Genomic DNA, 112,397 nt, shown 5'->3' with positions numbered 1-112,397 from the left:
GAAAGCCCCAAATACAATTTTTACACACTGTATGCTCCATCGCGAAATGCTTGTGGCTAAAATAATTATTAGGATTAGCTTAATGTATTTTTACATTTGCCGTAGTATTGTTGATGGTTTTAATAACACATCAAGGGGGTCCTTGGCCAGAACCTAATGGTATTTGGGGGGCCTTGTCGTGGAAAAGTTTAGGAACCGTTCCTTCTTTTACTGTCTATGCTTAGCTCTCACAGAGCCCGTTTACGGAGAGCCGGATCACTCCCTATTAACTCTATTGTACCTGCAATCTGTTGCAATTCCGCTAGGGGCGATCACGAGTAAGTGCAAAAACAATGGGGGTCTATTGAGCTAGACGGCTAAATTGGTGTCTCTTTCACCTGGTTGTCGTTGAAAAATCGAAGATTTGATTGTGGTTTCTGCAAGCTCACTATGGATTATAGGTCAAAAGTTAAATGAACGACTTAAATGCATTGTGTTGCTCAACTTTCAAAGAAAAGCACAAGTCCAACTCCTCCAAAGTTGACGCCAACGCCGATTCAAACAACCGCTCTTCGTTCGCTATAGCCACCTTCCTTGTTGTTCACCGTCGCAGGACTGTCGTTATCCTGTTAAGCCCGCCTTAAGACTCTCTAACAAAATAGAGTGCTGTGATTGGATGAAGTCCACGGCGTCAGCCAATAGAAATCCCTATGGTTTGATACTAGACGTACAGGCTGAGCAAATTCATTTGCCGTCGCTAGGGTGCGTCTAGATTTCTAGGCTACATGATCATAGCATAGCATAGCATCAATGCTAGCGTGTTATGGGCAACAACAACCCAACCTGTAAGAAAACGAAAGGACATGACTCCCGGATTATTTCACTTTTGATTGATAATCCATATCCATTTTGCGAAAAATAAAATAAAATCTGAGGGTTTCAGTTGTTAAATAGGTGAAAACAATAAATGTAGCCATGTAGCTCCATAGGACCCCATGTATTTTGGACTCGCCCGCGATCGCCATCTAGGTGAACTCTGGTGAACTGCAGCCAAGTTCGGTTTGTATGGGATTAATAGAGAGTGGGGAGGCTCTCCGTAGACGGGCTCTGATGTGATACAGCTAAGAACGGAAGTTACGTAACAGACAGTGAAATATCGCAAAATCTCGACGATACCAGAGCCCATTTACGGACGATATTGTTACTATAACGATGGCAGCTTTCTTCTCGTCGTACAGGAGTTTTGAGAAGTACCTCAGTGATTATGAGGAAGAAACCATGACTAAGTTTACAGTCTTAACTAAAGACCGCAGTTTTGGTCAGAACGTATGCGCGAGTTTGTGTGTGTGTGTGTGTGTGCGCGCGTCTCCCTCTCCCTCCTGTGTCATATAATGTGTCATATAAAGGCCAATGTTATTATGTAAGCAACTTAAAAACTTAAAATTCAGATTGACAGAATCTCCTGTTTTCCCGGGGAGTGCGCGAGTGTGTTTGTGTTTTTTTAGAAGTGGGGTTTGTTGGTTTGTAGTGGACACCTTCTGCTAACCAGTGCCTAAGGCTGCAGATTAACTGTAACTCTTTTCTGTGAGGATGGGCACTGGTTTTCAGCGGCCCTCACAACCCCACACCACCACCCCACCCCTTCGTGTGAGGATGGACACTGGTTTTCAGCGGCCCTCACAACCCCCCCACACCACCACCCCACCCCTTTCAAGTGTGCATATTGTATATAGTTCTCTGCAAACCTACGGTGGCATCATTCCTTCAGTGTGCATATTGTATATAGTTATCTGCAAACCTATGGTGGCATCATGCCTTCAGTGTGCATATTGTAGTTCTCTGCAAACCTATGGTGGCATCATGCCTTCAGTGTGTCTTAAACAACCACACATAAAATGTATTATATTATATTGATATTTTATTGTATTTCTCTAAATGCACTCAGCACTTTTACATCCCTCTCCCTATGCTACAGACCTTTTATTTATTTTCTTATTTCATCACACGTCAAAACACACACATACACACACACACACACACACATATCTGACTTTCTCCAACTTTTGCACATCTCCATAGAAGTTTTTATTTATTATTTTTGATTTCTCCTCCATCTATCTACCCATGTCCTTGATTGCCTAGCCTTTCTGCCCCCACCCCCCACCCATCCCCAACACACACACAAAAAAAACACACACTTACATCATCACCTCACATACATACAGCACACTGCTTGCTACAGTAAGCCTCCTCTACATACTTGCTGCACACTGCCCCCCCCCTCCCTACATACACAGCACATTGCACTCTGCCTCCCTACATACACAGCACATTGCACTCTGCAACTGGCTACTGGACTTCCTCTGTCAGAGGCCCCAAGTAGTACGTGTTGGCAACAATACCTCAAGCAGCATCACACTGAGCACAGGGGCCCCCCAAGGCTGCGTGCTCAGTCCGCTGCTCTTCACCCTGCTGACGCATGACTGCACTGCAACCTACAGCAACAATCACATAGTGAAATTTGCTGACGACACAACTCTGGTGGGTCTCATCACCAAGGGCGACGAGACTCAATACAGGCTGGAGGTCGACCATCTGACCACGTGGTGCAGGGACAACAACCTCCTGCTGAACGTCAGCAAGACCAAAGAGATTGTTGTTGACTTCCGGAGAGGTCACACCCAACACCTGCCACTGACCATCGACGGTGCTGTGGTGGAGAGAGCGAGCAGCACCAAATTCCTGGGGGTGCACATCAGTGAAGACCTCTCCTGGACCACCAACACTGCATCACTGGCGAAGAGAGCTCAGCGCCGCCTGTACTTCCTGCGGAAACTCAGGCGAGCAAGTGCTCCACCAGCCATCATGACCACATTCTACCGAGGCACCATTGAGAGCATCCTCTCCAGCTGTATCGCTGTGTGGGGCGGAAGCTGCACTGAATACAACAGGAAAGCCCTGCAGCGCATAGTGAACACAGCTGGAATGATTATTGGTGCTTCACTCCCCTCCCTGAAGGACATTTACACCACCCACCTCACCCGCAAGGCGACCAAAATTGTGAGTGATGCAAGTCACCCCGCTCACAATCTGTTTGATCTACTGCCCTCTGGGAAGAGGTACAGAAGCCTGCGCTCCCGCACTACCAGACTCACCAACAGCTTCATACACCAAGCTGTAAGGATGCTGAACTCTCTCCCTCCTCTCCCCCCTCCACCCTCAGCTACATAACATCCTGGACATTGGACCCACAATGGCCGCCTGCACTACTCCACTTGCACACTTGCACACTTGTACACTTTACAACTTGTTGTTGTTGTCCTGAAAACACAACACTTCTGCTGCTCTTACATTGCACCACTATGCCACTTTCTTTCTTACTTAGGTCAAACAGAACTACCCAAGCCTTTTATTGGCCTGACTTTGCACTAGTATTTTATTGACTGTCTATGCACAATTTCAACCAAATTTTGCTGCTCTTATTTTTTTCATTATTATATGTGCCCTCTTATTTACTTATTTACTTACTTTTTTGTTTACTTGAATGTTATGTTTGTCTGTGGACTTAAATTGGTAAAATATGTCTTGTCTTCACCGTGGGATAGTGAGAAACGTAATTTCGATCTCTTTGTATGTCTGGAACATGTGAAGAAATTGACAATAAAGCTGACTTTGACTTTGACATTGTCTTCAGGATCTTCTCCAACACACATCCTCTACATACTTACAGCACACTGCCCTCACCTACCCACACACACACTACACACACACACACACACAGTCACTGCTCCACTCCCCTCCCGCCCACACACACATCTTCACTGTCATCACTCACATACATCATACATACAGTACTCTGCAATAGTAAATCCCTTCACCATACTTGCAGTACACTCCCCCCCCCAACCCCCCCCCCCATTACACAGCACATTGTCTCATGAGGAAGCTTCTCCAACACACATATTGCACACTGCCCTCTCCCCACATACACAGCACACTATCCCATCTCTCCTGTCATCCCCCCAACACACACACCAAGACCCCTAGCAGTTGGGTTAGCCCCTTGAGCCGTGGATCTGCCCAAGGTTTCTTCCTTGCCCCTGTTGCTCTTGGGTGCTCCTTGTTGGTGCCCCCCGCCCAATCCCAATCCTCCCCCACCTTTCTTATGCAGCCCTTGCCACTTAATCTACTAAACCCCTTCTACTTCTTCTACCCCCCCCCCCCCCCCCCCATAAATGCACAAATAGGCTGACACTAGACATAATTTCACTGCATTTCTTACTTCCAGTAACTATATGCATGTGACAATAAACTTCCTTGTATCCTTGTATAACTGTACTGTACATATCTGTCCATATGGTTCATACCATATTTATTCAGTTTTTATAATAATATATTCTGTTCACTGCATATATCTATATGATTCATAATGGTACTGCCAATACATTGCACATATATGTAAGCCTACATGTTGTGTTCTCTACAGATGGAGTCGAGTCTCCGTGCACAGGTAGATATTGCATGCCAGGTTTCAAAAGTTACGATCTTAGTCCAATCGTTAGCAGCTCCATCACAGCAAGTTATGGTCCATCCCCAAAGGGAAATGACAGTGTTCGTTGTGCAATTGAAGCAGTTTTAAAAATAGTTTTCATTTATGACATGGATATCCATGGCTGATACATCTTTAATTATAAGTTCTCGTAACGCGGGGTAAAGTTAAACTTACGTGTCCATATATATTATACTTCTTTGGGACACCCGTGATCATAACTAAACTATTTATTTTGTAATAGTATTTCTAACATGAATTTATAACATAAAAGTGATGTTAATGTTCGCAAAATAGCTATTTTTCTTGTTTCCTTTGGAATATCCATCATACAATCTTTGATTTCACTATCTGTTACGTAACTTCCGTTCTTAGCTGTATCCCATCTAGCCACAACCGTTCTCCCCGACATTCTCTGGCTCTCACAAAAGTAACCTACTAAAGGCTGTGACATTATCGAAAACCTCCCCGTTTGTTAGAAGCCACCTATTAGTACTTACAATCTAATATAACTATATAATATAAATATAACAAGTTGTAAGTAGCCTATGAAGTTCCGATGTCAATGTGTTATAGTCTATTTTAATTACGTTTCCATACGGGGACTTTTGTATTGACAAATACACGGATCTTATCCGGATGTTTACACTGCTAAATGTAAAGGCTGTATGTATCAGAGCCTTTCTTTTACTGTCTATGATCAGAGCCCGTTTACATTCTCTGGCTGTATCATGATCACGAAAACCTCCTGGTAGAAGCCAACTAGTACATGTATCAAGTTTGATATAATCGATATAACAAGTGTGAAACTGCAGTGCTAATTTAACCTAGGCACGTGCTTTCTTCGGCAACGTGAGGTAAGGATGAGGTTTTAATAGCATCACTAACGATAACGGTACACTTAACAATAACCAACATTACAGACAGCATCAGCAAAAAAAGTAATGTTAAATGTGTAACAGTATCTTAAGCAGTTTGTGTGGTGAATGTGTATGAAGTCATCTAGTTAGCCAACAAGCTAACATTTGTCTTTCCGTCTTACAGTAGTCATGGAAACAGACTCGTCTCTCCTTGGTTCTGAGTTCACTCAGGAAGAAGAGCTGTATCAGCAGCTGTTATTGCAGGTAATGTCCCTCCACTGTCCTGAGTTATTGTTCAAAGAGAGAGCGGCTAGGGTTAAACAGACATACCAGTAAGACCCATTTCATATGTGCCAGTAGATCACCATAGACTGTAAAAAATAGATCACCCATTTCACATGTGCCAGTAAGTCAGCATCAATTTACACATGAATGACAGCTTAATTTTAACCTTCTATTCTCCTGTTCTCAATTAATTAAATTTGCAATATGTTACAATAAATGTTTCACATCACCAACATCAAACAGGGGCTAGCTGAGTGGACAATTCATGCCATATAATAGCAATATGATGTTTAATCATACTTTTGTACTTTACAGACAATGGAGAAAATGCAAAACAGTGGAGCCTCAGATTCTAAGACCATCCGCCCTCAGCCTGGTTAGTTAGTCTTTTGTCTAGCATTAGCCTTCTTCATTGATTCTAATGTTTGAACTTCAAATATTGCTGTGTATTTTGCTGCACATACAAGGATACAAGGATACAAGGATACAATGAAGTTTATTGTCACATGCATATAGTTACTGGAAGTAAGAAATGCAGTGAAATTATGTCTGGTGTCAGCCTATTTGTGCAAAGTGGGGGGGGGGGTAAAAAGTGCAGTAGAAGAGGGGTTTAGTAGATTAAGTGGCAAGGGCTGCATAAGAAAGGTGAGGGAGGATAGGAATTGGGGGGGGGGGGGGGGGGAGCACCCAAGAGCAACAGGGGCAAGGAAAAACTCCCTTACCAAGGAAGAAACCTTGGGCAGATCCACGGCTCAAGGGGCTAACCCAACTGCCAGGGGTCTTGGTGTGTGTGTTGGGGGATGACAGGGGAGATGTGACAGTGTGCTGTAAGTATGTTGGGGATGTGTGTTGGAGAAGCTTCCTGATGAAATAATGTGCTGTATATGTAGGGGAGAGGGGGGGGGGGGGGGGGGGGGCAATGTACTGCAAGTATGGTGAAGGGACTTACTATTGCAAGCAGAGTACTGTATGTATGATGTATGTGAGTGATGAAGATGTGTGTGTGGGCGGGAGGGGAGTGTAGCAGTGACTGTGTGTGTGTGTGTGTGTGTGTGTGTAGTGTGCGTGTGGGTAGGTGGGGGCAGTGTGCTGTAAGTATGTAGAGGATGTGTGTTGGAGAGTAGGCATACATAGCCCTTTAACACCATAAGGGCCTTGTGCTCAGAATGGGTATAGAACATGACATATGACCATGGGTATAGAACATGAACAGAACATCTGTGTTTACATGGACATGAGTATTCTTATCTATGAAGTATCCTGTTTAGTGTTTGCACATGTAAGCCTGAATAAGCCCTTATCCTGATTTTGAGGAATCGGTGATGCCAGCCAGAATAGCCTACTCTAAAAGAAACTGAGATGCTGAAGTTGGGTTCTCACTTCTCACAGCTGCTAACTCGAACATTATAATTGAACACAGTAATCGGGATACTAGTATTTGTCATGTGTGCAGGGATATATAGCCAGAATTGTCTGTGTTCAAACTGAGATATCAAAACTGGGATTTGCGGCATAACTGGATCAGTAGTGTGTATGAAGACTTTTGCAGATCTAGGCGTTATTGCAACATGTAATTGGCAACAAATCCCAAAACACTTTTGGGCAATTTCTGGCATGTTTGTGATTGACGACAAGCTTACTGTACTTCTGTCTGCCCCTCCCTCAGGACTCTGTGCCAAAACATTTACTCTACCAGAGCAACAGAAAGTCTTTCTGAACATATGCCAGTCTTCGCAAGTGCCGCTTCCTCCTCCACTTTCCCATGAGGATCTTATAGAACTGCTGGAGTCAGATGATCCGTCGGGGTACAGAGTTCCTATGAGCCTGGGCGAGCCTCACACAGAGTTGGATAACAGTGAGTTTTGTTTCTGGAGTGGTTGGTTGCATTCACAGTTATGCTGAAAGTGTGCTCAAAATAATTTCACCACTCCGTATACTACCTATAACCATGACAATAAGCTATGTATTCTGGCAATCAAAGACCAGAATCTTGGTGAACCTGTCAACCTGGTTTTGTCGGTTAAAGTTTTTTTTCTTTGCTTTTTCTTGTTACCTAGGGGTTACTTCATAAGAATAAGGTGGGTGTCCGATGATATTCCTTGGGCAATTCCCTATATTCAGCTCTAAAGTTGACCTAAGTAGCTATTTGTCCATAAAAATACTAATTTCATTACCCTTTTGGAAGGACAGCATGAAATGTAAAGCCATTTTTCATTTTTCTTGCAGTAGTATGCATGTCCCCTCTGGACATGTCTGAAGTTCGAAAAAATAAAAAGGAAAGTCAACTGAGGGAGCCTAAATGGTCAACATTATTGACAATGTGTCACAATGTTCTCAAATGAACAGTAATGCAGCTGTAAATGTAAAATGTCAGTCTGTAGCAGTGGCGGTTGCTGCTCTTTGGAATAGGGGAACCTCTGATAAAAATGGTCAATTATCAAATTAATATTATTAAGGTGCTATATTGTTCTTTGAGGGCAAAAATGATCCCAAACCCAGGATAGACCAAACAGTAGGCTATAGAGTTGGCATGGCAGCTTGGGGGGAGTTTAGGCTAGCCTTCTAGAATTATTTCTCTGTGTATGTTCGTCTGCATTGCTGTTTTATTTTGAATCTCCCCTGGTGGGCTTTTAAAATAAAGTAAAGATTAGCATAATGTAGCCTACACTGTTAAATAGCATAACCTAACATAGCCTAAATACACAACTGAAACAAAAGCAAGTCACAAACTCTGTAACTCCACATTACGATTTTATTTACAGCATACTATTTATAAAGACAAATAGAAACCGACTGTATTGCTCACAAATTATGAGAATTTCAGCTGCAACTTGCCTTGCCTCTCGACTTCACCTGCCAACACTAACATTAGCGCATCCCTTGAACTTGAACCACTTCCTGTCAGATCGCGACATATGCTGTCAATCAGAAAGAGTCCAGCCTCTATGACTGTTCCTCCAATCATCATACAGAAGCTCGGCGTCTGGGCCGCAAATTTTTTTTTGTAGGGTGGTAGGGGAAGAGTCCCGCCCTACTCGCCCTGTGATTGGCCAGCTGAGGCTAGAAGCAGAGAATGTCTAATAAGGGGAGAACCTTTACTCTCGGAACTCTTCCGGTGTGGTACTGCATCTAGGGGCGCTCGCGGGCGAGTCCAGAATGAATGGAGGTCTATGGAGCAGTACCCCTCAAAATCCACTTTTCTCTGGATATAATTTTTTTTCAAGTAATTTGAATATTGTATTCGAAAGGGGAGGCAAAGACAATACACTTGGTTGAGTATTATATTTTTTAAAGTCACTTAATTGTTCTAAAATGCCTTTCAAACGTGTCAATGACGTCATTCATTAGCATGATCATAGCATAGCATAGCATCAATGCTAGCGTGTTATGGGCAACAACGACCCAACCTGTAAGAAATTGAAAGGACATGACTCCCGGATTATTTCACTTTTGATTGATAATCCATATCCATTTTGCGAAAAATAAAATAAAATCTGAGGGTTTCAGTTGTTAAATAGGTGAAAACAATAAATTTAGCCATGTAGCTCTATAGGACCCCATGTATTTTGGACTCGCCCGCGATCGCCATCTAGGTGAACTCTGGTGAACTGCAGCCAAATTCGGTTTGTATGGGATTAATAGTAGAGTGGGGAGGCTCTCCGTAGACGGGCTCTGCTAGAAGGCTACTACCTCGTCTGTTTCTATGGAGATGGGTAGTAATCAAAGCATCATTCTGGTCGTGGACGTTGAACAATTTTAACGCAACTGATAGTTGAAGTTGTCAACCCAAGACTGTAAAATAGGTTGTTTGTATTAGGGGGTTTTGGGGGTTTCCCCCCCAACTTATTATTTTAAATTCCCTACTGATAGGTGTTCTATATATATGTAGTACTGCTATCTAAACTTCGTGAGCCAGAATCTAACTGACAACTAGCATAGCAACCTGTAGTTAACAAGGATTGCATTGATAAGGTTAGGGTTGAAGTTGTCAACCAAAGACTGTAAAATAGCTTGTTTACAGTCTATGTTGTCAACATGATGAATAAGTGTTACGGTATTTAAGGGGGTTTGGGGGGTTTCCCCCCCAACTTATTTTTATAAATTCCCTACTGATAGGTAGCGCTAGCTATTAGCTAGTGGAATAACAGGAATAACATTAATAACTAGGTTATCAGGGTAATATAAAATTGAACTGACATCATTTATTAACAGGAGTTTAGGACTGTATATTTGCTGCAGGCTTAAAACATTTCATAGTCAGACATTTAGGTGGGATATTTTATAATTTCCTATGGCTGATACTAGTTATAGAAGCCCATCAGTTTTGTCTTTTGATTTTTTTAACTTTCCCCTCCGATTTAGCCAGAGAGGCAGCAACTGTCAATCATGCATAACCCCAGCCAATCACAGACAGAGTAGGGCGTACTCTCATGCATATCCCAGTCAATCACAGACAGAGTAGGGCGGTATTGGCCAATCACAGACAGTCTTCCGCTACAAAAATAAAATTCGCGTCCGGGCCATCCCACTGTCCCATTCACTCCCAGAGACGCCGGGAGAGGGAGTTAAGTCATTTAGAGACGAATGACCATGTCGCAGGAAGTGCATCATAACAAAGGGACGCCAGACCCTCTTGTAACAGCTGTACTCAGTGATACTGCAGACTCGTAAAAGTAGTTAGAAAATAAGGCAGAAAAACGACAAGTTTCCTCATGTTGCTTCCTTATGTTGGAATGTGCAAAAATGTACAAACAATCAAGAGGATGTCGTCTTGTATGTGATTTCTGCAACAGTGATACTGCAAACGTATTGATAGCCTATTGTTGATTTAGGCTATATGCTGTAGTGTAAAGCATGTCTCACAGTAGCCTATAGCCTACAGAAAACACTTAATTGATGTGATATAATGATAACTTGTATGCCTACAATGGTTTATTAAACATCATAGTCATTTATTTAGTCAGTCATCATGTTCATGGTAATGAATAGGAAGGACACCTAAACGATAGCCATAAACCAAAATTTCGCGCAATATCTGCCGTGATTCCCTATGCGTGAGTCACAAGCTCCTTCCAGCTGACTCTGGCAGATCTCGAGTACAGTCAGTCACGATCGATTATTTAATAAATAAATGTGAATTACGAATAATAATAAAAAGCTTCTACCTAATGTGACTATTTTTTCCATGAACTGTAAAAGAAAACACATTTTTTCCAGCTGTATTCTCCATAAAGAGTAAAGTAAATTATGTACTTATTTCCGGAATTGACGTCACTTCCTGGACTCGTCTGAGGCTGGTCTAATGGGTCTGAGGTCTCTCAATGACTTAACCCCTACTGGACGCCGGGCTTCCCTGGAAATTACGATTTTGTGGCGCTTGTCTAATAAACGTTTAGCTTTTCTGCACTGAGATCAGCCCACTCTGTAGTGCCATTGAAAGTCCAGTGAAGCGGAGCGTCTATGAGTTTTTTGCATGGTTTTTTGATGGATCGTGTCGTCACAGCAATGTATTACGGGTGCGAAATCACGATAAAGGACGGGAGCGTACCTATGTTCCCCGGGTCCTATGTTCCCCGCTTTGTATGGGACCGGGGAACATAGGAGGCTTTTTTAAAACACTAACCATAACCCTAACCCTAACCCCGAGTGGAGAACATAGGACCCGGGGAACATAGGGATGACCCCAACTCATGCTAGCTTTCTAGCTAACGTTATGCACTTCAGAAACGGATTGGCATTGTAAACAAAACCTTAGCGATGCGTCATCACGGTTTTAGCTGGTGCCGTTTTTTTTCTGGCTTAGTTTTCCGAAACGCTTTGTAGAGTTCAGGGTGATGGCTCTTAAGATGTGTAATTAAATTGGTAACGTTAAAAGAGTGTCGTTTTACCCCTCCTCACTTTACTGGTACTTTACAAGCACTGAAAATAGCCATTTTGTAATTAGTTTCCGGTTATTTGAAATACTGCCACACAGCAGACATGTTGAAGTATGTTGTTGGCATAGTAATGTAAACATTTGCTTCGCGTGTGCATAATTAATAGGTCACCTTATCGGTCAGGCACAATTTCTGTGATGCATGCATAAATTTAGTAAACATCACCAGAAACTGTGGAAAAAATATGCCATTTACAGAGCATGATGATTATTGCAGCACTTGAACTGGTCACATTATAGATAGGATTATTCATGTTTTTCTGTTAATTTTCACCTTTTTTATTTACATTATTGGTAGTGAAATTGATATGAAACAAAACTAATTAATTGAACACAGAAAATGATTGCTTACAACTACAGGGTTCGTACACCTATTCCAAGATCAAATTCAAGCACTTTTCAAACACTTTCAAGGTAAATTTTTAAGCTTTTCCAGCACTTTAAGCTACAGCGGTGGTAAATGACATATTAAACTCAAAATGATTTTTACATTTTTATCATTTAGAGATGGTTTTAACAGACAAAATTGTGTTTCTTAATAGCAGGAAAAGAAATTAAAGGAAAACTTAAAAATGTGTCACCTGTCTGGAAGTGCTTGCTATCTAACTGGCTGAGTCAATATACCAAGAAAAAAAAAACATTTAAATAAATAAATAAATAAAATAAGAAAATAATCACTCAACAAATAACCAGAGGCCGACAGAGTACACAGCTTCATTACTTGAGTAAAAGTACAGATTCCCCTTTGCTAAATTTTACTCAAGTACAAGTAAAAGTACTACATGAAGTTATGAAAAATGTTAATGTTAATACCTTGGAGAATGTAAAAGGAATTGAAAGTAAAATCAAGTCATTTTCATCTTTTTATCATGTTGCCAGGGATGGGCAGTATTTCTAATACATGTATTTAAAATACGTATTTCAAATACAAAATACTATTTTGTAATTGAAACACATGAAGCGAAATCATTAACTTTGAAAAATGTAAAATTAAAATAGTCTGGCGAGGTGGGGGCCACAGGTTGCCACATTCCCGGGATTGACCTGCTGCGTCTTCATCCATTGTTTCGTCCATGGTTTCATCTCTTATCTAAATCTGACCATGGAGTTGACTTTGGCGGAAAGCTGAAGGTGATTGCTGATAGGCTGTCCCAATCAGTGGTGCCTGCACAATCCAATCACGTTTGAAAGGGGAAACAACAAATTGAGGGTTTCCGAGATTTTTCTTTTTTCCTTTTTTTTTTTTAGAAGAAGTAACGGGTACTCACGGTTATGGATAGAAATGTAGCGGAGTAGAGAGTACAATATTTGCCTCTCAAATGTACTTGAGTAAAGTCATGAGTACTCCCCAAAAATGATACTCGAGTAAAGTACAGATTAGGGCTGGGACAACGCGTCAACGTAATCGATGACGTCGACGCAAAAAATACGTCGACGCAAAATATGAGCGTCGATTCATCAAGCATAACGTGCTGCTAAATATTTTTAATTGGACTGCTTCAGTCAGTTTCCATACGTTGACTAATCTGTGGCTGGGCACCACGAAATCAAAACCGGCCACCACACATTGATGTTCTATGTTGTAGGACTACTATTTAAATTAAAGAGAAGATAAAATAATTTCATTGAGCTGCACTCACACAGCCTTTCCTCGCCCCGCCCGCTCTCTCTTGTAACGAGTCCACTGCTCCTCCAAGGGATATTCACGATTGTTGAAGGATTGTTGTTGCCACATAGAAGCACTGCATAGAACACAGTGGGCTAAATTGCTATTAAATCTGCTTAGTATCGTGACCATGCTGCGCAAATTTGTTCAAAACTGCTGCATTAAAGTTAAAGTAAAGCAGTAGCTTTAAGCAGTATCTCAAAGCTAACGTTAGAATACTGTTTGGATGTCAAGTTTAGCATGCTTACTTGCAGCTGCTTGTATTCGTTACTCATGCAGGGCTCATTTTATTGACTGAATGTTTGCAAAATCACTCAAAAGTGCTTGTCCAAAGGAGAAGAACGAACCGTTATTTGAACTAACTACGTTATGAATTGCATCCACACATCAGCAGCCTTTTAACTGTGTTAATGTTAATCGCAAGGATTCCCACACAAACATCTTAAAATGACAGGCACTCAATTAGACATACACTACTGAACTTTATTGAATGCTACCTCTGACTAAGAATGCATTACTTTGCACTTGTATAGTCTTTTATTTTGGAATCTTAAGAGCAATAAACATATATTGCAATGTTAAAGAATTAATGTTTTTTCATTCAGATATGTAAATAAACATGTATAAGTTGCTATTAGTAAATTAATGGGGAGATAATCGATAATCGAATCGAAATTGAATCAGACTGAAAAAATTAATCGTTAGATTAATCGATGCATTGAAAAAATAATCGCTAGATTAATCGTTTAAAAGTAAGTAAACGTACTCCGTTACTGTACGGCTCTGCAAATAACTATTCTTTGCTGAATATGTGAACTCAAACTAATGTTAAGGCTCGCTCTTTCATGACAGTCAAGACTGATTATGTCTCTTTCTTGCCTACAACGGCATGCAGACAGGCCTACATCTGTTATCATGAGCTACCAACCACTAGGCTAGCAATGTAGAGATGTGACGTTGGGTGACGTGAAGATGACTGAGTTTGGATACATTTTAACTTCTTGCCAAATGGCACAATATGCACATATGCATGGTGTTTTAATGTCCTTTCCACTTGTAGGGCCTTTAAGCATTAAACCACAAAACTGAGCTGAAGTTTGAGACATGACCAAGGCCGCAGCCAGGATTCAAATACTGAGATCAGGGGTGTTGATAGAAATGTTGCCCCCCGCGAAATACTATGGGGGTCCGGGGGCATGCCCCCAAGGAAGAAAAATGTGAAAAATAACCCCTTAAATGATTATTCACACCTCGCAATGACACGAAACCGCTACAGAAAGGAGTGTGAATTAGATGTTGCACGTCGTTTCAAGCCGTCGCAAAGCATTTACCATGTCTGGTCACAGTTGCAAGGTTTTAGAATGTTGCATCAAGTTGCTGCTCACCTCGTCACAAATCTTGGGTGTGATTTGGGCTTAAGTATGGCGCAGACTGCGCATGTTATGATAAGATGGCATTGAAAGACTGCGGTGGGGAAAAGCTAGAGTTCCAAATTGTATAACTTTTTTTTCAATATGAACTATGCCTATATGTCCGACTTCGTCATCGTTCAATTCATCCCTTGTGTATAAAATTTGCGGATAGGCCGATGGTAAGCTTGTTTTTATGCTGGCAACAAAACCAGAACGGTTCGCAAACGTTATTCTTAATTATTGTAAATGCCATGGCGATAAAGAGAAAGAAGTCAGAAAAGGAATTTACCTTAGACTAGGCTATTAGGGGTTTGCACGGCGTGTCATCAGATCTGGACGTCGCCATATTGGAGATACTCGCCTCATTAGAAAGCATTAGGCACTGAAGTAAATCCCTAAGATCGTCAAGGAAAATGGTTAATTATTGCCGTGTTTTAGGTTGTACCAATAGGTCAGACTGAGAAAAACATCTGGTGTAGGTATCGACTTCCAAAAGTTATTTAAAAACCAGGGAGAAAGGAGAATAATGACAGAAGTTATCAGAGGAAGGGGGGCGCTTGTGGTTGAACTTAGTACTTCGTCTCCCTCACCAAACTCATATGGATCTGCGCTGCCAATAAACCGTAATTTCTCGAAATATCACGCCTTTTCTTGTGGTCCAAGTCCTGCCCTATATGCCTTTGCATCTTACACGCATTTTGATGAGCTTTTCTGTTGTTTAGACACGGCTACAATCACGTAAGATATCCAAAGTGCATAATACTCCATTGTACTTCATTCACTGAGTATCGCCAATATGGCCGCGTGTGCTAGGTTGCCATGGTTACCGGCCAGAACGTGACGTCCGTGCAAACCCCTAATATCAGAGCCCGTCTACGGACATTCTCTGGCTATACATGTATACTGAAATAGGTTAATGATGTAAAGTCAAGTGCGCTTCTATGGGACTGGTGTGTGCGCGCACAGTTTTTATTGATGAGTCGGAGTGGCAAGTGATGCGCATAGTTGCAGTGGAATGTGGCTGCCCAGGGCATTATAAAATTTCTCACTCTTAGACCTACTCATACACGGCGCTGAAATGGCGTATTTAGCTGTCTAAATTCGAATCATATGCTGGGGGAGAAATCGTCGGACATCCATGATTATTTTGTTATTCAGCACCCCATGGTCAAAAATATGTTCCCATGTGCCTGGAAGTAGGCTAGGCTACGATTTGAATGTAGACAAATTTGGTAAATACAAAACGGGAGAAACAATATGGTTCATGCTCTCTCATGCTGCTTCATTCGTGCTGAAAAGGAGGGAGAATGAAACATTAAGCACGTTCCACTTTTGCATAAATAATTCCTGAACGGTTTTGGTCAGGGCTGATAATGCAACTGTATTTGACAAAGGACCGATATAGGCTATTTGCTAGTGACAAAATATGAGCTTTCAGTGTGATACAATCTCTTTGTAAATTACGTTTAATTAAAACGTGTTTCATCTGTTCTGGCTATCCCCGCTATCTGGATCTTACTGTATCTCCCTCAATGAACAACATCTGAACACTAAATGAATGATGATCCGTAATTGTCATCAGATAACCTAGTCATATACGTAGACATTCAGTGTGTTTGAAATAATTAATTCTATAATATTTTCCATCTTTGCAGAGAAAAAGTTTTGTGTAAAGGGAATTAAAGGCCTGTCTCATATAGACGCCTGTCTCTAATACTAGCCGGTGCAGTTTGGCGATTTGGGAAAATAAAAGCCCCGGCTATTATTTGGAGTTTTACGGTAGCTCATTGTGACTGCACTCATATTTTAATAGCGGCGTAAATACTGCATAGGATTCGGTTTGGTTGATAAAAACAAGTTTAGGCAGAATCCGAATCCCATCAAAAAGCTGAAGACTCTAAGGGGGTCATTCCGTGTCAAATCAGACAAAATCCAGGATAATGGTTGCTGCACCATCTCAGATTTTGCTCAAAGTTTGTCTATATAGATCCCAAAACTAAGACCTGTGAAATAATTTTGTTAAATTCCAATGTTTTCATAATTTCTCATTTATTTTTTACATTCTCAGAAATGCCTTATTTTGGAGGTCATGTTTGGGCATTAATATCTTAAAATTATTCCTAGCCTGCCCAGACTTTGTAGGGTGGAAGACAGACATGTTCTCGGGATGACTGGACCGTTAAAAGTTTGTACTGCCCTTTAGTTTTTATATACTGTAAGGCCCTATATGGAAAAAAGTACAAAACTGGTGATATTGAGGGTCTTGTAAGCTAATTTTTTTCTATAATGGCGATGCGATTTAAGGACCAAGCATAATGCATTCATTTTTTTTAATTGTGTGCTGCCAAAGATGTTTTTACTTTACACCGTCACAATGATTCTCTTTGGCTGCTACTATTTTGACTTTGATGCATCCTTTCTTGTCCTCAAACTGCCCATAGACAGTACAAAAAATGGACACAGTCATCCGATAGGACTTCAATAGAGACAAGTGAAGTCATTTTGAACCTGTTTCCTGTTGGTCGACGAGGTGCCACACATCCTTAGTGCCAGTCGAGTCGTAAGTCGTCTGTTAGCTGTGCTAAGAAAATTGATAACGTACAGTGTGCTCTCGAGTTCAAGTGCAGCTTTTGGTAGGTGATTTGTTTCCGATGTAGTGCTGCCAACCCAACAAAACATCTTCATTTTTTACCCCTTTTAAATATTTTACCCATGGACTTTCCCCTCATACTGCCTTCGAGTTTCTTATCCAGAGAATACGGTTACTACTTTCCTGGGCGATGCAAAGTTGCTTGCCCATGACATCATTTTAGCATTGGTTTTTGAAAAAAGTTAATTACAGAGCCATAAAGTGTGTTACGAAGTTATGACCCCAGTCACACTTTGTTGTATTTCTCTGAAAATAGGAAAGGGTCAGTGATGCCAAAATGAATGGTGGTCAATTGAATGCTAACTCTAGGTGGTCGACGTTTAGCCTCAGAGCCTCCCATAAGGGGTACGCTTTCCAAACATTCGCCTACCCCCTTGAAACTGCCACAGACACTTCCTAGTAGGCTTCTGCCTGGTCCTCCTTATGTTGGTTGCCCTGGTTTATATGCTGGAACTAGCAACTCGAGCTAGGTAAAAACCGATGTTTTCGGGGTTTTTTTCACCGACAGTGCTGCTCGGTGACCTGGAGAAACAGAGATCTATGTGAAAAATCACCGGATTTGTCCTTTAACAGTAAGAAAGAAGTTGGATATTGGAAGTGGAGGGAGCAAATCGGCATATTAAAAACCCAAACTGTACAAAACAAAGATGAGAGAATGTGGAAAGGTTCATCCTGTCCTAAATGACAGTTTCCACTGTATTTTGAGGTTGCTCTGTGGGTTTCACAACTGTTTGATGTTTTTCTGTGTGTCAGGTAAGCAGGCTTGCACCGTCTATGATGTGGTGGTCAATGATGAATTCTTTCAAAAGTGTCAGGTGGGTTTGTGTTCTTGCATATTTTCTCTATCCTCTTTTCCACCTTTAATTAATTTCCTTAGAAGATAACTTAACTGTCATCTCTTTTTGTTATTTTCAAGTTTTTTATACTTTTCTTCCATTTTAGAATGATGAGCTGTTCCAGCAGTTCCTTCTGGCTGTCTCCCTGGAGGGTCTGGAGAATAAATACAAAATGGGCCTGAGCAGAGGTGTGTGCATAAACTACTTATTTACCCATCGGTTTTCACATGGAGCTGCAAATGGAGACCATAACAACAACAAAAACATAAACATTTAGCATAATTTAACATAGTTTACACAGTTAAACTGCTCATCGCATTTGATCTGATAGGTCTGTCTGACATTCTTCAATTTAAACTGCTTTCCTCCAGGCTAAAAACCGATTTAGCAGACTTCCTTTCATTTCCTTTATAGAGTGCAAAGTCCTAAAAAACAGGAAATTCCTGGGATCCATAACAGAGCAAAATATTCGCACAAAAAGCAAACCAGTTATACAGGAATTGGACTCAAAGTATGTTTTTCACCTACTTTTTCATCCTTGTTTTTGATATCTTGACATCTCACTTCCTTCCTTATCAATATACTGTCATTGTTGTGTTGCCATAGTTTTATTATTTTATTTTTTATCATACTTTTTTATAGCACATTTAGCGTCTTCTGCATTCATTAATATTTTAATATGTTTTCATTTGAATAGGCAGACAAGTTCAGCTCCCGAACCTCCGAAAAGGTTTGTTACCCATTTTGTTTGCCTGTCTATACTATATCATGAAATCGTTCACCTAATCAGCCTCTCCACTCTTCTCTTTCCAACCCCTGTGCTCCCTCTCTCCTCCTTTTAACCTCTGCTCTCCGCCATGTCTGATTTGCAGCCCAGAGTTGTGTTTGCAAGTGGAGCCTGCTGTTGGAAACCCTCAGTACCTAATTGCGGAGGTCCATCTGCCTGGGGTGGTAAGTGTTTCGGACTAGATATCGGCACTGATTTCCTGAATCAATTCAATTCCCATAATCCCTTGCAACAGGCAAACCCGAAAGGCATGGCATGGTATGGTATGGTATGTAAAAACAGACCGCACTTGGGTAAAGATACATTCTGCCTGTCGCACAAGCGAAAAAAGGCAAGTTGATGTTTTCCTACTCATGCATATGCATTTAAAGGGGCCATATTATGCAAAACTCACTTTTTCTGTGCTTTTGTTCTTGGGTCATTCTACGTCAATTCAACCAGGGCCCACACACTTAGGTTTCAAAAAATTCTAACAAAAATTACCAGGTGTACCTATGTTACCCAGGAGACACACTCCAAAATTACTTTTATGTAAGATCAATACTTTCCAAGATACAGGCCGTTTTACAGGGGGGGTATACATTTTAAAGATTTTTTTTAAAAAAGTTTCTTTATTCTCCATGATCCGTTCTTTTTTTAAAAACACCAATTTGACTTGTCTTATGCAAATCTTTCTTTTTTACTTTCCACCCTGAACATGGGCAAAATGCACCATTGAGATCAATATGTTTTGTAGAGTTACCACAGGTTACTCTATACAACCACCGGTGGCACTGCGGTAACTCTATATAAAACATATTGATCTCTTCTTCAGAATCTTTTCAGAATTTTTTGAGACCTAAGTGCGTGGGCCCTGATTGATTTGACATGGAATGACCCACTTCCATTTGGGTCTCTGATGCTTCTAAACACACTCCAAGTGCAAAACAAACCCGTGCATTGAGTTTTTGTGGGTTAGTTGAGAGATATAATCATGCGCTTCTGTGAGCCATTCAGTTGTCTCCCCTATTTTAATGTCACAGTTAGGGTTGGGCACCGAAACCTGGTTCCAATATGTAACCGGCACCAAGGGAGACGGTAGTAACAACATTGAATAACAATGTGAATTTCGGTGCCTCATTTCGATGTCCCTTAAATCTCTGGCGTTTTTTATTATTAATATTATTATTTAAATAAAATATGAGGTATCATGCACGTCATGCGTCATCTGTAACATCTTGCTTTTATACCACCACATTCTATACAGTTAGCTAACATAAACACCTAAAGCAGAGGGGTACACCACATAGTGGACCGTGTTTGCAAGCTTGTGTGAGCCCATGCCATTGCCAAGTAGCCTACTTTAAAGCAGTATCACAAGCTCTTGTCGAAATCTAGCAAATAACTACACAGAAGCAAAAGCCTTTGACACAACACCAACAGCCTAGTTTGCACAAAAACTTGCTAATGTGCTAACTGGCATCTATTTGAAATTTTTTGAAAAATTTGAAACTTTGTTTCACAGTATGTTCTGATACCATCCAATTTACATAATGACATTAATCTTTCATATGCATGAGGCCCATATAGCATCACAGTGAATTTGAAGCTCATGCCCGAGCTGTCAAAGAGGCTACGGAATCTAATCTAAATACTTCAACACCGGCATAATTAACATGTTAAAAAATGATTGCGTTTTAAGGGGTAAGACATACAATTTATTGAAGCGTTTGAGAACACATTGGATAAACTTGAAAACTTTAACTTGACTTCATAGATAAGACTACTTGCATTTGTGTTGTCCATGACCTGTTGTTTTTAACATTTAAAGATAGGCCCTTGAAAGCATAGAAAACATTGATTTGGCTACTTGCTATTGTGTGTGCAGCCATTTTAACATTTGAAGTTATGACAAGCCATTTGCAATACAATTATGCCTAGAAACAATGAAACTACTAGCTTGGCTAACGCCAGACCTCATCTCATTGAGATGGGGTCTGGGAACTACACATTATTTTTCTCATATTAGAGATGTGGTTTACGAATGCCCAAAGCCGTTTATTGGGCGCTACGAATGTCTATCAAATGTGTCTGTACGTAGCTCAAAACGAGATTGTATGGTAGAGCCAATCAGGACGCAGGGCGGGAGTTTCATAGATGTGACGTAGCGTAGAAGCGACTGTGAGACTGTTCTCAGCGTCACAGGTTGGCTTCGATGCGAGTGGTTAAAGTAGCACGTCAATAGATGACGGACAAGTGGCTTATCCAATCTAATGCAACAGGGCTCTACAGTGCGCCCATTTCACTCGCACATGCGAGTAAAAATGATGGCGTGCGAGTGCAAAAAAATATTTAGGCGCACTGTTGCGAATGACTTCTAACCATGTCAATGTTTGTCTACAAAATACACCGCATTCATCGGATATAGGAGGAACAGGATGAGAGTCTGAGAATGCGGTGAGAGAAGGAAAGGTCGCTGTAGCGAACAGGCACAAAAGTAGCCTCCCGTAATACTCCCATTTTATTCAAAGGTAGAACGCTACTGACAACTCCAGGCTTCCACGCATGCTTGTTTGTTTACACCAAATACAAGCTGAAGTGCAAAACGAAAGTAGGCCTAACGTTTGCCTACTGCCCCCATCAATGCAGATATTTCAAATAAAAAATAAAAGGATAAAAAAATATATCCTTGATAGCCTATGTTGGGTTTTGTGGAAGAGATAATGGACTGTTTTAGTAGTAGTATTAGGCAGTATGCAGTCAGATAGGTCACCATGGGCATATTTGGATTAGCTACAGATGGATTCACAAATAAATAAATTAGCCTACATTTGGCAGGATACTTGATATACAGGCTAAATGCAAATATGGCAATGTATTATATTATTTTACATTAACAAAATGTAGGAAAATAGAACAGTCTGAAAATAAAGTAGCCACTGATCTTTAAAATCCTGTTTCCTGTAGCCTAAATGTTGTCAGTCATTCTTAATATTCGCAATTGGTGCACTGGCATGTTTAACTGTTAGCTGCAGTGTAATGTTAGATTATGTGTAAGTTAAGTACAGAAGTGACTGTGCGCCAAATTTTTGTCTTTGCTCCTAAATTTTTTTACTTGGGCGCACAAGTGCTCCTGGAAAAAAAAGTTAGTGTAGAGCCCTGTGCAAGGATTTTTTAATAAGGCCCAGCCTTCTGAAGCACCACTCCTATGGATCGATCCCAGATGGATGAGTGGAGCTAGGCGGAACGGAATTCATCTGGCGAGAGTCAGGTTACTGGGATGCAGCCAAGGTCATCAGAACGGAAAGCAACAAATTCCATCGGTGGATCAAAAAGGCGGTTGAAATCAGGAAGCGGGCCCCAAAGACTGTAAACCGGGATGAAGGAGCCTACCAACTCTGGCTGTCGACCATGCTGCCCGTTGATATAAACATGGAGTGGGGTATGGCCACCAACAGCATACATTTGCAGGCCCCAGACACAGCCTATTCTGAAAGGGACTGAAACTGGCGAGAATGAAGCTGATGATAATGTGTAATCTGAGAGAAATTTTGCGCAAACAGCTTCAGGGACATGTTTTGTGCAACCCATAGGCCTATTTTGACTTGTTGGAAAAGAAGTATAATATGGGACCTTTAAAGATGACACAAAATGGAAAACTGTTTTTACCTTGGCTTTGTTGAACAGCGAGAGTTCGGTGCATGACCAAGCTACCATGAAATGTAAACACGATAAGTTCTTCCTTCATATGCAAACCTATTAGCCTGGGAAAACCCTGAAGAACGCCCGGCAAATTTGAGATTTGCTCTGCAAGTCCGTCTGGCCAAGAGCCCATTCAACCCCATTTCCAATTTTCCTAAATCCAGGCACCAGTCACAACCGTTGAGGCAGGCTTTACACAACGATAGAGCACCCTATTGTTTTTTTTTTTTTAAAGCAACACCAAAGAACTTTTCCTCTGCATGCACGCTATTTGTTTATCCAGCACCGGCTTTGCAAATAACAATGTCCACAGACAAGGTGGGCTATATGTTGCATGATTTTATGAAAGTACGATGTATTGCGACGTCGTGCAAGTCAAATTTGTAGTTTCTTATGTCTCATTCCATTGAACTACAGATCCGCTGCCCGATCTGGCAAACTTACATAGTGCGGTTATAGCCGATAGAGGGCCGCTAAGCGAATGCAGAGGTGCTGTTCACCCTATAACGAGTTGATGAACCACTGAAACAATTTTGGAAACATTATTTTAAGGTACAAAAAACTCTTTGTTGCTTTAAAATATCAACGATGGCTGCTGCAGAGGAACGCTTGTTTGAAGCTGCTATCACGTTGGTTTTAGACAGGGAGTTAGAAGAAAGTTTCCCATACTGCTTCCTTATGTTGGAATGTGCGACAATGTACAAAATATGAAGGGATACCTATGTGATATCTGCAACAGTGGTAGGCTACTGACAACGGTTTGTTCATTTACCGTAAAACTCCAAATAATAGCCCGGGCTTTTATTTTCCAAACTGCACCGGCTAGTATTAGAGACAGGCGTCTATATGAGACAGGCCTTTAATTCCCTTCATACAAAAGATGGAAGATATTATCAAATTAATTATTTCAAACACACTGAATGTCTACCTATATGACTATGCTATCTGATGACAATTACGGATCACCGTTCATTTAGTTTTAAGATGTTGTTCATTGAGTGAGATACAGTAAGATCCAAATAGCGGGAATAGCCAGAACAGATGAAACGCGTTTTAATCACACGTAATTTACAAAGAGATCGTATCACACTAAAAGCTCATATTTTCACTAAATACAGTTGCATTATCAGCCCTGACCAAACCCGTTCAGGAATTATTTATGCAAAAGTGGAACGTACGTAATGTTTCATTCTCCTTCCTTTTCAGCATGAATGAAACAGCATGAGAGAGCATGAACCATATTGTTTCTCCCGTATTTTATTTGCCAAATTTGACAACGGTCAGCTTACATTTCAAATCATAGCCTACTTCTTTCTCTTTATCGCCATGGCGGTACGCATTTCGAATAAAGAATAACGTTCGCGAACCCTTTTGTTTTGTTGCCTGCATAAAAACAAGCTTACGGCCTATCCGCAAATTTTAAACACAAGGGATGAATTGAACGATGAGGAAATCGGATAAATAGGCATAGCCTAGTTCATATTGAAAAAAATTATACAATTTGGAACTCTAGCTTTTCCCCACCGCAGTCTTTTAATGCCATCTAATCATAACGTTAGCGTGCGCAAAGATTTGCGACGAGATGAGCTGCAACATTCTATTAACAAGCAACTTGATGCAACATTCTAAAACCTTGCAACTGTGACTAGACATGGTGAATGCTTTGCCACAGCTTGCAATGACGTGCAACATCTAATTCACACCGCTGCAACTCCTTTCTGCAATGGTTTTGTGTAATTGTGAATCTTTGGTGTGAATTGGGCTTTAAACAGACGATCTGGCGGGTTTTAGAAGATTAAATACAACCCAAAACTAAAAAACAGACCAGGCCTCTATTGGAGACCGGCCTTTAACCCAAACCTGTAGCCACGCCAGGCGTTTAAAAGAGACTATCTATTTGAGACTCGGCTATTATTTGAAGTTTTACAGTATGCAGTCACTTAGGGTGGACTGATGACCCATAGCTTACAGTTAGTTCATTTCCGCGATATCTGGTCAGCTTTTTTATCATTAACTAGCCTACACCGTTTCAACCAGAAACTCAGATTGCTCAAAAAAGGAAGTAAACACATTGCAACATCGAGAGTTTTTATGGGAAGAAAATTATTTACAGACCCTTAGCTGCTGCATTAAGCTACACTTCAGTGTTTGTCTTGAAACATAATTGATTTGAACATTTCAGTGTTTCACAAAGCCTCGTTTTGCCCATCCCCAAAAATGTTGGTCGAGTGGCGATGGAGTCATCAGATGCATTGCTAGCCTACATCCTCTTTGAAATATAATATTGGGGGACATTTAACATAACTTAAACTAGGCTATTTCTTTCGTCCCCCATGCCTGTTTTATATGTCCCGGCCAGAAAGAACGAATAAAACAAAATGCACGTTCGACTTTTTGCTGAAATAACTAGCAAACAGATGTAGATGCAGTTGTAGTTTGCTTTTTGCTGAAATAACTCCTGAATGGTTTTGCTCAGAGCTGAAAATGCAATTGTGTTTGACAGAGGGCAGATGTAGTTTGCTAGGGACAAAATATTAGCTTTCAGTTTGGTACGATGTCTTTGTATATTACGTTTAATTAAAAAGCGTTTCATTCTTCCCGGTTCTCCCCTAACCTACAACCAGACAGTAAACTGTTGCAAATTGTGTGTTCCCGTCGCTCTGCATAGGTCTCTTTCGTTGCTCTGATTGGTTTTCAGTCTCTCCAATTGTGTCCAGAGGCATTTTGATTGGCGTCTGTTGGGGACGCCTTTTGGAAATGGGCTGTGAATGAATCTTCCCCAGACCCACTCTCAGTTGAGAAGGGTCTGGTGTCAACCGGGCTACAAACCTATGCAAAAAGACTTTTAAATTACCAATAAAAACACAAGCAAATTTGAACAAAGACAGACTGTGACACAAATACAAAGGGGGGGGGGCCCTCTGCTGTCTGGTGGTTTTCATTACAGCCGGGGGCGGCCCTGCAGGACTGTGTCCCAGGTGTGGGATAGTTGGTAGGCTCCTTCATCCCGGTTTACAGTCTTTGGGGCCCGCTTCCTGATTTCAACCGCCTTTTTGATCCACCGATGGAATTTGTGGCTTTCCGTTCTGATGACCTTTCGATAACCTTCCCCGGAGCACCCCAGGGGACACGGCCATCCCACCAAATCAGGTGGAATGGAAAACGCCATATAACACATCTCAGACAACGTCATACCAACATCACGTGGCAAGGTAGCCGAAACTTGTCAGGTACAAGACATTTTACTTTATTGGCCTTTATAGAGAAACAGTGTAAAATTTCTTGTAAGTATTTTAAAGTGCTCTAAGCGATGTTACGCGGTTTCTAAGCTAAAACCTTTTTTGTCTCATACAGCAAATACAGTATCCCCTCACTATCCGCTAGCTGCCTGTCCCCTGAATACAATGTAAAAAATGTGATCTCTGTGGAAAACCCAGACTCCAAAAACGGCAGCAAAAACAGCCCGGTCCTCCCTGGACCATGATTGGCGCTTCGCTGCTGCTGAATACATAGTAGGGGAAACACTGACTTGTAAGTAATTTACCTAATGATCGTAAATTGCTAACAAACCATTTATTAAGGAAGGGATAATGGACGACACTGGAGCTACTTCATAGGTGTGCAAATAACTTACGGTTATTGTATGTTCTAAAGAACGCATGGGAAATTCAACCAAGCAATGGTATAAGTAAGGGATAATAGATGACGCGGCGTTTGATTCACAGAAATAATGCATGTTTGAGATAGTAATACGGCTCCGACGTGGCAGCTCGTAAGTGCATTACTTTCTGTGAACCGAACGCAGAGGAGCCCATTTTCCCGCTTATATCACTGTTGCCACTTGCGTTGTGTTCATTTGCTGGTATAATTTAAATGTTTTAATCGCTAACTGTCTTGTTTGTAGAAATATTTCTTTCCACCACATATCAACTAATTTCTCAACTTGCATGGTAGACTGCCGCTTCTAGTTTTAAATAGATAGTTGCTATAGTCATGTCTGATGAAGGGCTCGGGCCCAAAATGTTACACGTGGTGATATACCATTAAAAACACTAAGGAGCAGATTCTGGTGTGCGGATTCATCGTTCCTATCTTTGCATCTACCTTTCTGTCCAGCACCCAGTGTTTATCGTTTTTGGATGTGTGTGCTGTATCTCTGAACCCCCATTAGTTAGAATGACACATGAAAAGGGGGAAAACAGAGCTATGAGCTATGCAATAGGGTACTAGTAGACATCTATCTATAAAGCAAGAAGCGTCTGTGTGTCCGGATGTCTGTGTGTCTGTGGCACGCATATCTCGCTGACCGTTTGTCAGACTGATTTCAAATCACTGGTCCCGAATTAAAGAACATCTCAGAATGCCACACATGCAAAGCATAACCAGCGACAAGCAACGAGTGGCAGACAGAGTGTGATGTCACTTATATAAATAGCCCAGGCTACTTTGGACTGTCTTTAGACTTTGAATAAGCAAACGACAGTTCCAACTGCAAGGTCCTAAATTGAAACGAGCGATGATGGTCCCGAATTAAAGAACGTCTCAGAATGCCACACATGCAAAGCATAACCAGCGACAAGCAACGAGTGGCAGACAGAGTGTGATGTCACTTATAGGCTACCAGAGACTGTTTTTGAGTCACACTGTTGCAAATTTCATATGATGCATCATTCCACAAAATGGTTTGTTTTCTCTATCATCAAGTTATTCAATAGGCTAAGCATATAGCCCTGACTCAAAACAGCTGTTAGGATTATGTAATTTTGATTTGTAAAAAATGTCTGCTCTGCACATTTATTATATTATTATATTATCTGTAGGCCTATTCATTATTGAATGCTTACCTGAAATCATGTTTTTCCCTATCCTATTTTTAAAGCAGGCCTACCTGCAGGCATGTAATTGGGCTACAGGAATAGCATGTTTGAACGGGCACTGCACTAGTTATTGTAAAAACAGTAAATACCCTTGTGTTTTTGTGTGTCAGATACTATTGTCTCTTGTTTATTTTGGTACCGGTAGATGTTCAACATCAGATAAGAACTCTTGCAGAACATTGTCTGGAGCTTTGCAAAGTCTTTGAAGTCTTGTTGGAGACATTTATTTCGAAACAGGCGTTTATGACCCTGGGTCATGTTTTTCCAGTGGGTTTGGTCTTGGCTTTTTAAGCACGCATTCTGAACAGAGGACTGCAATTCTGTCTTCTAAATTCACTTTTTGTTTTAGTCAACTTTTCTCCTTTTAATCAGTTATTTAATACAAACATGTTATTATCAGCATTTGTTACTTATCTAGTGTCATTACACGGCTCATCACAATACAAGTAGAACTCTCCATTGACTCGAATGGGATTTCCCAAAGTTCTAGCGGTCATGTACGGAAGCGTATTGCTGCCACACTAAAATAAATAAAAAGGCTCAGTATCACGTAATTACAAGTTTCTTGTTATAACAATCATATGTCATCCATCATGGTAAGACTTTGTCTACGACAGACTTGCTGCTCTCATGCTCGCCTAGAATGCTTGTGCTTGTGCGCTTGCCTGTGCATTAGCAGCTAGTTAATTTATTTTGTTTTTAGCAGCTAGTTAATTTATTTTCTTTACAGCACCTGGCACAGCACTTCACCTGCTCCCTGCAGTCTTTTTTCTGATGTGTCTTTCTAGCTTTCCTTCACCGGGCCTGGAGACTTTGTAGTTCTAATGCAGCTGTTATGTCTCTTGTTGGTGCTATTGCATGTTACACGTACACCAGCCATGTCGCTGCATCTGTAGAATAATATCTGTCAGGGAACAAACATCGGCCCTCAGAAGAATGCAGTCCTCCAGGAAAATTCCTTAACTCTTGATCTTGATTGCGAGTCCACGCCTGCCTTATGGTCACCCTTTTAGTCCTCAGTCACACCCTTTCTTTGTCTTATCCTCTTCCTCTTCCTGTTCCCTGTTCTCATCTTCTTCCTCTCTGGCAGACTTCAGCACGTTCCCTCGTGCTGGATGTAGGAGAGGACAGGCTAGTGTTGATGGCTCGACCCTCACTCTTCCACCTTGACTGTTTCTTCCCACACCTTGTTAACCAGGAGAGCAGTGTGGCCCAGTACAACACCAGCACACAGGTAATGTATCTCAGCTTCATTGTAGCTTCGGGGCCCTGTGGAGCTGATGCTTTTTCCTAACTCATTCAACCCAATCTATATATATTTACTCTGGCACTCTGGGTGGGACACTGTAAAATGTTGATTTGTTCTCTGTTCACCTTTTTCTTGCCTTGTTTGGCTGTATGCTTGGGATCATTGTGATGATAAACAAGCTTATCTAACATAATTTTCATTTATTTTACCATTTATTGATCTCTTCTGGAAAAAATATACCGATCTATTAACTGCTGTTAAAAACCACCTTTGTTTTTGGCTCACCACTCTATTATTTCAAATCTAAGGTTGTTAGCCTACTGTTGTGCTGTGTACCCATAGATGTCCCATAGCAGTGAAACAGCTGTGCTTCGGGTTATGCACTGTGTTTTGGCTCAGTCTTCATGTTTCTTGGTTGCTCAGTCTGTGAATGAGCAGAAGGCTGCACTCACTTATCCTTTGTTTTCCCCCCTCAACTAGATCTTAACTGTGACCATGCCAGTGGTGGGATGAAGAGAAACCCACAGAGAGTTCAAGAGCATATTTATTTAATAATTAATAAAGTTTTCGTTTTTGTACCATGTTGTTTTCTGTTTTTTTACTTGTTGAATTGACCTTCATTCTTAACAGATCATTCTCTAAATATAGCTGCAAGCAGCAATGAGGGGGCCAAGCAGAGTGTTCAGCAGTCCAGATTTGCCATGTAACTCAATGCCGTTCCATCAGACATATAGCATTAAGCAGTCACAGCAAGTTCCATGCCAAACAACCCAAGATTGGCTGAGTTACAAGGTCAAGTTTCACATCAAAACATAACTGATTTTATGGGGCTGAACCAGGGCTGTGTTGCCGCTCACTCCCCCAGCCAGGCCCCCCCCCAATCACTCCTGCCCGTCCCTCCCCGCCCCGCCCTTGCACGCACGCATTACAATAAACTGAATGGAACTTGCTGTCACCAGTTTCACATCAAAAATAAAAGATCGACTGAGATATGATCACACTTGCTGTGATTTAAACATAGAGGTCAAAAATTGATGTCATAGGGTTTATTGAACTCTGCTTGGTCCAAAAATTCCAACGATACCTCATTTCGGGTCAACAGGTCAAAAGTAACGTCCGTGAACACACGTCCAACTTTGGCCTGTTGGTGGCGCTAGAACGCTTGAAGTGCCAGCATGAAACTTGGAGAAATTAATTATTAGACTGTCCCCAATCAGTGTGCCAAATTGTACTTTTTACCAGACGGTTCTTTGGGCTGCCATTCAGAATTATACATATTAGCAACTACAGGCCAAAATGCATTTTTGCCAATTACAGAGGCCCCTAGAAGTTAAAGGTCACCACATTTCTTGAGCGTCCTCCCGATGGGGTCTGAGGTACATGTACTAAGTTTGGTTTTGATACATGAAAACATTGCTGAGATATGTGCTCACTTCCTGTTTGGCGGCTTCGCCGCATATTTTGAACGCTTCTGTCAATTGTTCCAGAAAGCAATGCACTGATAATGCATGGTCTGAAGATGGTCTATGCCATTTTTGGTGAAAATCAGATGAAATTTGTGACCTGTGAAAACTTCGAATCAATTACAATGACATCACAAGTTGGCTTGGGTCGGCCTAAGGAACACCAACAGTATTACCAGACACCACTAGTGCATTTTAATTCTAAGCACAATAGCAGCTACAGGCCAAAAAGCATATTTCTTAATTACAGCGCCCCCTAGAGGTCAAAGGTCACCAAAATTTTTGAGCGTCCTCCTGATGGGGTCCATAGTCTATATACTACGTTTGGTTATGATGCATGAAAGGCTTGCTGAAATATGAAATCACTTCCTGTTTGGCGGCTTCGCCGCAAATTTCGATTGGCTGTTACAGGCGAACGGTTATATTTCCGAAGACAAAAAGTTATGCATTAATGAAGCATGGTCAGTAGATGATGTGTGTGAAGTTTGGTGTCGATCGGACAAAATTTGTGACCTGTGAAATCCAAAATGGTGGAAAATCCATCATGGCGGAAATTGACTTCATAGAGTGCATTGTACTCGGCTTGGTCCAAAGATTCCAACGATACCTCATTTTTGAAAATCAGGCATACGGGTCAAAAGTTATGTGCGTGAACGCACTTCCAACTTTGGCCTGTTGGTGGCACTAGAGTGCTCAAGGTGTTGACTTGAAACTTGGTGAAATGAATCATGGGACTGTGCCCAATTAGTGTGCCAAATGTCACAACTTTTTACCAGACGGTTCTATGGGCTGCCATAGACTTCAATGGCGGAAGCGTAATAATAATAGGGAAGAAAACATAGAATCACTATGGGTTGCCTTTGCAGCTTCGCTGCTTGGCCCCCAATAATATATGTACACCTGCTTTAGTGCATTTTAAGCAGAAGAACTTCAAAGTGGTGCCTTTGTCTTTATTTGTAATTTGAATAATATCATACAAATTAGCTCTGTTCATAGTATTCCCCTCAAATCAGATGAGTAATTGACAATTATAAAATACCAGGCCAGAAATACAGATAGTTTTTACCCTGTTTGGACTGAAATAGGATAGGGATAGGATAGGAATGGTTGAGGCAGAATGAGCGACTGGGTGTATTTTTAGCCCAGGTGCCTCCAGAGCTGCCCCTGCCCTGAGTCAGCTGGGGTCTTCTGTGCCACACGCCAACAAGTACAATATTTGATCGTAGATATTTACATTTATGGGAAACAACCACAGTGGATTATGCGGAGAGATGACAGACATGATCATTTGTGGTCATGCTGTTATAATAAGATCATACTATAAAGCTGATCATACTATTTGTACCAGTATGGATGATAATATAATAGTAAAATTAAACATTTATGGGAATAAAATTTGTGTGAAAACATAAGCCTTACCATCAAAACATTTTCCTACGCACATGTGTAATAACTGTAATGGTTTTATGAAAGTTATGTTATCATCAGTCTGGCATGCCAAAACATAAGCCACCCTATGTGTCTGACCGCATAATAGCATGAGGGAGTTGACTTTAGGGAAGGTATGTTGAGGCATGTTGTTCAATGAAGAAAAAAACAAATGTCCAGAATGTATTACACTGCTGCAGTGAATTCACTCAAACCTTAGCTTCAGTTTTGATTGTTTAGTTTGCTAGATGCTGCCAATTATGCTTTTGATTGTTGGCCAACACTCCAACAATGGCGGCATATTTAAAAAAAATAATAATTGTGTGACTTACACCCACTTACCAATCTCCAGATATATTGGTAGTCTGAATTCCAACACATTCTTGTTTTAACATTGTTATTCAGACACACAAATTCACAGAAGTGGAGATAAAAACAAACCCATGAGCTATTTCGGTCCCTCCGTCGCTTGTTTCCAGTGCACCCCTTTGTCCTCACCCCTCAGATTCACTCTCCCTCTTTTTTTAACGTTGTGCTGATTGTGGAGTGAGGTCAGCGGCTGTGTCTCCTAATCCCCACTGTGGGGTCATCTTTCTGTCCTGGAGTTCACTGCTAATCCATCAGCGGCTGCTGTCTCTCTCCCCCACCTCCACACACACGCACATGCTCACCTCCCCATCATGTATAAAACCCCATTGTCTTTTAACAATAGCCATTACTAGCAAGACCTCCGTGTGTGTGTGTGCGTGACTTCCCTCTACATCCTCGAGTTCCCCTCAGCCAAGGTAAGAGACACTCCTTATGCATAGGACCCATTCAACTTGACTGATGGGTTGACTCTATGGACTGCTGTGATTGTTCTTTTTTTTTTAGTGGTCACTGCTAATGTAGACCACATCCTCCCAAAGGACCATTAGTTTCCCATGGGAGGCTCTTACTCTTGCTCTTCACCTTATAACATACATCCCATCCATGTTTTTGAAGATGCTATGATATCAGTGTAGATGTAATGTAATAAAATGGTCTATTCTGAGCTATGATTCTTGAAATTGTCTCAAGCGTGTGAGTGAGTTTTTGAGTGTGATTCTTTTTGAAATGTGTTAACTAGAAAATGTTTGCCATGTTGCGTTTTGTTCCTGTAGACATAGACTGTTTCATTGTACTTATGCAAGATAAGGACAGCTAACCCTGGTTGTAAATGGACTGAAAGTAGAGAACAGGTGTGAGGGAGTGCTGGTGGGTGTGTGTGTGTGCATGTGTGTGTGTGCGTGTGTGGGATCAACAGACAACGCTATTGTCTTTGCTGTATGATAAAGTTGGATCTTTCAGCCCCCCGTCAACCCCGTCATCCACCACGCCTCCAGTCCATCCCCATTGAACTGATCCTCAGCAACTGAACCCGGAACTATTAATACGATTCACTCTCACGGCGATAATGAGTCTCTGTGACTCCCCCTTAATCTCCCCCCTGCATCCTTGACTAAAATTACCTCCCCAGAATTCCACAGTCTAATGCCCCGCATGATAGCTTGCTGTAATATTACCCTTCCTTAAATCCCTCGTTTTGCTCTATGCCCACGTGGGCACCATTATCTCCAAACCGCCGCCTTCTGCCCACCCCCACTCCTATACCCTGGCCCTCATACCTGCAGCCACAGGTATGTCCATCAGTGCCCATCAGTACGGTCTCCTGCAACCCCATTATCCAGTAACGGCTCATGATCATCAAGGATGTGGCAAAGCTAATTATGTATCCACCAAACTGAGGTCCTGAACTCCCGAAACATTGATTTTCACCACATTCTGCACCACTTTCGTGTCACAACAGACATCAGAGAATCTGCTAGTTGCTTGGCCTGTTTGCTGAGACTATCTAACAGGAATAATGCTGCAGATGTTTGATGAGAACAGTTAGCTTGTTTTGGTTCTCCACCCATTTGATCTAATCACCTCAATCCCAGGCTCACAGAGCTCTCCTTTCTGTCTCTCTCTCTCTGTGAGGATGCATGATCACAGGATGACATACGCACTCCAGGCATCTCATTAGAGCTGGCCGTGGTGGCAGCAGGTGATGGATGGGCTGCAGACAGGGTAGTTGAGTGACCAGTGGATGGGCCTTTTGTTGTGGGTACAGGGAGGGAGGGGCGCTAGGAAGTAATGACAGCTATATGCATGATAAATTCTCTGCATCTCACGTGTGCTCTATAAATTGTACTAGATGACAGGGATGGAGTGAGAAAATGTGAAGGGTGGGCAAGATGGTGAAAAGAGGTGGGGTGTTTGTAACCAGTTTGTAGGCACCATTTTTATTTCTTGTTCTCTGGCTTTCGCTCTCTCAATGTCTTTGCACTTGACAAATGTTCTGAATGTGTTCCACTCAAAGTGTCAAAGTGAACATGTCGTCACAGACACGATTATATGAAGTTACAGATAAATGAAGGAGGGATCAAGTAACAGTTCTATGCAACAGCGCGAGGGAGTGAGGGAAGACAGAAGAAGAAGAAGAATGGCGCTTGAGAGGTGTGAAAGGGAGGAGAGGGTAGTGGCAGAGAGAAGAGAAACAGAGCAGAGTGACAGAAACTGTATCTCACTCTGCCTCTCCAGTCGCTGCATACCCACCTGTTCACACTCCCTTCATCATGCTGGACAATAGCCTGGCATGTGGCTGCTGAACAAAGGGGACAATTTATGTCCAACTGTCGTCCCCCACAAAAACATGCCTGTCATCCTCATGTTCTTTCCCTCTTTTCTCCCTCTGCCACAGATAAGTGGCCATTCATTAGCTCCCCACTTCTGAAAGTCTTAAATAGTCTTGGCAACCAAATGCCAAATATATTCAAAGGTTTACTGATATTTTTTTATTTCTCTCATTTGTGTGTGTGTGTGTGTGTGTGTGTGTCCACGTGTGTCTGTTTACGTGTGCCAAGATGGTCATCTCTGTTTTTTCTCTCTCTTGCCCAGATCCAGCCATGTCTGATGTAGAAGAGGAATATGAGTGAGTATCAAATCATCTAAAGCACTGACAAATCCCTTGTTGGAAGTTAATTACCCACTTAACTCAAACTTCTCTTATTTCTCTCTTCCTTGTTTTTTTATTTGTCCATCTTAGGGAGCAGGCAGAGGGTGTGTCATCTTTTCTCGGTCTCTGATAAGGGCATGGGGTTTGGTATTGGCTCTTCTCCCCCATTTGCACTTCAGATGGTCCAGGAGATTTGTAATTGGTGGCCTCCCCATCATGCCACAAGGAAGCTGATTGGTGAACAGCTTGCACTGTGTTGTCTCCCTTGGGGCACAGTGGATTTGTCACCTGGTTATTATTACTCACTGACATCATGGTGCTTTCAGAGGGGAAACAAATGGTTTATGCAAAGCAAATGCCCCCTCCCCCCCTTGTGTCTATTGAATATTCTCTGTGTAAAACCATGAAGTGGGATTTGACTGAGGAGTTGTTTTTCTTTTTCTTTCTCTTCTTCACTGTCTCTTTCTCTCTCTCACATACACACAACCACACACACACACACACACACAACCACACACACACACACACACACACACACCAGAGGAGGCAGAGGAACCAGAACCTGAAGAGGAGCCAGAGCAGCAGGAAGAAGATGGAGGTGAGACCTTTCCTAACAGTGAGCTAAGAAATGACTCCATTTCATTCACAGCTGTTATAAAAGCCATCTATTCCTTTGCAAACTGGCTATTTCATCCTGTTCCTGCCTCAACTGCTGTGATGGTTATGTCGGCCAGGTGAACAACAAGAAGACGCAGAATATCAAGGTACTTGTATTGGGCAGTGTTCTCTGATAGAATAGAACCTGATGTTCCTGAAAGAACTCATCCATGTCAGTGTAGGGGTTTTTTTTGTGCAGGGGAAACATTGTTAAGAGACATAGCCCTACCCCTTTTCAAAATATTACACATAATCTGGGCAGTAAAGCAACTGTTTAGACATGTTATAATAGCAGTAAGGTAACGTGATGGCAACACAAAGAATTATGCCTCCGGGTATATTATCATGTGAACACCTGAAATCACATTGTGGTCTAATACAGCTGAACCAAAGTAAACATGTAACACAGACATGTTTGCAGTAGACCAGGTATTCCAAGAACGTGGTTTAGTGACCTGGGTAAGTTAACTCAGAGTAAGTGGTAAACCTCCTAATAGAAGAGCTGTATGGCTCCATTCCCCTAACAAAACAATGGCATAGTAGCCTGACGAGCCAGACCCACATTAAAATGTAGGGTCTGGGCACTCACCGTTCACATTGCTCAGTCCGAGGGGCGGGATAATCAGTTGTCTTTCAAATTCCCTCTGCACGCAATAGGACAGCGGCAGCACTATGAGTCCCATGCCTTTCCCACCAGCGGAGCTAGTTGGCTAGTTCAAACGTTTGCCAACTTAATCATTATGTTAACTCTGCCATCAATCATTATGTTAAGCCCACCTAATGACTCTATACACGATTTCATTGGCCTGATTGAGTTTTGATTTCTGGAGCTCACAAGCCAACGGAGAGTTGCTAGACTAGCCCTGGCAGCAAATGTAATGTAATTTGCTGCCGCTAGGGGCGCGTCTAGATTTCTAGGCTAATGCCATAGGGCTCTTGTTTACCACTTACTCGGAGTTAACTTATCCAGGTTTGTCACGTCACCTTTTCCTGATATGCATGATTGCCATTAAAAGGAATACCAAACCATGACTATTTGATGTCATTGCGAGTTGTTGCAGCATGCATGGTTTAAAGTGAAGTGTCTGTATACATGTGATATTTGCAGATATTCTCATGTGTACAAACATAAGTGTTATGAACTGATGACCATGAATACTTACATTGCAGCCTTTGTCCGGGGAAAACTTTTCCTTGCTTCAACCTGTTGGAATGCACAGTAGTGGTGAAAATGCACAGTAGTGGTGAAAATGGCTGAAGCCTGCATGATGTGAGATGTATAAGCTCTTTGTGCCACACAAAGAGCTTTCTTCCTGTACATAAATATGTTCTCTGTTCTCTCCATCTTTGTTTTGGCCATGGTTCCTGTACTCATGCTCCTATTTAATGGGCTTGCTAGATCAGGGGACTCAGGAGGAAGGTGAGACAAATGGGACTCCAGTCTCTCTCTGGCCCCTGTTTCACCTTTGTACTCTCACCTTTAACCCTTGTGACACCCTGTAATGCGCTGATCATCTCTGTCTCTCACTCTTTTTGAAACACTTCACATACCTCATCTCTGAATCCTCATGCTTGTAATGACTGCATGTCTTTGTGTGATGACCAAAAGATTTTCTACAGGCTACTGAATTCTGCAATTATCATATTTATGGTGAATAACTGTGCATAGTGTATGATGTGAATTTCTGTCCTGCACCATCAACATTAAGAATACAGGTGTGGACCAGACCATTTAAGACTTGAAAATAAAAATGTTCAGTTACACTTTACTTGAAGGTATCTACATAAGAGTGACATGACACTGTCATAAATGTGCCATAAATATTTTAAACAAGTCATAAATGTTTATGACATAACGCTTCCATCGCTCGCTTTTGTCAAGTGCCATTCAGTTTTTGTCATAACAAGTTAGAGTTAGGGTTAGGGTTAGTGTCATTCGGTTTTTGTCATGACAAGTTATGACAGTGTCATGCCACTCTTATGTAGATACCTTCAAGTAAAGTGTTACCAAATGTTCCTCGCTTCAATTCCCTGAGAATAGAGTGAGTGAAGGCTCTACAGTGGAGTTTCCATCTTCACTGAAAGCTGAATAATTATAGAGTGCAGTGAATCTCCCTCTCACACCCTCATGTATTGTTATCTCCCTCTTCATTTCCTTTCAGAGGAAGAGAGGCCAAGACCCAAGTATGTTGACTTTCATCTATTTGTGTTTTATGGCTGTCTGTAACATATGTGTAGCACATATAACTTCCCCTTGGTAAAAGGAGAGAGGAGCCTCACACTCCTCACAGTTTATATCGGAATTCTTTATTGAGGTGATAACATTTCGGCCAGTCTGGCCTTGCTCAGATTGCATGCCAGACTGGCTGAAAACGTTATCGCCTCATTAAGGAAATCAGCTAAACTCAGAGCTGTGGCACCTCTCTCCTTTCACTAAGTTTTATTCCTAGTTTACACTTCCCCTTCCAATATGAACTTCCCCTTGTCACAGGCCCATGGTGCCCCAGCTGGCCCCTCCGAAGATTCCTGAGGGGGAGCGAGTGGACTTTGATGTGAGTGTGGGTTTTGAAGTTGGAATTGCATTTGGAAGTTGTTTAATGAGGGGAGAACAAGAAAAACAAAAACAGCTGGCTTCTAAAAGAATATATGGAGTGCATACCATAGCACTTTAAGTTCAGCTTCAGAAACTCACAAATGATGCAAATAAAACAATCAAATGTCTTTTTTGCTCTGACTTAATTTCTCCTTGTCACTCCTGTTTTTGTTGAACTGGTCTGTTTTTGTGCCCACCTCCAGGATATCCATAGAAAAAGAATGGAGAAAGACCTGTTGGAGCTCCAGACTCTGATTGATGTCCACTTTGAACAACGGAAGAAAGAGGAAGAAGAGCTCATTGGACTTAAGGAGCGGATTGTGAGTTGTCCTTAGTCAGTTAGTTAGACTTGTCAGTCTACTACAGCTATCATAACCATTAGCATTAGCGGCTATGTTAACTCTAGACTAAGCAAGACACAGACAGTTGTTTTGAACCTCTGTTGTCCAGAACATAAACACAATTTAATTCTGGGCAACAAAAATGACATGAATCACTGTCTCTATGTGGATGATTGCGAAACCACCAACTTCCCTAACAGTTACATGTACATGTGGGTGTAAGTCAAAACATATGTGACGGGCCTAGCTAAAATAAGAGACTTCTTTAATCCTTAAAAATGTCAAATGTAAATGTATAATCAGGTTTCTAGGCCAAGTATATTTGGGTATACAAGGAATTTGGTCTCTGCATTTATCCCATCCATGAATTAGTGAACACACAGAGCACACAGTGAACACACAGTGAGGTAAAGCACACACTAATCTGGAGCAGTGAGCTGCCTTGCTACAGCGGCGCTCGGGGAGCAGTGAGGGGTTAGGTGCCTTGCTCAAGGGCACTTCAGCCGTTCCTACTGGTCGGGGATCAAACCGGAAATCCTTCGGTTACAAGCTCAAAGCCCTAACCAGTAGGCCAGGACTGCCCCAAGGATCAACACAGTTTAAGATTTTAAACTAAGCACTATTTTGTGCTTTGTTGCATTTGTTTCAATAGAACAGTGAGAGACTGACAGGAAAAGAGTGGGAGAGAGAGATGGGGTGGGATCGGGATTGGAAATGATTCGGGTCAGACTTGTGCCCTGATAGGCTACGGGCGCTGTACCAGCTGCACCACAGCGCCACGACTGCTTTGATCCTTGAGGTGTAGGTGCACGCTCCAAGACACATACCTTTCCCCTGGCACGCCGGTGATCATCCCCCTCATTTTTAAGGGAAAAAAGCCTTACACGCTAAATAATAGCCTAGGTCTACATGGATTTCTATGCAACGTCAGGAAAACATGCGTGCGCAACTAAGAGGCAGAAAGCATAGAACAGCATAGAGCAATGCTCTCCATGAAAAGAATAGACCTCTCCAGAATAAGTCCCGCCTCCGTAACTTCCGTATCCATCCAACTTCCTGGCGTCGATTGTCTATGGGAAATAACATGGCGTTTCGAAATATCATACCGGTAAAACATCTGTAGGTAGCGAAGTAGAAAAGGCTGGTGGGCAGATTGGCCTACACACTTCTGCCATCTAGTTTCCACTGGATTTTTTGATTGTCGGTGCCGTTTAAGTAGTATACTATAGACTATACTTCTTAAACGGGACCGAAAAAAAATCCAGTGGAAACTAGATGGCAGAAGTGTGTAGACCAATCTGCCCAGCAGCTTTTTCTACTTTGTCACCTACAGAGTTTGACAGGTACGATCTTTCAAAACGCCATGTTATTTCCCATAGACATTTGACGACCGAAGGTTGGTAGGATAAGCTATTGGTTAATAACCAACTACTTATCAACTCGTTTTCAATACAAGATGAGTAAATCTTAAACCACATTTAAGTTCTAAAACATTTATTTCAGACATCATTTACAAGACAATCCATTTATTTGAGTTACCTTGGTGCATAAATCCCTCAAAAGGTATCACTGAATCGGATACAGTGTATCCTATCAGCGTTCAGGGCCCTAAACAAGCTGGGAAATTATCTTAGGCTACTTGTGCCTGTCACAGCTTAGACGTGACAAGTTCTTTGAAGCTTGGGGCACAACAAGGCAAATCAAAATGAACCAGCAACAAAAAAACAATATTTTTTTTCAGAGAGCAAACAATGTAAAGTTGACATATTGTAGCCTACATCCCCAGCCAATGTGCAACGCAATGGTCATCAAATCTCCCCGTATGTCAGATAGCATGTTGCATGTGTGGCAGATTCAACACCATGAGCAGGTCCCCGAAGGGGGAAACGGCAGGAGCGCTCCCACGGGAAGTAGGCTACCTGCCTGCCAATGTATATCAGTGAAAGGGCTAATGACTGGGCGGGTCTGTCAATCAAGGTAATCAGTGAGACAGACAGCAGAGAGCAGGACCTGCTTACCCTGCTACACATGCATATGCATATGTCATATATCATGACAGCATGGGGCTATAGCCTATTTTTTAATAGGGACATAATTTAGCCTAAATCAAAGAGATAGGTTTGCATTTGCCTGAAGTGATGTAGCCTAGATATTATGTTTGTTTCAATATATGGCAGACATTTTAAATATTTGTTTTTAATATATTTTAAATAATTCAAGGTATTTAGATGTTGTTGAAATGTTAATACTAATATTAATTATAAGGGCAAAGTAAGTTGCAAATCATTGTAACTGCCTGTTAATTTATTCGGTCTTTACCATGTGTTCTGGTAACTTGTAAAGCCATTACAAGTATTCCCTCAAATTTCTAACATTACATCAAAAACTAACATAGCTTATGCAATGGGGCAGCTATGGCCCACTAGGGCTTCTGGAACTGAAGGGTTGCTGGTCAAAAGCTCACAATTTGGTCCCCCTCATTTTGAAAATATCTCCTGCTCCCCTGCCTTTCCCATACTGCAGCTGGCTGGGAGCAATGTGTACTTTACTCTTGTTAACCTCCAGCTATGCTCTGATTAAAGATAAATGGTTGAAATCGGCCCTAAAAAAAGACAGGGGCGCCTGGAGTGCGCTGTAGTTCTTGATGTACACAATCTGTAATCTGTAAATGCCAACAGATGTTTTGTTGGGCAATTGAGTTCTAGTGCCACATGTTATGCAGTGGTGTGTGAAGTGAATGTGAGTAAGTGAATGATAAAAGGGAGAAATTATAAATCTGTGGTAGCGGTGTCAAACATCCTACTCTTGCACTTGAGAAACGGAGATCTATGTGAACTATAGGCTCACATTGTGTCCATTCAGCATGCTCTACTATCACTTCCCTTACCTGCATGAAAGGTGAGCCCAACTCAGGCAAAAAATCAAACAGCAGCAGCAGCAGCAAAAGAATCTACTGTATCTACGCCTACAGCCTCCAAACCTTTTATCACTTCCTGATTAGTTATTGTATGTGATCATGAACAACCAAAGGTGATGGCCTGTGTCATGTGACTGCCTGTGTTGGAAGTCACCTAGGTTAAGGTTCCCACATTGGTATCTTTTGGAAGACTACATATTTGAACTAACATATTTAACACATAATACAATCATGAGATATAGTTTTTTGAGGATTGCTCAAAATACATATGCAATAGATCCAGGTCAAGTAATGTGTCAAAAGTGCAGTCAGTGGTTTTAATTGGTCTGCAGAGATGTCTGCATGTGAACTTGGTGTCCTCTGGTGTTTTTTCCACAGGAGCGGCGGCGCTTTGAGCGGGCTGAACAGCAACGTGTCAGAGCAGAGAAGGAGAGGGACCGGCAGACCAGGATTGCGGTAAGAGAGTGGCGAGCTGAAATGGAGTGACAAATTGCAAACAGAAGTGCCTTTCAGTTATTTTCAGAACTAAGGGATGTGTGTCGTGGCTGGGACCCGTAGAGCAGAACTTATGCTGCTATCCACTCAACTCTTTGCTCCATTTGGAGAAATTTCACTTAGTTTTCACATAGATCTCCGTTTGTCGAAGTCACCGAGTAGCCTACTGTCGGTACGAAAACAATCGTTTTAACCTAGCTCGAGTTGCTACAGCCAGCAGCTACAGTGCTAAACTCTGTGGGCATGTACATGGAAGCTCACGGACATGCCCCCAGTGTAGCGCTGTAGTTGCCTGGCTGTGCTAGCTGCTGGCTGTAGCAACTCGAGGTAGGTAAAACCGATTGTTTTCGTTTTTTCTCGAGAAACAGATATCTATGTGAAAACTTAGAAAACCCAGATTTTTCCTTTAATGCTTTCTCTCCCTCTGGAGAGAGTGGGTGATCAGATAAGATGAGCTGCAGATAGAAAGCATCGAGTTTCACAGAATTCCAGAAATCCGGTGGAGCTGGAGCAGTCGAGGCATGGGCGTCGGAGCATTCCAAACCTGGGTGGGACACAATGGCAGGGGGTATGGGGGTCCTCCCCCATGATGGCCCTCCCCCCAGTAGATGTGATTTTCTTTCTTCTGATTTATTCTAACAGGTGGCCAACTGGAGAAGGGCGATAGCCTACCTATTTTTGTTCACATTGTATCTTGACTGCACAAGCTGAGCTGAGCACTCTTTCCAGAGTGACAGAAATGGCTCTGTTAGGGTTAAACCACGGTTTGAACTCAATATAGCCTAGGAGTATTAATATTAAACAACGACTACTCAATGTTTCAACTGAAGTAGGCCTATCCCACTCGTTTTACCCCCTAACAGATGAATATCACGTCTTTCATGGGCAGTTAAACTTACACATAAGCCCATGCTAACCCCCCTAACCCTAATTGAATTGTGATTGTTTGTCTGTCCTCTTTCTCAACATCTCTCAGGAGGAACGCCAGAGAAAGGAGGATGAGGAGGCCAGGAAGAGAGCAGATGATGAGGCAAAAAAGAAGAAAGTGCTGTCCAACATGGGGGCTAATTTTGGTGGTTTCCTTGCAAAGGTAAGATAATCATGAAACAAAGAGACAAAATCGTATGTAAAGGTGGATATTATTTTGCTTCTCTTCTGTTGACTGTCTCTCTCTCTCTCTCTCTGTGTGTGTGTGTGTGTGGTGATAATCCAGGCAGATAATAAGATAAATGGTTGAAATCGGCCCTAAAAAAAGACAGGGGCGCCTGGAGTGCGCTGTAGTTCTTGATGTACACTATCTGTAATCTGTAAATGCCAACAGATGTTTTGTTGGGCAATTGAGTTCTAGTGCCACATGTTATGCAGTGGTGTGTGAAGTGAATGTGAGTAAGTGAATGATAAAAGGGAGAAATTATAAATCTGTGGTAGCGGTGTCAAACATCCTACTCTTGCACTTGAGAAACGGAGATCTATGAACTATAGGCTCACATTGTGTCCATTCAGCATGCTCTACTATCACTTCCCTTACCTGCATGAAAGGTGGATATTATTTTGCTTCTCTTCTGTTGACTGTCTCTCTCTCTCTCTGTGTGTGTGTGTGTGTGTGTGTGTGGTGATAATCCAGGCAGAACAGAAGAGAGGAAAACGGCTGACAGGAAGAGAAGTTAAAAGAAAGACTCTATCTGAGAGGCGCAAACCTCTGTCTCTTGACAACTTGAGGGAGGATGCCCTGAAGTAAGTTACATAGACCTCCCCAACCCTGGAAGACTAACTCACATCCTGTCCTTCCTCATTTGTGTTTTTAAGGGGAGTAGTCTTTTGCCAATACAATCATTCTGATTTGATGTCCTCAATCCTTTTCCTTTTAGATTACTTTTTATCACCATTTACTCACCTTACGTTTCCTAGAGGTCTTCTGACTGCATCTCGCCACCACCTGCTTAACAAGTGCCTCTCTGGGAGCCACTCATTTGAGTCAGTGGTGTTTTTGATAACTATATTGGGATTTTTGTAAATCCACACGTCAGGCACTGGCCTGAAACCAACCAGCCACAGTGTTTTTCAACCTTTTTTGAGCCACGGTACATTTTTTACTTTAAAAAAGTCCCGCGGCACACCACCAACCAAAAATGTAACAAAATTACACAATGTAGCCTAATACAGCAAAAATAATAACAATTTAGTCTCTCCATCTGTTTACTGTTCAGTACAGGGTCTGCATTTTGCCTTATCAAATAGGCCTATCCATCGCTGTTTTACATCTTTTGACACATAGATATTAGAAAGCTAGATACCGCATTGTCCGTCGAGTTCTATTAAGTGGCATAGGCTACGTGAACGCGGCCTTCATATTGCTGGGGTTAAACACCTTACTGTCTATGGGCAACACTTCCCGACAATTAGAGACACCTGTTTCTCCATTGGCCTCCAGTGATTGTTGCCCCTACCATGATGGCAGCACTATTTACGTAGCCTACCTTCTGGAGCCCAATGCGGTATCTAGCTTTCTAATATCTATTTTTCACTGCCATTTCTCGTCAGCATCGCTTCATTAACCATCATACTGTAGGTCATTATTGCGCTACCTACTGCCACCCACTGCATGGTTATGGTTATGTTTACGCTTTTGTCCAAAGCAACATACAAATACAAAACAATAGACCGGTTTGAGGTCCCTAACAACCATAGTCAAGAATGAACTCGGAGGACAAGCACTAGTTTATTTACACGGACAGCGCAGATAAGGTCTGATCTTCCTAATGTTGTAAAGGATAAACCGACATGATTTTGCAATTGAAGCTACATGCTCAGACAAGTTAAGTCGGTCATCAATTACAATGCCCAAGTTTACGTGCCGATCTAGTTGGGGTCAGTGAAGTTAAGTCAAGCTGTTGGGGTATAGCTGTATTAGCTGGAAACACCAAAAGCTCAGTTTTTGAGAGATTAAGCTGAAGGTGCCGATCTTTCATCCAGGCTGAAATATCCTTAAGCCATGCAGAAATCCGATGGGAAACGCTAGAGTCATCAGGTGGGAAAGATAAAGTTGAGTGTCATCTGCATAACAGTGGCATAACAGTGATAGTCAAATCCATGGGAGCGAATGGTCTCACCTAAGGAACTGGTGTAAATAGAGAAAAGCAAGGGCCCTAATACTGATCCCTGAGACACACCTGTGGTGAGGTCATGAGACTTTGATACCTGTCCTTGCCAAGACACGTTGAAAGAACGCCCTTTAAGGTAAGAGTCAAACCAGTCAAGAGCTTTACCAGAAATTCCCAGTTCAGATAGTATAGAAAGGAGAATGTCATAGTAAACAGTATCAAAAGCAGCATATAAATCTAGTAGAATTAATACTGATGACTGAGCAGAGGACTTAGCTACTCTCAATGCTTCAGTCACAGACAGAAGAGCAGTTTCCGTAGAATGACTCTTGAAACCAGACTGCATAGGGTCTAGTAGATTATTCTGATAAAGAAAGTCACATCCTTGCTTGAAGACCACTTTCTCCAAAACCTTTGACAAGAAAGGAAGAAGGGAGACAGGTCTGTAGTTCTTCACATCAGTTGGATTAAATGTACTTTTCTTTAGCAAAGGTGTAACCCTAGACATGAAAGAGTATCAATTTACTTAACAAGTCACTACATTGCAGGCACACACGTGCAACAATGGCATAGGCTACTATTTGCAACTAAATAATGAATGTTTTTGGACCGATTAAGTGAAATTGGACAATTTTTCCACGGCACACCTGATGATCTCTCACAGCACACTGGAGTGCCATGGAACAGCGGTTGAAAATCACTGCAAGAGAAGACTGGAGAAAACAACTAACATTAAGGGAAAAAAGAATATCAGAACTGCATATCCTTATAATGATACAGGCAGTCTTCTTGCTCAGCAAGCCACTTCTTTTTTCAGCTTCAAGTTTTTGAAGTTCTCTTAAATATTGCTCTTGTTCCATTAGGATCTCTAGAGTAGCAGTAAACTCCCGAAGCAGTAAAGTTCTTGATGCTTTTGTTTTATGTGTAGGGGCCCTATTCATGCTACTGCAGAAGTGGTGCTATTTTGAGCATTATTAGTGGTTAAAAAATGGCCGTTTGGATACGTTTGGCTCCCTGCCGTTAGCACTTGCACTGTTAGCTTTTGGCTGGAAGCACTAAAGCCGGTCAAACTTGGTACTCCAAATTACTCCGGAATTACACTTTAAATGAGTCTCTTGAGGTCTTAAATGAAAACGTTATTTGAGTTAGCATGTGTTTTATTTGTTTACGGTTTCCAAGAAAAAAGGGGTGGCTCATCTTACCCCTATCATCAACTTACCCCGTTCTCCCCTATGTATGTGTGTGTTAAGTATGTATGTGTGTGTGCGCATAAATATGTATGTGTGTGTGTGCATAAGTATGTACCGTAAAACTCCAAATAATAGCCCGGCCTTTTATTTTCCTAAATTGCCAAACTGCACCGGCTATATTAGAGACAGGCGTCTATATGAGACAGGCCTTTAATTCCCTTTACACAAAACTTTTCTGCAACATTCTATTAACCAGCAACTTGATGCAACATTCTAAAACCTTGCAAATGTGACTAGACATGGTGAATGCTTTGCGATGGCTTGCAACAACGTGCAACATCTAATTCATACCCAACTCCTTTCTGCAATGGTTTCATGTCATTGTAAATCTTTGGTGTGAATTGGGCTTTAAACAGATGATCTGACGGGTTTTAGAAGATTAAATACAACCCGAAACTAAAAAACAGACCAGGCCTCTATTGGAAACCGGCCTTTGACCCGAACCTGTAGCCACGCCAGGCGTTTAAAAGAGACAGGCGTCTATTTTGGACTCGGCTATTATTTGAAGTTTTACGGTGTGTGTGTGTGTGTGCATAAGTATGTATGTATGTGTGTGTTAAGTATGTATGTGTGTGTGTGCGCATAAGTATATGTATGTGTGAGTGCATACAGTAAGTATGTATGGGCCGTTCTGCAACTACGGGAATTTTTAAGTCCCCAGGATGAAAATGAACATAAATTTCAAAATTTGTACTGAAATGTTTTTGAAATGTATGTGGATTGGTATGGTACACTTTGCAAAAATATAATCCCCAAAAAATGTGATTTAATAACATTTCCAAGTCATTTAATATGTCAAAACACCCCTTTTGGGTGTGTACCTGAACTATAAAATCCATGATTAAACATTTTAAAAGGGCTTATTCAATGAATAAAAAAATATTTAAAAATGTATTCTATTTAAGAAAAATAATCCAGAATGTTGCCAGGATGGTATCAGAATCTTAAATTGGGGAAATTTCACCAGAGAGGGTGAAAAATCAAGTATTTTAGAGTGTATCATGTGAAGGGTTTTCTTAGATCGCATCACATATCTTCAACACATTTCTAACAAATACAATGCAGTAACTTAACTTAAAAGGTAATATTATTACATTTCTTTGTAAAATGCGCTTACCACACTGCATCGCAGATCTTTCTCTCTCAGTGTGTTGCCACAGGCATCGTATGCAAATTAGTTCCGCCCCAAGCTATTCAGAACATAGAATAACTGTACTGAAGTTACACACTACATAAATGAAACCTTATGCGTAGACCACAAAACATGTTAATGAACTGCAGTTACACTCTTATTCTCTTTCTTTGCAGGCAGCGTGCACAAGAGATGTGGAACTGGATCCACGAGCTGGAGTCAGAGAAGTTTGACTACATGGATCAAATGAAGATGCAGAAATATGAGGTGGGGCTTCTGTTATGTTATTTTGTTATGTGTGGCTGAGTGTATGATGTAATTACGCTGTGTCATACTTCCTGTCATAAAATGTATGTGTGTGTGTGTGTGTGTGTCTGTGTAAGTAAAAGTAAGTAAGTAAAGTAAAATTAATTTCTAAAGCACAATTTTACACAGTTTACACTGACCAAAGTTATAAACAGAGTGCAATCAAAACCAATAAAATAAATATAAAACAAAAATAAAATAGGAATAAAATGAAAATATAAAGAGAAAAAACTACATAAACAGTACACATACATCTACCCATTAAACATGGAACAGCAGAACACAGAAAGCAAGCATAGCAAGATGGATGTTAGAAGGCAGAGAAGGCCAGAGTGTACAGGTCAATTTTGAGCAGTTACGGAGGGGGCAATTCTTATATCAGGTGGCAGCTGATTCCACATGTGTGGAGCAGCAACTGCGAAGGCTCTGTCGCCTTTTTGCCTTAGCAGAGAATGGATATGTAGAAGGCCTTTGTTGCAAGATCTAAGAGACCTGGGGGCTGAGTGGGGTTGTATGAGGTCAGAGATGTAGGATGGGGCCAGACCATTTAGTGCTTTAAAAAACATTAACCAAGTCTTGAATTGGATCCTGAAATGGATTGGAGCCAGTGAAGAGAGGCTAGGACTGGGGTAATAGGCTCCTGTTTTTTGGTACCAGTCAGCAGCCTTGCCACTGCATTCTGGACCATCTATAGGTGTGATAACAGTGATTGAGGGAGACCTAGGTAAAGGAAATTACAGTAATCAACCCATGATGTTATGAAGGAATGACTGACTCCAATGTGTGATATGACAGAAAGGTGATGGTTCTCAACTGAGTGGGTGGGTGGGTGAATAATGTGCAACAACACACGCCTGTAATTTCTCGTCTTATTACTTCCTTTTTCTAGATTATCGTCCTCCTCAACAGAATTTCTCATGCTCAGAAGTTGTAAGTTTAAGCCTCCTCATTTTGCAAATATATAAATTTAATACCATAGTAATATAACATATAACTATGCAATACCATAACTATTGCATAGTTATATATGCAAATATATAAATTTCACCTGCCACATACTTTTCATCATTGATATCTTAAACCTTCTCTCCTTCTCTCCTTCCCTCCTCTCATAGTAAAAAGGGTCATGGCAATAAAGGCAAAGTTGGCGGGCGCTGGAAATGAGGCCTGTCTGCCAGTGGAAAAAGTGGAGGTCCGGGTTAACATGGAAAGGGCTGTATATTTCGGGCTTTTCCCTTTCCCTTCTCTCTCTGTGTTATCAAAACTGTGTTGAAATGATTAAATAAATCATAAGCTATCTAATATCTGTGTGTAAGTAGATTGACCTCACTTGGCTTTTTTTTTTTTTGTGATTAACTTTTTTTCAGAACATAAACAAAACTACACTAACACACAAACACTGACCCGTCACCACAGTGAAAGCAAAAGTCAAAACCAAGGAAACCAGTTGTACACCACTACAAGTAAAATAAAAGACAAAAGAGAAAATGAGCCCATAAAAATAAAAAATGAAAACAAATAAACAACATTTTACAGACACATGCATTATTGGTCTCTAAGGAGCTCATTCAATTCTACCACTACGTATCCCCAGGCCGACACAGTTTGGGGCTTTGCCCGGTTAAATCTGGCTGTTGAGTATTCCAAATTAGCCATATATTGCGCATTCAACAACCAGTGATTCAGTACATTTATCTGTGTATTAAACCAATATTCTATAATTGTTTTTTTGCTGCTGTAAAGGCACAAAAAAGCTTCTCCTGTATATTACTTTGAAGTTCAAAGTGCTGAAAGGAGTGATAGAAGGCCATTGTCAGTATATATATATATATATTCCCTAATGCTACGATTACACATGAACGGCTATTTTCATAAACGGACATCTCACCCTCTCCGTTTTCAAAAATAATATCGTGCACACCTGTCGGTGTAAAGGAAAACTTTTCTGAAAACTAACTCGGGTATATGCCTTCAAGAGCATGGCAAACCTGTACGCAGCAGTGTAACGAGAAGCTCAAGCCCATGTTAGCCAATCAGAATCCCGAAAATAGCAACAACAGCAACGAATCACTTCCTCTTTCTCTTTTGAACTGACAAAAAATCTCCGCCTTGTCACATAAATTAGTGGTGTGCGATACTGTAAAATCTGGTTTCGATCCGATACCAATTAAATATAGGGCCAGTATTGCCGATACCGATACCAATACTGATATTTGTGACTAAAAGCAGTTTATATACTTTTATATAGGGGAGAACAGTGTGTCATGATTTATGACATGAATAAAACATCAATATACTAAATTTGAATAAATTTCTATGACTAATGATTTTATGATTTACACTGTTAATAGTTTACAAACATTTCAGCAACATAACATTGCAAAGCTGGCATGCAAAATGTGAAAGGAATGGTGTTTGCATGACTGTAGGCTAGCCCTTGGTGAAACAGGAACATTTTGAACAAATTAAGAGATATTGAAAGTGAACTAAAATTAAAGTATCGATCCCATCACGCTGGTATCGATCCGATACCAATACCAATGTTGGTATCGATACTATCGATATTTGGATCGATATGCCCACCCCTAACATAAATCTCAGTTTGTACCTGTTTAGATGCAAACAAGCAAACTGAGTTTTCCAAAAAAAACCATCAGCCCGGAGTTTTTTAAAAAATAAATAGAAAAGATAAAACCTCCGTTTGCGTCTAAATGACAGGGTCAGACGCAGAAAAACATCACCGGTTGCATCGTTCTTGTTGTCGTCTAAACACCAGTATTAAGTGTTAATTCCCCTTGACACCCAGGGAATAAATATAAAGGGTTTTCCTGCAGTTACAATAAGTGGGTTATGATATTGTGGCACATCACCAAGAAGTTTCTCTACTTTACACCAAACTAAAAGGGAATATGATATTGCTTTCAATTCTTGCATTTATGTTCCGATGTTTCTGTTTAATGAATAAAAGATCCTGCAATCTGTGGGGTGCTGCTAGTGCTTCGTCTATTACTCTCCAGGGCACCATTGAGTTCTAATCTGCCAAGCAGTGGCGGTTCTAGGATTTTTCTGAGACAGGGGCCATAAAGGGGCCACATCATACACTGAGGGGCCAAGAACCAGTCAACATCCATACACAGAAAATCCCTTGTTCAGTAAGGCAGAGGCACGTAGTCTACGTGATATGCAGGACTATACGCAGTATACGTAAAGTCCTTTTAGGCAAGTCCCTCCACTCGACGGCCATATTGCAACGCTTTTTGGGCACTCATCGGGCATCCTATTCGGCAGAAATGTGCGTGCGCAAGGCTTCACGACACCAATCTTGTTCCAGCGGCGAGTTCACAACACATGATTGGCATGATGTCTTCACAACACACCATATGATTGGCTCAATGTATTCACATCACACCACATGATTGGCTCAGTGTATTCACATGTTGACGTTTTGCCGAGGAAGGGATGGGATATGTGTAGACAACGCCCATGGCGTTACAAACTAGCCCCATGCATTTCTATGGAGGATTTTTTGAGTGCTGTGTCTCCTCATTAGAAAGTCTCTGGTATACCCACTTAAAAAGCATCACCATTTCAGTATACCCACTTAAAACAGACAAGGATAGGTATTAATATTTGGGGTTGATCACAGTATACCCACTACAGCTAACTAGACTACACCACAGCAGTAAGGTGCATACATTTCACCAGTCTTACCTTGTTCAAATACTTGAATGCTAAATGCTGAAAAACAAAAAAGCCAATACAATTCTTAACACTTTTCCCATTTATTTATAATGTGCATTGAAAACACAATATAAAACTAAAATATAATAGACACTTCAGTGCAAATACACTGATATTTTAAACAGAAATCATACATCATAAACACATTTTTCGTTCAATTAAACAAGTTTTACTTTAACTGTTTCCCCTTTTGTTGATAAGAGAAACCACTTTCACTGCCAGTTTGCGTACATTAAAACAAACACACACACACACAGCATGTGAGCAACAACTACATCATATTTACACAATTTTTTCAACAACTTATTTGGAATGGTCTTTGAAGCCACCGTCTTGCTTCCAGTTAGAAAAGCCCGATTCTGATTTGAAGACTGACGATGGGTCATTTGAAAGCGAAAATTACGGAAGGGGTAGCAAAACACTAAAGATGGAATATTCCTACCTTTTGAAGTCTTTGTATCAGAAGTCATTGAGTGGCCTCTTCCTATTTCTGTGCTGCATCTTGCGGAATACCAGTTAAGGAGAGGTTGCACAGAACCATCTGCTCTAGAATGGGAAATGTCTGCAGAGAAGAAAATGAAACAAGTTTGAGTAACTTAATTGTTATTAACTTTCATAACCCACTGTCAACCTGGCGTTTCTAAAATGAATGACAAAATATGCTCACTGTAGTGGCAATAGGAAATAGCATCATACCATTAGGAGCAGCTATGCTTGGTGACTGGTGGTTCTGAAGACTGTGGGTTGAAGTCACCAGCTCCTGCGCCATCCCAGTCTGTAGGTGAAACACAAATGCGTGTTTCACAAAATCCATGCTTGTATTCAGCATGTCGTCTGGCAACTGTAAAACCAGTTATTATTTTTTAAAATCATAAAGCTTGAGTAAATAGAGTAGAAAATGACAGTTATGACAGTGTCATGCCACTCTTATGTAGATACCTTCAAGTAAAGTGTTACCAAATGTTCCTCGCTTCAATTCCCTGAGAATAGAGTGAGTGAAGGCTCTACAGTGGAGTTTCCATCTTCACTGAAAGCTGAATAATTATAGAGTGCAGTGAATCTCCCTCTCACACCCTCATGTATTGTTATCTCCCTCTTCATTTCCTTTCAGAGGAAGAGAGGCCAAGACCCAAGTATGTTGACTTTCATCTATTTGTGTTTTATGGCTGTCTGTAACATATGTGTAGCACATATAACTTCCCCTTGGTAAAAGGAGAGAGGAGCCTCACACTCCTCACAGTTTATATCGGAATTCTTTATTGAGGTGATAACATTTCGGCCAGTCTGGCCTTGCTCAGATTGCATGCCAGACTGGCTGAAAACGTTATCGCCTCATTAAGGAAATCAGCTAAACTCAGAGCTGTGGCACCTCTCTCCTTTCACTAAGTTTTATTCCTAGTTTACACTTCCCCTTCCAATATGAACTTCCCCTTGTCACAGGCCCATGGTGCCCCAGCTGGCCCCTCCGAAGATTCCTGAAGGGGAGCGAGTGGACTTTGATGTGAGTGTGGGTTTTGAAGTTGGAATTGCATTTGGAAGTTGTTTAATGAGGGGAGAACAAGAAAAACAAAAACAGCTGGCTTCTAAAAGAATATATGGAGTGCATACCATAGCACTTTAAGTTCAGCTTCAGAAACTCACAAATGATGCAAATAAAACAATCAAATGTCTTTTTTGCTCTGACTTAATTTCTCCTTGTCACTCCTGTTTTTGTTGAACTGGTCTGTTTTTGTGCCCACCTCCAGGATATCCATAGAAAAAGAATGGAGAAAGACCTGTTGGAGCTCCAGACTCTGATTGATGTCCACTTTGAACAACGGAAGAAAGAGGAAGAAGAGCTCATTGGACTTAAGGAGCGGATTGTGAGTTGTCCTTAGTCAGTTAGTTAGACTTGTCAGTCTACTACAGCTATCATAACCATTAGCATTAGCGGCTATGTTAACTCTAGACTAAGCAAGACACAGACAGTTGTTTTGAACCTCTGTTGTCCAGAACATAAACACAATTTAATTCTGGGCAACAAAAATGACATGAATCACTGTCTCTATGTGGATGATTGCGAAACCACCAACTTCCCTAACAGTTACATGTACATGTGGGTGTAAGTCAAAACATATGTGACGGGCCTAGCTAAAATAAGAGACTTCTTTAATCCTTAAAAATGTCAAATGTAAATGTATAATCAGGTTTCTAGGCCAAGTATATTTGGGTATACAAGGAATTTGGTCTCTGCATTTATCCCATCCATGAATTAGTGAACACACAGAGCACACAGTGAACACACAGTGAGGTAAAGCACACACTAATCTGGAGCAGTGAGCTGCCTTGCTACAGCGGCGCTCGGGGAGCAGTGAGGGGTTAGGTGCCTTGCTCAAGGGCACTTCAGCCGTTCCTACTGGTCGGGGATCAAACCGGAAATCCTTCGGTTACAAGCTCAAAGCCCTAACCAGTAGGCCAGGACTGCCCCAAGGATCAACACAGTTTAAGATTTTAAACTAAGCACTATTTTGTGCTTTGTTGCATTTGTTTCAATAGAACAGTGAGAGACTGACAGGAAAAGAGTGGGAGAGAGAGATGGGGTGGGATCGGGATTGGAAATGATTCGGGTCAGACTTGTGCCCTGATAGGCTACGGGCGCTGTACCAGCTGCACCACAGCGCCACGACTGCTTTGATCCTTGAGGTGTAGGTGCACGCTCCAAGACACATACCTTTCCCCTGGCACGCCGGTGATCATCCCCCTCATTTTTAAGGGAAAAAAGCCTTACACGCTAAATAATAGCCTAGGTCTACATGGATTTCTATGCAACGTCAGGAAAACATGCGTGCGCAACTAAGAGGCAGAAAGCATAGAACAGCATAGAGCAATGCTCTCCATGAAAAGAATAGACCTCTCCAGAATAAGTCCCGCCTCCGTAACTTCCGTATCCATCCAACTTCCTGGCGTCGATTGTCTATGGGAAATAACATGGCGTTTCGAAATATCATACCGGTAAAACATCTGTAGGTAGCGAAGTAGAAAAGGCTGGTGGGCAGATTGGCCTACACACTTCTGCCATCTAGTTTCCACTGGATTTTTTGATTGTCGGTGCCGTTTAAGTAGTATACTATAGACTATACTTCTTAAACGGGACCGAAAAAAAATCCAGTGGAAACTAGATGGCAGAAGTGTGTAGACCAATCTGCCCAGCAGCTTTTTCTACTTTGTCACCTACAGAGTTTGACAGGTACGATCTTTCAAAACGCCATGTTATTTCCCATAGACATTTGACGACCGAAGGTTGGTTGGATACGGAAATTAGGAGGCGGGACTTATTCTGGAGAGGTCTATAAAATTAGTTTTTGTGCTGAAAACTGCATCAATTCGAAATCACGATGGTTAGATTGTTCAATATGTTCAATATCCCTAACGGAATGCATGTCTTCGCCAAAAATGACAAAATACGATGTTATATTAATATTGCAAATGAACGGCAAACTCTGAAATGTAGTCTGAAATGAGATGTTATTATAATTAAGACAACAGGGGTATACAAAAAAATCCGTAGCTTACAGCCGCCGACTATTTAGGTTAAGTTTCTAACGTTGTGGACGGCCACCAAGCGTCTTCTGCCCCACGACTGCGCGCGCATCTAGTTTTGTTGGTAGGCTAAACGGGAAACCCGTGTATGCTAGGCTAAATAAAACATCTCATTAGGCTTACCACAGCCATCTAGACACAATCTCACTTTCACTCTGCTAGTAACAGTTGGATATCTGAAATGTTGGAAACGGTTGAATATCTGAAATCAGTTTGTCTACTAACAACCATCATAGCCTAATCTAAACCGGGCTACTTCTGTAGAACGTCTCCTGCTCATCCTGTTTAATAACCAATAGCCTACTTATCAACTCGTTTTCAATACAAGATGAGTAAATCTTAAACCACATTTAAGTTCTAAAACATTTATTTCAGACATCATTTACAAGACAATCCATTTATTTGAGTTACCTTGGTGCATAAATCCCTCAAAAGGTATCACTGAATCGGATACAGTGTATCCTATCAGCGTTCAGGGCCCTAAACAAGCTGGGAAATTATCTTAGGCTACTTGTGCCTGTCACAGCTTAGACGTGACAAGTTCTTTGAAGCTTGGGGCACAACAAGGCAAATCAAAATGAACCAGCAACAAAAAAACAATATTTTTTTTCAGAGAGCAAACAATGTAAAGTTGACATATTGTAGCCTACATCCCCAGCCAATGTGCAACGCAATGGTCATCAAATCTCCCCGTATGTCAGATAGCATGTTGCATGTGTGGCAGATTCAACACCATGAGCAGGTCCCCGAAGGGGGAAACGGCAGGAGCGCTCCCACGGGAAGTAGGCTACCTGCCTGCCAATGTATATCAGTGAAAGGGCTAATGACTGGGCGGGTCTGTCAATCAAGGTAATCAGTGAGACAGACAGCAGAGAGCAGGACCTGCTTACCCTGCTACACATGCATATGCATATGTCATATATCATGACAGCATGGGGCTATAGCCTATTTTTTAATAGGGACATAATTTAGCCTAAATCAAAGAGATAGGTTTGCATTTGCCTGAAGTGATGTAGCCTAGATATTATGTTTGTTTCAATATATGGCAGACATTTTAAATATTTGTTTTTAATATATTTTAAATAATTCAAGGTATTTAGATGTTGTTGAAATGTTAATACTAATATTAATTATAAGGGCAAAGTAAGTTGCAAATCATTGTAACTGCCTGTTAATTTATTCGGTCTTTACCATGTGTTCTGGTAACTTGTAAAGCCATTACAAGTATTCCCTCAAATTTCTAACATTACATCAAAAACTAACATAGCTTATGCAATGGGGCAGCTATGGCCCACTAGGGCTTCTGGAACTGAAGGGTTGCTGGTCAAAAGCTCACAATTTGGTCCCCCTCATTTTGAAAATATCTCCTGCTCCCCTGCCTTTCCCATACTGCAGCTGGCTGGGAGCAATGTGTACTTTACTCTTGTTAACCTCCAGCTATGCTCTGATTAAAGATAAATGGTTGAAATCGGCCCTAAAAAAAGACAGGGGCGCCTGGAGTGCGCTGTAGTTCTTGATGTACACAATCTGTAATCTGTAAATGCCAACAGATGTTTTGTTGGGCAATTGAGTTCTAGTGCCACATGTTATGCAGTGGTGTGTGAAGTGAATGTGAGTAAGTGAATGATAAAAGGGAGAAATTATAAATCTGTGGTAGCGGTGTCAAACATCCTACTCTTGCACTTGAGAAACGGAGATCTATGTGAACTATAGGCTCACATTGTGTCCATTCAGCATGCTCTACTATCACTTCCCTTACCTGCATGAAAGGTGAGCCCAACTCAGGCAAAAAATCAAACAGCAGCAGCAGCAGCAAAAGAATCTACTGTATCTACGCCTACAGCCTCCAAACCTTTTATCACTTCCTGATTAGTTATTGTATGTGATCATGAACAACCAAAGGTGATGGCCTGTGTCATGTGACTGCCTGTGTTGGAAGTCACCTAGGTTAAGGTTCCCACATTGGTATCTTTTGGAAGACTACATATTTGAACTAACATATTTAACACATAATACAATCATGAGATATAGTTTTTTGAGGATTGCTCAAAATACATATGCAATAGATCCAGGTCAAGTAATGTGTCAAAAGTGCAGTCAGTGGTTTTAATTGGTCTGCAGAGATGTCTGCATGTGAACTTGGTGTCCTCTGGTGTTTTTTCCACAGGAGCGGCGGCGCTTTGAGCGGGCTGAACAGCAACGTGTCAGAGCAGAGAAGGAGAGGGACCGGCAGACCAGGATTGCGGTAAGAGAGTGGCGAGCTGAAATGGAGTGACAAATTGCAAACAGAAGTGCCTTTCAGTTATTTTCAGAACTAAGGGATGTGTGTCGTGGCTGGGACCCGTAGAGCAGAACTTATGCTGCTATCCACTCAACTCTTTGCTCCATTTGGAGAAATTTCACTTAGTTTTCACATAGATCTCCGTTTGTCGAAGTCACCGAGTAGCCTACTGTCGGTACGAAAACAATCGTTTTAACCTAGCTCGAGTTGCTACAGCCAGCAGCTACAGTGCTAAACTCTGTGGGCATGTACATGGAAGCTCACGGACATGCCCCCAGTGTAGCGCTGTAGTTGCCTGGCTGTGCTAGCTGCTGGCTGTAGCAACTCGAGGTAGGTAAAACCGATTGTTTTCGTTTTTTCTCGAGAAACAGATATCTATGTGAAAACTTAGAAAACCCAGATTTTTCCTTTAATGCTTTCTCTCCCTCTGGAGAGAGTGGGTGATCAGATAAGATGAGCTGCAGATAGAAAGCATCGAGTTTCACAGAATTCCAGAAATCCGGTGGAGCTGGAGCAGTCGAGGCATGGGCGTCGGAGCATTCCAAACCTGGGTGGGACACAATGGCAGGGGGTATGGGGGTCCTCCCCCATGATGGCCCTCCCCCCAGTAGATGTGATTTTCTTTCTTCTGATTTATTCTAACAGGTGGCCAACTGGAGAAGGGCGATAGCCTACCTATTTTTGTTCACATTGTATCTTGACTGCACAAGCTGAGCTGAGCACTCTTTCCAGAGTGACAGAAATGGCTCTGTTAGGGTTAAACCACGGTTTGAACTCAATATAGCCTAGGAGTATTAATATTAAACAACGACTACTCAATGTTTCAACTGAAGTAGGCCTATCCCACTCGTTTTACCCCCTAACAGATGAATATCACGTCTTTCATGGGCAGTTAAACTTACACATAAGCCCATGCTAACCCCCCTAACCCTAATTGAATTGTGATTGTTTGTCTGTCCTCTTTCTCAACATCTCTCAGGAGGAACGCCAGAGAAAGGAGGATGAGGAGGCCAGGAAGAGAGCAGATGATGAGGCAAAAAAGAAGAAAGTGCTGTCCAACATGGGGGCTAATTTTGGTGGTTTCCTTGCAAAGGTAAGATAATCATGAAACAAAGAGACAAAATCGTATGTAAAGGTGGATATTATTTTGCTTCTCTTCTGTTGACTGTCTCTCTCTCTCTCTCTCTGTGTGTGTGTGTGTGTGGTGATAATCCAGGCAGATAATAAGATAAATGGTTGAAATCGGCCCTAAAAAAAGACAGGGGCGCCTGGAGTGCGCTGTAGTTCTTGATGTACACTATCTGTAATCTGTAAATGCCAACAGATGTTTTGTTGGGCAATTGAGTTCTAGTGCCACATGTTATGCAGTGGTGTGTGAAGTGAATGTGAGTAAGTGAATGATAAAAGGGAGAAATTATAAATCTGTGGTAGCAGGTGTAGCTGTAGGTGTCAAACATCCTACTCTTGCACTTGAGAAACGGAGATCTATGAACTATAGGCTCACATTGTGTCCATTCAGCATGCTCTACTATCACTTCCCTTACCTGCATGAAAGGTGGATATTATTTTGCTTCTCTTCTGTTGACTGTCTCTCTCTCTCTCTGTGTGTGTGTGTGTGTGTGTGTGTGGTGATAATCCAGGCAGAACAGAAGAGAGGAAAACGGCTGACAGGAAGAGAAGTTAAAAGAAAGACTCTATCTGAGAGGCGCAAACCTCTGTCTCTTGACAACTTGAGGGAGGATGCCCTGAAGTAAGTTACATAGACCTCCCCAACCCTGGAAGACTAACTCACATCCTGTCCTTCCTCATTTGTGTTTTTAAGGGGAGTAGTCTTTTGCCAATACAATCATTCTGATTTGATGTCCTCAATCCTTTTCCTTTTAGATTACTTTTTATCACCATTTACTCACCTTACGTTTCCTAGAGGTCTTCTGACTGCATCTCGCCACCACCTGCTTAACAAGTGCCTCTCTGGGAGCCACTCATTTGAGTCAGTGGTGTTTTTGATAACTATATTGGGATTTTTGTAAATCCACACGTCAGGCACTGGCCTGAAACCAACCAGCCACAGTGTTTTTCAACCTTTTTTGAGCCACGGTACATTTTTTACTTTAAAAAAGTCCCGCGGCACACCACCAACCAAAAATGTAACAAAATTACACAATGTAGCCTAATACAGCAAAAATAATAACAATTTAGTCTCTCCATCTGTTTACTGTTCAGTACAGGGTCTGCATTTTGCCTTATCAAATAGGCCTATCCATCGCTGTTTTACATCTTTTGACACATAGATATTAGAAAGCTAGATACCGCATTGTCCGTCGAGTTCTATTAAGTGGCATAGGCTACGTGAACGCGGCCTTCATATTGCTGGGGTTAAACACCTTACTGTCTATGGGCAACACTTCCCGACAATTAGAGACACCTGTTTCTCCATTGGCCTCCAGTGATTGTTGCCCCTACCATGATGGCAGCACTATTTACGTAGCCTACCTTCTGGAGCCCAATGCGGTATCTAGCTTTCTAATATCTATTTTTCACTGCCATTTCTCGTCAGCATCGCTTCATTAACCATCATACTGTAGGTCATTATTGCGCTACCTACTGCCACCCACTGCATGGTTATGGTTATGTTTACGCTTTTGTCCAAAGCAACATACAAATACAAAACAATAGACCGGTTTGAGGTCCCTAACAACCATAGTCAAGAATGAACTCGGAGGACAAGCACTAGTTTATTTACACGGACAGCGCAGATAAGGTCTGATCTTCCTAATGTTGTAAAGGATAAACCGACATGATTTTGCAATTGAAGCTACATGCTCAGACAAGTTAAGTCGGTCATCAATTACAATGCCCAAGTTTACGTGCCGATCTAGTTGGGGTCAGTGAAGTTAAGTCAAGCTGTTGGGGTATAGCTGTATTAGCTGGAAACACCAAAAGCTCAGTTTTTGAGAGATTAAGCTGAAGGTGCCGATCTTTCATCCAGGCTGAAATATCCTTAAGCCATGCAGAAATCCGATGGGAAACGCTAGAGTCATCAGGTGGGAAAGATAAAGTTGAGTGTCATCTGCATAACAGTGGCATAACAGTGATAGTCAAATCCATGGGAGCGAATGGTCTCACCTAAGGAACTGGTGTAAATAGAGAAAAGCAAGGGCCCTAATACTGATCCCTGAGACACACCTGTGGTGAGGTCATGAGACTTTGATACCTGTCCTTGCCAAGACACGTTGAAAGAACGCCCTTTAAGGTAAGAGTCAAACCAGTCAAGAGCTTTACCAGAAATTCCCAGTTCAGATAGTATAGAAAGGAGAATGTCATAGTAAACAGTATCAAAAGCAGCATATAAATCTAGTAGAATTAATACTGATGACTGAGCAGAGGACTTAGCTACTCTCAATGCTTCAGTCACAGACAGAAGAGCAGTTTCCGTAGAATGACTCTTGAAACCAGACTGCATAGGGTCTAGTAGATTATTCTGATAAAGAAAGTCACATCCTTGCTTGAAGACCACTTTCTCCAAAACCTTTGACAAGAAAGGAAGAAGGGAGACAGGTCTGTAGTTCTTCACATCAGTTGGATTAAATGTACTTTTCTTTAGCAAAGGTGTAACCCTAGACATGAAAGAGTATCAATTTACTTAACAAGTCACTACATTGCAGGCACACACGTGCAACAATGGCATAGGCTACTATTTGCAACTAAATAATGAATGTTTTTGGACCGATTAAGTGAAATTGGACAATTTTTCCACGGCACACCTGATGATCTCTCACAGCACACTGGAGTGCCATGGAACAGCGGTTGAAAATCACTGCAAGAGAAGACTGGAGAAAACAACTAACATTAAGGGAAAAAAGAATATCAGAACTGCATATCCTTATAATGATACAGGCAGTCTTCTTGCTCAGCAAGCCACTTCTTTTTTCAGCTTCAAGTTTTTGAAGTTCTCTTAAATATTGCTCTTGTTCCATTAGGATCTCTAGAGTAGCAGTAAACTCCCGAAGCAGTAAAGTTCTTGATGCTTTTGTTTTATGTGTAGGGGCCCTATTCATGCTACTGCAGAAGTGGTGCTATTTTGAGCATTATTAGTGGTTAAAAAATGGCCGTTTGGATACGTTTGGCTCCCTGCCGTTAGCACTTGCACTGTTAGCTTTTGGCTGGAAGCACTAAAGCCGGTCAAACTTGGTACTCCAAATTACTCCGGAATTACACTTTAAATGAGTCTCTTGAGGTCTTAAATGAAAACGTTATTTGAGTTAGCATGTGTTTTATTTGTTTACGGTTTCCAAGAAAAAAGGGGTGGCTCATCTTACCCCTATCATCAACTTACCCCGTTCTCCCCTATGTATGTGTGTGTTAAGTATGTATGTGTGTGTGCGCATAAATATGTATGTGTGTGTGTGCATAAGTATGTACCGTAAAACTCCAAATAATAGCCCGGCCTTTTATTTTCCTAAATTGCCAAACTGCACCGGCTATATTAGAGACAGGCGTCTATATGAGACAGGCCTTTAATTCCCTTTACACAAAACTTTTCTGCAACATTCTATTAACCAGCAACTTGATGCAACATTCTAAAACCTTGCAAATGTGACTAGACATGGTGAATGCTTTGCGATGGCTTGCAACAACGTGCAACATCTAATTCATACCCAACTCCTTTCTGCAATGGTTTCATGTCATTGTAAATCTTTGGTGTGAATTGGGCTTTAAACAGATGATCTGACGGGTTTTAGAAGATTAAATACAACCCGAAACTAAAAAACAGACCAGGCCTCTATTGGAAACCGGCCTTTGACCCGAACCTGTAGCCACGCCAGGCGTTTAAAAGAGACAGGCGTCTATTTTGGACTCGGCTATTATTTGAAGTTTTACGGTGTGTGTGTGTGTGTGCATAAGTATGTATGTATGTGTGTGTTAAGTATGTATGTGTGTGTGTGCGCATAAGTATATGTATGTGTGAGTGCATACAGTAAGTATGTATGGGCCGTTCTGCAACTACGGGAATTTTTAAGTCCCCAGGATGAAAATGAACATAAATTTCAAAATTTGTACTGAAATGTTTTTGAAATGTATGTGGATTGGTATGGTACACTTTGCAAAAATATAATCCCCAAAAAATGTGATTTAATAACATTTCCAAGTCATTTAATATGTCAAAACACCCCTTTTGGGTGTGTACCTGAACTATAAAATCCATGATTAAACATTTTAAAAGGGCTTATTCAATGAATAAAAAAATATTTAAAAATGTATTCTATTTAAGAAAAATAATCCAGAATGTTGCCAGGATGGTATCAGAATCTTAAATTGGGGAAATTTCACCAGAGAGGGTGAAAAATCAAGTATTTTAGAGTGTATCATGTGAAGGGTTTTCTTAGATCGCATCACATATCTTCAACACATTTCTAACAAATACAATGCAGTAACTTAACTTAAAAGGTAATATTATTACATTTCTTTGTAAAATGCGCTTACCACACTGCATCGCAGATCTTTCTCTCTCAGTGTGTTGCCACAGGCATCGTATGCAAATTAGTTCCGCCCCAAGCTATTCAGAACATAGAATAACTGTACTGAAGTTACACACTACATAAATGAAACCTTATGCGTAGACCACAAAACATGTTAATGAACTGCAGTTACACTCTTATTCTCTTTCTTTGCAGGCAGCGTGCACAAGAGATGTGGAACTGGATCCACGAGCTGGAGTCAGAGAAGTTTGACTACATGGATCAAATGAAGATGCAGAAATATGAGGTGGGGCTTCTGTTATGTTATTTTGTTATGTGTGGCTGAGTGTATGATGTAATTACGCTGTGTCATACTTCCTGTCATAAAATGTATGTGTGTGTGTGTGTGTGTGTCTGTGTAAGTAAAAGTAAGTAAGTAAAGTAAAATTAATTTCTAAAGCACAATTTTACACAGTTTACACTGACCAAAGTTATAAACAGAGTGCAATCAAAACCAATAAAATAAATATAAAACAAAAATAAAATAGGAATAAAATGAAAATATAAAGAGAAAAAACTACATAAACAGTACACATACATCTACCCATTAAACATGGAACAGCAGAACACAGAAAGCAAGCATAGCAAGATGGATGTTAGAAGGCAGAGAAGGCCAGAGTGTACAGGTCAATTTTGAGCAGTTACGGAGGGGGCAATTCTTATATCAGGTGGCAGCTGATTCCACATGTGTGGAGCAGCAACTGCGAAGGCTCTGTCGCCTTTTTGCCTTAGCAGAGAATGGATATGTAGAAGGCCTTTGTTGCAAGATCTAAGAGACCTGGGGGCTGAGTGGGGTTGTATGAGGTCAGAGATGTAGGATGGGGCCAGACCATTTAGTGCTTTAAAAAACATTAACCAAGTCTTGAATTGGATCCTGAAATGGATTGGAGCCAGTGAAGAGAGGCTAGGACTGGGGTAATAGGCTCCTGTTTTTTGGTACCAGTCAGCAGCCTTGCCACTGCATTCTGGACCATCTATAGGTGTGATAACAGTGATTGAGGGAGACCTAGGTAAAGGAAATTACAGTAATCAACCCATGATGTTATGAAGGAATGACTGACTCCAATGTGTGATATGACAGAAAGGTGATGGTTCTCAACTGAGTGGGTGGGTGGGTGAATAATGTGCAACAACACACGCCTGTAATTTCTCGTCTTATTACTTCCTTTTTCTAGATTATCGTCCTCCTCAACAGAATTTCTCATGCTCAGAAGTTGTAAGTTTAAGCCTCCTCATTTTGCAAATATATAAATTTAATACCATAGTAATATAACATATAACTATGCAATACCATAACTATTGCATAGTTATATATGCAAATATATAAATTTCACCTGCCACATACTTTTCATCATTGATATCTTAAACCTTCTCTCCTTCTCTCCTTCCCTCCTCTCATAGTAAAAAGGGTCATGGCAATAAAGGCAAAGTTGGCGGGCGCTGGAAATGAGGCCTGTCTGCCAGTGGAAAAAGTGGAGGTCCGGGTTAACATGGAAAGGGCTGTATATTTCGGGCTTTTCCCTTTCCCTTCTCTCTCTGTGTTATCAAAACTGTGTTGAAATGATTAAATAAATCATAAGCTATCTAATATCTGTGTGTAAGTAGATTGACCTCACTTGGCTTTTTTTTTTTTTGTGATTAACTTTTTTTCAGAACATAAACAAAACTACACTAACACACAAACACTGACCCGTCACCACAGTGAAAGCAAAAGTCAAAACCAAGGAAACCAGTTGTACACCACTACAAGTAAAATAAAAGACAAAAGAGAAAATGAGCCCATAAAAATAAAAAATGAAAACAAATAAACAACATTTTACAGACACATGCATTATTGGTCTCTAAGGAGCTCATTCAATTCTACCACTACGTATCCCCAGGCCGACACAGTTTGGGGCTTTGCCCGGTTAAATCTGGCTGTTGAGTATTCCAAATTAGCCATATATTGCGCATTCAACAACCAGTGATTCAGTACATTTATCTGTGTATTAAACCAATATTCTATAATTGTTTTTTTGCTGCTGTAAAGGCACAAAAAAGCTTCTCCTGTATATTACTTTGAAGTTCAAAGTGCTGAAAGGAGTGATAGAAGGCCATTGTCAGTATATATATATATATATTCCCTAATGCTACGATTACACATGAACGGCTATTTTCATAAACGGACATCTCACCCTCTCCGTTTTCAAAAATAATATCGTGCACACCTGTCGGTGTAAAGGAAAACTTTTCTGAAAACTAACTCGGGTATATGCCTTCAAGAGCATGGCAAACCTGTACGCAGCAGTGTAACGAGAAGCTCAAGCCCATGTTAGCCAATCAGAATCCCGAAAATAGCAACAACAGCAACGAATCACTTCCTCTTTCTCTTTTGAACTGACAAAAAATCTCCGCCTTGTCACATAAATTAGTGGTGTGCGATACTGTAAAATCTGGTTTCGATCCGATACCAATTAAATATAGGGCCAGTATTGCCGATACCGATACCAATACTGATATTTGTGACTAAAAGCAGTTTATATACTTTTATATAGGGGAGAACAGTGTGTCATGATTTATGACATGAATAAAACATCAATATACTAAATTTGAATAAATTTCTATGACTAATGATTTTATGATTTACACTGTTAATAGTTTACAAACATTTCAGCAACATAACATTGCAAAGCTGGCATGCAAAATGTGAAAGGAATGGTGTTTGCATGACTGTAGGCTAGCCCTTGGTGAAACAGGAACATTTTGAACAAATTAAGAGATATTGAAAGTGAACTAAAATTAAAGTATCGATCCCATCACGCTGGTATCGATCCGATACCAATACCAATGTTGGTATCGATACTATCGATATTTGGATCGATATGCCCACCCCTAACATAAATCTCAGTTTGTACCTGTTTAGATGCAAACAAGCAAACTGAGTTTTCCAAAAAAAACCATCAGCCCGGAGTTTTTTAAAAAATAAATAGAAAAGATAAAACCTCCGTTTGCGTCTAAATGACAGGGTCAGACGCAGAAAAACATCACCGGTTGCATCGTTCTTGTTGTCGTCTAAACACCAGTATTAAGTGTTAATTCCCCTTGACACCCAGGGAATAAATATAAAGGGTTTTCCTGCAGTTACAATAAGTGGGTTATGATATTGTGGCACATCACCAAGAAGTTTCTCTACTTTACACCAAACTAAAAGGGAATATGATATTGCTTTCAATTCTTGCATTTATGTTCCGATGTTTCTGTTTAATGAATAAAAGATCCTGCAATCTGTGGGGTGCTGCTAGTGCTTCGTCTATTACTCTCCAGGGCACCATTGAGTTCTAATCTGCCAAGCAGTGGCGGTTCTAGGATTTTTCTGAGACAGGGGCCATAAAGGGGCCACATCATACACTGAGGGGCCAAGAACCAGTCAACATCCATACACAGAAAATCCCTTGTTCAGTAAGGCAGAGGCACGTTGTCTACGTGATATGCAGGACTATACGCAGTATACGTAAAGTCCTTTTAGGCAAGTCCCTCCACTCGACGGCCATATTGCAACGCTTTTTGGGCACTCATCGGGCATCCTATTCGGCAGAAATGTGCGTGCGCAAGGCTTCACGACACCAATCTTGTTCCAGCGGCGAGTTCACAACACATGATTGGCATGATGTCTTCACAACACACCATATGATTGGCTCAATGTATTCACATCACACCACATGATTGGCTCAGTGTATTCACATGTTGACGTTTTGCCGAGGAAGGGATGGGATATGTGTAGACAACGCCCATGGCGTTACAAACTAGCCCCATGCATTTCTATGGAGGATTTTTTGAGTGCTGTGTCTCCTCATTAGAAAGTCTCTGGTATACCCACTTAAAAAGCATCACCATTTCAGTATACCCACTTAAAACAGACAAGGATAGGTATTAATATTTGGGGTTGATCACAGTATACCCACTACAGCTAACTAGACTACACCACAGCAGTAAGGTGCATACATTTCACCAGTCTTACCTTGTTCAAATACTTGAATGCTAAATGCTAAAAAACAAAAAAGCCAATACAATTCTTAACACTTTTCCCATTTATTTATAATGTGCATTGAAAACACAATATAAAACTAAAATATAATAGACACTTCAGTGCAAATACACTGATATTTTAAACAGAAATCATACATCATAAACACATTTTTCGTTCAATTAAACAAGTTTTACTTTAACTGTTTCCCCTTTTGTTGATAAGAGAAACCACTTTCACTGCCAGTTTGCGTACATTAAAACAAACACACACACACACAGCATGTGAGCAACAACTACATCATATTTACACAATTTTTTCAACAACTTATTTGGAATGGTCTTTGAAGCCACCGTCTTGCTTCCAGTTAGAAAAGCCCGATTCTGATTTGAAGACTGACGATGGGTCATTTGAAAGCGAAAATTACGGAAGGGGTAGCAAAACACTAAAGATGGAATATTCCTACCTTTTGAAGTCTTTGTATCAGAAGTCATTGAGTGGCCTCTTCCTATTTCCGTGCTGCATCTTGCGGAATACCAGTTAAGGAGAGGTTGCACAGAACCATCTGCTCTAGAATGGGAAATGTCTGCAGAGAAGAAAATGAAACAAGTTTGAGTAACTTAATTGTTATTAACTTTCATAACCCACTGTCAACCTGGCGTTTCTAAAATGAATGACAAAATATGCTCACTGTAGTGGCAATAGGAAATAGCATCATACCATTAGGAGCAGCTATGCTTGGTGACTGGTGGTTCTGAAGACTGTGGGTTGAAGTCACCAGCTCCTGCGCCATCCCAGTCTGTAGGTGAAACACAAATGCGTGTTTCACAAAATCCATGCTTGTATTCAGCATGTCGTCTGGCAACTGTAAAACCAGTTATTATTTTTTAAAATCATAAAGCTTGAGTAAATAGAGTAGAAAATGTAACCAATTTATCTCAATGAAACTCTCCTTGTCCTAACACTTTGAGACAGAATTCATGCGAAGCCCATGAATCAAATAAACTCAGAATAGTGGTTAACTTTGCAACGATAGCTCACATTAACTACAAAAACGTAGCGTTAGCTATTAGGCATGAATTCTCATGTTTATGTTAGCAGCTGCCAAACATTTTCCTCAAGCAACAAAAATCGAAACATTTGGTAAGGCGCACTAGCGCATGTAATATTATTAATTTCGGACCCCAAACAAACAGGATGTCCATTTCTCTGCATTTCATATAACACCATTTCAAACACTTCATACATTACCTTTCCATACATAAAATCTATCAGCATGCTAACAAACAATCAAACCTCAACTCAAGTAACCTAACGTTAAGTTAATGTTAACAGTTCACTGACTAAGTCAGTTAACAGTTCACTGCAAGCTTGCTGCTGCTTCGTAATTTAATTGACAAACTTAACATATTGTGACAGCAACAAATAAACGTCCCTTTCACATAATGATGATAACCAACATAGAGATTTGTGACTCACCAAGAAACTTCTGTGGAGGATGAAAAGCTGCCATCGGTTCTTCACGTTACAATTCTAGCTGATACTTTCCTTAGCCAAATGTATCGGTTCTTCACGTTAGCTGATCCTTCCGTGAGCCAAATGTATCGTTTCTTCTTTCTTTTACAGTTCACTGTGTGCTTTAGCTTTCAAGCTTCATAGGTGCATTACTGCCACCAGTTGTTTGGGAATGGAATTGCATCTCTGATCGTCGTTCTCAACAAGTTTCACACACTTGATGATTGACGGTACAGGGGCCAGTCAGGGGCCAATGAGATTTCAGATGCGGCCCGGGCCCCTGTGGCCCCGCCCCTGCTGCCAAGGTACGCAATGCTCAAGCTTGAAAAGCCCAGTGATAAAAGTTTGGGAGTGCTAGCCCTCCTTCTAACTTAGGGCGTTGCAATGTAACCTGACTCTCTCGCCAGATGAATTCACTAGGATTGGAGTGGAGCTAGGCGGAACGAAATTCACAGGGGTCTCACGCAATGGGCGTGAGACACGCAATTCAACAAGTTCACACACTCACACGCCACACTTTGCATTTCTCACGCAGAAATATTACTAAGGATGTCAAGGTATCTGCATAATTATTAGAGGACGCGCAGGGATACGAGAGGGTATCTCGCAGGGTTCAGAACTAGCGCACCACTCACCAGCAAAATCAAAAACAAATAGCCACCGACATCCAATCAAAAAATACTGTTCGTTGTTGTATCCGGGTAAAATTCCAAAATAGGACATCCCCTCCCTGCAACCACGTTATGTTTGTGCGTTTATGTGGGGTTACACGTTTAAGATGTCAAAACTGCACCAAAATTATTTTTATTCAGAAATTCAACCAGAGAGGGTCAAGTCAAGGATCTTTGATTCAACTGTTTGTCATTTTGGTAAACCAGCCTACTTATGTCACTTTAACAGTGTGTGTAAATCAGGCCTTTCTACGAACACTTAACGCTGTAGGCCTAGCTTACTTTATGGCAAAATGATTTTCCTATTTATAAACTAAACTAAACTGTCGGACATTAAGAAAACATAATGAAGTGTCGTTGTAGCTTTGTGTAGGCTAACCCAGACATCAGCAACGTTAATTTTATACGACCTATCAAGATCGTGGCTGCCTGCATTTTCCCTGTCGTCACGGCTGCAACTTTCGCACTCCATGGACCATGTCAACAATGAATGACATTAGCTTATTATCAATGAGTGTTATCAATTTGAGCGAGCAGCCTATACTACATATTTTTTTTCTAAAGATACAGGACTGCTGCAGACAATGAGCTGCCAACCACCATAATGTAGCACAAGTTTCCACCGCCCCATGATGCTTTGCGCGATTGTGGGCTTCGTTTCCAAGATCGATGTAAAAAATCGCCGTCTGTCATTCACTGCACTGTAGGAACACAACCTCGCCGAGTAAAAAAAAACGGCAAGATAAATATACCGTCGCCCTCCACAGTTACTGGATGGGACGACTAAAGTTAAAAAAATCGCCTAGGATAACGTATAGCAGCATTTATGCGTACGTTGTTGACTCTGTGTCTTACGATGGTAATAAAGAACCAAAAAAGCTCCTGTTTAGTCATGCAGCAGCAATACTGTGGAAGGTCAGTGTCAGTAGTGATAGTAGGCCTACTAACGAGAGTAACATGATGAAAATGTATAAAAGTGTCAGGTTTATAAACGCCGAAAAGTCTACTGTAACAATTAGGGACGTTTGTTTTCATTTCTCAGATGATGAAGTGACAGTCTCTTGCTAGCCTTAAGCTAATGTCTCAAGCTCTGCCTTCCTACCCAACTAGCTCTAGAAAGGAAGCTAAGACTGTATTTTAACTTTTACTTCAATTCAATTCCATTTTTGTAAGACGGGAAATAAACAGAAAATCAAAATATGCCCATGTCTTCCCGTTTTCTTACCATGCCTTTACTTAATGAAACTGTACACAAACAGGATGCAACGATTAGCATCGTGCTAGAAGAGATTATAGCTATATAGCTATCTGTTCTGCAGCATCTATTTAGGAGATGCTTCCCTTCACACTATTTAGATAAGCAATAATTGCACAGAATATGCAATTTCCGTAAGCTCAAAAGAGTTTACGGTTTCTGCACTTACATTAACTCGAACTTTGACCTATTCAGCATTACAAATTACAAATGTTCCTCATATGCTTTGACCTGCTTAAAGAAATTGGGATCCACTTAGTCTTCATTAACCTATTTCACCCCATCGGTCACAATTGTGACTGAAAAAAAAAAAATGTACTTATAAGCCTCTAAAACTGTAATTGGGGAATATCCCAATACTCTTTCAGTAAATATTGAAACAATAGAGTGTTTCAATGAAATGTGTGCAGTGTCAAATGTTTTGAGTAAATTGTCACATGACCAGAACTGTTTACTTCCTGGTTGCACCATGAGAAGTGGATGACGGCCTCACAGCTCCCAAATAAAAGGTTTTTAAAGTATGTTAAAATAAACATAGGACAAATGTTTTTTGTACACATGGTCTTTAAGGTGTCTAGTTATGATATATACATGTATAATTATTTAAATGTCTTTGGTGTGTTTGCAGAATGAGTAAACATGTTAACGGTCACAATAGTGACCGGTGGGATAGAATGTTGTATCTAGATGCACACATATTGACTCCCATTCATTCTGCACTCATGGCGATCGCCCCCCGTGGAACTCTGGTGGAACTGCATCCAAAATTCGGTACAATGGGACTTAATACGGAGTGTCAAGGCTCTCCATAGACGGGCTCTGTAACAAGTAAATCGATATAACGACCGGTTCATTTCAGTTTTTTTCCGGTACGGGGCTTCACGTATCGATGTAGCCGTATCTTACACGTTAAAAACGGATACCGATACGTATCGGTTAATCTTTACACCCCTAATATATATATGTACATATATATCGTCCCCTTAGAATTATAAGGTTCTATCTGACATTTTTGTCAAAATTGAGTTATTTACATATCCTTATTCTGTGATAGCCTGGGTGTTCCCATGCTGCCTTGCGCACGATTTGATTCACGCTGCTAAGGCAGCCTGGAGACCATGGAGCAAATTTTCGCCTGAGATTGGGAACCAATCACAGAACAGATGGGAAAGCAAGACGATGATGAGCTATGTACAGACGCATTTGATAGACATCCGTGGCACCCAATAAACGGATCTGGGCATTTTTTTCAAATACGAGAAAATGAACGTTTGGTTCCCAGACCACGTCTCATTGAGAAGTGGTGGCACTAGCCAGGCTAATTCTGTGACACCTTAAGAAGATAAGGGGACATTGGACATTATATCTGAAGAAGTTTGTTCCACTTACAGTACAGTGATGGCCAAAAGTATTGGCACCCATGCTAAAGTTGACTGAAAAGAGGAATATAAAATCATCTTTTGGAAATTGATCTTAATGCCTTAAGTGAAAAATTAGGAAATATCTAACCTTTAAGGCAGTGGTCCCCAAACTACGGCCCGCCACCTCATTTTGGGTGGCCCCCCAAAACATGTCCGTAGTATATATCATCCGGCCCGCACGGGAGTACAACATTGTCAAACTAAAACCTCCGCAATTTTCCCCATTCATTCTCTATGGCGAGTCTTAACAGTACACATGTAATACTCTTTTTGTCCACCGGTGGTTGTTTTGGCGCTGTTTTGCGTCTGCCATCGAAAACGGAATGAAATGTAGGCCTACTTGCAAACAATGTAAGAGGCCTATGCTGACTGCATCAGTGCTCAAAGTATTTTAAAAATGTATCAATTAATTGTTAATAACTAACTAACTTCTATTCAAGTCATATTTTTGGGACTTTCTGGGATAAATATTTCAATTTTTTATTCACTCGTTCAAATGTTCATACAAAGAGTTCACAAAGTTCTCATCAGGTGACTGAAAGTTAGAATGGTGGTCATTTCAGACCACTTCAGCACTTCATAAAATTCTCATAGTTTGAGAACTTTAAATTATTTGTAGGATATTCACAACTTGAGCTGTGTATGCCAAGACACAGAATTCAGAGTTCACACATTTTTAAATAAAATATACTTTTGGGACTCCCTGCTAATACTTTTGGGAATGCAAACTTTTTTTATTAGTATTATTTAATTTTACACTGAAATGGCATGATGACAATATAAACACAGCTAACAATGGTAAGTTGCAATAGCCTATGATTGAATGTAATAGAATATTCAACTAAGGTAGACTGCTGTTGTTCACAGCACTAAGCTATTTATGGTTACTGATATAGAACTACTCCGAGTCTCTGGCCCTCTCTTGGAGCCAGGCATAGTGAGCTGGCCCTCGGAAGAATAAGTTTGGGGACCACTGCTTTAAGGACACCAATTTTCTTAGTGAATGAATAATGTATCATAAATAAATAAATGTTCTTCCTTAAAATACAGGGGTCATAAGTATTCCCACCCCTATGTTAAATTCCCATAGAGACAGGCAGATTTTTATTTTTAAAGGCCAGTTATTTCATGGATCCAGAATACTGTGCATCCTGATAAAGTTACCTTGGCCTTTGGAATTAAAATAGCCCCACATCATCACATACCCTTCACCATACCTAGAGATTGGCATGGGTGTTATTTCAGTTAGCCTATTAGCTGGTTTGATGCTCATTGAGCTCAATGCAAATCAAACCAGCTAATAGGCTAACTGAAATAACACCCATGCCAATCTCTAGGTATGGTGAAGGGTATGTGATGATGTGGGGCTAAAAATAAAAGAGTTATTTTTTGAATGACAGCTGTGTTAACTGTTTTGTGAAAGGGTGTGATAAATGTATGAACACAATAAAAACGTGTGACACACGTGTACAAAAACTGTAGATCTATTTCAATAAATAAATGACATATTGTAGTGCAATGAAATTTGTCTTGTCTGTAGGTCTTACATGTCAATGGCAGTTACATCTTAAGGCATTAAGATCAATTTCCAAAAGATGATTTATATTCCTCTTTTCAGTCAACTTTAGCATGGGTGCCAATACTTTTGGCCATCACTGTAGCAGTATAACTCTATGGAATTCTAAGACTTTGAGGCTCAATATCTCAGAACTACTCAGAATGTAGACAGAACCATATAATTCTAAGGGGACTATATATATATACGCACACACACACAATATGCACACTAACTCTCACACCCCATGCAGATACACACACACAGACCATATACACTAACTCTCACAACTACACGCAGACACACACGCACACACAGACATACACATTCAGGGTTTTATTTTAACAAGCCAAAGCTCCTGGTAAATAAACAATGTTTACATATTTTTCATATTTATTATTGCCATTGGTCTCAGTGTTCATATCAGTTTGAAAAGTCCTGTCAGAATACCTTTATTTTAACAAAAAAGCAATTTGAGCAACCTTTAATTGAGCATACGCATATTATCCCACCTGTCACAATTGTGACCCGTAATAAAACTGACTTTTTCATCTACTTTTCTACATTTAAAAAAAAAAAGATTATCGATTACTTTAAAGGGTTGCTAATAACACATGATTTGCATATTTGCATGTCTGGGAAACATTTGGGCTTCAATGGGTTAACACCTTTGAACATCAGAAGTCATCTCTTGCAAGTGTGTCACACGTTTTTATTGTGTTCATACATTTATCACACCCTTTCACAAAACAGTTAACACAGCTTCCCTGTGCTAAACAAAAGCACCACCTGTGAATAAGTCTGAATCTCTGATACACCTGTGTGAAACTCCATTGCAAAATTCTTCAATGAGCAATCATTCATTATCCATAAGAGATACCATGTCTGTTCTGTGTTGCTATTTGGAGGTATGGATCTAATAAGGCAGATTTAGAGAAAGTACTATATTGCGTATTTGGGGATGAAAACAGTACAAAAACTGTAGATCTATTTCAATAAATAAATGACATATTGTAGTGCAATGAAATGTGTCTTGTCTGTAGGTCTTACATGTCAATGGCAGTTACATCTTGGAAAGAATTAATGCAGTTAAAAATGAAAAGTAAATGGCACAGACATAGCAAAAATTAAGGCTGAATCTCCTCATTTTGAGAACAGTGTTTAGCATGTTGTTGTGCATTGTGTAATGATTGATTGAAAGCAAACAGTGATTTGACTACTGTACATGTTGTGTTGTTTGAAGGCAAAATTGGCTTTTGCTGCATGTTTTAAATGTGTTACAGTCTTTTGCAAGCAGAATCAGAATCAGTTTTATTGGCCAAGTATACTTACAGTACACAAGGAATTTGACTTTGGTAGGTTAGCTCTCTCTACATTCAACAAATATACATGTACAGTAGAAGTAACAAATAGACATGTAATAGTAACTTTTACATTCAGTAGACAAATAGTAATATAGGCACATACTATACAATAGAGCCAACAATATACATATAGGCACATATCAACATAATATACAAAAATACACATCTACATCAGGGAAATGTTGCAGAACCTGTGGTATAGTTTATTTTTTTGTGTCACTGGGCAGCCATGGAATGAGGTCTTTGTTATGCTCAGCATGGACCTCTATCCAATGCTTTTAGTGTGTTACTGACCTGACTGGTGCAAAACCTTGTAGACAGGAGACAGGAGACAAGAGTGTTGAACACTGGTCATTACATTACATTACATTACATTTGGCTGACGTATTTTTAGCCAAAAGCGATTAACATGGTAAACAGTTTAAGCTTTTTAAAGCAATTCTCTCAACAATTCTAGGACAATTTTTAAAAAGGTAGAGTAGGCCTACAATAGGAATAAGTGCAATAAGTGCATCAGAGAGTACAATAGGAATACGTGCATCAGTGAGTGCTGTTTTTAAACAGTCAAGTGTCAGTTCTAGTCAGATGGTAAGTTTTAGGATTAGCAAGACTAGCTGTAAGAAAGGAGATGTTCTCTGAAGAGCTGGGTATTCAGGAGTTTTTTGAAGATGGAGAGGAATGTCCCTGCTCTAGTAGGAACTGTGCATTCCAACAAGGAACAACAGATGAAAAAAGTTTGGATTGGCCTGAACGTACCGGTGGCAGAGCGTCATTTGTTTGAGGTAGTGTTAATTTCGTCAGATGAGACGAGAGGAAATATGTTCGTCAACGACCTTTTTTTTTCATGACTAAGACAAGACGATGACGAGACGGCAGTAATGTCCTGAAACACTGACTAAGACTATCTTAAGATGCATTATTGTTGACGAAAAAAGACGAGACTAAAATGTTTTGCATGAAATAAAAACTAAGATAAAATCTCTCTTCATTTTCGTCTACAAAATGAGAAGACAGAATATCTAGCTGTTATGTTTTCAAAATATTCCGAATGAGTTCATACGCAACAGCTTTCCTGTAGGCTAGTCTACGTGCTGTTGCTGCAACCCTGTGGCTGCAACGCGAAACTACATGGAACAAGAACACTGGAGATTTCTGCCAAAGTTAGCAAGCTAACTACCTAAGCTTCATCAAAGTCCTTTTAGGCAAGTCCCTCCACTCGGCGGCCATATACCAACGTTTTATGGGCACTCATCGGGCACAGTCTTTGGGTCGAACTGCGCGTGTGCAAGGCTTCACGACACCAATCTTGCTCCAGCGGCGAGATCACAACACATGATTGGCACGATGTATGTCACAACACACCATATGATTGGCTCAATGTATTCACATCACACCACATGATTGGCTCAATGTATTCACATGTCGACGTTTTGCCGAGGAAGGGGTAGGATATGTGTAGACAACGGCCATATTGGCGTGACACACTAGCCCCATGCATTTCTATGGAGTATTTTTTGAGTGCTGTGTCTCCACATTAGAAAGTCTCTGGCTTTATGCCACAATGCTACATACCCAGAAGTTGAAGCTTCTCTCATACAAATTAACATCCCCCAGAATGTCCATACGAAAATGTTCATCATGTAATGTCAACTATTTAACTAGTTAGACTGATGATGCAAAGTTTGCTAGCAAGTAAGCTAATATGGAAAGTTCGCTAGCAAGTTAGCGATGGCTAAGATGGAGAGTCTGTTTGGGGAATGTGTTATGTTTGGGCGCATATCGCCATCTAGCGAGGCGGAGTAAAACATTAATACTTTGGCCTATGACAGTGTTTCTCAAACTTTTTCAGTTTCAGGACCACTTAACTAACCCTAGCTAAAAAAAAAAAAGGATTAGACCTACTTCAACAGTAGCCTATAATTAGTCTACAGAATAGGCCTACTCACTGAACCACCTTGCTTATTGTCTTTGCACTTTGCTTATTGTGTGGATTCATACTGTATGATTTAAACTGGCATATCTTACATAGACAGTGTTGCAGAACTGTTTTTACATACAAGTTGGTTCAATATTGCAAACAACTCATCTATATTATATTTTACCACGTCTTCTCACAGACTACTTGGGATAGCTTGCGGACCACCAGTGATCCCCCGACCCCACACTTTGAGAAACACTGGTCTACAAATATGACAGTGGTCCAGTCAAATCTTTTACTGTCTATGGTCAAATCCCAGCCGAGCTATAACTGTAGCTCGACTTACCTGTGCATGTAAACATACTGACAAAAAATCAGAATGAGTAATTATAACAGACGAGTAGCCCTGTGGACACACAATATTGTTGGAAAATTGAGATGTGTGAAACACTATTTGACTCAAATGGTAATCAGAAATAATTTGTTATAAAAAAAAGACTAAAATGTGTTGACTAAAACTGACTAAGACTAAGATACCTTTAGTTTTCTTTTAACTAAAACTAGACTAAAATGACGAGACTTTTAGTCGACTAAAACTTGACTAACAAAAATGATATTTGAATGACTAAATATGACAAAGACTAAAAAGGACATTTCGTCACAAGACTAAGACTAAATTAAAAATAGGTGACAAAATTAACACTATTGCAACAGTCGGGAGATAGCATTATGCCTGTATGAGGGCATCCAAGTAGGTGGGAGCAGAACCAGAGACAACTTGATTAGATGAATCTAGTGATATCTAAGGGGCAGGTGTGATGGTCATGTCACATACATGATGGATCTTTTAGAGTAGGTATGTTCCTCCACAGCTGTATCCATCCACTGTGGTTGGGCATCCTTGAAGGCCTGAGGCTTCTGGAACACCAACACAGCTTGGTCTGCAGGTAATAATAAGATGGAGTCATATTAAAGATGGAGAGAATTGGATGAGGCCTATGCATTCGTGTACAGAATAGATCTAGTTAAGGTTTTAATCTCTGTGTTCCCTATAGCCTACTGAAACTCAGTAGGCCCAGGTTATTCTAATTGGGACACTGACCTATGATTTGATGATTTCTAAATTAAGGATGAAAGTTTGGATGTTGACTTTCGTAAATAGCAACGTCGTAAATCATTACTTCGTAGCCCATGTCGTTTAGCATTTTCAAGCTTACTATCTACGACCATTTAAGTATAACGTAAGACATCTTTAAGCGCAGAAAATCAAGGATGCCTTTAACACCGTGTGTATACTCTATGCTACCGTAATGTTGCATTAAAAAAAACGTGTCAATACCAAATTTAGCCGCCTATAGGCTAGCTTAACTTACCTGTTGCTGAGACTTCACGGTTGACACTTATCCTGACGACTCTTATTTGGGCATAAAAAACAAATTTATTGGGTTCCGGTTTCCGACCGACCCTGTCAATTTATGTGCGACCCAAAATTATTTTATGAGCTTGGGGAAGAAATAACACTAAATAATCTAGGCTACATTAAATAAATCCACAAATAAAAGGCGAACTATAATTACATTAATTACCCCTTGCGTTATGTATAGGGATGAGCGTATTCTCTCTTTACAAAGTAGCCTATGCACAGCTGTTCACGAAGACGATTGTTTTCGTCACTTACCAAGGCACTCGCAATTTTGTCCAAACACCGCAACTTTTTCGCAAATTTGACCAATCATCGTAGTTTCACCGTGAAATTTCACCTACCACAACAGTCCCTTGCGCAGAATATTGAGCCAGATGGCACACTTACTTCTGCACCTTCTGCATATGACACCAAAGACTGCCCTAACGTGTTCGTTCCTCTGCAGTTTTGATGACAATAAATAGAAGGCTAACGTTAATGATCTGCTTACTTGCATCTCTCAACCTGGTGTTGCTAACCTACCTAGGCTATGAAAGTAAGTTAATTAAGGCCTACTTGGTTTACTGACATTTGAGTAGGCTATGCAACCCATTGGCAAACGTTTACCTGGATATGTCCTTTTAGCTTATGTCATGTTTGCTAGCTTGTGGGCTTAGTTTGAGTAGTGCTACCAAAATCATAGAAATGAATAAAATTGCAAGACATTTACAGTACCTCTTCTATGATCCAAGAATGATTTCATTCGAGTTGTTTTTTTAACATTTATTTTAACTAATGACATAGAAGACATTCCCAATTGCATCCACATATCGTAATGCACTATGCAAAAAGTGATTTACACTCATAGCCGAACACAGTGAGATGCAAGCCTTCCAATCCACTCAGAAATGTAATTAGGCTACTCTCACGTCCTTAAAGGGGCAGGCAGTCAATTAGACGTACACCACCAATGTAATGACAAACAGAAGTGTAGTCAAATAGTATACATCAATATGAAATTACTAGATACTTACTTGGCTATTAGTAACTATGCAGGCCACAGACTATGAATTATTAAAAAGATATGAACTTAATATGAATTGCAAAATATATGAATGTTTTGAAACATATGACATGATGCCATCTCTTTAGGTGACTGTCTTTTTTGGACAGTTCTACGAAAGGTTATACTGCTTTGTGAATTACCTCAGTCAAAGCATTTCACTTTTGTCGTCACGTTGTAGGCTAGTTTGTTTGTAGTCCATGTAGCCTTTCATGTCCAACAGTGTTAATGTGAACTTGGGAATTTGGTGTTTTGTCACTTGAAAGCTGCATATCCTTTTTTCACAAGCGTCTTACACCATATTCTTAAGCAAAATGTTCTTTATGATTAGTGAGCGTATGTTTTAACCTTTGTTGTGGCATCAATGTTGTTCACACATTCCGACGGCAAAGCCAAAGCCTGAACGCACCAATAGACATGAACAACGACAAACTATCTTGAACCACCTATGTATAATCTTTGGTTGAACTTCAAAAGCACAGCTGTTGTAAATTACACCAGAACTGGAACCTCATGTTATTCACGACCAGTCTTCTCACAACTTCAGTCCACCAGACCGCCTGGTCTGACTCAGCACACCTGATAGCCAGCAGTGTGGTGCAGATGTTGACACTGGGGAGATACATGCTTGTGAAACAGGTACATCTACTGAGGCTTCTAGATTATACGGCTCAGATGAAACGTAAAGCAAAAATGGCCACATATAGACAGACAGAGAGAAAGAGAGGGAGAGAGAGAGATATTGCTGCATCGTTAGATAGATAATACAGGGTTAGTTGCGTAAGAATACTACCCCCCTTCTCCCTGCAAATTGTTATGACGTCTCTCACTTTCTCTCCTACATCTATCCCATCTCTCATACTCTCACTAGTGTAAACTCTCTCCCTCACAGCAGGACCATGGACCCACAATTGTTTGTTTTTTTACCTGATTTTCTCTCAGTCTCTCTGTCTCTCTGTCCATCTTTTTTTCTTATCCTCTCTGACTAAACACGCATCTACCCCTCCATCGCTGTGTGTCCATCTGCTGTCTTCCTCTCTCTCCCTCTCTCCCCTCTATCTCTCCCCCCTCTCTCCCCTCCCTCTCTCTCTCCCTCTCTCCTATACTAATTCCCTACTCACATGTTTGGCAGAGGGCAGAGCTGTGTCTGGAACTATGAGAGACAGATTAACTCTTAGCATCAGCGCTGCTACCACTGTAACCTCACCAATCGCCTGGCAGCAGCCATGACAATGTAGAGTACTCTTCTATTGAGAGCAATTACTGTATGCTCCTCTACTGGGTATGATTTTTGTGTTGCAGATATTTATGTTGGAATTATAATGTGAGAAAAGTTTAGTGTTTGTATGGTAGCACTGACGATAAGAATGAAAAGGAAAATCACAACCAACAGCAACATTTCTCATTTTTGTTTTAAGGCTGGTCATCTCATTTCTCATTTCGTCTTATGTTTGCTCTGATCTCTTGACTTTTAAACGGTTTTGATATCAGATCACTTTAACATAATGGAATCGTTTATTCCACTACAATATTTACAGTTGCAACAGTACATTCAGGGATGGTAGGCAAACCAGACAGTTCTTTCAGACAATGATGAACATACAAATACAAATATGCATACTACACATAACCATGCATGCATACATACATACACACATACTGCCAAACACACACACACACACACACACACACTTACAACCACAACAACCGCACAAACACATAAATATAATTGACCAACACAAATAATCCAAAAGAGATATTAAAATAAATATTCATTCTTAATGAAAACATGTCTAATGCTACGTCTCTCTGTGTTTTAGAATGGATAGTTCTGTTGGAGGGCTGAGGGCACACGCATTATACAAACAGCAGGGAGGGATACAAGTAAGGGCAGAGAGACTTTTCCAGATGCAGGTTGCTCCAAGGCAAACCATAAGCTACTGTAATGACACATTCTCCTCTCTATATGCAGAAGCAGTGCTTAAGGGATAAAGATCTGGGTGTGAGGTGTCTGCAGGTGTCTTTGCAACTAGGTTAGACAACTGACTAGAGTGGGTACAGTATACACACATTATGTGCATGTATATGATGTGTGCAAAAGAAGGGAGTTGATTTTGGAATTCTGGACTACATCCTGGTGTGCTTTGTCATGTTGGCTGCTGTTGTTTGAGCAGTGTGCGTTTAACAAATGGTAGTTTGGTGTTGAGCTTTGCGTTGAGGGTTAGAACTTCAAAGTCAGGATAGGAAGATATGTTTTGGGGGTTGCGTCTGCATCCTCATCAGATGTGCTTTGACCTGGCATTTGGCAGATGGGGCCAAGATTAGAATTAGAACTACCATTGATGCTCAGGGTAAATTGTAGTGTCGGCGGCTGTGTTTGGGGCCAGCGTTTAGCGGACGGGAAGCTTGAGGGCGGCGTCCACTTCCTCCTCAGGCTGCAGTGTGTGCCACTGAGCCACAGGACGCCTGGGGTTGGCCAGCATGTCTGACCAGTGGCGGAGACCAACGCCGGTGGCGCCGTAACCAATCCAGCACTTCCCGATGGCGTCATTGCTGCCCAGCTTGTCGTAGTCATAAACGGTGATGATCACCTGGAGTTTCTGTGTGATTGAGGAGAGGAGAGTGAGAGAGTCACTTGGGAGTGTGTCACCATTAGAGGCACAGAAGAGATCTATAGCTACCTATCATCAGAACATCACTGCTGTATCAACGCTAATATGTTTGGACAGTACCTGTATTTGGGCAAATGGGATTTCAAAGCTGAAACTTTCATTGAAGTATGGGTTTAAGGTCTTCTCTTTCACAGTGGTCTTCTTCTTCTTAACACGTTTGCCATTGTGCTGCAGCACGAGTTTCACAAACGGATCTGTGAAAAAAGATAGGGAAATGGATGAGGCCTGATTTGTTTGACACAAGCAGCCATTCTAACCAACCTATAACCCACAATGTAACCTTGAGCGTTATTATTGAGTCTTTAAGGATTGTAATTGGCAGAATGTGTAGTTCAGTGAGTGAGTCTACCATTACGTAACAGCCAGAATGGCTGTCACATGACACATCAGACTGCTGAGAGTGTTGTGGGAGAGGACGTGGGTACCTGACAAGCCACCAACGTCCATCTTCTTCAGGTTCTTCGCTTCCATCACACAGACAGTCAGTTTACCAGATGTAGGCACATAACGCAGTGAGATACAGATGTCCCCCAGCTTCTCTTCCTATCACAAAAAAAAAAAAACAGAAAGTAATGTATTAATACTATCACATGAACCATAAACAAACATGCATGGAAATATTAAATAAATACTAAATATGAAGGTTTGGATGCTTCTGAGCAGATTTTCTACCTCTTCTTTCTCTCCTCCATCCAAATCCCTCCACTCGTGGATTGGCTGACCCAGGTCAATGCTGTTCATGGCGATTTTAATCTCTCCAATCACATCATGCTTGCCAAAGCGGTCAAAGTCAAAGACCGCCAGCACCAGGGTCTGACCGGCCAGGTCATTAAAGGGGATCTGTGAGAACCACAATATGACTTTAGACATCTCATGAGAAATACATTCTCTGGAAACAACTACAGCAACAACAACAAAACAACAACAACAACAACAAGAGCAGCAATAGAGGGCTGACTTAGTGGAGTGAGGTAGAGATTGGAAATCATGATAACCTGGGAGGTGGTGAAATGTTAAGAGGTAGGCAGAGGAGAAAACACAAGGGTGAAGAGAGTGACTGGATAGGAGAGACTGGGCAGAGAAGTGAAGAAGAGAAGGTCTAACAACGAGTGAAATAAAGAGAGAAGGCGAAAGAGGTAACAACACAGACCTTGAATTTGAAGGTCTCGTTGAACACAGGGCTCAGGTTCTTGCGTTGTACTTTGGTTTCAAACTTCTTCTTCTTGTCTGGGAGCATGTAGACTTTGACATAGGGGTCTGAGGTGCCACCCATGTCCATGGCAGGCAGGTTCTCTGCCTGCAGGATGCCCACAACGAGCTGCCCACAGAAAACAGACAGAAGTCAATCAGTCCACTGGACACATGGAGCCACCATATCCAGAATCCAGATCCACTTTTTCTCCCCAATGGAGACTTCCACGAAAACCCACCACAGGCACACATCTTAACACACATGTTCCCGTACGTACCTCGTTGTCATTGAAGTTGTAGTCCAGCGAATACTCAAGTTTGCCATAGAACTCCTTCTCCCCCTCCTCTCCCTCTTTCTTCTCCTCCTGAAGAACAGATTTTTAAACCACATCATACAGTTATTATCTCTCCCCCCCCTTCTCTCTAGTTCTTAGATTCAGCATGGCTTTCTGTCTGCATTTTCTAGCCCCCCCTTACCTCCCCTTCGCCTTCATTCTCTTTCTTCACCCGTCTGCGTCCACCACCCTTTCTCTCTCGGACTTTCTTCCCTTTCTTTTTCCCTCCCAAACACTTCTTATAGACGCAAAAGGCGCAGCAGCCCACCAGGGCCAGCACCACCACCACTATGGCCCCGATGGCCCACATGGGCACTGAGAGAGAGAGAGAGAGAGAGAGAGAGAGAGAGAGAGAGAGAGAGAGAGAGAGAGAGAGAGAGAGAGAGAGACACACAGTGGGGTCAACAAACACGTGAAGTAGTCAGTAGTTTATGGACAGAGGGTTCCTTCAGCTCAAGTCTACAATTTGAAATGGCAGTCTACAGCTGAACATGACTAGAGAGTTGAGCACTAGTCTAGTGGGGAGGGAAGGTGGTTGGAGGTATGAACAATCAAGTTGAATTTAATCTAATCTAATCTAATAAATGGGTGGTCTTGGTGACAAAAATGAATGATCCACTTACAGTTGAGCTTATGGTCTGGTATGAGAGAACAGGTTGAGATGGAATGGGAGAGAGAAAATGTTCCATAGTGTTAAAGTTAGCATGTATGCGGTAAGGACTTTCTGTCACAACCTTAAAATCAACTGGGAAGACTGACTGAAAGGTACTGATGGAATAGTTGTCAGTGATTTAACATCCTGCAGAAATGCAATGAGGCATCTCAAGGTGTTTGTGACTATCAGGTCATAGAGCAGTGTGTTTATGGAAAAATAGTTTTTGTTGGGTTGTTTAGGGTATGTCTCACGGTATCCTATCTTGTAGTTGCCAATTGCCAGGCCTGCCTTGCTACTGTATGCAATGTGTGTGTATACATTTGTATGCATATGAGAGAAAACAACCCCAAACAAGCCCAAACAAAGTGTGTGATGGGGTTTACTCACTAGGAAGGTGGTCCAGCTCATTGAAGAACTTGTTCTTCATGTTCAGGAAGTTGTGGCTGGATTTGTGGACAGGCGGCGGTGGGGGCGGAGGGGGTGGGGCTTCCTCCTCCGGTTCCGCCGCACGCCGCGCCCGCTGCTGCAGGCTGACCAGTCGCATCGTGGCAGCTGGGGGGAGCAGTTCACATAAGTAGCTTGTCTTTATATATCATCTCTAATTCAGATTAAATTAACACAATGTAGGAATTCCCTTTTTCATCAATGTTCCCATTTAGCGCTAAGGGGGTACCTAATTAATCTAAAATGGCAAAAAGGGTCATGGACCTGCATCAACAATATTGCATAGTGCCATTACCTTCAGGTAAAATAACTACATTGTGTTGCTTTAAGGTTACATTTCCCTTGTGAAAATGCAATTAAATGACTTTTGTAAACTATTGTAAGCACACAGAGGCAAACTAATCTGATGTTGTGAGGTTTCATTAATCGTCTCAGTAAATCCTTAGTTTCTCCATATTTCATCTCTGCTCTTTGCTCTAATACTCTCTTGGCCAACTGTTCGACTCCTCTAGTTACCTCCTTTGTGTGTCAGTGATGAAGTGATGTGTCAGTGTGTGTCAGAGATGAAGTGATGTGTCAGTGTGTGTCAGTGATGAAGTGATGTGTCAGTGATGAAGTGCTAAGAGATTCCAAGTTTGTCACTCACTAATCCGTATGTTAATAAAATAACCTGTAAATACATGCACATACACACACACACATACATACACACACACACTCTCCACACTCAGTCCGCACTCTCATGCTCATATTGACATATAACATCCAGTGTGACCTGCATCTCTCAACTGACATTGCATGTGGGTTCATACATGGCAAACCACACACAGGCATATATTTTTGGAATCTGTCCTGCTGCTTACAGACATGTAAAGACACACACACACACACACACACACACACACACACACACACACACACACACACACACACACACACACACAGACAGCACAGCCCTGCACTCCCCAGTGGCATGTAATGAGATTAATTGGCAAAGGTAATCCACAGGCTTAAGTAAATCAGGGACGGTGAGTGTTCTGCTTCCCAGAGCTGTGCCCCTCCCTGGGCAAATGGATCTGTCAGCTGACCCTACTCCTGTTATTTTCCCCACTAAGTCCTCAGCCATGCGGAGGCGGTGGTGGTGTGTTGTGCCAGGTAAAAGGGTGTGTGATGCGTAGGTGGTGGAGGAGGGGGTGGGGGTGTCCCAGACGTGTAAGATTATGAGCGGGTTAACAGGCTTGGATTGTCAGAAGTCAAGGTTATATAGGGGAAGGCTGGACTGTAAGTGGTGGTGACCCCTGGTCACCCACGTTCAAGTTTGGACCATCTGCGTGATCCGGACCTTTGACCAAGATGGTGCACTTGAACCTACTTTTCACAAACTGAAATGGGCTGAGTGGTTTGTGCTTCAGAGAGCAAATGGACAGAACAGAATGGTCTTCTGGAAACCACTCTTTGCCTTCTCATCTAATGACAGGTCTTACCATGGATCATTAAAATAGCACTGGGAGACTGGAGAAAGCAGGGAGGGATGGAATTTACCATAGTGTTAAAGCATAAAACGTAATGTTAAAATAATAATAATACAAAATAAAATAAAATAAAACTGGACTTGTTTTTCACTTTTAGACTGGAACATGTTGGCTAATGGTTAAGAGTTCAGTGTGAGGCACTATGGAGTAACCAGAGGGTTAATAGACAGTCCTCTCCTTCCCTCACGCATTTGGATGATATTGTATCAAGCCATAGGGGTGGGTGTTACTGGCGTGACCGTTGACAGCCGATGTCTGTGAATGGCTGAGGGGCTTATCTTCCTCGAGCACGGCCTAGAAGGTCAACTGCTTGCCCTCAGCAGACAAATAGCCAACAATTCAAATGGCACAATCGTACACAAATGCTGTTTAGCAAGGGTTCTGTAAGTTCTGAAACTAAAAACAGAACGTGTTCATTAACACGTTTTAATTAAGGTGACAGTAAGAGCGGGGCAGTTGTCTGTTTGGCTTGGACACGCATGAGCACCGGTCTCGCGTGTGCAGCTTTAAGCCGAGCCGTGCGCAATGACAGCAGGACGGATAGATTTAGTTCTCATCACGCTTTTTCCTACTCAACAGATGAAAACCGCAGAATCCAAGGATTAGTCAACTGTCATGACTCTAAAGCGCCGAACATGTCGCCTCAAAAAACATATAAATAACAAGTTAAAAGAGGGCTACTATAGCTCCATACATGGAATTCGCCATGAAATTCCCATGCGAAATATGATTACAACTTCTTTTCAAACATTTGCCCCGTTTCAAAGTTTACATCGTTGCCCACTACATTCCTGGCAAATAAATATATTTCCATGAACAGGCGACCAAATCCAAACATCAAGTTAACATACTACTGAAATTTAAAATGCGCCTTGTGATCGTTTAGTATATTCTCGAGGAACTCATGCTTTTATCTTTGAAATATCACTTCATTGCGCACTGATTTCACCACAACACAGGCAAGTCTGTATATAAACATAATTGACTAAATCAAGCTATTGTTTTTCTTCTTTCAATTCCATATCTGTAAAACAAGCACACTCGAACTTACCCGACAAAAACAGCCTCCCTCTCTTCACTTTTATGGATGCTCTGCAGACACCTTTAGGGGATGACTGTTGCGCACCATCCTTCTCTCTCCCTCCTCTCTCTTGCCCCCACCCTCTCTCTCTCTCTCTCTCTCTCTCTCTCTCTCTCTCTTTATCTTTTCCCCTTAATCTCCGCTATCCCGATGTGCCATCTTTATCTCCCCTCCTCCCTTTCTCTCTGGACGCAAATCGTATTTGAATGTACAAACTATCTCTGGGATTAACTCTTCCTCCTCTTGCAGCCATGGTTTGTATGGTCAGTCTTATTCTGTAATTATCCTGAATTCTATTTCCTTCTCTTTTTAGCTGGTTTGGGAAGATGTGAATGGAAGGCCTATAGGCTATGAGATAACCTCTGACGTTCAAACCATATGGCCCTTAATCTTTGCACTGGACCTAATCTTTTCATTTTGAAGTGGTGTCTGTCTATCACTAATCTCATTCCACATCCCAATCTAAGTCAGGCATCATAATTTCCCATATAGAATTTCACAGGGCTTGCGGACCTAGTGTAATCTCTATCGACTTATCGGATTGCCTTGTGCACTGTATGGTATGTGGGCAGCACCGGTATTTTCAGATTTTCCCAGTCGTGATTAGAAGACTCACCAGTGGCAATCCCGTCAGTAATGGAATACTGTATCTATCCACTATGTTTGTGTCTTTTGAAGTGGGCACCCTGCATGGCCTTTCTTGCTCAACAGAACATCCTACCAGTGCACGCCTTCTCCCCCCCATCCCAGCCCTTTATCTCATTGAATGTGCTGTCCAAAGATGTATTTGCTTTAATGTGACGATTTGAGGATAGTTATTGCAGATAGTTATCTATCTGTGATTCAAACAGATGGTTGAGTTCTGGCTTTGTTGTGTTCTCTTTGACTCTCTTCACTACCTGCTCCTCCCTCTTCATGTTAGTGGGTCACTGGGTGCAGGAGCAGGAGCAGGTGCACTCGTAGGCGGTCTTACTGCCTCTGGTGGCGAGATACAGAGTTGATAACCTGAGAGGCCTCCTCACTTCACACAGGGTCCAATCACCTTCACCAGAGATTTTTGTGCGTATGGCTGTGGAGGAGTAGCCATGTTTCTTTGTGTGTGTGTGTGTGTGTGTGCGTGCATGTGTGTACATGTGTGTGCATGTGTGTGTGTGTGTTTGTGTGTGTGTGTGTGTGTAACGCCTTAAGTTTATGGTGGTTGTACCTTTTCATATCTTTTTCCTTATTTTTTTTACTGAATTTATTAAATAATTGTGGAAGTCATCTGAAGGAGGCTGAGTGTGAGGTGTTCTTCTCCTTTTTCTTTTGATTTCATGTTTGTGATTTTATGAGCTTATGAGTTTATGATTATTCAGTGCTCCGTGTGAGATGGATTCCACCTCTTTAGCATTTTGGTTTGAAATATTTTTGGTTTGAACATTTCATGTTTTCTGATGACTGAAGGGATAACACTGCATGACAAGGAGATTTTTTTTTAATTTTTTTAGATTAGATTCAACTTTATTGTCATTGCGCAGAATACAAGTACAAAGACAACAAAATGCAGTAAGACAACAAAATGCAGAAATGTCAACTTCTTATTGACTTCCATTATTGATCAGGCAGATGCATAGTGCCATGAAGGCCAACAATATCAGCAGTTGAAACATTTCCACTGGCGAGCTTCACATTAATACTAAAATAGGTGAATAAGAACATGTGCTTCATTTATGCAGAGGTGGTCAGTGTGACTGGAAATATTTGCATATGAAGATATTGCCTGGTATATAAAACAAATGTTAGATGGCTTTTTTAAGACAATTGCAGGTTGATAATAAGTTACTGTCTTTTGGGGACAGGACAGCAGAAATTAACAAACTTATGAGCCTTTTGAAATTGTATAAGAAACCAAAGACTTTCACGTGTCCTGAAAATTCTAGTACCCTACTCTTTCAAAGACTACATGCTAATAAATAACTGAAGGCATTGAACTATTCCGCATTTCAAAATAACTTCAGTAACTTCTCAATCTTCCCCTTATCCATAGTCAATTTACAACCAATTAAAAAAATGTGAAAGGTTAATGGGTTCAGTAGCTGATAAAACACCCTGTCCTTATGTGCCCCTGAAGAAACTTGATTAGCTGGTGTGTCAGTTCAAGCCACCGTCTTCCACTTATGGAGCCTGAGGTTGTTGAGGATACTGAACTAACTCTAGGAGAATTTTGCGGAGTTGCATGCAAAGTGTAATGGATTATTACTTTTAATTTAAAGCAAAACATCCTATTCTGTTTTTGAGGCCAAAGTTCTATGCTTTATGTGCACCCTAGTGGATTTGTCTACTGGATAGGATCTTTCTGGCAAGATTGAAATGTGCTAGATGTGTTTTAGATATGGTGCCCATGGTTACAGTCTCCCTTCACACACTCATTCTTTCATCATGCATATCTGATAGTTATTCATGTTATTTTAATTGATGTTTCTTTTATTACCCCTTCTCTCAACTTAAAAGGTTAATAGCAATTAGGAATAGGATGAACAAACATGGCCCGCACACATCTGCATACTAAAATTCTCCAGGTCACTCCCTACCATTATAATAGATGATTCTCTTTGAGTCACCGTAAAACATGGTACAGAGAATAATTTTAAAGTCTGCAGGTTTTATTTGACTCAGTCTTAGTCAGTTCAGGTCTAGGTAACTTATGTTACTCATTCTACTCAAAGCAAGTAGGCCTATGCCATGCAAGGACTGGAGAGTCTGAACATAATTTTTAAAATTGTGCCCAAAGCTAAACACATGCAGACAAACATGCAAGACTAGGGAAGAGAAAATAAGTGAACCATTGGTCAAACCATGGGTTAAGGAGGAAAACACAACCCAAAAGACAAATGAAAAATGCATACACAGGAATCTGCTCAAAATGTTTATTTTTTCATCAGATTGAAACCTGCGGTTTAAAATTATTTTGTAAAACAGTCATCATCCTGCATCAGCATTGGGAGTGGTTGCCATATTGGTAATGGCAGATTAATAATCATCCCAGCAGAGACTGCCACATTACAGATCAAGCATCTCATTTAGCTGCTACCCAGAGTATGCTTGTCAAACAGATACTCTGCCATTTTATTGTTGGCAGCATCCATTTTGGTGAGGTTGGTGACGTGGTCGCCCAGCTTCTTGATGGCCTCCACCTGCTCACCCAGGTAATGTGACTCCAGGAAGTCGCAAAGCTAATGGGTGGATAGAAAATGAATCCAGTAAGTATGGGCAAGTCCTGGCATGCTATACTAAGAATACTGTATACAACATTCAACAATGATGAAGATATCATGCAGATTATGTGCACAATAGTCAAGGAGATTGGACAGTAACTTTAACTTACATGTGGATCCACTTTCTCAGAGGCGATCTTGTGCAGGTCCAGGAGGGCCTGGTTGACATTCTTCTCCAATTGCAGAGCGCAAGCCATAGCCTCTAGTCCACTGCCCCACTCATCTCGCTCTGGCTTCTGTAGTGGTCAAAGAGTAAACATGAAGGAAATTAACCCCTTGAATAAACAAACATAGTTAACAGAGAACATATTAATCAAACATCACTGCACATTTTGAGGTAAACACTGACCTTCACATCCTGGAGAAAGATGCGCCCGCCCCTTTTGTTCTGGAAGGCCATCAACTTATGCGCATGCTCGCGCTCCTCATCGCTGTTCTCTTTGAAGAAGTGAGAAAATCCAGGAAGTGCGACGTCGTCACGGGCAAAATAAAATGCCTGAACATTCAAAGGGAAAATGGCAGTTAATAATACAGGCAAAATGTTATGAGATATAAACAATTCAACAAATAGTCAGCTATGCATCCGTTCCCAATTAGTAAATTAAGCACGCACATGGTTTGTTTACGGCGCAACCATTAGATAACGCCATACCAGGACCAGTCTACTTCCAACATTGCGACATGAATAATTCAGTAAAAATATTTACAACAAACGGGACGTTGGATATTTTAGACTTACCATCGAGGTGTAGGTGTATGAAGCAAACAGCTCCATATTGATCATGCGGTTGATGGCTGCCTCGCAGTCACGGTGGTAGTTCTGGCGAATCTGAGAAGTCTCCATTTCGGCAATTTTGTCCTCGTTTTACTATCAAAATGATCAGTAGAAAAATATAATTTATTATTCAGATGTAGGCTAAATACAGCAAGGAATGCGGCGAAATCTCGGACGAAGGAAAGAAGTTCCGTTCAAGCACTGTTGAAGCAAGAATCTTCTTTGGCGTCTTCTCCAAAACGATAAACTGGCAGTTGCGCTCCTGCTTATTTATTGTTCCAAATAAGCTACGTCACTAGAAACGACGGCATCAGAATGAGCCAATCAAGAACAGCCTCACTCGTGAACTAAGAAATGGCTATAAAGCGCAACTGTGCAAAACTGCTGACGTGACATGATGAATCTGCAATTTAAGACCTTTAACAGATATATTTTATTGAATTAAGAAGACAACGTTTTATTATGAGAATCCTATGAATAGGTTTAGTGGGGTAGCCTACTACATTTACCATAACTGCACGTTGTTTACTTTTTCTAGAAGTATTTAGCCTATGTAGGCTACCCAGATAGCAAGGTGACATTGATATGATGTTGATTTTCCATCCACATCATCATTTTGGTTGAGATTGAAATCTCAATGGTAAATAGACATTGAATCAGCATTAGGGGAGCGCGGGGCACAAAGTAACACTTTTTGGTTATGGCTAAATAATTCTAAAATCATTTGAGTTTCACTAGTTATACTTTTTAACAAGCAACATACATATCTCTGTTACACATATGCACTGGAAGTTTGTTTGTAGGAGCTACTGTTCTTTTACAATTCCACCAAGTGCGATAGGTGAAATGTTACAACCTGCCCCATATGCGGGGTTCAAAAGGCTGTTTTTAATTAAATTAATTCAATAAATGTATCTGAATGTGTATGATAGAATAGGATCTGCCTATTTATGATACATAAGTCATGAACTAACAACAGACGTGTGTCGAAAATTGACTTTGTTTTCTATACGGAGAAATAACATAAGAAATATGCGCCAATGGAAGCAAAGAGTCTAACCAAGGTCAATCCTGCCAAGAAAAGCCCTCAAACCTGAAAACACATGAGGCAAAATGCAAAACATCACAAAAACTAACTAAACTAACACTAGTTGTAACAGCGCGTTACAATTTAATTAAAAGAAAAAACATTGTTTTAGGTATTTAGGTTAAAATTTCTCTCTTTTTTCACTCACTAAGATACAGATTACATTAATATACAGATACAAAAATAAAATTCAACAAAAAATATTGCTTAGGCTTTTAATCACAGTTTAGAATTTGTTGCCAGTGGGTGACAATCTGTTTGTTCTAAGCAATGTCTTTTGATTTTGTTTTGGATGCAAACACACTGTAACCACATACATACAGATGTTTCTTTGTTCAAATCACAAATATTGGGAATCTCTGGATCAAATATTGGGAATTATCTGGATCGGATGTGTGTGTGTGTGTGTGTGTGTGTGTGTGTGTTTGTGTGTGACTACAAAGGCCTGAGTCAGGGTGTGGCCAAAGTCTACAGAACAGGTCATGTAGCATTCATATAAATAATGTAGTTTGCTTTCCACAGAGTTCTTATGCCAGCACACTATACATACATTTACAAGGAAACCAAGGAACAACTGTGAGCTACATTTGGCAGATCCAAGAAATGTTCTTTATTTTCACAGACAGGTCTATACGTGTTTCATTTGAAAATATGAAGGATTCTTCCATATACATTTTCAAAAATATGCTAGTTAGTTCTATCCTTCAACCCATCAGGTTTTATAGCATATTATTAGAATATAATCCAAACATTTCAGCTGAGTCCATTTAATTTTTGGCAGCGTCCCGATATCCCAGTTTCCATGTTAGCTCTAAATTGTTAAGGCAGTGTGTTGAACTGTATGAGGTACACTGTTTTGGGAACATTGTTTTAGGTATTTAAGTTAAGGTTTCTCTCTTTTTTCACTCACTAAGATGCAGATTACATTAATATACAGATACAAAAATAAAATTCAACAAAAAATATTGCTTAGGCTTTTAATCACAGTTAAGAATTTGTTGCCAGTGGGTGACAATCTGTTTGTTCTAAGCAATGTCTTTTGATTTTGTTTTGGATGCAAACACACTGTAACCACATACATGCAGATGTTTCTTTGTTCAAATCACAAATATTGGGAAAACTGTCTTAGCACATTAGTGGTAGATTAATAGTAGGCTAATTAGTAAGAGCACATTAACTTGTGCCATCTAGTTAGCACTTTAACCCCATTATAGTGAAATGATGATAATGCAGTGCCTCTAAGCTAACCTTTGTGCACAGCAGTATTAAGGCAGGAAGGTTTTTTTCCCCTCACCAGTTCCTGTTTGTCACAGGGAGCCTTGTATAATTCTTTAAGTGACTGCATTTTGTTAGCCAAATTACTGAGTGATCTTTCAGACTTTTTGAATGAAGGTCATAACAGTGTTGACTCATATTAGGTCTGAAGTTGCTGTGTCACTGTGACTAAGCACTCTTGCGCTCCCGAGTCATTTCCTTATCTGGATCGGATGTGTGTGTGTGTGTTTGTGTGTGACTACAGAGGCCTGAGTCAGGGTGTGGCCAAAGTCTACAGAACAGGTCATGTAGCATTCATATAAATAATGTAGTTTGCTTTCCACAGAGTTCTTATGCCAGTACACTATACATACATTTACAAGGAAACCAAGGAACAACTGTGAGCTACATTTGGCAGATCCAAGAAATGTTCTTTATTTTCACATCAGAGACAGGTCTATACGTGTTTCATTTGAAAATATGAAGGATTCTTCCAGATACATTTTCAAAAATATGCCAGTTAGTTCTATCCTTCAACTCATCACGTTTTATATGTATCATATTATTAGAATATAATCCAAACATTTCAGATGAGTCCATTTAATTTTTGGCAGCGTCTCAATATCCCAGTTTCCATGTTAGCTCTAAATTGTTAAGGCAGTGTGTTGAACTGTATGAGGTACACTGTTTTGGGAACATTATGAGGAACTGTATTGGGAACATTGTTGGAAACATTATGAGGAACTGTATTGGGAACATTAAGTTATGTACGGGTAATGGCACTGCAGAGTTAGAGGTAGCATTTTTTAAAAAGCTTCCTCTGAGCCCTTAGCCTAACATTCACCTTCTCTTTTCACTGGTTTTCAGTTGTTTTCCAAATTAATGATATAGCAAATTATGACCCAGTTCACATCTACTGACACAGAGACTCTGATTGTGAGAACACATGTAAACCACCAAGGGGAAATATGTTTTCCTTTACAAGGATGTTCCAAGATGTGTTTTAAGACCAAAAGTCACATGCTTTAACGTGTGGACACCCTTTGTTCCTCATTTCTTACAGCCACAGTTGTCCATGTGACTACACAAAAACAGAAGTGTATGAAGTGCTTGATCCTGATTCCCATCTGAAAAAATCAAATGTCCAAATGTCTGTTTCACATGTAGCTCAGTGTATTACGCAATCTCTGCCCCTGCCATAACCTAAAATAATCCCCCCGTGCCCTCCTCCCTGAAAAAAGGAACATTAATTTAACTCCTCTTTAATCTCAGCACTCCCTACTGAGTGCATCACTGCATACTTCAACTCTTCTTTAGGCAGTCGGGATCCACACGCTCTTCCAGACGACGGCCTGTCTCCACATGTCCTCCATGAGCGAGGGCTGAGGGAGAGTCCAGGGGGCTCCATCACCGGGCTTCCCCTCGTCTCCCTCACAGTGAAGCCACAGGCGCTTCAAAGGGCTAGAGCAGGTATGTTGCAGGAACTGACATCCCTAGAGAGAGAGAGAGAGAGAGAGAGAGAGAGAGAGAGAGAGAGAGAGAGAGAGAGAGAAAGAAAGAAAGAAAGAAAGAAAGAAAGAGGATCAGTTTAAGTCTATAAAAGATACATACCCTATGCTAGAACACAAAAGCAGGATTATGGTTGTTTTTCTGACAGGTTTGAAAGCCTGGCAGTCAAACCAATAAATAGCGCAAGGGAGGGGCAAGAGTAAAGTAAGGAGTTAATGTTGCTTGGACACTGTAAGGTCTAGCTGCTGTGGTCTCATCAAATCCTCAATGAATTTTGGCTTTACTTTGCATGTTTGTGCAAGTCAAGATGTGTCAGGGAAAATGTATCTAAAACATATTATTACAGCATAGCTGCAAAAGTATTTTCTGAGGTTTATTCCAGTTGCAGGCAGAGTGTCAGATATGGTTTCACATGACTTTTATGGTCTCGTTGTCAACCTATTAATCGGGACATGCCTTCTGTCGCTCATGTATGCATTTTGCAAGATAATGGCTAACATGGGTGTACTTTGCTCCCACCAGATAGGACACAAGACATTGCAAAAGCAGAGAGGGCAATAACAGGAAACTAAACAACACATCGAGTTAAAGGGGTGGTTCAGGATTTTGGACATAGGACCTCATTTCCAAGTTAGCAAGTGTGATCTTTATCAGTGGAGACCGTTTTCAACATGTTTCATCCAGTCCTTCTAGTTTTAAGAGTTCGCAGGTGCTAGGCTAGCGCAAGTCATCAGTATGTGTTAGCCTGCTACTAAAAACAGTCTTACCCACTCCAAAGTATCACCAGAGGCAAATAAATTATAACGCCAGACAATCGATACAAAAGTCTGTGTTGATAGAATAGTGTTAGAAATAAAACTACCCTTGCATCGCATTGCAATAGTTATACTTTGTTCTGAAGTTGGTAGTAGGCATATAAGCAACGGCAGCGGCACACTGATATGACCTAGGCTACTACTAGGTATCCCGATTGGAGTGCACTTCTCTGTTTCCTTTTTGGCGCAGTACTATTACCCGGAGCAAGTATATCTCCGCCGCTGCTAAGAAACTAGTCCCTCAAAATGTAATGCGATCATTGCAATCAATGCGAAATGCAAGGACAGAATAATGTCAAAAATTAAAGAAATAAAACTATCAACACAGACATTTACATCGATAGTGTACCGTTATAATTTATTTGCCTCGGGTGTACTGTGGAGTGGGTAAGACTGTTTTTAGTGGCAGGTTAACACGTATGATGACAAACACGGATTAAACGTGTTGAAAACTGTCTCCACTGATAAATATCACACTTGCTAACTTGGAAATGAGGTCCTACTGTACGTCCAAAATCCTGAACCACCCCTTTAATGTGTTGTGCAATGCAATGATTCAACTGAAAACTGAAATCACACAGGTATATTACAGAGACTTACTTCCTTACTGCCCCAGTACCATATGGCCTGGATCACACTGTGATTGGCTATTGCCTGTGTCAACTGATCTCTGCTTCCTGTGATTACACTAACGACGCCTCCCGGGAGATCAGAACTCTGAAGTGTCTAAAAGAAAGTCACAGGGAAAAACACCCTCAAACATTCATATGCACACATACTAACACATGTCCGTAAACATATAATGCATATTTTGCATACAGCGTGCATCACACAAAACACACCTGAATAAACTCCAGTGCGGGTAGTGGGTATTTCTCACTGGGCACCATCACAACAGCGTTGCCCATGGCAAGTGCTGCCCCCAGCAGTGAAACCAAAGGCAAGAGGGGCCTAGAGTCAGGAAGCACCACACCAATCACTCCAACTGGCTCAGACATGGACAAAGCAGAGCCTGACTGAGGGAGAAACTAAAACAAAAAAGGGCATTTGATTGAGAATGGATATAAACTTGACAAAACGTCTGTTGAATTTGTAAGAACAACAAGAAAATGGTGGCTTACAGGCACTCCGCACAAATCTTTGTCACAGCGGGCTGCCCACTCGTAGAGCCTTGAAATGCTGAGGTCCACTTCCTGAGTGGCCTCCTCTGAAGAGAGGCCGGTTTGGGTTTGAATCGATGTGGCCAGTGGCTGCCTCTTCTGGGCAAGGAGGCCAGCTAGAGAGTACAGGGACTGAGCACGTGCAGAAGGACTCTTCTTCATCCAGCTGCAGAGAGTAGAGCAGCATGATGAGTTTCAAATAGAGTACATACACCTGCCCCTTAAAACATCACACACACACACACACACACACACACACACGATCTGGGCTCACCCTGGCTGTGCTTTAATGGCTGCCTCCACAGCGTTCCTGACGTCCTTGCGTCCTGCATCAGGGCATTGGGCCAGCACAGCTCCCTCTGGTGACAGGACAGACCTACTGCAGCCGGAGTCAGCTTTGCACGCACGACCCGCGACAAAGTGGGAGTAGGAGCGAGGGATGCTGCAAATGCAGAAAGAGAGGGACCATGAGACAGACAAAAAGAAAGAAGAAAGAAAGAGTGAAAGAAAAAGGTTACTGTTTTACTCGAGGGGACAAGGGGATACCATCCCCTTAATCATGGCCGGATTATAATGACCACGGATCCTGAGCACAAAATCAGAATGGGCTCCCCACTTCCACCACGCACGCACGCACGCACGCACGCACGCACGCACACACGCACCCACGCACGCACACACGCACCCACGCACGCACGCACGCAGGCAAAAAGCCAACAAGCTCACTCTTGCGAAGGACACACAGTGTTTACAGCGCATAAACCCTCAATCTAACAGGCTACAGATACGTATGTTTTGGCGTTGTTTTTTTTCTCTCATGGATTAGCCTACCATTTTGAAAAAGTTTGAAAACTGTTGATCAACTAGCTAAGGCTACAAGCTGAAATTTGGTAGCCTAATGGATGGAATTGTAGACTACACAAAATCGGGGATTTCTCCTCGAGGAAATTTTTTGCATTCTGGCAGCTAATTGGACGTTTTTCACGCAATTTTGGACAAACGTTAAGCTGAGGACAGGCAAGTTGCCCGTCTGGCTCATCCAAACCACACACTACATGACTTGGACATCACAATAAATGAGGATACCCATAAATAAATCTGCACTGATAAGATGTTTAATTGACAGAGATCAATTTCTTTTGTGTAGGCTATCATCTATAATAGTCTTTCTAAGCAGCCCATCAGTGGTTCTCAAAGCTGCTGTAATCTAATGGTTGTGCTTTAGGATTAGAGTCTGGCCGCGAGCACTCTCAGGTCCCGTCTTACCTGCTGATCCAGTAATATATTCACCTTTAGCTTCGTCTCTGGTCAAAACGTGTGTCATATTCATAGCATGTAAGCCTTGTCTGCACTATTGCAATCTATACCTGGCATTAACAAACACGAATGCGCTCGCTCTATGCGTAAAGCCACTAAATTGTGTGTGCTTACTGCGCTACACTCAAAAGTTTAGACAGAAGTAGATTTCATGTTTGTAGGTTGTTGAAGTGTGGACTAACTGCTCAATTGTGTTCAAGAAACCGCTACGTTAGCTAAAATGACATCTCCACACGACGAGTAGCCTAGTCTGGACATTATGAACTGTTTCGACGTGATAGCTTTGACACTGACAACACGGTCAGTGAGTGAAGGTGAGCTGACACGGTCAGTGAGCTGATTTAGCATAATATTTTGATCGAACGGGTTGCACTAATCTGCATATGATTAGGGAAGTGCGGACTGCCTTTGTAACGTGATCGAACATAATATTTTGACTGTGCCCAGGGCCCCTTACTGGTCCTGTGCCCCTGGGCAAGTGCCCAGTTGCCCTAATGGTTAATCCGGCCCTGCCCTTAATACACAAGTTGATGTTTAAACACACACACACACAGACACACACACACTTTGCTTGAACACACACCTGGAAGGGTCGAATCCCTCGGGGACGGAAACATTGGCTGCAGCTGCCCCAAAGCCAGCGTAGTCCAGAGCACAGGGAGAGGAGCGGGGCAGAGGAGAGGAGTGAGAGAGCCGCAGGAACTGGTACAGGCCCTGCAGCAGACACAGCAGCTCCACAGGTTAAAGGTGTGGACTTTTTAACATTCTAACAGAAGATTCCGTTCCGCAACAATTCAAGGTTCTAAAATTCTATGTTGAATTCAGTGAACCCAGTCTTTAGAACGTTCATTTACCAACATTACGTATACCTCGACAATTTTCAACTGTAGGAAATGCTGCAGACCTGAAATCACATGGGAGTGTGGAAAGGGCACACAGAGGCCAGTATCAGAGGAGTGGTGCCTACCTCCCTTCCTCCGTCTGTGCAGTTGCCACTGTGCTTCCTTCCTGAGAGCGAGAGCGAGGGGTCAGAGACGGCCAGGGAGTTGACCCACACGGTGCCCACAGCCAGGCTGAGGACAGAGACGGACAGACAACACTCAGAGCTCTTCTCATAACGCCGTACATTACAGTTACAGTAGTTTCACACTTGGGAATACATACCAGTAAACAAATACTGTAAGTTTGTCTACATAGTACATTTGAAACACAGAGCAAATTCAGTGTGCTTGATATGAAACGAAATAAGATATAAACATTTGAACAGACAGGTCGATACAAAGCTGGGCGGCTGGAGTCATACACCTGTAGCCTATACAATGAAGGGAGTTTAACCAACTCCTTTTAAACACAGGGTTATGTAGGAAAGTAGGGGTTGACAAAAACTGATAGCATAAATTGGTGTTAAACTGTACTGTGATTTAGATGTTGGTTAGTCAACACAGTATTGGAGTTTGTGCGCATTCGCAGAATGAGATGTAAATTGTTAACCTATTGCATGCCATTTTGAATTATAATTAATACCTGCTCAGACTACTTATGGGGACATGTAAAGCAACAGTCAATAGGCCTTTATCACGGCAGCCCACGGGCAGCTGAAGCAGGGCTGTTCACTTTCCTGTTGGCAGGCAAACCACAGGTGTTCCTAAAAACATTAACGAGGCCTCTGGTTGAAGTAACTGTGGCCGAATCTGACACTTAATTAGAAACACCTGTGCTCACACAGGAACAGGGCTGTTCACTTCCTACTTCGGCTGCCGTGATAAAGGCCTATTGTACCAATCACCCTCGGGAATCGTAAGATCAAAGAGGTGTGTTTGGAAACGGAAAAACAAATCTGAGTGTACCTCTTGGTGGTCTCTAGGGCCAAAGTCAGATCTTCTGTCCAGATGGAGGCTGCCTGACCGTGAGGGCTATGGTTCCCTGGGAGAAGACATTTATAATCAGACAACACTGCCACTGAGCTATTCGGCCATTAATTACATTTACTGTACATCTCATACAACTTGCCTCTTTTTAAACACTCAACGGGCTCTAACCACAATGGGGTTCATAAGTATTGAAGGCTTCTCTAACCATGATGAACATCTTAAAAGACAGAGAGGGTGTGCCACTGATTGAAGAACTACAGTATTCTGAGAGTACATGTAAGTTGGTGCAAAGCCATTTTCATTTAGAAGTGTATATGTGTTCTAATCCGTAACAGGTATTTGGCATTGTTTTACTGTGTATGCAACATTACACTCAAGCTGTCTCCATTATGTGCCCCCTCCCAAAAAAAAATATATTTGATATCATTTTGTTTTAAAATATTAATTGCTTAAAAATACTGCTAATTTGATGCTGTTTAACAAATGTATAAATGGTGCACTGTCACTTTAAGAACAATTCACGTTTAGTTCTCAATGATCTTTTGCCAGCTCCACTTAAATATAGCCTATTGCTGTGCCCTCTCACAGTTCATAAATGGTCAGTAGTGGGAACTACTGTTGCCTTCATGATTTCCTTTTAAAAGTTTTCTTATAAGAAGGAGATATCAATTTTCAACAATAACAAGCCAGTTGGAACCTGCTGCTCTCTCTCCCTCTCGTGCGCGCTTAGACGCGTTCCCAATTCAATGGAGTAGCATAACGTTCAAGTTAGATCTAGATAAAGAGTACCATCTCTATGTAACATGATGTTTTGACATTGACATTGTAAATGTTCTCAAGTCAAGTCAAGTCTTTCCAGAGGGCAGGAGGCTGAACAGTTCGTGTGCAGGGTGGGTTGTGTCCTTGACAATCATTAGTGCTTTGCGGGTGAGGCGGGTGGTGTAAATGTCCTGCAGGGAGGGTAGTGATGCTCCAATGATCCTCTTAGCTGTGTTAATGCGCTGGAGGGTCTTCCTGTTCTGATCTGTGAAGCTTCCGCCCCACACTGTGATGCAGCTGGACACGATGCTCTCGATGGTCCCTCTGTAGAATGTGGTCATGACGGGAGGCGTGGCACTTGCCTTCTTCAATTTGCGCAAGTAGTAGAGGCGCTGCTGGGCTTTCTTCGCCAGTGATGCTGTGTTGGTGGTCCAGGAGAGGTCGTCGCTGATGTGCACCCCCAGGAATTTTGTGCTGCTCACTCTCTCCACAGCATCTCCATCGATGGACAGTGGTGGCAGTTGTTTTCAGGCCTCTCTGAAAGTTGACAACAATCTCCTTGGTCTTGCTGACATTCAGCAGGAGGTTGTGTCTTTGCACCATTTAGCCAGCAGGTCTACTTCTTCTCTGTAGTGAGCCTCATCGCCCTTAGTGATGAGGCCCACCAGTGTTGTGTCGTCCGCAAACTTCACCAGATGGTTGGAGCTGTGAGTGGTTGTACAGTCATGTGTTAGCAGTGTGAAGAGCAGGGGGCTGAGCACACACCCTTGCGGGGCCCCCGTGCTCAGGGTTAGAGTGCTTGAGGTGTTGTTCCCGACATGTACTGCTTGTGGTCTCTGCAACAGGAAGTCCAGCAGCCAGTTGCAGAGGGAGGTGCTGAATCCTAGCTTGTCCAGTTTGCTGAGGAGTTGTTGTGGTATTATGGTATTGAATGCTGAACTGAAGTCTATGAACAGCATTCTCACATATGAATCTTTATCGTCCAAGTGGGTGAGGGCTGGATGGAGGGCAGAGCAGATTGCATCCTCCGTGGATCGTTTGGCTCGGTATGCAAACTGGAAGGGGTCCAGGGTGGGGGGTAGGGTGGCTTTGATGTGTGACATGACTAGCCGTTCTAGGCACTTCATGATTATGGGCTTGAGTGCTACAGGACGGTAGTCATTGAAGCATGATGGTGATGATTTCTTTGGCACGGGTATGATGGTGGCAGCTTTGAAAAGTGATGGGATGACTGCTGTTGAAAGGCCAGCTACATCTCCAGCTCTGAAGGCTTTGTCTTTGGCCCTCAGCAGTCTGTGGACTTCTGTCAGCCATGGCTTCTGGTTGGCCCGAGTGGTGATGTGTTTTATTTCTGTAACATCATCGATGCATTTGGTGATGTAGGAGGTCACAGTGTCTGTGTATTCCTCAATGTCAATGTGGTTGTTGTGGGTGGCAGCTGTTTTGAAAATATCCCAGTCTGTTGTTTCAAAGCAGTCCTGAAGTTGTTAGACGGCCGCCTCCGGCCACACTCTCACCTCCTTCAGAACTGGTTTGGTGACTTTTGCTCTTTGTCTGTATCGGGGCAGCAGCAGGATGCTAATGTGGTCTGACTGTCCGATGTGGGGGAGGGGTTTGGCTTTGTAGGCTTCTTTCTGTGGGGTGTAAACAAGGTCCAGCGATGATAATAGCGAGCAGGCTGATAACCTAATTGAGTGCTCAGCGGGCCGAATTAAAGTGCAAAGACTAGACTTTATGTCACCCTGGAAGATGGAGTTGGTGTGGAGGTGTTTCTGTAGGTTAGAATATGACCGTATTGAACTGAGAATGTGACTGTGAACCCTCAAAATCTCAAAATGTGTGTGAAAAAGGTGTATGGAGTGAATCTTATGGGGACTGCAGAAACTACCGATCAGACCTGCCTGGTCAAGATAATCAGCAGGATGCTAATGTGGTCTGACTGTCCGATGTGGGGGAGGGGTTTGGCTTTGTAGGCTTCTTTCTGTGGGGTATAAACAAGGTCCAGGGTGTTTTGTCCTCTTGTTGGGAAGTTTACATGTTGGTGAAATTTTGGTAGTACAGTTTTGAGATTGGCGTGATTGAAATCTTCAGCGATGATTGTGAAGTTCTCTAAGAAGAGTGAAAAGCAGTTTGCAGTAAAGCTAACCACAACGTTGTCTATTGCAGGAAAATAATAGCGAGCAGGCTGATAACCTAATTGAGTGCTCAGCGGGCCGAATTAAAGTGCTTAGCGGGCCAGATACGACCATAGTTTGCCCACCCCTGCTTTAGACCAACCAATCCTGCAGACAGCAAAGACTAGACTTTATGTCACCCTGGAAGATGGAGTTGGTGTGGAGGTGTTTCTGTAGGTTAGAATATGACCGTATTGAACTGAGAATGTGACTGTGAACCCTCAAAATCTCAAAATGTGTGTGAAGAAGGTGTATGGAGTGAATCTTATGGGGACTGCAGAAACTACCGATCAGACCTGCCTGGTCAAGATGGAGTGTTGATGAAAGCACTCTTTACAGAGTGTGTGTGTGTGTGTGTGTGTGTGTGTGTGTGTGTATGTAAAGCCATTTTAATGTGTGAGGGTTATGATAGATTACCCAGAGTAACTCCCTCTCCAGGACTCCGGAACGTTAGAAGGGGCAGTACAGGACCGGGCGCAGGGCAGACCACCGCCTGGCAAGACGGGGCGACCCCAGACAGCAGGGTCGGGGGGTAGAGGGCACCAGACGGAGGTGGAGAACATGGCTGGATGATCTGAAATGCAGGCATGCAAAATAGAACAGATTTGCATGTACGATTACCACATTTACCAAAGATTTGTATCAACAGTATGGTTACATATAAAGTGAGGCTCGATGTGGACTCACTGTCGCCCCCTGTCCCACAGCCTCCTGCACTGCAGCGTCCACCAGAGCTCTGTGTGCCTCAGACTGCAGAGCGATACTCTTCATCCCGGCCAGGCGCAGCTTTAGGCGAGCCACCACACTCTCCTGCACTGACTCCTGCACGTACAGCACCCACTGGTACTAGGACACACAAAACACAACAGCTAACACAACAGCTTACACAACAGTGACACCATGTGGCTGGATGTAGAGCTGCAATTTTTTCCCAGTAAACCCTGGATTTAGGAGGGCACACAAAACACCCTGAAAAAAAACTTCCCTAGGAAATACTTAACTAATGGAGTCACTGAACAGCATGAGAATATTAGATCTATGCATCATACATACTCCTGAGGGACTGTTGGTTCCCATGTTCAAGAACAATGTTCAATAGAACTGTGTAAATGTAACCCCACATAAGACTTTCCTCATTCCCTGATTCCTTAATTAGTTTATTAGTTGAGTTGGGGTGGATGTATGGGAAGGGAAATCAGAGGCCCTCTACTTAGTGTGGTCCACAGTAAGTAGACTGAACAAACTCCTGTTCTGACTGAGGTGCTCTGATATGGACACGGGTGTTTAATGTATTTCAAATGATTACCTCTCTCCTCTTTTTAAAGACTGTTTCCATGACGCCATCCACAGCACTGTCAATGTCTGCAGACTCAAAGATAATGTATGGACACACAGAGTCAAGAGGAAGAGACAGAGAAACGGGTACGCCCCAACCTGCCGTCTGTCTACACAGTGTCTCTCCATCCTGAGAGAGAGAGAGAGACAGAAAGAGAAAGAGAGAGAGAGAGAGAGAAGGGGTTAACCCAGAGACTTTCTAATGAGGAGACACAGCACTCAAAAAATCCTCCATAGAAATGCATGGGGTTAGTTTGTAATGCCAATATAGCAGTTTTCTACATGTATCCCGGCCCTTCCGCGTCAAAAAAGTCGACAGGTGACATTGTGCCAATCATGTGGTGTGTTGTGATGCATCGTGTCAATCATGTGTTGTGATCTCGCCGCTGAAGCAAGGTTGGCTTGCGCCTTGCGCACGCGCATTTCTGCTGAAATAGATGCCCAGATGCCCGATATACGTAGCCTGGGTTTCCCCATGCTGCCTTACGCACGCGATTTTATTCACGCTGCTAGGCAGCCTGGATTCCATGGACCCGATTTTCACCTCAACGAAGGAACCAATCACAGAACGGAGGGGGGGACAGCAAGACGATGACGACACACCGAAGCGGTTATGAGCTACGTACAGACACATTTGATAGACATTCACGGCTCTGGGCATTCGTAAACCACGTCTCAAATACGAGAAAATAAATGTGTAGTTCCCAGACCCCATCTCAATGAGATGAGGTCTGGCGTTAGCCAGGCTATGCCTGATAAGTGCCCATCAGATATGTGCTAATGTGTACCACACTCCCCCACCACTCCACAGAGACTCACCTGTTTGTTGCCAGTGTATGTCATATATGCTACGTTGGGATTCTGAGCTACTTTGGCACCTAGAGACACATCACTTCCTGTAATCACATTCAGGACTCCAACAGGAAGTCCAGCCTCTCCAAACAGCTGAGCCAATAGGAGAGAGGAAGGGGCCGTTGACATCCCAGGGACCACCACAACAGTGTTACCTGGCACACAAAAGTACAGCTATATGTAAGTCTCCCCACTCCTACATCACATTTTTCTTACTTTAATAATCACTGCAATGGAAACGATTCATATAGGATTACTTATTACAGTTGTTTATGCACATATAAAATCTCAGAGCCATCAAAATGTCTCCACAGTTGCCTAATCTGAGTGAATATGTGTGTGTGTGTGAGTAAGTGAATGTGTGTGTGTATGTGTGTAAAACTGCAGGCAGACTCACCCACAGCTAAAGCTGGTAAGACTTTGAGCCAGAGGGAATACAGTGAGGAGTCATCAGATCCAACCACTGCCACCACACCTAACAAAACAGAGATAAACATGTGAACACCAGTAACATACACACACGCTAAATAACATATACAGTACCACACAATACAAAGTCAAAACATACAGACACAGAGAATTGTCACAAATTAGGACCGCACACACAAGCAACCCTCACACAGCTGAGGGGCTCCCACCTCTGGGCGTCCAGTCGGGGATGAGGGGGTCCCGGAGCTGAGCCCAGCTGGCATAGTACTGGGCCAGTCGCACCAGCGCTGCAGGGGAGCAGGGAGACTGGGAGAGCTCACAAAGCTCAGACATACACTGGCTGTGCCTCTGAACCGCACTCGCCAACCTGAGAGAGAGAGAGAGAGAGAGAGAGAGAGAGAGAGAGGTGACACAATTGTGAGAAGCAGGGAACCAATAGTGTGTAGGTAGGTAACAGTTCTAGTTTAATGCCAGCATCTATGCATTTATCAAATGATTTAAATACGATTCTTTAAATCTACATTTGATAGAAATTCCAGAACTTTATGTGGTGGCACCTTATTCAAAACATTTTCCAGAGTAAAATCGCTGTGTTATGGCTCTTAAAGCAGAAAAACTAATGGCACCCTTACATCAGAACAGTACCCCCCATCTGTAGATATGATTTCCTTGCAGACCCATAAACTATTAGCCTGGCGGGCCATCCTATATCATTAAAATGTATAGTCTGGAATCGAACCATTCACCTCGCTTAATCCAAGGGGCGGGCAGAGAATTGTCTTTCAAACTGCCTAGGCATGCAATAGGCTAGCACTACGACCATATCCGTATCCGGTCGGCAAAACGGCAAATACATCCTTCTTCGAAAGGAATGACTTAAGTGCATTGTGTTGCTCAGCTTTCAAAGAAAAGCACAAGTCCAACTCCTCCAAAGTTGACGCCAATGCCGATTCAAACAACCGCTCTTCGTTCGCCATAGCCACCTTCCTTGCTGTTCACCGTCGCAGGACTGTCGTTATCCTGCTAAGCCCACCTTAAGACTCTCTAACAAAATAGAGCGCTGTGATTGGATGACGTCCACGGCGTCAGCCAATAGAAATCCCTATGGTTTGATACTAGACGTACAGGCTGAGCAAATTAATTTGCCGCCGCTAGGGTGCGTCTAGATTTCTAGGCTAATAAACTATGCTTCTATAGTCCAATCGAGATCTAATAAGCACTCTGCATAGAAGCAAAAGGACAGTGCACTCTGCTCCCCATATCCTAGACTTTTACAATATCCAAAGCTTAGAAACATTTCTTAAACATGTAATGTGTGAAATAATGCTTGTTATGACATTTAAGGTAAATCCAAGAATTGTATCCTCCTTTGTATCCTTTGAGGGCTTCTCCATCCAGGTAGAGCACAGCGTCAGGATGTAAAGACCACAGCAGGCAAAAATGTGCACACAGTTTTTTGTTTTTTTTTGGGGGGGGGGGGGGGTCAGATTATGTTCCAAGGACACGTTTTCTATTGTGTATCAACAACACTTTAACAGTTTATGTGATGCGTTAATCACAAAATTGCTTGCGAGACTCTGTGGCTGTGCAGTGTGCACCGCTTCCTTATTTGGGTTTTGGGTTGCCAGGTTTTATGACAAAAAGGTTTAAATTGAAAGTAAGTGATTGTGTGTGTGTGTGTAGGGTGTATTTCATACACAATCTGGCAACCTGAGAAATGTCAGACTAACAGAAAAAATGAACGGATCAGTGATTTTCAAATTAAGTTTGATGGTCATGCTGCAAATTACGGGAGTTTTCCGGGAGAAATAACAAATCGGGAGGGTGCCGGGAGATGACCTTGAAATACGGGAGAAACCCGGGAAAAACAGGAGTGTTGGCACTGGTATGAACTACACATTTCTGCCAATTATCACTTTTAAGGGGGAAATCCATGCCATTTCTGAAACATCATCCAAATCTTGCCCAACATCCATTTTTATGGGTTTGTTTATTAGCCATAATTGTGGATTTAATTTAATCATCTCTGCTCACACAGAGCTGTGGTTTTCCTCCAGAGCTGTGGTTTTCCTCCACATTTTCATATCACTCGACTGACCCACAGCCAAAACCCTCTGGCAAAAGTAAAAGTATGATCTTGCAAAAAACATCCCATAGTAAACCTTGACAAGCCGACTGAATGGATCGGACCCTTTCAACCTCCCATCTATGTAAAGTAGGAGCCAAAATACTGTGTTGGACTTGTGGCAGCTGCAGCCAGATACATTCCTCAAGTAGGATCTCATGCACCACTGACAAGTTGCAACTCATGGCAAACAAATCGCCCCATTTGTCGCCAATTACGATCATGCTATTGTGTGTGTGTGTATGTGTGTGTAAATAAGTGCTTACTCAGAAGTGGTGTTTTTTGGGTTACCTCAGGAAAGGTTGAGCCCTCTGGTGGCAGCTGAGCTCACTCCACCCCTTGGCACCCTTAGCTGCACTGGAGAGACAGGCACTCACATCCTCCTCCACTGCACACATCATGCTGCACACGGTTTTGCCTGAGGACACAAGGAGAGCAGGGGGGGGGAGAGAGAGAGAAAGAGAGTGTGTGTGTGTGTGTGTGTGTGTGTTTGGGGGGGTACACTGCTCTTAATGCCAGTACTATGAAACAAGAGCCTCTTTGTTAAAGTCCTTCAAATCTGTGCTGATTCAATAGGAAATGTCAGTGGAGTTCCTGAGCTCCTATCTTGTCATTTACAAATATCCCAAATCGCTGATCAATTTACTTTAGCCTTCTAATCTTAAGGTGTTGTGCAATTTATGTAAAACAAAAGTAAAAGGCTAAAAGTAGAAGTCTGCCATCTGACATCACACCAGACCAGACTAGACTACCTCACAAACAAGGATGAGAAATCCATCTGGAGTCAGTCAGACAAAACAAGCAAACTGGAAACCAGAGATATGCTGGAGGGTTCTCCCTCAAGGTCATGTGATGGCATTTCTCACCTGTGGAGTCTGTTAGGCTGCGTGTCTGCCTGTCAGCTGGCCGGGCGAACTTCCCCTCCACAAACAGGCTGAGGGAACCCCCCTGCTGCTCCAGCCAGGACTAAGAGACAAACAGAGGGAGGACTTTAAAGGGAAACTTGGCAGGATTTCCCCCTCTGCTGGAGAAATTGTGCATTATGCCATTTCAAACTGTGGAAAAAGGTAACGATAAAGCACATGGATTTGTTTACAAGCTAGCAAAACGGTTAGCATAAGTTCGGCAGACAATGTGGAGGTTACAAGGTAAGAAACACGATTTTAAACGGGTTTCTTGTTTCTCACTTTTCTCTGTTTCTCATCTTTCCGGGACGGTAGTGTCAATGTTGAAAGGGTGGTTTTCCGCCTGGGGGCGCTAGGGGCAGCGGGAAAAGTCACTATTTTCCCCGGAACAGGTCATTTAACCATCCAAATGATTACTAAACGGGTTTATTACGTTGAAATAGTTGCCAAGTTCCCCTTTAAAGGAGGAACTATTCCAGTCGTTTCACTGTATATTAATTGATGTTTAATACAAATCCCTCTAAAGACGGTTATCTCACAGTCAACCGCTCATTATCAGGGATACACCCAGTCGTGTAAAAGCTCTCTCTCTCTCTCTCTCTCTGTGACTATTAGAACCCTCCCTTCAGTGTGAAAACAACTTTAATCTGCTGTTGAGAAAGTGAAAAAAAAAACAGCCACTTTACAGGCCTAAATGCAGTGAGGTCCAACAGTGGTGGACTCAAACATAACTAGATGTACTGCATAGTGGTACAAAATATGACTGCCGCTCAGTCCTGTACATCCTCTTAGCAAAATTAAATTACGCTTGTCAATTTGTCTCCATCACCTACTCCATCTCTTACTCTAACAACTTTTGTGTATGCTTGTATATGCCTGCCTGTATGTGTGTGTGTGCGTGCGTGCGTGTGAGTGTGCCTTTGTGTGTGTGTGTCTGTGCGTGTGGATGTATGTGTGAGTGTGTGTGTGTTTGTGTGTGCGTGCCTGGGTGTGTGTATTTATGTGTGTGTTTGTGTGTGTGTGCGTGTCTGTGCGTATGGATGTGCATGTGTGTGTGTCTGTGCGTGTGGATGTGAGTGAGTATGCTTATGTGTGTATGTGTGTGCATGTGTGTGTGCTCATATGTGTGTGTGTGTGTGTGTGTGTTTGTTAGAGACAGTGTGTGTGAGACAGTCCTGCCTTTTTCTGTAATTTTTCCGTAAAAGTCTAGTTGTGCTACATGCCCACCAAGTTTCATGTGTCCCGGTGTTTCGGTGTCCCAGGAAATGTTGACCAAAAATTCAGGAAGTTGATGACAAAAAATAATAATAAGTGCACTTGTATGGGAATTCACAACCTTTTCATGCCAGAATTTACAAAAAGGTTTTCAGATCAGGGTCTATTGGCACTCCAGACACTTGTTACCACCTCCCTGGGTTAACCAATGATCAAGTATCTCCACACAACCTGTCACAACAGTGAACTTTAAGCCCGATCCTTTGGCCTGGTAGACTACATTTCACAGAAAGTCGAGACTGGCCCAGTCCAATCGTGCAGCTGTGTTATAGCTATGTCACACATAACGCAAACCACTGAACATCGCTACAGACTCACATGTCTAGCATGTGAGTTCACTCTGATATGCTAATTACATTCTCGTGCGCATACTGTACGTAAACTACCATTAAGTTAACGTTATATAGTAGCCTACTGAAAATTGCTTTTTGACAGGGTAAACCCCCAAAGTTAACGTTATCGGTCATGTAAATCTATGTAATGATTCCGTTATCAGCAGCAGCCAATGTGTTGACATTCTGTCATAAACTTTACCTGGGCAGTGGAGAAGCTCGAACTGGATGGTCCGTAATCCATTGTTTGAAAAATCTCGAAGACCGTTTTATTGGTACTACCAGCCATAACACCTGTCCAGTTGATCCGCCAAAGTTACAGAATAAAAAAATAGGCTTACTTTAGACAAACATGTCTGACACATTGTGATATGCACTACAAAATCTGAATAGCAGGTGACCGTCATAGTCCACTCAGTTAAACTGCACCAGACGAAGTGCATACTTTATTCACGAATTCATTTGCAGTATTACTGAAGTTGTATAGGTATTACAGAAAATACAGACCTTTCCAATAAATACTGACGGTGCTGCAGATCCCAAAGCGTGTACCCAGTAGGTAGGTACGAAGCAGAGAACGTCTTGCGATTTCCTGATACAGTAATTTCTCCGCCCACAAAATGTACCTCTCTCTTAAACGGCAAGTACAGAATTACTTAGCCATGCTCATCAATCTGGACACTGATTCAAAGCACATCATGGGTTAAATTGATGCAGTGCTGTTTCAGAACGGGTGTAATTTGTAGTTGCACAGAAGTTTGTAATGCTTAATACAGTCTATGTATGTATCTATGTGTAGATGTCGCAGGAGAGGAAATGGCTTGATAACCAATCTATACAATTCACGTACCGTGCACTATCATGGTATGTTTACATTCATGTTTATTCATACGGTACATAAGGTATAAAAATAACAGGACGTTAATTTCCACTTCAAAATAAAAGTCTAGACAACATATAGGCTATATTTTAAGGCTTCATTGTCAATAGCCTAGGCCTACCACATTTTTAATTAAAACTCTATATCGCGATGAAGAAACTTTTTATCTTTTTTCTTCTAATTTCCACTTCCTACCCAAAACATCTGGGGGACTGTATGAAACATGCTGGTGGGCCTGATCTGGCCCACAGGCCTTATACAACCCTGGACTATACATTTCAAATGTATGTTCATTTATGATGCCGCTTACAGTTTTTTTTTTAAAACAATATACATGTGGAAGGCTACTCATGTGGCAGTTTAAGGCCATGTTTAACCCATAATGACAGTTATCTGACCTATCAAAACTGTAAAAGTAGAAATGCATATAAGGTATACAGTAGTAGAATCCATTTTCGGGATATTCTATATCTGAGATTTATTCTGCTTTTTTTTTTAAATCATACACACAGAGGACACACAATGAAAATTTTGGCATAAGCTTTTATTGTTTTTATTGATTTTTGTGGACCTTTTCTTTTTAAATTTGATATGTTTTGTTGTATTTTTTCTATTTATTTTGTGTTTTTGTTATTTTATTGTTATTTTTCCTATGTGTGATGGAGAAGAGTTGATCAGGTAAGTTAGCATTCACATTCAAACTTTCATTCTTTAATAATAGAGCTGTTGTAAGTCTCGCCTTTCACAAACTTTGTTAAATTACTGTTTATTCATTTTTTCATTGTTTCAAAAATATAAAAGGTAAGTAATAAACATTCCATTGAAATATATTTTATACAGTTCTGTAGACTTTTTTCTTTTTTATATTTTAAAATCATATCCAGCATCAGTCTTCAAAGCATAAACCATCCAACCATCATAATAACCATCTCTTTCCTCCTGCAGTCCCCGCTCTCTCCTAATAAGACAGCAAATTGGTGCTGCTGCATACCTCCACCAGTTAGCATAGCAGGTCAACTTAGCTTTAGATTGTGTACAACCATGGAAGGACTTTGAGCACAGACACAAACAGCCCCCCCCCCCCCCCCCCCCCAGTTAAGCTAGAAGGGTCCAGGGGCATGCTCCCCCAAAAGAAAAATGTAAAAAAATAGCCCCTTAAATGATGACTTCTGAGTTTTTTGAAAAGAGAAGAGTAGGGTGGGGAACATAGTGACTTCATGCAGAGGCTTGGGCTTCAGAGCCCTGTAGGCCCCTTTAGTAAATTATACCTGTGGACAACACAAAAAAGATTTTAAGGCAGGCTCTATTAAAAAAAATAATCACATTCGTAACAAAACAAGATAGCCTTTTAGTAGCAAACAAAGAGAAACAAAATGGTCTATGAATATGTGGCCGTGGTTTCTGACATATGTAAGTGAATGCGATTACGTTTGTGTGTTAAATGTTTTTTGTGTGTGTTGTCTGATGCTCATGTATTTGGGTGTTTGTGTATCTCTTTAAGCACTCAAATGTGTGTGATTGTTTATCTATTCATTGCTCAACCTGTAACACTCAGAAACCCCTGCTTCATGAAACTCATTTGGTGGCCAACAACTAAACAGCCAAAATACATAAGAAAAGCCTA

The 112,397-nt window shown here is 41.5% G+C and overlaps 7 protein-coding genes and 1 long non-coding RNA gene across 15 annotated transcripts in view; 4 read left to right on the top strand and 4 right to left on the bottom strand.

Moving 5' to 3' along the window:
• The first annotated feature begins 4,933 nt into the window (after positions 1-4,933).
• On the top strand, positions 4,934-29,344 carry pih1d1 (PIH1 domain containing 1). 2 transcript variants are annotated; one of them, XM_042086142.1, is made up of 11 exons: positions 4,934-5,385; positions 5,576-5,652; positions 5,989-6,049; positions 7,340-7,528; positions 18,090-18,151; positions 18,279-18,360; positions 18,587-18,683; positions 18,870-18,902; positions 19,045-19,123; positions 28,608-28,751; positions 29,247-29,344. In XM_042086142.1, exons 2-11 carry the CDS (start codon positions 5,578-5,580, stop codon positions 29,277-29,279), a joined length of 855 nt encoding a protein of 284 aa, XP_041942076.1. In that variant the 5' UTR covers positions 4,934-5,385; positions 5,576-5,577; the 3' UTR covers positions 29,280-29,344. The 2 variants fall into 2 exon arrangements, with proteins under 2 accessions (XP_041942076.1, XP_041942074.1); XM_042086140.1 differs by having other exon boundaries at positions 4,935-5,385; positions 5,573-5,652.
• Positions 29,345-32,362: 3,018 nt separating this feature from the next.
• LOC121705264 (troponin T, slow skeletal muscle-like) lies at positions 32,363-48,770 on the top strand. Of its 2 annotated transcripts, XM_042086143.1 has the most exons (15): positions 32,363-32,442; positions 34,619-34,652; positions 34,767-34,780; positions 35,218-35,274; positions 35,411-35,440; positions 36,733-36,753; positions 37,496-37,517; positions 37,825-37,885; positions 38,130-38,246; positions 41,563-41,640; positions 42,656-42,769; positions 43,304-43,413; positions 47,339-47,429; positions 48,358-48,398; positions 48,584-48,770. In XM_042086143.1, exons 2-15 carry the CDS (start codon positions 34,627-34,629, stop codon positions 48,630-48,632), a joined length of 831 nt encoding a protein of 276 aa, XP_041942077.1. In that variant the 5' UTR covers positions 32,363-32,442; positions 34,619-34,626; the 3' UTR covers positions 48,633-48,770. The 2 variants fall into 2 exon arrangements, with proteins under 2 accessions (XP_041942077.1, XP_041942078.1); XM_042086144.1 differs by lacking the exon at positions 36,733-36,753.
• A 3,400-nt stretch (positions 48,771-52,170) lies between these two features.
• On the top strand, positions 52,171-64,176 carry LOC121706138 (troponin T, slow skeletal muscle-like). The gene is made up of 9 exons (XM_042087626.1): positions 52,171-52,342; positions 52,650-52,710; positions 52,955-53,071; positions 56,956-57,033; positions 58,049-58,162; positions 58,710-58,819; positions 62,745-62,835; positions 63,764-63,804; positions 63,990-64,176. The coding sequence occupies exons 1-9, from the start codon at positions 52,287-52,289 to the stop codon at positions 64,036-64,038; spliced, it is 717 nt and encodes a 238-aa protein (XP_041943560.1). The 5' UTR covers positions 52,171-52,286; the 3' UTR covers positions 64,039-64,176.
• Positions 64,177-80,446: 16,270 nt separating this feature from the next.
• syt5a (synaptotagmin Va) lies at positions 80,447-86,744 on the bottom strand. Its single transcript, XM_042086270.1, has 10 exons — positions 86,636-86,744; positions 83,996-84,160; positions 83,577-83,591; positions 83,096-83,268; positions 82,897-82,983; positions 82,578-82,745; positions 82,100-82,267; positions 81,853-81,970; positions 81,488-81,621; positions 80,447-81,355 (listed from the first exon to the last, which is right to left on the bottom strand). Exons 2-10 carry the CDS (start codon positions 84,150-84,152, stop codon positions 81,146-81,148), a joined length of 1,230 nt encoding a protein of 409 aa, XP_041942204.1. The 5' UTR covers positions 84,153-84,160; positions 86,636-86,744; the 3' UTR covers positions 80,447-81,145.
• Positions 86,745-89,557: 2,813 nt separating this feature from the next.
• Positions 89,558-90,947, bottom strand: LOC121705585 (ferritin, middle subunit). Its single transcript, XM_042086641.1, has 4 exons — positions 90,659-90,947; positions 90,269-90,415; positions 90,030-90,155; positions 89,558-89,877 (listed from the first exon to the last, which is right to left on the bottom strand). Exons 1-4 carry the CDS (start codon positions 90,761-90,763, stop codon positions 89,725-89,727), a joined length of 531 nt encoding a protein of 176 aa, XP_041942575.1. The 5' UTR covers positions 90,764-90,947; the 3' UTR covers positions 89,558-89,724.
• Positions 90,948-93,441: 2,494 nt separating this feature from the next.
• Positions 93,442-110,518, bottom strand: aldh16a1 (aldehyde dehydrogenase 16 family, member A1). Its single transcript, XM_042085217.1, has 18 exons — positions 110,401-110,518; positions 110,096-110,187; positions 108,248-108,347; positions 107,673-107,799; positions 105,466-105,623; positions 105,225-105,302; positions 104,795-104,982; positions 103,947-104,105; positions 103,328-103,486; positions 103,058-103,214; positions 99,684-99,759; positions 98,804-98,909; positions 98,420-98,550; positions 96,794-96,961; positions 96,481-96,685; positions 96,202-96,387; positions 95,960-96,085; positions 93,442-94,528 (listed from the first exon to the last, which is right to left on the bottom strand). The coding sequence occupies exons 2-18, from the start codon at positions 110,180-110,182 to the stop codon at positions 94,349-94,351; spliced, it is 2,391 nt and encodes a 796-aa protein (XP_041941151.1). The 5' UTR covers positions 110,183-110,187; positions 110,401-110,518; the 3' UTR covers positions 93,442-94,348.
• On the top strand, positions 103,400-105,651 carry LOC121704764. The gene is made up of 3 exons (XR_006030647.1): positions 103,400-103,483; positions 104,888-105,007; positions 105,215-105,651. It is a non-coding gene; the product is annotated as an uncharacterized LOC121704764 (long non-coding RNA).
• A 1,565-nt stretch (positions 110,519-112,083) lies between the features above and the next one.
• Positions 112,084-112,397, bottom strand: part of kcnc3a (potassium voltage-gated channel, Shaw-related subfamily, member 3a) — a 58,895-nt gene continuing 58,581 nt past the window's right edge. For all 6 annotated transcript variants that reach the window (XR_006030646.1, XR_006030643.1, XR_006030644.1 and 3 more), the window contains one exon: positions 112,084-112,397. This exon is cut by the window's right edge and continues 4,255 nt beyond it. The gene's annotated coding sequence lies outside the window, so the exon portion shown is untranslated.

This window comes from Alosa sapidissima, chromosome 3 (assembly GCF_018492685.1).
Source record: "Alosa sapidissima isolate fAloSap1 chromosome 3, fAloSap1.pri, whole genome shotgun sequence".
Taxonomy (NCBI): Eukaryota; Metazoa; Chordata; class Actinopteri; order Clupeiformes; family Clupeidae; genus Alosa; species Alosa sapidissima.
This window is presented reverse-complemented; position numbering and strand designations above follow the sequence as displayed.

What these genes read in the sequence shown, in the direction of transcription:
- pih1d1 (XM_042086142.1), top strand. Translation starts at nt 5,578, where the DNA reads ATGGAAACAGACTCGTCTCTCCTTGGTTCTGAGTTCACTCAGGAAGAA. An exon ending in ATACAGGAATTGGACTCAAA is followed by an intron (nt 18,684 to 18,869) that starts GTATGTTTTTCA and finishes TCATTTGAATAG; the next exon opens with GCAGACAAGTTCAGCTCCCG. An exon ending in AGGTCCATCTGCCTGGGGTG is followed by an intron (nt 19,124 to 28,607) that starts GTAAGTGTTTCG and finishes CCTCTCTGGCAG; the next exon opens with ACTTCAGCACGTTCCCTCGT.
- LOC121705264 (XM_042086143.1), top strand. Translation starts at nt 34,627, where the DNA reads ATGTCTGATGTAGAAGAGGAATATGA. An exon ending in GGGAGCGAGTGGACTTTGAT is followed by an intron (nt 37,886 to 38,129) that starts GTGAGTGTGGGT and finishes GCCCACCTCCAG; the next exon opens with GATATCCATAGAAAAAGAAT. An exon ending in TTGGACTTAAGGAGCGGATT is followed by an intron (nt 38,247 to 41,562) that starts GTGAGTTGTCCT and finishes TTTTTTCCACAG; the next exon opens with GAGCGGCGGCGCTTTGAGCG.
- LOC121706138 (XM_042087626.1), top strand. Translation starts at nt 52,287, where the DNA reads ATGTATTGTTATCTCCCTCTTCATTTCCTTTCAGAGGAAGAGAGGCCA. An exon ending in TTGGTGGTTTCCTTGCAAAG is followed by an intron (nt 58,163 to 58,709) that starts GTAAGATAATCA and finishes GTGATAATCCAG; the next exon opens with GCAGAACAGAAGAGAGGAAA. An exon ending in TTGAGGGAGGATGCCCTGAA is followed by an intron (nt 58,820 to 62,744) that starts GTAAGTTACATA and finishes CTTTCTTTGCAG; the next exon opens with GCAGCGTGCACAAGAGATGT.
- syt5a (XM_042086270.1), bottom strand. Translation starts at nt 84,152, where the DNA reads ATGCGACTGGTCAGCCTGCAGCAGCGGGCGCGGCGTGCGGCGGAACCG. An exon ending in AGAATGAAGGCGAAGGGGAG is followed by an intron (nt 82,984 to 83,095) that starts GTAAGGGGGGGC and finishes TCTGTTCTTCAG; the next exon opens with GAGGAGAAGAAAGAGGGAGA. An exon ending in TCCCATTTGCCCAAATACAG is followed by an intron (nt 81,356 to 81,487) that starts GTACTGTCCAAA and finishes TCAATCACACAG; the next exon opens with AAACTCCAGGTGATCATCAC.
- LOC121705585 (XM_042086641.1), bottom strand. Translation starts at nt 90,763, where the DNA reads ATGGAGACTTCTCAGATTCGCCAGAACTACCACCGTGACTGCGAGGCA. An exon ending in TCTTTCTCCAGGATGTGAAG is followed by an intron (nt 90,156 to 90,268) that starts GTCAGTGTTTAC and finishes TGACCACTACAG; the next exon opens with AAGCCAGAGCGAGATGAGTG. An exon ending in CTGAGAAAGTGGATCCACAT is followed by an intron (nt 89,878 to 90,029) that starts GTAAGTTAAAGT and finishes TCCACCCATTAG; the next exon opens with CTTTGCGACTTCCTGGAGTC.
- aldh16a1 (XM_042085217.1), bottom strand. Translation starts at nt 110,182, where the DNA reads ATGGCTGGTAGTACCAATAAAACGGTCTTCGAGATTTTTCAAACAATG. An exon ending in GCACAGACGGAGGAAGGGAG is followed by an intron (nt 98,551 to 98,803) that starts GTAGGCACCACT and finishes TGTCTGCTGCAG; the next exon opens with GGCCTGTACCAGTTCCTGCG. An exon ending in CCGCACTGGAGTTTATTCAG is followed by an intron (nt 96,086 to 96,201) that starts GTGTGTTTTGTG and finishes ACTTTCTTTTAG; the next exon opens with ACACTTCAGAGTTCTGATCT.